The sequence below is a fragment of the Lepisma saccharinum genome, chromosome 16 (genome assembly GCF_977018435.1).
Source record: "Lepisma saccharinum chromosome 16, izLepSacc3.1, whole genome shotgun sequence".
NCBI lineage: Eukaryota > Metazoa > Arthropoda > Insecta > Zygentoma > Lepismatidae > Lepisma > Lepisma saccharinum.
This window is the reverse complement of record NC_139244.1, coordinates 3,312,991-3,457,169: the sequence shown is the minus strand read 5'-3', so window position 1 is coordinate 3,457,169 and position 144,179 is coordinate 3,312,991. Positions and strand designations below refer to the sequence as shown.

The window sequence follows — 144,179 nt, the reverse complement described above, 5'->3', positions numbered from 1 at the left end:
TTCTTTTTATTTTCCACCAGTTTTGTGTGAAGAACTGGATTTTATCACACGACATTCTTGTGGACCCCGTGAAAGACCAAAACCGACTAGTGTCGGTAAAGTGCATTCCAGCCAATATTTTGTGATACCAATACATTGACATTTGTATCGGCTCAAGCCTAGTGTTTATAGTAGGGATGGATCAATATGAATTTTTTTGCTGTTACCGATAAAGTACCGATATTTACTGATCCGATATAGAATTCCAAATGGTTCATTGACCTCCTTAGTAAATGTACGTTACCAGATGAACCAAGTTTTTGCAGTGCCAAATAAGCTGCAAATTTAGACAAGTATAGAATGGATATTGTTTGTATCCACAAAAGTTATAACAATATGACAAATAGCACAGTATTGCACTAAATTGTAAGATATTTATAGATCTATATTGAATCGGTAAAATTATTGGTAGTTTTACCGATAAAACGATACACCTATATCAGCCAATACCGATTAATGTCTCATCCCTAATTTATAGATACATCAGATTGGCAAGTTTATCAACAATTTTACCAATTCATCTATTTTAGGCAATACCAATAGTGCACTGGTTGGTCTCTGTGTATGCATTTTCTTGCAGACATGCATGTGGGGCATTCCACAAAAAGTGGCCCTACCCAATATAAATATCAAAATGAATCGATCTGGAAATTATGTGAATGCATATAATTTGCATGTTTCAGCAAGAAAAATTACTAGCATATGTAGCTTATATGTTTCACAAGATAAGAAGTCGAATTTTGCTACGATTGTCACCATGAAAGGTGTAGTCTTGAAATTTGAGAAAGTTATCCCAGAATACTGTGCATGCTTGTCAAACAAATTAAAAATTCTCTCTCTTCTGTGGTGGTGTTTATTAAATATATATCGCAGCCTGCCATGATGAACTCTTTATTTACACTCGATTAAATAATGATAGATTAACAATAATACGGTCCTCTAAGAAGATCTGAGCAGACATTAAACTAACATGTGTTCATTGAATGCATTTCAAATCCAAGTCTTCTATAAACAACGTTTTATTACTTTTGTATGCCACACACTGACAATGCTTTTCACCCTTCTGCCTATTCCAGAATGTTGATGTTCTAAAGGACCAGGATGCTGTTAAACAGTTGGGAAGTATACTTAAGACAAATGTTAGAGCTTGCAAGGCTCTCGGACACCCATACGTAATGCAGGTGAGGAACTGGCCATACATAGGCTGTATTCATATGTAGTTGGAATGCAAGATTTGCATAATTTTTGAGTGCGTACTTACATCTTTGTGTAACATATTGCAGGAGTGCAGCTTAATTTAATTTGAAGTGTTCGAAGTAAAAGTGTACTTTTTTGTGTGTGTAAGTTGTTATCCGATTTCCGATTAGATTCAGTTCCATAAGGAGCATTATTTTCCAGAACCAAGTTAACACTAAAAAGAATTATTGGATGAATTTTTCAGGCAAGGTATCACTATATATGCTGAATTGGCATAATATGCATTTTTTTTATTTTGCATATTACGACATTGTCATGAAAGGTTGTCTTAACTTTTTCTTAAAAAAAAAAAACTTGCATGAAACTTTTTGAAAAACTAATTTTGGCATGGAATCAATTACCATGTATAAATAATAACTTTTTGGCCATATGTAGCAAAGCTATCTTAACAATTACATTGTATAAAAAATGTGAGAAAGGGGTATTTTACATGAACTTGAGGTGGAAGACTTTTTTAACTTGCTATATGCATGTTGAACACCTTGTATATAATCTGGTTGCGTTTACTTTCAGCTGGGGCGAATATATCTCGACATGCTGAATGTGTACAAGGTTATGAGTGAGAACATTAGTGCTGCCATCACGGTGAATGGGGAGAGCGTGACGAAGCAGCCGCTTATAAAGAGCATGAGGGTTGTGAAGAAGGAAACACTGAAGCTGATCTCCGACTGGGTTAGCAGGTCGAATGATCCACAAATGGTGAGTACATGAATTATTATTATTAGAGCCACATATTTATGGTGAATAGATCAAAATTTCAGTACAAAAACTGTGCATATTTCGGTATATAAAATGGCATATTGGGGTTACAATGCTGAATATACCTAAATTTGATGTAAAAACTATACTTGTTACATAAAATTGATTTTTCACATCTAGTAGCACATTTATAAAGTTATCAGAGTATTACGTTTATTCCTGTATAAAGGAGTCCATTTTTGCCTCTGAAACATTTACAGCAGAATTAATCAATTCATCACGAATCACATAACTGGCAGGATAATTCAGACCTCAGAAGGTGTAGTGTCCGTAAAGTGTTTTAAAGAGTTTATTTCGCATAATTTTGTGACAAAACATTGCAGCAATATGCACCTCACACCTTCAAAAACATAAAAAATGAACATCACGGTGTATTATTTTACATTTAGTAGTTTTCGTAAAAAAACGAAATATGCATGCCTCTACCTGTAAGATTGAAAAATTCTAAATTTCTCTAAATTTTTATCAAGTGAAGTACCTGTATCAGAACTTGTCCGTAACATGTTATAGTAAGTGTAATTGAATGTGCTTCTGTTTGCAGGTGCTCGAGAACTTTATCCCACCGTTGTTGGATGCCGTTCTTCTGGACTACCAGAGGACGAGCGTCCCTTCGGCTCGTGAGCCAGAAGTTCTTAGTACAATGGCTACCATAGTGAATAAACTTGAAGCTCACATAACGAGTGAAGTACCAAAAATTTTCGATGCAGTATTTGAATGTACCTTGGAAATGATAAACAAGGATTTCGAGGAGTATCCTGAACACAGGACCAATTTCTTCCTCATGTTGCAGGTGAGTTCCAGTTTCCCATGTCTGTGTTCAGTACACTGACATAAATATTTAGTCTCTTGTTATTGTTTATTCTACAGTCATAGATGGGTGAAAAGTGGTCCATAACGTCAGTTTTATTCTATCTTGGTCCCCCAAACTTTGTGGCAGAGTGGTTAGCACAACGTGCCATGATGACAGGATTCTCAGGTTTCAATCGCAGCCGGTACATGGGTGTTCTTTGTCCCTTCATCATATCATCACTAATCCTCATTGTCACGATTAGCAAAAAGTGTCGCTAATTTTTTTTCTACATAGACGTGTAAGGTTATTTTTTTTAAAAAAAGGCCAGTTTGTGATGTGTTTTTCATTAAAATTTGTTTCTTTTCCTATTAATTTTTGCGTTTTTATGTATAACATGAAAACTTCCCAGTTATAGAAGCTAGTTTTCCCAGTTCGATTAAATGTCATTCTTTTTTTATAATTTCCCTTAGCTTATAATAATTGTTAATGTTTTTGACAAAGTAGCCCACTTAGGAAATCATTAGAGCATTCTCTTACCGTCATTTAAATATTATTGGGGGGATAAGGGGCATGTTTTCGTCCCTGCTTCCTTGTGTTATTCACAAGGTTACGGTACAGTGGGATGCACAAGTAGTGCTCATCCTGGAATAGAATTCGCTTGGGGGATCTTTCCAGAAGAAATTTCGTAGGAAGTGGAAAATTATCAGGGGAGAAGCATCTGTTGTGTTGGAGGGGGGGGGGGGGGAAGGTTTCACAGAATGGTATTTTGAGGTGTCTGGGATTTTTTTTTGGCATTGTTAGGGAAATATCATGTGTTCGATTGTGTTCAAAGATTGGGGTGTTATCATTCAATGAACATTATATATTTAGTGGCCCGATGAGATTAAATAGTTTTCCAAATGGAAGAAATTTGGTCATTCTCACAAAGGTAAGCCTTAATTCATTAAAATGAAAATTTCTTAATTTTCCAGAACTAAAACAAAGAGAACAATTTAAGCATAGAAGGAACAGTAAAAACTCGTGTATAAATAACAGATTTTAAGTTTGTAACACTGGCCTCCCCGATGGCACAGTGGTATCGTCGTCACCTTGTAATCGAGGGGTCCTGGGTTCGATACCCGGTGGAGGCACATGGCACAGTTGTTCGGATTCCACTTTAAACTGTAGGTCCAGTCCCGATTAGCCTTACTGTGCATAGAGTGGACTTAAAACATCAACTCAAACCAAAACAAAGTTTGTAACACCAAATTGCAGTAAAAAATAACTTCGAAATTTAGGGAAAAATAAAATGAAAACTTAATGTCCCTATATATAGCTATATTACACCTTGAGTGGTACACTTGACTATTGTGCCACTCAAGGGTCCAAGTTTGATTCGTCACCTGGGCATCAGTTTCATCTTATTATTCCCCAACCTCCTTATAGCAGTTACTAGGGATGTGCCGAAGCCGATTACAGAAATTGACATATCGATATCGGCTTCGGCAAAAATCCGATGTTTAAACCGGTACAGATTATACTAGAGTTTTACCTCCCAATAAGTTTTATATTTTAGTTTTGTAAGATTTATTGAAAATTAGGTTATGATTCTTCATGATTGTAGATTTTTTGTAATAAAATTATTGCAAACTTCATTCAGAGGATAAAATTATTGCAAACTTCATTCAGAGGATCAACCTACCTCAAAATCAGAAATAAAACACTACATTGCTGAACCAACTAGTCCACGTGACCAGGATCTGCTGTTGTATTCAAAATTCAAAAATGAGTATTCAAACCTGAAGCAAGTGGTGAGAAAATACTCGGGATACCTGCTGCATCAATATTCAGTGAATGAGTGTTCAGTGTTGCTGATCAGATTTGCGATAAGAGAAGATGTAGGTTACTTCCAGAAGTGCTTCCAAAACTCGTGTTTCTAAAGTTGAATCTGGCAGCAGTAACTTTCCAACATTAAGAACAGGAATTCATTTTGAATTTCAAAGATCTTCTTGTGTACTAATGTTAAATCTCTTGAGAATCTATGTTCTTTTTAAAGGTTCATATAACCAGCTTTTGTAGATGCAAATTTACATTCACATCTCTTGAAAATATAAATGTACATAGCAAATTTATTTTTGTTTTGCTGAAAATAGCATCCCATTTCTGTTTAATAATCTTATGTATTGGAATCGGTTAAATATCAGCATCGGTTCCAAAAATGATCGGTGAGTACATCGGCATCGGTAAATTTTTAGCTTCGTCACATATACCCTTAAAGAGGAGAAACGTTTAGTACAGTATGAAAATAGAAATGCACTAACCGTAACCACCTAGTTTTTCTTGTAAATTTTTTCTCTGTCTCAGCATTATCAATTGGTACTTTGGGAGGCAAACGTGGTAGGAGCTTTGGTGCTGATCACATTGCCTTCACTATGTGCAAGGTCAAGATTTTGTAACATTTATGGAATGAAAAATCTAACATCGTGTAGAAACCAGGGTTTGTTTTTTATTAATAGTAATTTCTACATCTGCTAATTGCATTTTGTCTTTTCCAGGCTGTTAACAACCATTGCTTCCCAGCCTTCCTAAGTATACCTCCCGGTCAGTTCAAGTTGGTTCTGGATTCAATTATTTGGGCATTCAAGCACACGATGAGGAACGTGGCAGACACTGGTTTACAAGTAAGTCTTTGCACAGCATGGATCCTGCCATATACATTACTGTATTTTAGGGATGGGGTCGATTAATTGGTACTCTGTCAGTATCGGCCGATCCGATATATCGATAAATATCTTATAATTTAGTGCAAAATTCTGCCATTTTGTTGTAATTTTTATGGATAATCTCCATGCCCTTCTTTCAAAGAAAGTAAATGTCTTAAATATTCAACTTCTTTTGCACTGCAGTCACCTCGAAACACACATTAATTAAGGAGATCAATGAACATTTCATGTTCTTCAACATTACTAATTTTATATCGGATCAGTAGAATATCGGTATCAGTAAATGATATATTATCGGTATCGGCCAAAATTTCATATCTGCCCATCCCCTACTGTATTTATGTTTCTTAGAAAACAACATTACAATATCCAATGGAACAGCATAACAATGGATACTTTCAAGTCAATGAATGGCATCTTCGCATATGAAGTTACACTCTGTGAATTGTGATGGTGAAATCTTCAGTTCGGCATTTACACTGTATCTGAGGAAATTGTGCATTACCTTTTTAATGTGTCCTGCTTGTCCTCTGCAAGACCCTTTGCAACCTTTCACTTATATCCATTCTCAAGTGGCTCTTATTAAGCATAAAAACAAAACATAATGAACAGTTTTTTTAGCCCACTGTTATAATTAGCATATACCCCTTTTTTTAACTCGTAAGGTGATTTTCCACATGTATTCTGAAGGTTACATAATGGACAAGTGCGCAGACACACTCAAACATTTTGATTCATTAGTTCATTCTTCACACTTGATGAAATTGTGGTTGTTTCCTCTAACTTCTGAGGAGACAATCAGTGTTTATCTGAAGATCCCCATATTTTAAAATTTGTTTTTGGTGGGAAATTCAAGATTATATCACTACATTGTAAAAAGAAAAAATCTTAGTATGCTTCAACATGCTCTCTGATAATTCCTAGACTCTTACACTATTTGTGTTGTTAGATAAATGACAGCTTCTACGTGCTGCCAATGAAACAGTTTGGACCATCGAGTATTTGGCGTACAGGAATGTATTTTCTAAGGTCTTTCCATAAATAATTACTAGACACATTTTTGGTAAATAAAAAAAGCAAAATTTCGGTACAAAAACAGTCAATTTCGGGGTCAAAACCGGTAAATAAAATGAAGTTTTGCTGTTACAGCGGTGAAAAAGCTGCATATAAAATTACATTTTGGTTTTAAAAATGTGAATATAATCTCAAATTTGATTTAAAAACTGCACTTATTACACAATATAAACATATCCCTTCTAATAGCACATTAAATCATTACCAGAATATTAAGTTTATTCCTGTATAAAGGGGTCTTATGTTTGTTTCTCAAATATTTACAGTAGAATTAATCAATTTTCCATGAATTGCATAACTCTCAGGATAATTTGCAGTTTATTTCGCATTATTTCATGACAAAACAGGGTAGGAAAATGCACCTCACACCTTTCAGAAACATGAAAAATTAACATTACAGTGTGTTATTTCACATTTCGTGTTTTTGTCAAAAACAAAATATGCATGCCTCTGATAATTACGTATTTATTACATTAAATTATACATTGTTGTAAATGGTTACCATTTGATCTTATTTCATTTGTGTCTCTTTGCAGATCTTGTACCAGCTTCTCCAGAACGTTGCGCAACACGAACAGGCAGCTCAAAGTTTTTATCAGACTTACTTCACAGATATCTTACAGCATATATTTTCAGTTGTGACCGACACATCACATACAGCAGGTGAGCTATTGAAACAGGTATTTCTGGTTTGTTCTGAACCTTTCATAATTATTTTTTTTGGGGGGGGGGATGGATGAGCTGATGCATATACATCAATGTGTGCAATTAGTATCAAAAAGTATTGTTTGGAATTGAATCAGCAGCATCAGTCAGTACTTTTGTGGGTGAGAATGCATCATGCAGTTGGCAAGAATACCATGCGACCGCTTTGTCAAGTCAACATATCCTGTAATTCATGATTGGGAAAAGAGAGTCGCGGTAGTATATAAATACGGAGAAACTAGTACTCACTTTTATCCGCGAAGCTGTTTTTTCTTCTTTTTCGATTAATTTCAGTGGCCACTGCCACCATCCTCGTTGGAACTTGCTGCGCTGTTGCTTGGCGTGCGTCTTTTGTTCGTAGTTCTCTGGCTGCCGTTAGGTGCGCTGTGCGTCTTGGTACGTCGTCTGCTATTTCCGGGCGATAACTGCTGCAGTAGTGGAATCCAAGTATGGTGCGTTTGCCCGCTATCGATGTTTAGTTCGTGCGGGAAGTGCATTATGGCGTGCGTTTCCTTGATTTTGGTGTCTATGAGCGTGTGGGCAGTGTGTTTGACTCGAACCTTTTGAATTTTATGGCTATTGTATTTGATATGTCTAGCAAGACCAGTAGTGGGTTGGGCTTTTTTCGCATCTGCTAGGTGCTGTTGGATTCTTTCATTGACAGATCTGATGGACCTGCCGATGTAATGAGCCTTGCACTCACACTCAGCATCATATACACCTGGGTTGTCAAGGGGGGAGAGGAAGTACCGTTTGTGCTTGTTCAGTTTGTCAGTTATTTTGGAGTTGGGTTTGTGCGCTACTTTGATGCCAAATGGGAGAAGGGCTTTGGCTATGCGGTTGGAAGTGGTGGGATGGTAGGGGAAGGCAAACCATTTATATTGCTCGCTGGGGGTTGGTTGTGGCTGGGTTGCTTGTGGATGGGTTGATTGTGGTAGGTTAGGGTGTCTGACCTGTATTTCCGCCTTACTGCACCAAGTGGAGAGTTGTGATTCAGTGTAGCCATGCTTCAGGGCTATTTCTGTGATGGTGGCTATCTCCTCTCGTAGATCCTCTTCTTTGCCACAGTAGGAGAAGGCTCTTCGATAAAAGTTTAGCCACACATTGGCTTTTTGCTTAGGGGGATGGCTAGAGAGAGCATGTATGTACTGGTTGCCTGCATCCGGTTTTCTGTAGACGGTGGTTGTGAATTTGTTAAGTGCACGGCTGATGGTGATGTCCAGGAAGTTGATTTTACCAAGTTTTTCATGCTCTACGGTGAAGTTGAGCCTGGGGTGGATGCTATTTAGTTTGTTCACTAGGAGGTTGAGTTCTTCTGCCTTTTTATATACAACTATTGTGTCGTCCGCGTACCTTCCATATCGGATGTGTTGTAGTTCTGGAGTGTGGAGTATCTCTTTTTCAGCCAGGTGCATGACGATGTTGGCTAAAGGAGCTGATAGCGGGTTGCCCATCGCAAGGCCCTCGGATTGGTTGTAGAATTTATCTTCAAACTGAAAGTAATTGTGTTTTAGACAAACTTCCAATAGTCTGGTTATCTCTTGTACCTCTAGGGCCGGGATTCTGTTAGTTGTCAGCCATCTTTCCACCGAACGCAGTGCTAGGTCTGACAAAACAAACCAGTTCGTAATCATGCACAAAGGTGATTACTCCACGAAAGTGATAGACAAACTAAACAGTGACTCGTACAGTGTCATCAAAAAAGACCCCACAGACAGGTACAATAGAATTGTGAAAAATGCAGTGAAATCTAGTGCCATACTTAGTGAACAAGACCACAAATTCCTCCTCAATCCCCACCCTTCACCTGCCATTGCCTATGGCATTCCTAAAACTCATAAACCTGGAATCCCCATGCGACTTATAATAGCTGGCTTCAATTACCCCACAGTTCACCTAACAAACTGGCTAAAAAACAAAATATCTCTTTTCAACCACAAACTTACATACGTGTTCCGCAACAGTGCCGATGCTAAAAATCTGGTAACTTCAATAGTGCAAGCTGACAGTGCAAAACTAGCCAGCATTGATATAGTAGATATGTACAGTTCAATCCCCATAGACCTAGCACTGCGTTCGGTGGAAAGATGGCTGACAACTAACAGAATCCCGGCCCTAGAGGTACAAGAGATAACCAGACTATTGGAAGTTTGTCTAAAACACAATTACTTTCAGTTTGAAGATAAATTCTACAACCAATCCGAGGGCCTTGCGATGGGCAACCCGCTATCAGCTCCTTTAGCCAACATCGTCATGCACCTGGCTGAAAAAGAGATACTCCACACTCCAGAACTACAACACATCCGATATGGAAGGTACGCGGATGACACAATAGTTGTATATAAAAAGGCAGAAGAACTCAACCTCCTAGTGAACAAACTAAATAGCATCCACCCCAGGCTCAACTTCACCGTAGAGCATGAAAAACTTGGTAAAATCAACTTCCTGGACATCACCATCAGCCGTGCACTTAACAAATTCACAACCACCGTCTACAGAAAACCGGATGCAGGCAACCAGTACATACATGCTCTCTCTAGCCATCCCCCTAAGCAAAAAGCCAATGTGTGGCTAAACTTTTATCGAAGAGCCTTCTCCTACTGTGGCAAAGAAGAGGATCTACGAGAGGAGATAGCCACCATCACAGAAATAGCCCTGAAGCATGGCTACACTGAATCACAACTCTCCACTTGGTGCAGTAAGGTGGAAATACAGGTCAGACACCCTAACCTACCACAATCAACCCATCCACAAGCAACCCAGCCACAACCAACCCCCAGCGAGCAATATAAATGGTTTGCCTTCCCCTACCATCCCACCACTTCCAACCGCATAGCCAAAGCCCTTCTCCCATTTGGCATCAAAGTAGCGCACAAACCCAACTCCAAAATAACTGACAAACTGAACAAGCACAAACGGTACTTCCTCTCCCCCCTTGACAACCCAGGTGTATATGATGCTGAGTGTGAGTGCAAGGCTCATTACATCGGCAGGTCCATCAGATCTGTCAATGAAAGAATCCAACAGCACCTAGCAGATGCGAAAAAAGCCCAACCCACTACTGGTCTTGCTAGACATATCAAATACAATAGCCATAAAATTCAAAAGGTTCGAGTCAAACACACTGCCCACACGCTCATAGACACCAAAATCAAGGAAACGCACGCCATAATGCACTTCCCACACGAACTAAACATCGATAGCGGGCAAACGCACCATACTTGGATTCCACTACTGCAGCAGTTATCGCCCGGAAATAGCAGACGACGTACCAAGACGCACAGCGCACCTAACGGCAGCCAGAGAACTACGAACAAAAGACGCACGCCAAGCAACAGCGCAGCAAGTTCCAACGAGGATGGTGGCAGTGGCCACTGAAATTAATCGAAAAAGAAGAAAAAACAGCTTCGCGGATAAAAGTGAGTACTAGTTTCTCCGTATTTATATCCTGTAAATTATGCAAAATCCATGATTCTCGTGTGAAAATATGATTTTTTTTCTTAAAACTCTGGCAAATACCTATGATAAAGTTCTAATGGAAAATTTATAAATATTCTGAACTCTTTGAAGTAGGAAGGGGAAAAATTAATCTGTACTCTTATCGGTATCAGCCGATATGTGCATATTGGTGTAACGGTAAAATTACTGATAAGTTAACGGATCATATATATATCAGTATCTATAAATATCTTAACAATGTAGTGCAATGTGCCATTTTGAGCAAATTTGTAAATAAGCTGCAGTAGCTCGGTTGTTATGGCGTTCAACTAGCATGCAAGAGAACCGGTTCCCAGCTTGCCAACCCAGCATAGTATGAAGTGAGGAAACTGGGAGGTAAAGGCAGCTAGGAATGTGGTGCTAATCACATCACCCCCACCTTTGGCCATGATCAAGAAAGTGTGGGGTCCTAACTCCACACCCCCTATAAGCCTTCATGGGGTGGTGCAAAGCACTTGGGAGCACTTTTTTTTTTTCTTTATTGTGCCATTTTGTTACAACTGTTTTGGATATAAACATATAATTTCCATCCTGTACTTTTTGAAAGAAGTAAATATCTACGTATGCAAGTTCTTTTGCATTGCAAAAACTTGGCTTATGTGGTATCATTTATTTATTAAGGTCAATGAACCATTTGGAATTTTATGTCTGGTAGAATATTGATATTGACCAAAATTTCATATCTGTTCGTCCCTAACTTTGAGTTGTTACAATTTTCAAGTACTGTATCAGCATGGTGTCAGTCCTAATTTATTATATTTTTATTTTAATTCATTTTTGAACAGTACATTTTTTAAATTTTGATTTCTGAACATTAAACATTGTGTGCCATTGAACATTTAGACTTAAAGGGAAGTTATTTGTGTCCCCCTCCGATTTCCATGAAACTTGGCAGGTGTATAAAGGGGCCCAAAGGAAGAAATACGTATTTTTTTGTTTCGGCTAAAAACTGTTTTAGGGGCAACCCCCCCCCCCCCCCCTTCAGATGTCAAGATGAGGAGAAATTGAAGTGGGGATCTGACCTCTTGTGTCTCCTCCGATTTTAATGAAACTTGGCGGGTGTATAGAGAGGCCCCAAAGGAAAAAATGTTTTTTTTTTTTCTAAAAAAAACTGTGGGTCAAAACCCCCCTCAAATGTCAAGATGAGGACAAATTCAAGTGGGAATCTGACCCCGAAACCACGTAAATATGGCATAGGAAGAACACACACATATAATTGGAACACACACAGCACAGAGCTGTGTTTGCCAGTGATATGCACTTCATATCTCAAGTGTCTCACTTGTGTATCTGCCAGTACTATTAGCACAGAACTTCAACCGCCATTGTCCTTCACAATATTACTTGCGTTTGGTACCAACAATCCTACAGTTGTGTGCTGCGTGTGTTCCAATTATATGTGCGTGTTATTCCTATGCAATATTTATGTGGTGTCGGGTTCAAATCCTCACTTAAATTTGTCCTCATCTTGACATTTGATGGGGGTTTTGCCCCCTAAAACAGTTTTTTAGCCGAAACAAAAAAAAACACGTATTTCTTCCTTTCGGCCCTATATACACACACCTGCCAAGTTTCATGGAAATCGGAGGGTGACACTTAGATAACGTCCCTTGTTAGTTAATATGTTGAAACATTACAAAACTGATGTGTACATTTATTTAGAAGTTACTTGATAAGGTCAGGAAATTTGGTTTGTCAAATTAGTGGAATCCCTGTTTCTCTCTAGCCTTCTTAAACCCGAAGGTTCATGGCTGCAGCAACACAGGCCTTCCATCTTTCCCTATCTTGAGCAAGTTCTACTGTTTCAGCATTTATAACTGTTTTAAACATTATTCATATTAGTATCAGTGAGACTCGATGTTGGTATCATTATCAGTTCAAACGACTTCACTTGTTATTGTTCTTTTGTATTACCCAAATTTCATGTTACTTTTTTCAGGTCTGACGATGCATGCAACTATTCTGGCGTATATGTTCAGCTTGGTTGAAGTTGGGAAGATCACGGTTCCTCTCGGACCCACGTCAGACAATGTGCTCTTTGTCCAGGAGTTCGTGGCCAGCCTTCTCCGTGCAGCATTCCCCCACCTCACGCCCAACCAAATCAAAATCACCGTGCAGGGACTTTTCAACTTCAATCAAGACATACCTGCCTTCAAGGAGCATCTGCGTGACTTTCTCGTTCAGATCAGGGTAAGTGTTCCAGTTTGAATTGAGCCCGTAACCCATATTCGTATTTGACAGAAGTGGTCGATAGTGTGGTATTTGTGAGTGTAAGTCAAGTGTAGTATTGACATTCTCACGTAGGTAATATTCACATTTGGGATGTAGCTGTATTTTGACCTGTACAGGTACGTGCCAAAAATTAACATTACTTGTGTGAAAATGTTGGCATGTGGTGAGAGTTATGTTTTGTTCACATTGTTTACATTCATGATTAGGGAGTGGCTTATTTTGTTAAAATCCTATTTTTTTTCTGTTGCTTCGGAAATCTGCCATACTTGGTAGGAGGGTGGTGCAGACTAAACGTTTTGGAAAACACTGCTGTAGACATGCCAACGTTCATGGTGGAGTGGTTAGCACACAGTGCTACAATGACAGGGGTCCAAGGTTTGAAACCCAGCCTGAGCATAGGTGTTCTTTGTATCCCTTCATCAATTTCATGACAACCTTGTCGAATGTGCCAATTGTAATTTCCCCAAATAGAGTTTTAATCTTCCCAACGAAAATGTTTTTAGCTTTTTGAGATCATACCTTACACATAGAGGCACATATTTTTGGTAAATAAAAAAGCAAAATTTCAGTACAAAAACAGTCAATTTTGGGTTCAAAAGCGGTAAATAAAATGAAATTTTGCTGTTATAGCAGTGAAAAAGCGGTTTATAAAATGACATTTTGGTTTTAAAAATGTGAGTATAATCCAAAATTTGATTTAAAAACTGCACTATTACACAAAATAAACATATCCCTTGTAATAGCACATTAAATCATAACCTGAATATTAAGTTTATTCCTGTACAAAGGGGTCCATTTTTGCTTCTCAAATGTTTGCAGCAGAAGTAATCAATTTTCCGTGAATTGCATAACTTGCAGGATAATTGTGACTTCAGAAAGTGTCACGTCGGTATATAAATGGTAAATTTCGTGTTTAAGAGTCTATTTCGCATTTTGCAGTTCGTTTTGCATCATTTCGGGACAAAACAGGCTAGGAAAATGCACCTCACACCTTTCAGAAACATGAAAAATTAGCATTACAATGAGTTATTTCACATTTCGTGTTTTTGTCAAAAACTAAATGTGTATGCCTCTACTTATACACTGTTTCCGAGGAAGTTTTCAGATCAACCTTACAATTTTAATGTGTTGCTTTTGTTCTGTTCAGGGCCCTTTACAACTTACACTTTTAACCTTTCTCAAGGGGGTCTTTACACCCTTTTTGAAACTTCAATGTAAGGTAATTTACTCTGAAATGAAAAGTAAGCTTATTACAGTAAATAACCTACTTCTGCGTAATCGCCCAACATATCTTCAGATACAATGTCAATGTAAGGGTTTTAGATAAGTGGAAATACTTGGAAGGGTACAGAATGGCTTAACCTGCAGAAGCACCCAAAAAATTTCAATCAATCAATCATTGTTGCGATTAGCTAAAATGGCAGAAGAGCGACACTAAATAACATTTTTTATAAAGAAGGAGAAAAATGTGATTGCTTAGCTACTACCAGTAAATTACCATTCAGCCAGGGCTCGACTATGTTCTACAATTAATTTAACTATGTTCTACAATTAAATTGTACTGAAGAAGTTCATCCTGTAATCGTAACTTTCTTCTTTCGTAGGAGTACACGGGGGAGGACGACTCAGACCTATTCTTGGAGGAGCGAGAGCAGGCTTTGCAGCAGGCGCAAGTCGAGAAGAGACGTATCCAGATGTCTGTGCCTGGCATTTTGAACCCACACGAAATGCCAGAGGAAATGCAAGACTAATCGCAGCTTTATTTGCACCGGTGATCACTGCTGCACCTATCGTGTATGGTTGATGAGTTGTGCGGTGTGAGGGGTGTCATGCTTAATTGTATTTATTGAGTGCAGTGGGTAAGGTGCAAACACCACAAAAAATGTGTTATAGTGCCCTCTGTGAGGTGCGGTATGTGTGTGTAGGATGCAAGTAAAAATGTTGACTGGAGAAAGAGTAATGTCCCCATTCCTCGATTCTAAGTGAAACTGATGTGCTTTTTTTTATTTGAAAAATACTAGCTTAAGTCATGTCTACTTGAGTAGGAGGTTATAATTAATTGATGTTTGTATTATGGTTGAAACATTTTTTTTCCCTGCAAGTTGTAACTGACGCAAATTTCTGTAATGACTCTCAACCTCATTGATGAATGACACCCTTTGTAGGGGATATAAGGGTTACTGTAAATTTGTAGCATCCCCACCTCTGTGTACAGAGATAGTTACAGTTACTCTTTGAAAATTTGAGTTACCATGGCATTTGCATCTTGGTTTTTTCTTTTGTATTTTTTTCTGCTTGTTGGCCTCCCAGTTTCATATTTTTTTGTATAAAAATGTATAGCTTACGTTATTTGCACTCTTTTTTTTTTGTTTTTTTGTGCAAGAATGAGAATAAACTCCCCCTCCCCCCCTTAAAAGAGAATGTGACTAGAGCTGTTGGTGTAGATGCTAGCGAGTGTCCCGTTTCCAAGATCTTGCTAGATAATGTTAATGGCGTAACGGTGGATTCCTGATTGTGTACAACTATATACTGTATGCTTGAGCTGTTAAAAATAACAAGATAGTCTTGTGTTAATGCTAGAATGGAAGAAAGAAAATCCATATATTCCTCCTTGTGCATTGAGGCATATATATTTTCCTTTTTTTTATGTAAGTGGAAAAAAAAATATTAAATTTGTAGAATGTGTGTTGATGTAAATTCCTTTGAGGAAAAGTGAATTTCAAGGAATCCTCCCTTTTTGCTCCGTAATGGGGTGCGTCTGTTTATAATATAAAAGAAAGTCATTGAATGTTCAAACAGTGTTTTTCTTTCTTTCTTAATAGCACAACACAGATAGTGTTCATTCGTTTTTTATACAACTTTGTACAGGTAATTAAGAAAAAATCAGTCTCCGTGTGTGATATGTATAATGTTGAGATACTACATCAAAGTTGGTGTGGGCATTCACCCTCGATGTAATAACTTTGTTCCAAATTCAACAATTGGCTTTGCAACACCCATTGTAAACACTTTAATTCGTATGGTCCTTTGTTCACTGTTTTTTTTCTGTCGTGGGTTGAATTAACATGCATATTGGAGGGTGAACAGTTTGTGTACCTTCCATGACAGTGTAATCCAGATCTTCACCCAGTTATTGTAGCAAGCAGTGTGTCTGTGAGCCCACCAGTTGGTGCCCTGACTTCTTTACTTCTGTTGTAAGAAGCAGAGAACAGGTGGCGTGGGCTGTGTGTTAAAGCTTTTACAATTAGAATGCTCTTTGTGAGGACTAAGTTAATAAAAATTATTTTACAAAGAAGATGAGTGTCTTTTATTTACCCAAACATAAAGCCAATGTATGGTTTAACTTCTACCGAAGAGCTTTCTCGCAGTGCACAAGTGAAGACCTGAAGGAAGAAGTTACCATGGTTACAGAAATAGGTGTTCAGAATGGATACACAGTGCACCAACTCTCTACATGGAGGAGCAAAGCTGAAATGCAGGCACGACAACCTAATCAAAACCACCCAAACAGCTGCAATGAAACAAAATGAATTGCCTTCCCTTACCAGCAGACAAGATCCAACCGCCTGGCCAAGACCCGGAAACAGTATGACATGAAACTTGCACACGAACCAGTGAACAAAATAGCCAGTGTCCTACACAAACACAAGAGATCTTTCCTTTCACCACTTGACAACCCAAGAGTATGACGTCCAGTGAGAGTGAAACTCGCATTACGTTGGCAGATCCATAAACGAACGCATACAACAGTACTTAACCGATGAAAAAAAATCCCAACCAACTACCGGGCTAGCAAACCACCTCAAGTTACACAGGATCCAAAAAGTTTGTCAGGCGTACAGCACACACACTGATTGACACTAAAATCAAGAGAGACATGCAATTATGCACTTTCCACATATCTGAATATCGGCAGTGGTCGGGCAAATCATGTTTGGCTCCCGCTCTTGCAACAACTTAAATGTATCACATGCAGCAGACAAAGTGGCTACACCAGCACTCCTAGCGGTAAGCAAGTAAACAACAAGAACCAGAAGTCAACACAACAGTGAAACAAGTTCCCAAGTGGATGTTGGCAGAGGCCACCGAAATTAATCAAACATTTCCAAGTAAGTTTCGCGGAAATAATTTAGTAACTCACTCACGTCGTCTTAACCACATTTTTATTCCCCCCAACATGAATAAAGAAGTTTGCCCTGTTGCCACATCGGAGCACAAACTGTGTTCAGAGGTTTAAGGGAACGAAAGATCACATAGAGTTGTTGTTTTTGTAAGCCATGTGATACAAAGAGTATTGTTGTTTTTGTAAGCCATGTGATACAAACAGTATTTGCTAGAAAGATCAGGGATTCCAATTGTATGCTCCAGATAGAGGTCGGTCTGACACTCAAACTAGGCACTGCAACCCAGTTGACGTTGCCATACAGTGTGTGGGAACCAGCAAATTTTGTCCCGCTCTGTTTTTTTTTTCCTCACATGTGGCACCAGAGCAAATCTGCCCAACTGCATATTTTAATGGCTGTGTGCTTAGTCGATACGTTTCAAGTATCAAATAGAAATTCTTCCAACATTGTAAAACTTGGTTAAGTGAGATTCTAAGTGGGAGCTTTAGTTAAAATATAGTAACCTTCTTCCAGACATATTCATGTACACTAATTGGGTGTCTTGACAAGCAGGCAGGGAAGAGATCATATAACAACTGTGTTCACAAAAATTGTTGCGATTTCTGCCATTGCAGGGAAAATATCAAGAATTTTTTTTTTGACACCAAAACATTTAGTCTTGCAATTTCTCTGCAATCTAATACATTTTCGGAGAATCTCAGTTGCAGTGTTTGTAAATATTGACTTACTACTTGTAACACATTGTGTTCGGCTAGCGATAAACCAAAATCTGCTTACGAAGCCAAAATATGCCCCCACTGTTAAAAATAATTTATTAATATTACATTAAATTTCGGTCAAGTTGTTACAGAGTTGGCCCTTACCAAGAATACAATTAAATTATAGATGAAAAGAAGTTGTATTTTTTTATTTTACGTTGCTTTTCTGTACTTTTGGCTACATGCAAGTATAAATGAGTATGTATGATGGTTACAGAGGAAATGCGCAGGTTTAAGTGTTGAACCTGGAACCATAAGCACCGATTTCTTCAGATATTTTTTTTTTTTGGGGGGGGCAAAACTAAAGAAAGCATAAAAAACATATTTTTGCAATGGGGCAATAGTAGAGACTAAAGAATAAATACACTTGGATTAATCTTTGAATAATTGTTAATCTAGCCAAAAAAAATATGCACATCAAAGTTTTCTGAGCTTGACAAAAAAACAATATTGTGATTATATAAATATGTAACATAGTACTTTTTGTGTAACTTATTATTGAGAATTTGATTATCATAATCTGTTTCTGTACTGTAATTTTTTCCAACAATCCTTTGAGTGTTTAATATCTGCACACATACCTACACTTTATATACACAAACTTAATTTTTTAACTTTAGATATGCATTGTATAAATGATGTAACATTAGCCACAGTAATGCAGTATGAAATAGAACAAACAAAGTTCACTAATCCTGATTAAATATAAGAGTGGCATATTGGAAAACATGTTTTCAACTTCTAGCTGACTATTACTAAGGGAAACAACACTCGATTAAATATTTCATGATCCCTTTAGCATCAATATTATCCAGTTTCCATACCGACACAGTGCCACAGAGTTAAAATAAAGCTAGCACACTAGTCTTTCTGCAGTTCTTAAATTGATGTCCTAACTATGCACCATGGGTACTGGTCAGAACATGGAATATCTATAGCATATTGTTTATAGATATTTTATGAACTTGCTAATGAAGAAAATATAATAAATTAAAAACTGATTAATGTTTCATTATTCATTTTACCGTCCTAGTTCGATAAATAGTTCAATTTACACAATTAATGTTCCACCAAATTGTTATCATAGTGGTATTTTCACAAAGTATTTCTAGTTCTCCGAGATTGGGAGAGGATTGGGCCACTTAAATGCCTTTGCAGACACGAAACCATGCTCCTTATCATCCGGGGCAAAGACAGCCTCTGTTTTATTGTAGTTATTCTTCTCATGCCAGGCACGTATAGAACTACATTTCTGGATTGGCCCGAGCCAAATGTTTTACATGTAATAATAATAATGTTTAATTAATAGGTTCATAAGATCAATATGTCTAATAAACCAATTAAGTTTTATATAAGTGTTCGTAAACCAAGTTAATGCTTACATTTTTGGCTTTCTTCTATCATTTTACCTGTCTCCGTTCTCCTTTCTCATTCCTGAGCTCAAGAACATCCACCCACCACAATTCACTGCTAAATGAACAAAGACGATCAATTTGTTTTCTCTTTCAAATGCAAGTGATAGCCAAAACATTCCAAATTTGGTGCCTCAGAAGCTGATAAGGTGAGGTAACTGATACATCAACAATGTATGGACAATGGAGTTTAAAGTAGCTTACATTTGTGCAGAAAACAAAGTCACCTGTCTCTTTTTCGATGGACTGGCGCACTGAAGAACATTAGGACTACAGTATTTCCATGCTGCTTCCTCTATTCTTGCTCGTAATAATAATGTACAGAAAGCGTAATATGCCTATTTCAGAGCAGAATCCTGCTTAATTTCCCTAAGTCTTATGAAATAATTTATGGAATTTCCATCACGCAAATAATATTTTGTGACGAAATGAAATTGTGTTGAAAGTTACATGTTGTGCCCTTTATAGGAAAGGGGGGGGGAACAACACCTCTGGTTTCAGCACCCCCTGCCTGGAACCTTCAGTGCTGGCAAGCTAGTCACCCAACATACCTGACCACCGATGCCTGTTTTCACAATAACGTTGTAATAACTCGGGAGTAAAATGATCCGTGGGTCAAGGTAATCCTCGAGTAACGATCATCTTCTGTTGCACCAACGTGTAAGCTGCGATGGACATAGCGAGTCACGAAACTCTGGATGTACCCTAGGAGAGAAGCTAGCCTCAAAGCAAGTGCCTAAACGTATACAGATGGAAGTGCGTGATTGGTCACTCCTTTCGAGAAGGCGTGGTCTGGAAGGAAACAAGTAAAGGATAGAAGTAACAGTACCTGGACATTGGTAACCTAAACAGTGACAAGCAAGGGGCATGAGGAAATTTCAAGCACGGAATAAAGATTAGGATAAACATATTTATGTGAATAAATGTTGATAAGTTAGTGCAGCTTGCAATCATAGTAAGTAGTGTTACAGCTATATTTGTTTATATGCTTCTATCTCCACGTAGCATTCACAGACGTTTTTCCATAGCTAATGTTTACATGGCTATGGGCTTGTGGATGTATGTTTATGCTTGTATTGCATGGGCAATTTTGTAAACTATGTACGCAGAGTATGTACAGGAAACATCTCCCAAAGTATATATGTAATAAGATGCTCTATATTTATCGCTTTTGAGATGTACAGTTTGAATCTATGACGTCCTATTTAACATTCATTTAGTTTTGAGGTGGTACTTTGCTGTTTGCGGATGGCAGCCATTACTCTGCTGCACGTGGGCTTACTCCACTTTTACTCGCCGATCTCTGAGGTTAAAGTTGACCCTCCTTTTACTGCCAAGTTACTCGGTGTTTCTGTTGGAGCAACAGATAATCAGCCGATTCGTGGGCAACTCTGAGTTTACTCTTACTCGCGAGTAAATTGATGATGGTGCAAACGGGCACGAGACGTTACAGTTGGGTTATGTATTATACAGGTTGATTCAAGAAGAAGCAGCAGGTTGCAAATCTTAATTGTGGAGACAGTACAAGATATACAAAGTTGTGCTGTGCATCACTGGAGAGAGAAATCAAAATTTTCTGAAGTCAATATGAGCACAGTGTGATGCAATAAATGTTGAAATGATAATCAATTTCATTCCCCAAATGCTTTAACTGGTCCAGTTATAGACTACACAACCAGAACAATTCGATCCTTCAGAGCATAGATTTGTAGGTAGAGGTGGGACGTAAATTTGCTTGTGGTGTAGTGATTGCTTGTTAAATTTAACTTGGCATTGCACTATGGAATTGCTTGGTGAACTACCAGCATGCACAATGAATTCGCCTGACTGCCATGTTGCTCCAGCACTCCCGTATGGAATCCAGCGAAAATTCTAGCAGGTTATTAAAAACTTTGATTCTTGCACTTGGCTTTTTTTTCATTTTTTTTTAATCCAAGTCAGGAGACACCTTTTCCAGCATCAATATTTCTTTTTAGCTGGAACCGGAACTAGTGTACATTAATGTTACAATGTAATAAGGGAATTAACTATCAGAGTAACAAAATCAACAGCAACTTTCGCATGGGGACAACAGAAAACTTCTCATTCCCCAATTTGCATTCTCATGAACAAAAATAATGCATTGAAGTCTCGGATGGCAGCTGACACATAGGTTCCATATTCTGGCATCTGGATTGGATGTGATGCAAAGGAGACTTAAGCTTTCTGTGAATATGTGAAGTGCCTTGAAGGAGGCGCAGAAGTTGTTAAACAGGCTTAAAATATCCAAATTTCATTGTATGGTATCTGATGGTGGATATTGACCAACTCAAAGTGGCGGCCATGCCAGTCGCTGATTGTTCGAATCCTGTGGGTCAATGGACTGTTGACAATATTTAGTCATATGGAGTCTGACTTTGTTTCACCACATTCTCCGATGACTGCTGTGGAGAAGATGAGGCGACTGTATGTACGTACACACACTGGTAATGCATAACACATGTTTGCATTTTTAATATGCTCACAATGAAGATTTGTAATCTGCTGCTACTTTTTTTTTAATAACCCAGTATATTGTTAGTAAAAAAAGTAAAGTAAAGTTCTCCCCTGTGCTTAGCACCACGCCATGAAGGCGTATAGGGGGTGTGGGGGTAACGCCCCACACTTTCTTGATCCGGTCATGACTGGAGGTGATGTGATCAGCATCACGCCCCTGACCCCCTTTACCCCCAGGTACCCATGTTATTCGACGCTGGGTGGGCGCCGGAGCCGCTTCCATCGTTAGAAAAGTTCCCGGATTTGAACGGGCTGGGGATCGAACCCGGGGCCTTGAGCATGGTAGTCAGACGCGTTACCGACTGAGCCACCGCGGCCTCAGTATATTGTTAGTGGGGAAGTCAATCCCAACAAACCCTTCTCCCCGTGTATTACCAGAATATTTATTCTCTAGTTGTAGGGTGGAGAAAGATTAACACATGTTTAAACTTTTTGAAGAATGTTGGTTTTAATGCTTTTTAAGAAATACCACTCCCTACTCAATGATGCCATTTTTTTATGAATAGTAGGCCAAAGGGAGTGTGTTACGACAACTACCACCCCCCCCCCTCCCTCGGCACGCCGATGAATATAGTCATTTTGACAAGAAGTGGATCGTTCCTTCGGGTCTTATCCACAACGTCGTCGAAAAAACAACGATTTTTCTTTGTTAGTGTGAAGTTTCAGAGCAGATCTGCACTTCTTTTTTTTAACCATGGCAGTTTTTGACATTTTCAGCGCCGCTCTTACAGCACAGTTGCTTTCACCTTCCCTTCCCCACGCTTTTAAATTATGAATAAACTACCGCAATAGTTCGTGCGACCTGCAAGTTAATTTTTTAAAAGGTTAAAAATATGTAAATAAATAAAACGCACGTGTTCACCGAAGCAACTAATCACGCAACTAATGTTGTCTTTCCGCATCCCGTAAGGTTATTCTAAAACTCGTGTTAACAATATTCTGCTTGGGAAGTTAAATGCTAGTTTGATATCGTTTTACATTTGTTACATCATGTAGATCCTTGAAAGCAAGTGAAATGACAATTATTATCAAGACATGCATAATTTCTGACATGATTGTTGCAATTCGTGTTATATATCTGTCAGGAAGGATGAATGACATTCCATCCGCATTCACTTTCTCTCTTGTGAAACTCATTAATTCTTGCTTGGAGAACTTCGTTACTTTCGTAGGAAGAGTATTGTGATGCATTAAGAAAAGAATATTAATAAAATAAGGAAACGAGAATGTTTAGCAAAATATGTGCCGTCCTCGACCCCTTCCAAAGATAAAACGCTTGTAGCGACATCTGCAAGGCTTTTTCCTGCAACTGTGTTTCACCACGTAATAGCCCAGGGGGTGCTCGTTGCTATGTGAAGTACGTATGCATTACGTCATCTGGGAGGATCGGGTTTGACGGTGCTCGTTGCTATGTGCAGTAAGTTTGGTGCGGGGTACATTTAGCTACTAACACGTCGCAAAAATCGGAACAAGCAGGTTATTGATTTTGTCGCATGAGATATATTTTTATTGTATTATTTCTCTTGAAATGAGATTGTTTTGTTCATTCCACCTATAATCATGCCTAATTGTGCAGTAACAAGCTGTGAGAATTATAACCAAAAAACTAAAGGAAGTGATATAAAATATCATAGATCTCCGGCTGATAATCGTGTAAGTAAACAGTGGATTCGTGCTTGTGATCGAGAACATAATATTAATATTAAAAATACGAGAGTATCCAGTGCCCATTTTTGTAAAGAAGACTATGTGCGAGATCTAAGAGCAGAACTTCTGTGTTTGCCAACAAAAAAAGTACTGAAGCCAACTGCAGTGCCATCACTAAAATTGAAATAAGGAAACGTTCCTTAAATAAGCTAAATACTATGTCACCGAAAAAAATAAAAATAGACGTAGGTACAGAAACTCCTAGCAATGTTTCGTTGTTGGAAAACACTATTCATCGCTTACAGAAGAACAACACACGTTTACATAAAGAAATTAATAAGTTAAAGATTACGAACAAGCTCTTGCAACTTGCTTTAACCAAAAAAACTAAACAAGTTCAAAATCTTCAACATAACCTAACCGACAATGTAACAAGAAAACTCACGAATATCTTGGGGAAAGTGTGTAATGAAGAGATTATCACCCTGCAATCTAAACTTGCGCCAAATTACGAATTCAAAGGACATAATTAATTCTTCAGAGAATAGTTTTTCTATTAACTCTGCTCTGTCCATTTAATTGATAATCATTAATTAGATTTAACTTGATGTTCACTGACATTAGGTTAATAATGTTGATAATTATATTTCTCCCTTGTACATGTGACATTTAGAACAGGTTAAGATAATATTATATATCTGAAGCATAAATGAAAATATAGCAAATAAGTTACAAGAAATCACAATGAAGGACTGTACAAGGGTATGAATCGTTAAATAGTAAAATTTCATTTTTGGACTTTGTCTTGGATTTTCCTATTACATTTCCAAATACATTTTAGTCGTCTATAACAAGGAAAAACTATTCTATATGCCGAGCTCGTGGCACAAGTATATAGTTCGTAAACTACACCACAAAGAGCTTACTGCTTTAAAGAAAATTTTCCACGAAAGGAGAGTATGACATCCATTGTTTACACTGAGTAGAAAGGTACAAAATCATCCACATTATATTTGTGAAATATTAAATTGAACGAAGTAGTAAAACTTCATTAATGGGCATTATATTTATTTCATACAATGCTCAATATCGTGTACATAATGTTATAAAACCGGAACATACATTTTATTCAAGATGTATAATTTCCTTTACTGTCGTTATAAGGCAATTACGTGACATTTTACTATCTTGTCTTCGCGATTAGCCCAAAGTGGCAGACAAGCGGAGTGAAACAAATAAACAAAATAAATCTATGAAACGATCATTTCCTTTTTAACTCTTTCATTCATGCAATTCTTCTTTAGCATGTTAAAATTATAGTATACTATGATTATAGAATGAAGACATGGTAAATGAGAACATGCGCAACTATCTTTGTAACACATCGATCAGAAAGTTTGAAAAGTATGGATTTTCACAATACGTTTGCGAGTTTTCAATTATGTTACTACTAGTGCCTCCCCGATGGTGCAATGGTAGCGTCGTTGCCTTGTAATCAAGGAATCCCGGGTTCAATGCCCGGTGGAGGGACATAGTAGTTCGGATACCACTTTAAACTGTAGATCCAGTCCCGATCAGCCTTTCTGTGCATAAAGTGGACTTGTTGAAACACCAACTAAATCAATCAGTCATGTTACTAATCATTAAAGGAATGCCTCAATACCATCCCGAAGTTTCGATAATTAATAATTCCCCCTCCTCAAAGTAATAAAACACTTTCCCTCTCTGAACCTTGCATAGAAATTATAGCGGCCGTTTGCTTCGGCCAAGCCCCGAACGAACATAACCGAAGGGGCACCGAGCATAACCGATCCTCCCATAAGACGTCACGCGCTCGTGCATGATCGGCAATTTTCGGATGGCGCTACCTTATAGTATATTAAGTTACCTTGGTAATAGCCCACAGATTAGAAATAGGTTTAGCCCGTGGTTCGAGTGCAGTGGTGGGGCAGTGAGTGTAAGTGTTGTGGTTTGTCGTCGACGTGTAGAATGCAGGAAAAATGAAGTTTGTGTGGTTCTCGGAATTCCTTTTCTTGATATTTATTTTCTTCAATCTGGTATATAACATCCATGGAAAAATATCGGATAAAAGACTGTGCGGAGATGAAGCATGTAAAGGTACGTGGAAGTTTCAGTCGTACAGTAGCATATGAATACATTTTTTTTGGCAAAGAGCCGGTGTAAATATAGGTTACCAATTTTTACACAATTGTCAATAAAATTTAGATCATTCTACCCGCCCTGACATTTACATCTCAAATGACCAGTGTGTTGAGGTGAAATTTTCACATCTTTCATGTTTACCAAGTGTGTGAAATGTAACCCTAATGATTGGTTTGAAAATGCGAGGAGAAAAGTCGTACTATAAGTTGATAAGAGCAGAATAAATATTTTAGTAACGCTTCTAAGTTGAAATAGAGAAATAAATTCATTATATACACACACGTCCATATACCATGCAAAGACATGAAGCCCACATTCTAATCCCAAGAAAGGTTTGTGATTGAATGTCGTGAATAAAAGTGAAATTTTTCATAACCAATGCGTAAGTACAGCCACTTAGTGTAACTGCAGTTATCAGTGTTTCTCATGTACAAGTATAAAATTCAACCAGCACTAATGCTTTGTTTGAGGTTGAGCATTGCACGAAGCATAGCACTGTAGTTAATGTATGTGTGTGTGTGTGTGCATAGATATGCATATGCCCGTGTAAAATCTCCCAGCCTTTATATTATTCTTTTATGGTTTATAATTCACATGAATTATGAATTTGTGATTTCAGTTGTGAATATACAGAACAAGCAAATGTATTGCAAGAATTACTAAAGATTCATATAGTGCAGAATGCCAAACTAATCAGTTTAAGAAATCTGCACTTGAAAAAAGAGAAACTTTTACAAACTTTACGTGTCAAAAGAGTGAGTAATAGCCTATTGCTCTTGTCATATTCATAAAGATATGAGAGATTGATGGGACTGTATCTTTGAATTATTAGTATTGCATCTACAGAATGTACATGTCAACTGTGAAATCTGGAGCAAAAGTGCGTTTGTTCTCTCTTTATTGTATACACACACACACGTCTGTTGACACTTTTCAGAAGCATTTTCAAATATTTTGCTGAACTGTTCATCTGAAATTTCCCTAAATACTTTTGACAACTGTACAGGAAAACCGAAAACCTTTTCAACAGCAGGTAGAAGTGCTTGGAATGGTTCACTCAGACAGCTCCACTTAACTGACAAGTTTGAAGAAATTTCGGTAACACTTTACTATACCTGAAACGGATTCCTTCAAATTTACAGGAGAAAGTACTTACGGAATTCATTTTCTGGAGTGTTGTTGATGTTCCGGAATGTAGTTTTGGTCCATTTTAATGTGAATCCATGTGGTTTTATACGAAAATCTCTCTCCAACGTGCTATTTCTGCTCACGCCATTTGCTTTTTACGAGAGCACAATACGCGATATTGCTGCTGCTACAAGCCGATGTTGTCCGTATATGCTAAATTGAACGAAAGGAGTGCTAATGGAACCTAACCTAACAGGCCTAACCTAACCTAGTAGGCATACCTCGTAAGTAAAAAAGTCAATTTAAAATTCCTAAACTGTTTTTAATGTTAAAAAAATTATTTCCGACGCGCTATTGTGATCAACGGTAAGCTACCGCCATGTTGTGTGTGGAAATAAACAAGAACAGTAAGTACTTGTAAATGTAAGAAATATACATTATTTTTTCGTTACGAATTCCATTATTTCACCTAAATAAGTGTTCCGGAATGCAGAATAGTACGTTAGCAATGTAAAAAAGTGCGAAAGGAATCATTTCCAGGTGTCTCAGGTATAGTAAAGTAGTACCGAAATTTCAAATAAACATGAAATGAATCATGTTATTCTAAAAGTTGAGTTTCACACAACGGCAATAGTTTTTTTTTTTTACCGTCTGGTACATAATGCGGTACCAGTTAGATAAGTCGGAGACACATTCAGCTTTTTTTTTCAAATAAAAATCATTTCTACTTACCTCATATGCATAGCAGAACATTTTTCAACCTGGGGATCACTTTTTTTTCCCATGAAAAACACGTTATTTTTAACATTATAATTCTTTATTTGTCGTTGCTAATTTGGCGTCCAAATCTTGACTCACGTTGTCTGTCGTCAGCTGATATGCAGTATTGTCAGCTATAAATGCTGCACAAGCTATTCACAAAACGTTTTGAGTCGAAAATTGTTCCACAAACCATTCACGGAATGTTAAGGTTAGGAAAATTTAGAAAAATAAATTTCAACAACAACAAGAAATTAACTTTCACTACACTTAAATGTATTGCATGCTATGAACCTATAAATGCCGCACAAGCTATTCACAAAACGTTTTTATTCAAAAATTGTTCCACAAACCATTCACGTAAGGTTAGGTTCAGTGAGGTTAAGAAAATTTAGAAAAATAAATTTCAACAAAAAAATTACATCTTGTCAAACTACCGCTTGGTTGCTACACTGACAGGGGGTTACATAACTGAACGCACAGAACATTCAATTCACGTAGTCGACGGCGATGGTGGCACGCGCTATCGTGCAACGGAGATGCATGAATGACGAAAAATACTTTACTTACAGACCGAATAAGTTGCACGATTCGAAAAACTATTTCCCCGGCTTTAGAAAGTCCACAAGATCGCAGTTCCATGAGTACTTTCTCGTCTTTTCTCCTGTAAATTTGAAGAAATCCATCTCTGGCTTATCTAATCGTTACCCATAATGCAATATATTTGTTTTTAGTATTCCACCTCTGCATGTATTATTTCTAAATTAAACACAAACTTCACTTTCTGTACCAGAACAGTTTCTCACTGAAGTCAGATTTTCAGCTGATAAATCACCAACCAGTCTGAAACTAAAAAAAACTTTTAGTGGATGTTATTTTCAGAATCCACAAACAGTGCACACAAGAAAGAATTTTGTATGACTGCCACATGAAGTGTCTCATTGGAATATATGCTGAATCTACCTAGATTTTCAAAAAGAAGGAAGGGAAAGGGGGGGGGGGGTCTGGACCCCCTGGGTACACCCTTGCAGACACACGTACATTAGCCGTCATGTTATGCTTCATGGAGTGCTTACATTGCAATGTTTTCACTAGCACATGAAAACCACTAACAACTGTAGTTTGACTAAGGACTTTCATTTACACTTTGGTCAATGAATTTTATTTGTATTACTGAAATTCAATCACGAAAAATTTTATTGGGATGTGTGCCTGATGTGGTCCTTGGATGACATATGGATGCTTACTGTCAGATTACAATGCAAAAATATTTTCTCTAGCACTTAACAAAATTAATAATATTGATCATTATGATGAATACAAATTTTCGTATTTAAACAGAAGGATATTCCCTCGGTTACTGAGTGTATTAAGTGGTCAACTTCTGATGTCACCACTGAAGTTCCCCCCAGGTCTGCCCCTTCATCAAATTTTGTCATGTCGCCACTCATTTGGCAATTAGCCAAAAGTTCCGAAAAGTGACACTAAGTAACACAAATAGATATAAGGTAAAGGACATAGTTTACAATGTGCATACTGCCATTGACACCTTTCTTAACACATTTTCTTATTACTTTGAGAAATGAGATTAAACATATAACACTAAAGCAAAACAATGGATACCAAAACAAATGAAAATATCTAGTTAGAATGTTGAGTCTTGAATAAGAAAGTGAAAGAAGAAATCGCAGCTGGGATGTCCCTAAAAACTGAAGCATATTTTGCTACATATAGAATAGGCTAACTTACAAACGAGTGATTTAGGAAGCTAAGTGGAAACATTATAAAAACCACTAATAATAAATGCAAGGCAATGTGACAACTAGTTAAGAAATTATTATGTGGCTGTAATAGCAATAAAGAAAATATACTTTAATAGAATAGCAAATGAGTGGGCCCAAGTTCCTCTGGTTTTATTGCGATTTCATCATGCTACGAATCCAATCTTAACACAATCTTAACATGGTTCGATTTCAATTTACTTCTGTTAACATATGCTGCAGAGTTTTAGCGATTACTTAAGACTTTGTTTGATATGTGGTTTCGTAGTTAAATTAGTTAATGTTAGCATTAAAACAAAGTCCCTAAATGCATTATGCTAATATTCCGATTTACTTCTACATTAATTCCCACTAGTCTATGATACTTAGTAATACATAAATAACTTGTATTTGAAATCCAAACAGTGCTCCTTACTTTAACCAAGTTTCAAATTTTGTGTGACAATCCTCTGTCCTCCAGCATTTTACAAGGATGGTATTCGCAAGTGCTTGCAACGGTGGGGAAAATGTGTAACATTGAGTGGTGGCTATGTAGAAAAGACATACTCTTTCTACTCATCCTTCTGTCATTCTTTGCACTTGCTCCTTAGTTTGGGAAGCCAATTTTAATTATTTTATAGATTTATCCCCATCCCCCCAGCAAATAATTGATTTTGTTTTGTTTCACTTCACTTTCCGTCACTTTTTTTTCCATTTGCAAAGAGGAGGATGAGTGATGACATGATGAAACTGATGAAGGGAAACTTACAAAGAATGCCCATGCCCAGGTTGTAATTTGAACCCAGAATCTCTTGCATGATAGTGTACTGTGCTAACCACTCTGCCATATAGGTTTGTTTACAGCAAACAAGGGAACGATTTTACAATACTGCACCCTTCTCCAATTTCGTTCATATTTTGCATACTCACTAATTTAGGGCTCCTAATCATGAATCTGAAGTTAAAATTGGTCGCTCACATGTTAAATTTGCCAAAAAAAGGGGTTCCGTGATCGCAACCGGCATTGCACGATTGCTCATTATTTATCGCAAGATTTTGCATTTTGAATACTTGAAGAACGAAATATATATTCGTGATATTACTACGACCCCAAATTTTAACTATGTTTGCCTAACCTTACCGTGCATGGTTCGTGGAGCTACCCGTGCATCGTTCTAGGGGTTGAAGGCTAATTCCGACCAGGCACCGTCAAAAAATGTCAGTTTTGTAGCACTTGAGCAACAAATTTTAACTACACAATCGTCATTAAGTGTCCTAAATTATTGAGTATATGAAATATGAACGAATACCCCCCCCCCCCCCCGTATTATTAATATGTACCCAAATGAAAGTGACTAAAAATAGCTTTTTTTCAAAGCAAAACTTACAAAATGACTTCATTTCCTACCCTCAAAGATGCCATCTTCCTCACACCAACAACTCACAAATTTCGAACATCACTTGTTCATATGAGCAAACATGGTTTCCAATGGTTGTTGATGTATTGAAAATCGTGGTAAATGACAACGTAATTTTACAACTTCTGCACGTTTATTTACAATTTCTACACGTGACCACCAAATCTTAACTGCAGATACATAATTAGTGAGTATTAGAATTATTAACGAAATTATGCCTTTTTTGGTATTGTAAAATCACAACCTTCTACACGTTATTTTGAAAGTTCCACAAGAGAGCGCCAAATTTTAACTGCAGATTTGTGATTAGGAGCCCTAAATTAGTGAGTATGCGAAATATGGACGAAATTGGAGAAGGGTCCGGTATTGTAAAATCATACCCAAACAAGTAGCAATAGTTAAATTAGTACATATTTTTCTGTGACATCTAGTAAAAATGACTCCAGTTGCCATAAAATATTTCTCCTTCCTGTTCTCTCTAGTTTTCCCAATTCATTTTTTCTGGCATTATTACTGCATATTTTAATGTCATAATGTTTGGTTTCTCTTTATTACAGAACCTGTTTCTGTTGGTAAAACACTGCTGCTTTACAACAGCAATGATCCTGACATTTTATCCTTCCCTCCAAATGTTGATGTGAAAATTTACAGCAAATCTGCTGGGAACAATAAGGACCTTTGGGGGGCAGAGGTAAGTAAAAAATATATATATATATATATTATCGTAAACCATATTGTTCAAATTTCTGGTAAATTTCTCGTATCGGACAAACTGCTGAAATTTGCTAGTTCATTTAATATGAATATTCGTACTTACGTATTCTGCATGGAGAAACATTGCTGAAGGTGGCATTTCGATTATTTCACGGAAATAAGCTCTATCTGCAACATATCGAGTAAGTTTTCTTCGTTTCTTTTTTGCCTTTGGTAACACGCAAAATGGCGGTCACAGTTTCACTACCATACTTGGCATGCAGTGTTTCCACCCCACTGCACCCAAAAATACCTACATAGCCCCCACAAACCATTGATGCATAACCATCAAACCATGAACCATTCATACATGGCCCCACGAACCATTTCCTGTAAGGTTAGGTTAGGTAGGGTCACATATAGGTTACAATAGTTAAAAATTTGTTTCGACAAAAATATGCATAGCCCCATGAACCATTGACACATAGCCCCACGAATCATTGACACATAGCCCCACAAACCATTTGCGGAAATGTACCTTTTTTAGTTACAAAAACCCGTGTTTGGAAACACTGACCAGGATTATGTCATCACACACAGGCTACATCCACCTGGAAGTAAATTGATGCAAGAGCTTTCGTGCTTCGGTCACACATTTATATCGAAAACTAGATGATTTACCGGCAAAATTCAATGAACGATGCGAGAAAACACTTCCCCGAACTTCCACAACTATAAAGAAACTACATTCGGTAAGTAATTTCTCATGTAAATTTGAAGAAATCAGTTTATCCGATACGAGAAATTTATCAAATTTATTTATTGCTAATCACACACTGTTACCTCAATTTATTATTTCATGTCTTCGTGCAGTTTACTATATTCAAATTCAAATTTTCTTTATTGAAGGGTGAGGTTCAACCTGTGGCTATTCTTCCACCTAACCCCGTTGAAGTGTAAAGTGACTAGCCATGTGAGGTTGTGTGTGGGTTTATATCTTGCTCTAAGCTTGAAAAAGTCATGGGAAACTAGGATGAAGTGTCACAAGAAAAAATAAAATCCACTAATAATGATTGCATTATATTATTTTGCATCTACAAAAAGTGGTTATGCGAACCTTTAAGAAGAACATTGATATATGTCCTTTAAATTAGGCGCACACAGGAAATGTAGTTCGTAGATATTTTTTTTGATGAAAAATGTACATATTGATATTTGTGTTTCTTTTAACACACCTAATGCTGAGAAGGACCGAAGAGCTCAGCTCATATTTTTATTAAGTAGTATATTTGTAAGATACCAGTTTTTTGATGTGACACTTTTGTACTCTGCTTAAATTAATTTTTGAAGTACGCAATGAATTTTAATATTGAAAGTTGCACCCCTCCTAGTCTTTGGTATTGCATAAACATTGTTCAAAGTTGGCAATAAATAGAGTATAATAAATACTAGGGATGGGACCGATTAATCGGTACTCTATCGGTATCGGCCGATATAGGCATATCGGTGTATCGGTAAAATTACCAATTATTTTACCGATCCGATATATCGATAAATATCTGATAGTTTAGTGCAAAATTCTGCCATTTTTGTTGTAATTTTTATGGATGATCTCCATGCCCTACTTTTTTAAAAAGTAAATGTCTAAATATGCAATTTCTCTTGCACTGCAGTCACTTTGAAACACATTTTTTTAAGGTCAATGAACCTTTCAGGTTCTTCCGGGGCCATTTCTAATTTTATATCGGATCGGTAGAATATTGGTTATCGGTATCGGTAAATTTTATATCGGTACTTTGTCGGTATCGGCCAAAATTTCATATCGTCCCATCCCTAATAAATACACATAAGTGAATTTGTAACTATTGCGAGACTTATTGAAATGAGAGCCATGGTAGCTCAGTCGTTAGGGCATCTGATTACCATGTGAGAGACCCAGTGGAGGAGAACAGGGATTTTTTTTTCACCTGTTGAAGCGACTCCGGCACCCAACTGCGTCGAATAAAGTGGGGGGACGACTTGAGATGACCGGACCCCTCTCCGATTTTCTTCATATTTGGCATACTAACTAATTCAGGCCTCCTAATCACGAATCTGGAGTTAAAATTTGTCGGAAACGTCTAGAAATTGCAAAATAAGCGAAAATAAGGCGTTAGTTTTTGGAATGGAAACCATCGATTTTCACGAAATTTTTTGTTTCAAAAGGAAAATATATATATATATTCCTGATACTAGCACGACACCAAATTTTAACTAACTTAACTTTGCCTAACTTAACCGAAACTAACCTAACCACGTGCCAATGGTTCGTGGGGCTAGCGCCAATGGTTCACAATTTCTAGACGTTTCCGACAAATTTTAACTTCAGATTCGTGATTAGGAGGCCTCAATTAGTGAGTATGTCAAATGTGAAGAAAATCTGAGAGGAGTTCAGTCATCTCAAGTCATACCAAAGTGGGTACCTGGAGGGAACTGGGGGCTAAAGGCAGCCAGGGCATGGTGCTTATCACATCACCTCCACTTTCGACTGTAATAGAGAAAGTGTGGGGCCCTAACTCCGCACCCCCCTATACACCTCCATTTCTATTTAATAGATATATCGGATTGGTAAAATAAATTGGTAATTTTACCGATACCTATATCAGCTGATTGTGATAGAGAACCGATTAATCTGCCCCATTCCTAGTTTGGATGTAACACATAGATAGCAGTAGCACTGTGAAAGGTGGCCTTAGGATTGCACGCTTACAGAGTAGTCAAATTCTGTTTTCGATACCCTGATGCATGTCAATGAGCTAAAAGTTGATAAGGAAAGTGCATGATGTGCTCTGTGTCATATGGCAACACACACGCAAGCTCGCTCAATCTCTCTCTCTTTTAAAATTCGTCAAGCATAATGTATTATATTTGATTTTCAGATTCGTGGCAAAAGAGGTTATGTACCTAAGAATTTTGTAAGGGAATTGAAGATTCTGAAGAAAGATCTGAATTTTACCCTTCCGACTGAAGGCAACTCTACATCTGACGAGGCACACACTGAAGTCCCATCGCAGAAGCAGGAAGGAAGTTCAGTGGATGGGAACGATGGTGGATTGGGAGATGACAGTGACAGGATCAAGTCGCTTGTCAGCGAGCCAGCCTACGTGGGAGCAGAGGACATGGAGATCGACAGGATAATGAAGCCAGTTGTGAACCCAGGTGAGTCAGTAGGTTGCAATACAGAGCTGCATGACTTTTCCAAAGTGCTTGCCGTAAATAAATAACAAGTTGCATCAGCATTTTATTAAAAAACTCAACAACTGTTGAAGTTTTGTAATGCTTCAAATAACCTATTTTGCTTGTTAGAACCTACTGTAGGTTCATGCACATAAATAAAACTTTTTTTTTAGTTCTTTATGTATTTTTATAAGGTTTTACAGGATATTTATATCCCACAGAGGCATTTGATCTGTTTGGTGATGAAATAAATCAACGACTAATGTGTTTGAAACATACACTGTGTCGATTTCCCTACCTCCAAGTCCTTCATGTTTTTTTGAAGCTCTAAGCAAAGCAAAGTATCTGGCGCCACTGTTACTTGCTTGATCCAAAGTGGTCTTGTTCGCTTTCGTGTCAGTTCAGTGCTTTGTGGCACTCACGCCTTGGAAAGTAACATTTCGGCATTCAAATGTGCACCACCGACTATGTTTCTGTCGGAATAACATTTTCAGCATATAAAATGATACTCGCAGATAAAACCTGGAGTTTGACTGTGGATAACAGTAGAAAGATTGTTACAGCAAATTGTACACACCTAATCCATTCTTCATATCAACAAGTAACTTTTGCTAACAGCACAAGTACGGTATTGGAATAATTTGTGGATAATTGGCAAATTGACGAATATAAATGAACATTTGGTTGTTACATATACCTATTCAAGTTTCTTACAGTTCTTTTGAAATTTTGTTTTTAGTGATTGTACCTAATTATTATTTTTCAGAAATTTTGAACCATTTTAAGTTCTTTTGAACCTACTTTAGGATATTTAGAGCCTATATTAGGAACTTAAAACCACACTTTTTAGAACCTAAAAATCCTAGATCTACTCATGACAGTCATCATTCCTTTCTGTTTGTTGCAGTGGATGCTGAACCGAGGGATGAGGATGCTGCACACCCTGCCCTGGCATCCACACCCTCTTTCGAAGTTGTTGACGGCACCACAATCTACAATGAAGATCCGTTGAGACCCGAGGACATGGCAGTGTCACCGAGTATTGATAACCAGCGATCCCAACCGGCTGCTGACCACTCCCCAGTTGAACCTAGTGCGAGTGAACCAGCTGCGCAAGAGACAGAAACTGCCAGATTGTCAGACGAAGCTCCTAAGAACAATCTCGAGAATGGCAAACCCTCTGGTTACGATTCCGGTATCTATCACGGCTCCTCTATTAGTGACGATTTGGCATCTATTTCTGATATTCTAGGGCTAGACGAGAATGACCATCCAGATAACAAAGCAGAGGATGCGAGGGACGATGATGAGGAAGATGATGATGAAGAGGAGGAGGATGAAAGTGATGAGGATGAAGAAGATTCTTTTGTTGAGGTTGACAGCGGTTTAGAGGAGATTACACATCCTCCTGAGACATCGTCAGAAGAACCGGAGCTCAAGAAGCCTATGGAGAATCAGGAAGATAGTCGTGAAAGTGTGGGTCTGAGTGATAGTTCCACTGAAGAGATCCGTGAAGATGAAACACCTCCTACAGTCCCAGGACCATCGCATGGTGAAACTAAGAATCATGAAAGTAGTGAAGAGGTAAATAATTCAAGCATGGAACCTGACAACGTTGGTCAGATGCTTCCGGATGCAGCTGGTAATGGTTCAGAGGAGGAACTTGAAGGATCTGCTGAGCTCCACATAACCAGAAAGCTGATGGAGGATGTGCCAGAGGAACAGAAGATGCAGATACCCAAAGGGGAGGCAATCAAGGAAGCAGAGAACGAGGAGAGTGATTCGTCAGGCTTCTTTGGCTTCACCATACCGTGGCCAAGTTCCGGCGGTACCACCGAATCTCCTGCAGTCACAGAGGATGTAACTGAGCAGAGTCTAGGTCCAACAGCAGCGGAGCAAGAAGACAAGTCTAGTCAAGTCTCTTCGGAAACTCTGCATGGCGGAGTAGAAGAGAGGCAAGAATCAAGCACGGAGGAACCTGTCAGCGGAGAGATTTCTCAAGCTCCACCGCCAGAGAAAGTGGTTCAAAATACAGCAACCGAGTCTCAGGATTCAGTGAAATCGACCGGCTCGAATAGTTGGAGTTTGTGGCCAAGTTCTGGGTATTCCGAGCAGAAAGATGACGAGCCTAGCAGTGCAGAAGGATTAGGTGGCCCCTCTGAGAGTACGTCATCAGAGCAGGCTGCACCCACTGGGACTGATCCTGAAGCTTCTACAGAGAGCACGGTGGAAGGAGGTGTTGAACAAGCTAAGGGTGTGGAGATTCAGGAAACTACTGCTGAATCACTTACCGAAAGTGCCAGTGTCGAGCTGCCAGTAACGGAACCACCACAAAGTAGTGTACCAGATGTAGAAGAAAGCTCCACGAGTACTGAACCAGGCTCGGGAACCAATATCGACCAGTCTAATCCCCCTGAAGGCATTTCTTCTCAAGGAACTCAGTCTTCAAGCGAAGACAATGATGGGAAAGGCTCAGAGAATGACGAAACCTCAGGTGAAGCTTTAGAAAATTCTCAACCATTGATTGAGGAGCTTGTTGAAGTATTGCGTGAAACTTCCTCCGAATTGCTTGCTGATGGTTCTCCAGCAACTCCATTGCAGGAAGAACCATTCACCGAATCAGCAGCTCTCGCTGAGACCGTTACGATTCAATATGCTGCTTCAACAGAGAGTGAAGGGAGGGCAGATTCATCTGAAGCAGAAACTTCTGATGCCACAAGTGCAGCTACACTGAACGATGAAGCAGGTGAGTCACTATTGTTTCTTAACAGCAGTACATTTCATAGAGAACTTTAAAATGCAGGTTATATATACATTATAGAAAATAAATAGTATATTTACCCATGTATAATGCGTACCCTGGTTTTTGATGGATAAAAGTGACAAACCATTATATCTCGTATATAATGCGCAATATAATTCAGGTGCAAGAAATCGTAGGTTGTAAAGCGGTTGCTATGCCGATCAAGAGTGAATGACATACCTATTCAACGAGTCACCTAAGTGGACCAAGAGGACAATATCATCTTGTGTAAACAAGCAAAGTGAAAAATCGTGGGAAATAGCCTTTAAACTTTTATACATGGTTTTGCTCATTCCTTTATTTTTTGTAAGAAAAACCCCTTCGAAACAAACTTTTCCATGACTACATGAAGCACATTCAGGACCCTCAAAGCAGCAGTTAGCAACACAAGATTGCTTCCATTAAGGCATTTACACACTCCATATTAGGGATGGCCAAACGGATCCGGATCCGAAAAATCCGGATCCGTTCGGATCCGGATCCAAAAGTTACGGATCTGGATCTGGATCCGGATCTGAAAGTTTCGGATCTGGATCCGGATCCAAAAGTTACGGATCTGGATCCGGATCCAAGAGATCCGGGTCTGAAAGTTTCGGATCTGGATCCGGATCCGAGAGTTCCGGATCCGGGTCTGAAAGTTTCGGATCTGGATCCGGATCCAAAAGTTCCGGATCCGGATCCGAGAGTTTCGTACCTGAATCCCATTATAATATTACCACAACTTAAAAGGTATTATGATCTTCTATTACAAAGAAATTTTTCGTTAGTCCTACAAGAATTTTTTTCAAGTGTTGTTCCTAAAATACTTTGCTACGCATCGGCTAACACACTCGTGCACACACGTCAGAGGTGATTTTGTAAATGCCATTGAAACGAATATGTATTCATTCGAATGTATTGGAAATGAAAACACACATAAATGTGAGACATTCCATTCCAGGATGAAACCTTTAACACATATAACAAGATAGAAATGTTATACAAAAATTGTACAATTGTTCTACAGTTACAGTTCTACAAATTAAAATAAATCATTATAATATATGCAGTGTTAAATAATTACAAGGGAGGTTATCTAAGTATCCCCCTCCGATTTCCATGAAACTTAGCAGGTGTATAGTGGGGCCCAAAGGCAGAATTACGTGTTTTTTTGTTTCAGCTAAAAAACTGTTTTAAGGGGCAAAACCCCCTCAAATGTCAAGATGAAGACAAATTGAAGTGAGGATCTGACCCCTGTGTCCCTCTCCGATTTCCATGATACTTGGCAGGTGTATAGTGGGGCCCAATGGAAGAAATACGTGTTTTTTTTTGTTTCAGCTAAAAAAACAGTTTTAAGGGGGAAAACCCCCTCAAATGTCAAGATGAGGACAAATTGAAGTAAGGATCTGACCCCTGTGTCCCCCTCCAATTTCCATGATACTTGGCAGGTGTGTGTATAAACGGGCCCAAATGAAGAAATACGTGCTTTTTGTTTCAGCTAAAAAACTGCTTTAGGGGGCAAAACCCCCTTAAATGTCAAGATGAGGACAAATTGAAGTAAGGATCTGACCCCTGTGTCCCCCTCCGATTTTCATGAAACTTGGCAGGTGTATAGAGGGGCCCAATGAAGAAATACGTGTTTTTTTTTTGTTTCGGCTAAAAAAACTGTTTTAGGGGGCAAAACCCGCCTCAAATGTCACGATGAGGACAAATTGACGTGAGGATGATCTGACCCCTGTGTCCCCCTCCGATTCTCATGAAATTTGACAGGTGTATAGAGAGTCCGTATGCCCCTTGTTTCTTCCTATGCCATATTTACGTGGTTTCGGGGTCAGATCCCCACTTCAATTTCTCCTCATCTTGACATTTGGGGGGGGGGGATGAAAACACACATAAATGTGAGAAATTCCATTCCAGGATGAAACCTTTAACACATATAACAAGATAGAAATGTTGTACAAAAATTATACAATTGTTCTACAGTTACAGTTCTACAAATCAAAATAAAGATCTGGATTTCGGATCCGCTAGGATCCGGATCTGACCATCCCTACTATACACCTGCCACGTTTCATGGAAATCGGAGGGAACACAGGGGTCAGATCCCCACTTCAATTTGTCCTCATCTTGACATTTGAGAGGTGGTTGCCCCCTAGAACAATTTTTTTGCCGAAACAAAAAAACACGTATTTCTTCATTTGGGCCCTGCAAGTTTCATGGAAATCGGAGGGGGAGACTTAGACCTCCCTTGTAAATGTATTAATTAATTACAAATTGCGCACGCGCGCACACACTATATATGTATGTGAGTATGTATATTATATATATCGGGTGGGCTGAAAAGTTCGTAGGCTGACTCATAGATGGCGTTACTAGAATTAAATCCATGTGATTTTTACTTAGTACTAACCTTCAAAATATACGTGTATAAATTTCACAGCTGCCGGATAATTAGTTCGTGAGATATAGCATTGTGAGTGAAGCAGCTTTTGTTATTGTGAAAAAATGGATAAAAAAGAATTTCGTGTGTTAATAAAGCATTGCTTTTTGGCGAAAAAAAATACTGTTGAAGCCAAGGCTTGCCTTGATAAACATTATTCGGACTCTGCACCAGGAAAATCAACCGTTGAGAAGTGGTTTGCTAAATTTAAACGAGGCGAAATGAGCATCGAAGACGATGCACACAGTGGACGCCCCAAAGAGGCTGTTACCGACGAAAACATCAAAAAAGTCCACAAAATAATTTTAAATGATCGTAAAGTGAAGTTGATCGAGATAGCTGAGACTTTAAAAATATCAAAGGAACGTGTTGACATATTGTGCATGAATATTTGAACATGCGAAAGCTGTGTGCAAAATGGGTGCTGCGCGTGCTCACAATCGATCAAAAGCAACAACGTTTTGATGATTCGGAGCAATGTTTAGCGATATTCAACCGTAATAAACACGAATTTTTCCGTCGATATATTACAATGGATGAAACATGGCTCCATAACTACACTCCAGAGTCCAATCGACAGTCAGCCGAGTGGACTGCACGTGATGAACCGAATCCAAAGCGTGGAAAGACGCAACAGTCGGCTGGCAAGGTTATGGCATCAGTATTCTGGGATGCGCATGGTATTATATTCATCGATTACCTCAAAAAGGGCCAGACCATCAACAGCGATTATTACATAGCGTTGTTGGAGCGTTTAAAGGATAAAATCAAGAAAAAACGGCCCCATTTGAAGAAGAAAAAAGTGCTGTTTCATCAAGACAATGCACCGTGTCACAAATCAATGAAAACGATGGCAAAATTATATGAATTAGACTACGAATTGCTTCCCCATCCACCATATTCTCCAGATCTGCAGTGACTTTTTCATGTTTGCAGACCTTAAAAGAATGCTCGCCGGAAAAAAATTTAGCACTGATGAAGAGGTAATCGCCGAAACTGAGGCCTATTTTGAGGCTAAAGAGAAATCGTACTATAAAAATGGCATCGAAAAATTGTATGACCGCTATAATCGTTGTATCGCCCTCGAAGGCAACTATATTGAATAATAAAATCGAATTTTGTCAAAAAATTATTTTTTACTATGTTAGCCTACGAACTTTTCAGCCCAACTGTTATATGTATATTAGCAGGTAACAATATGTTATAAGCACATTGTTACTTTCCAAAGAAGCGCATGTGGGATGGCAAAACGGATCCGGATCCGAAAATTCCGGATCTGGATCCAAAAGCACCGGATCCGGATCCGAAAGTTCTGGATCCGGATCCGTAAGTACTGGATCCGGATCCGAAAATTCTGGATCCGGATCCGAAAGTACCGGATCCGGATCTGGCCATCCCTACTCCATATATGTCATATTATTTGGCCAGTAATACATTTTAATTATTATTTTCTTTTTCCTTGTCTTTTATTTCATACAAAGTACCATAAAATCGGAACATTCCTTCATTTTGTGATGGACTTATTTCAACTGCATTACACATTACTGTTGCCAAATTCAGAAACTGCAGAGTTTAAGCTTTACAACTATATATAACATGATAGGGTTCCGTAAACAAGAAAAATCAATGCAAGTCTCACAAGATCATGGAATGACCTTGTACGGTTTCATGTTGGCTGTCTGAATTATTCCGTGCATAATACGCACCACAGTTTTTGGGGGCAATAATTTTGGAAAAAAGTGGGCATTATACATGAGTAAATACTGTAAATATATAAAAAAGAAAATCACTGTGTATCACACTGAGATAGTCCAATTATCACATTAAAATTATTTAAAAGTTAGATGTGTGAGAAATGCCGATCCAGCCAGAGGCGAAGGATAATGATGTACGAGAACAATTACCTCAAAAAATGAAAAAGCAAATGTTTTTGAAGTTTTGGTATTGAATTACAAGAAGGAACTCCAAAACTTTAAGCATTCCTCTTCTCAATTGATTTAATCATATATTTATGGATACAGTGCAACCCCAATTTACATTGCTGGGGTTTTCATTTTCAAGTATTTTAAGTTTTTCCAGCCTAGACTCCTGAAAAGTTGAGGGTCCACGTATTCATTTTCTTAAGATGTAAAACTAGACAGTGTCACCTGATTCCATACAGTAAAATGACGATAAAGACTTAGGAAGTTTTCTTTTACATAGAATGTGTGCTTTTTTTTCTCACACATGTAAATTTTGTCCAGATTTTTCCCATACTTATTAAACTGCAGTATAGGTAGAGGTTTCCTAAAACTGAGTTCATGCTTTAATGCGATAGGCTCATTCACTTAGCCATTAACGCAGCGATTCCCAAAGTGTGCACCATGGTGCCTTGGGTGGCTTACAAGGGCACCGCGAAAAGTTCCAATATTTTCACTGAAATGATGTGATTTGTCTAAATACAGTCTGTAACAAAATAACTGCACCATCGCTAAAAATGAGGGGAATATTGAAATATGTTTAAATTGCCATTGTAATAATGTGCAAAACGTAGGCAACTTGCACCTGGGATTGTTCCTCGATTCTTTTTTGTTATTTTTCACTGCTGTCTTTCATTCCACTCTCTGCCAACAGGTGTCTCTGACCTGTGTGTGCAAATGGCTGACGTGCAGCCATGTTTACTGGTGGAAATCATGTAAATAGTGGGTGGAAAATCTGTGTAACGGATTTCACTCTCTCGCTAGATTACTAAAGTGTGTTACAGGTAGTCTGAGAGGTAGTGTGCACTATTCTCAATTACTAAAATGCAGTAACTGTGACCAGTGTAAAAGCATGGGGAAAATCCTAAGTGACACTTCACCACGCAAAGAAGGCAAGATTATGGCCCTGAAATCAGCTGGTTTTTCATATATAGACATATAATACAAGGCCCGGGATTAATCTAAACTAAAATATGAGCGGATATGTCTACATATCACCTAAAACACGGGTTGCGTTCCATTGTGTTAAGTGGTACGGTTATTTTGTTACAGACTGTATGTCCATATTTAGTACTTCTTACATATAAAATGTTTCTGAATTTGAAATATGTGTTTATTTTTTAACTTAAGGCAAGCAACCTAACCACGCTAACTGAGCATTATAAGTGTTACGTAGGCCTACATTCTGACTTAGGTGGTAAACTTAAGAAACCCCTGTGTTAATAAAATGAAATAAGTGGTTAATGCAGGGGTTCCCAAACTTTTTTGTTTCACGTCACCCTTAGGCCCAAGGCCTAAGTAACACTTGCAACGCTCAGTTAGTGTGCTTGCCTTAAATTAAAAAATAAACCTATATTTCAAATTCAGGAACATTTTACATGTAAAAAGTACTAAATAAGCACATACTTGGAACAATCATATCATTTGAGTGTAAATATTGGAACATTTCGCGGTGGCCCTGTAAGTCAGCCACGGCACCTCAAGGTGCTGCAGTACAGTGGGAACCACTGAACCAGTAGATACTAGGCCTGGCTTTGTGTGTATTAAGCACTGGGGTTACCATAATTTTGTATGTAATTCCAGTTGTGCCTTTTAGACCAAGTCATGTCAGATGGTTAATTTATTTTTCATATTTTTTTACCTTTTTCAAGTGTGTATTTTTCATTTTTCAAAACATTTTTTTTTCACAATGGAGGTCTGGGCTGTAGCCTTCTTCCCCCCTTTAAATCTGTAGCCTGTAGGCATTTTGCTTTTCCAATAAATGCTAAAAAGAAACTTAAGAGAAATATGTACTTCAATTTTTTTAAATTTTACACATGTTGCTTTTGTATATTCTCTCTACATGTTTCTTATTTTATTTTCGTGTGCAATTATTTTCCATGTTTACATATAAATGAACACCTGTACATGCTGCTTGTTATTTACAGCTTTGTATTGTGATTCTAAATCGGAATTTGGCATCGATTCAGCATGTGAGAGAGTCGTTGGCAGCTCTTCAGATCTTGGCTCAGAATCCACACAGGACCACGCAAGCCATTCAGTGTTTGAGTCACAGAGAACAGAGGACGTAGGCATAATGGATGAGCAGGTGAGTTGTTACGAAACGTTAACCGACTGCAACTTCTTCAGCTATGACAGGTGTTTTGTGTCCATCAACAGAGCTGAGAGTTATATGTATTGGGTTTTGTTGTGAGCCGAGTGAATGTGATTGATGTTTACTGGGAGCTTATATGGCAAATGTTTGTCTAAAGTAGAAAAATTGAATGTGATAGACACATTGTCATCATTTTTTTTAAAAAAAATTAAATACTTAATTTTTATACAAGGCATAAGTTACACCACATGCCATCATTTCACTAAATAATAAAAATCAGTTTTGGCATGTACTTACTATGTTCTCTAGCTTTCAGCACATCATTTGGCATCCTCAGGAGATAGGACAAGTCAAGAGATAGTCAAGATTTAAGACATGGGAAGGTAAGTTAAGGTTAAAAAGACGATAGAAAGATAAAATGCAGTGCAGTGCCCTGTCACTTCTTCCTATTCCATGTCTGCCTGGCAACTGACTTTTTAACCTTAACTTACCTTCCCATTCATAATTGGGAAAAGAGAGACACGGTAGTATATAATTGTGGAGAAACTAGTTCTCACTTTATCCGTGAAATTGTTTTTTCTTCTTCGTTCTATTAATTTCAGTGGCCACTGCCACCATCCTCTTTGGAACTTGCTGTAGTGTTGCATCGCATGCCAAGCAACAGTACAGCAAGTTCCAACGAGGATGGTGGCCACTGAAATTAATAGAACGAAGAAGGAGAAACAGTTTCGTGGATACAGTGAGTAGTTTCTCCATATTTAACTTCCCATGTTTTAAATCTCGACTATTCTCGTCCTCTCCCCTGAGGAAGCCACATGATGTGGGGAAAGGTAGCGAACATAGTAAGTACATACCAAAACTGGTTTTTATTACTTAGTAACTTTATTTTTATTAACATAGTAAAAAATATATACTGCATGGTCCAAAAGTCCCGGGATGGTCACATATCGTGAGAAATACACATCAAATCGGAAAATGAAAAAATGTGTGTTTAATAAGTGAAAGAAAGCTATTCAATGATGGCAACTGTGAAATTTTAAATGTAAACTCCCATTTTGTATTGTAGAATCGGCAAGATGAACGGAGATATGGCGATTTTAAATTTTCGGGAAGAAAAAAATTTTTTTTTTTTTTTGTGAAAATTTAATGTCGCCATATCTCCGTTCCTAATTGAGCTAGGAGGATGGTTGATAGTTCGTTTGACTCGGAATAAAGTCTTCTTTCCGATTCAACAATACAAAATGGGGGTTTCCATTTAAAATGTCACAGTTGCCCCCCACCCCACCCCCAGGGGGCAAGGGTGGGGAATCAAGTGTGATATCATTGAATAGTTTTCTTTCACTTATTAAACACGTATTTTTTCGTTTTCCGATTCGATGTGTATTTCTCACGATATGTGACCATTCTGGGAGTTTTGGACCACCCGGTATGAAAATCTAGGGTGGCTACTCACCGGGAATTCCTTGAATTCTGGGAATTATGCATGAATTCTATGTGAATTTTTTTCCGTAGACATGAAAAATTGCAATTTTTATATATCCAAATGAATTCATACATTTACGAATGCTCCGAAGAAAGTTTTTCACAGTTTAGCTTTTTTTGGATACATTGAAGTCACGCAGACCCTTTATATTGTTAATGTTTCCGTGCGTGGGGGGTGGGGGTGGTGAGAGGCGGTAATACGTAAGGTTGAATTAAGAGAAAACATCTGCTTGTATCCTTGAGTTTTTGTAAAGTTCTCCTTGTAAACCGGGAATTATACTTGAATTTTATCATGGTCCTAGAGTGGCCACCCTGAAATTGCACCTTGGTACTTGAATCACAGCTATTCACTTAGCGAGAACAATATGTTTGGGGAAAATATGTCATTGTTACATTTTCATGCTTTTACTGGCAAATTGTGTTGTCGAACACACGTTTTTTTCGTCACCAATGAGATCACTTCACTAATTTCATGGAATTTCTTCCAAGGAAACTTCCACCTGAGGAAATCATGGTGAGTTCTGTTTAAATAATAATTTTTGCAGGGTACAGTACAATCTGGCATAGGTTCTATTGCAAATATGACAGATTTGATTTAAATTTTACATGTATGTATATATATTGTTGTAATCTCGTCTTACCTGGGATATGAGGTCACAGGGATGCTTCAATAACACATTTAGGTAGAGCTTAAATATACTTGTGAGTTGAACCTTCTCCGACTAAGAGGAATGAGATAATGGAAGGTTGAATTTAAAGGTTATTTACGCTTGTTCATACCTGGTAGGCGAATGATGTTCTTGTCCAGATGCTTCTTGCAGACCGAATTGTGACTGATGTCAAGGTTCGATACTGTGACCCTTGACTCACTGTTCCGAGCAATCCCGCGCGACTGGCTGCATTCTTATGCAGCCGTAACTTCGTGTACCGTCATCGTAGTTCAGTAAGTTGTAATGTGTGGTAGAGTAATCCAAGAGTAATGAGAGACTAATGAGAGTTCAATGAGAGCGAGCTCTGGGGCGAGCTTCCTTTTATAATCTTTGGCTTCGAAAGGTTATTACACCTTTCGAACATGCTGGATCATGTTAGATCCACACGTTTGCCTTTCAGTCATTGCTTCACGGAAGTTACGAAGTTTGCGCATTCTTGAGATTGTTCGTTGGTCGGACAATTCCAGTGAATAAACAAGCGTAAAATATTCTCTTGACGAGGTTTTCTCGTATTTGTAATCACCATATCTCTACAATATATACATACAGGGTGTGCCAAAAGTCCCATTACATCCCCTTTGAATTGTAGACAAACCTGCAAAATGTTATTTTAACAGCATTCGTATGAGGAGACGATAGTATACCATTAAATCAGACCAATGACCTCCATTTACACCAGAGGATCTGTGTGCACACTGCCATTTTCATGGCACAGTATTATTCGCCTCCAGGTGCCATGTGAAATCCTCCATAACATGGTGAGGGGAGCAAACGCACTGCGAACAACTTCTTGAAGTTCTCCAGTTGTCTGATAACGATTATGGGCAACTTTCTGTTTGATGTGTCCCCATAGCGCATTATCACAAGATGTCAGATTTGGACTTTGTGGTGGCCATTTTAGAGGTTGTGGTAAATTTGGCGATCCTCGTCCAATCCATTTGTCTCTGAACACATCATTGAGGTATTCTCTTAAAATGGCCACCTGAAATCCAGATCTGACATCTTAAGTTACGGAGAATTTCACATCGCACCTGGAGGCGAATAATACTGTGCCATGAAAATGGCGGTGTGCACACAGATCCATTGGAGTAAATGGTGGACATTGGTCTGATTTAATGGTATACCATCCTCTCACCATACCCATGCTGCTAAAATAACATTTTGCAAGTTTGTCTACAATTCAAAGGGGGGGGGGGGGGTAATGGGACTTTTGGTACACCCTGTATATATTTTTAATCATGTTGATTCAGACTTGAAGGTCAAGATTAATTAATGACCAACTTTCAATCTTGCCACCGAAATTTACTGGTTTGAGTTTTGACTTGGGTGTTCTTTGTGAGCATTCTTCATGAATCACAATTCATTCTCATCAGCATGTGTAGCCAAAATTGGCAGAAAAGGCTGAAATAGTAAACAATACAAATTTCATTCATGTTGATCTAATATAGATACATGCTGGTTCTCCCCTGCTGAGGATCGTACCCAGGTCTCTTGCATGGTAGTCAGATGAAGTGACTCCGGCACCAACCCAGCATCATATAAATTGGGTTACTGGGTGGTAAAGGTGGCAAGGGGTGTGATGCTGATCACATCACCCCCACCTTTGGCCGTGATCAAGAAAAGTGTGGGGCCCTACCTCCACACCCCTATACGCCTTCATGGCTTGGTTCAAAGCACAGGGGAGCACTTTACTTTACTTGCTCTTTCAAATAAATTTGCTGCTTAATGCCACTGTAGCATACACTTTGTGGTTTATAATTTAGCATGTCCTGTTTTTTTATGTCAGTGTCTTAATACACTGAATCTTAGTTATTGGGAAAATTAATCAGTATCAGCTGATATCAGCATAACACTACATTGGTTTCTCAATAAAACTGCTGAAAATTTTACTGAAGTTAAAGGCGACAAGATACAATTACCCACCAATTGTGCATTTATTTCAGTATCGCCCGAATGGGCACTGCTACTAAAAAAAACCCTGGGTGTATCCAAGAGTATGAATTTCTCTCCATGTTGCAAGTGCAAACATTTTGTTATGTTGATTATTAAGCTGGACACGATGTTTGAAAAATATGATGAATAATAATTTTCGGAATCCCATGTATTCCTTATGGGGAATCAAGTTACGGCTAATCAAATGGAAGTTTCGACTTTTCCGCTGGTGAAATTCATCTTCAAACTGCCCTCTTCCCGTTGACATCTCTTTCTATTCCATCGGTAGTTTTATATTCACAAGAGAATGAATCAAATCATACTCCCATATGATCAATGCTTTTTCCCTTGCCTCCTGGCAGTGTTGCCAAACCTGATGGGCATAAAAGAACTAGATTTCACCTTAAATGGAGTTAAAACTGACTCTCATGGAGCTAGATTTACGATGGCTGGATAAAGTGCCTTCTAGGGTAATGTTAGTTGTCAAAGGGGTGGGGCACTGCTATTATCGTTAACTCTAAATTGATGACAGTTTATTCTTAGTTTTCAACACCTAGATCCGGCAGCATCGCCCATCTCAATAATCCACCGATGTGGTATTAAATCGAAAGTAAAGAATTCCCTGACAACAATATTATGTCAATTTCACGTCTAGCATTGCACTATAAAGAAGTAGCTGGAGAGATAAGAGGGAGTGGGGCGACGCAGCCAATATAACAATATCACATCACATGCAAAATGTATAATTATGACGAAAGGTGGTCCATGTGGGTCGGAACCAGAGATGGAGTCATAGTGGGGCACGAGGGGTAGGCATCACAGTTCACAGCTGAACGAGTGTACGAAAGATTGATTGATTTAGTTTATTTTACTTCGCGTTTTGTGCCTCTTGGCTAATTTGTGAAGATGGGGATGAGTGATGAAATTGATGAATTGACATTCGCAAACAACCAAGCCTGAGCAAGATTCGAACCCGGGACCCTTGGCGTCGCAGCACGATGTGCTAACCACTCGGCCACAGGGTCCGGCTAGAGTGCACGAAAGAGCCAGATCTGGCTGCAAGAGATCTAAGTTGGCACACTGCCATGGACGGAAGGGCTTGGGAAGACTCCCGTGGAAATTGTATTGCATGCCCTTAAGACTAGATTTTTTCCCATTAATATTAATCATTATTTTGAACAACTTTTAATTACTATGATTTTCAAGCATCGTTCTTTGTAAGTGTGTCGACGCAGCCCTACTTGTTAATGTTTGTGTAGCTGTGCAAAGTTATTTGTGCTTTTTATGTACTTTATTTAAGCATTCAATTTTTATTGCTTGTTTTACTTGCTCTAATATAGTATTAATTGTGTCCTTTTTTCCCACAGGCAGTGAAAATTGAGGAAGAAATGGATACACTAATGTCTTTGGGAACAGTGGCATATCTCATAATAACAGCCATAACAGTTCTTATTTTTTCATTAGGACATTACTATATTGATGTAAGTACTTATCTAAATACATTCCATTACTTGAGGGAACTGTTTTTTACAACTCTATTAACTTTGATGTAATTTTCTACTAAATATTTATTTTGCAATTGCTGCATGCATTATAATCTCGAACCTGGTAAGAACACACAGCTCAAAGATTGAATACAAATAAAAGCAATATTTTATTGATGCATTGGAACTGCAATATAATGTTTACAGATCTTACATTTCATTCATTGTACAGTGTGGTCATGAAGTGAGTGTACTCCCTTCCCCACCTTTCTTTTCGTTACAGTTGAATGCTTCATTTGGACACACACCTTATGGTTTAAGAGTCCTGAACATCGGAATGGAGACAGTAATTTTCGTAGCACAGCCGAATTCTGCACCATGTTCTGGCAGATGTTTTGCAGAGGGTAATGCAGGATCACATGCATGAAGGCATCTTTCACAGCAGTCCATAACCCTTGGCTTTGTGCGATAATGGTTATTTCTGACTGTCATTGATGATGATCCTCCAATGTTGAGGTTGATACTTCTTGGAGGCCAGGCTAAGGGACCTGGATAATCTTAGAGCCTCTTCCAATCTACTGCCAGGATAGATTATTCAGGTAATGGCACAATGCAAACTGTACCAGAACATTGTGCTAAATTCGGCTGTGCTATGAAATGACTGTCTCCACACCGATGTTCTGGATTCTTATATCATCAGGCATGTGTCCATATTGTCTAAATCTAAAGTAGCTGAGGGGGGGGGGGGGGGGGATCTAACCTCAGGCTATGTGAGAGCATGGTGTTATAAGTATAGCTGAAAGAGGTGCATTTGTAAGGGGGGGTACAGCTCTGGAGAGCAACGTCAACACTCAAACAAGCAAAGGGGGCTTGCCCCTGTAAAATAAGAACAACACTAAACCATTTGATTTAAATACTTCGATTGACTGGACAGGCAGCATGAGGAGATGACATAGGAATGTTTGTGCCTGTAGCGCTGTTGAAATTTTCGTCTCCGCTGGTCCTCGCTTCGACGTGATCCTAACCTGGAATTAAACTTACGGTATTCCGATATTCTAAACTATAACTTTCCAATTCTTAATTCTCTCCTTTTCCCTCTCTTTTTCCCTTTTCCTTTTATAACTACAAATATGGAGCTTACTCGCAATAACTGTATCTGATGTGAAACTGAAGGCAACTCAGGTTCTGTCCGAAAGGTACAAAGTACATACTTGAAGTATGGTATTGATGGAAGTGACGTCACTTAGTACAGTTCGAAAACGTCAAGTTCATGAGGTATTGAGACCACAGGGCAGAGCACACGAAGTTGGAAGCTTGGTCACGTGACAAATGCTATGTGATTTCTGTGGTGAAAAACAAGTGTTTAAAATGTGGAAAAGTAACGTTATGACAATAAAAATAATACATTGTCATAACTACATTTGAAAATGGTTAGGCTAAGTCCAAAGTTCCACATTTGTGCAATATCTATAATAATTTAGTCATATGATTGCTCAAAATTTTATTCATATAATGCAATTAAGTGTCTGAAATTACTATTTAAACTAATTTCATTAAATATGATGTTTAAAAAAGCCAATTTGTATATCATGACAAAATTATCAAATTGTGCAATATTCTGAATTCATATTCATAACAGTTATTTTTGACTGACAATATGAAAAAACAAATATCATCAATCATATGTGTTCTTTCAGGCAAGCAAGATAAGTTACATTCAAATTTATAATTAAATTTATTGAAATTATGTACATTTGCATTGACATCAAGGTTTATATACAAAGGTCAACTCTTTAAAATTGTTCAATGTTTAATATGATGTCATACTTGGTATTTTGTACCAACATTCAAAAAATAGTAATTGTAATCATTAGATAAGTATATTGTGATATACATAGTAAAATAGCTGTAACAGAGCAAATATGTACATTTACAACACAAACATTCAAGCTGTTAAGCACTTATGGACAAACTAAAAAATCTGGCTTGAACTAGTTGCTCTAATACTAGTTGTCTGTGACTTTTAAATAGATCTCAAGATGGATGGTGTATAAGTAAAAATGTGACTATTGATGAAGGTTTGATATCATTAAAAATCTGGATATTTTGAGAGATTATACTTGATAAGTTAATCTTTAATAGTTTGTTTAAACTATATAGAGACATTTTGTTGATAACAGAAGCTTGAAAATGCTTTTATAATGGAATAATCTGTATAACGAAAAAGGAAAGATTTGGAACTGGTGTAAAGTGCCTAGTTTAATAATTGGGAGCTGGAAATTATTATCTGCTGGCATCAGCATTAACTAGCTAGTAAATGAATATTGCATTATCTAAAATGAGAATCTTATGAGAAATAAGACTAAGTGAGTGTAATATTTTCTGCACTTTGGATGTGAACAAGCCAAATGTGAAGTTTTGAAAATTGAAGGAAGCCATCTTGTGGACCTGATTGAGGAATCTGACATGTTGAGTGTGCTCAGATGTACAGGGAGGTTATTTCAGTCGTTCACCGCCAGCGTGGCGGCCGTTCAGCGGACTCTTCATGCAACAGGTCCCGGCAAATTGCATTACAGGAAGTCCGTAACAGAAACCGCTTGTTTTGTAATGTTTCCACTTTTCACAATTACAGTTACAATTACAATTGAAATAAGCACGTACCTTGTCGCAAGGATGCTGGAAAAGGTGTCCTCGCAATTACAAATATTTCTGGCACATTATTTCTGACATCTAATCTTAGATTAGTCATCGCTACTTTATCCTCAGTTGTCGCGACAGCGCCGGCAGCTTATCGGAGGTTGGGTGAGTTGTCAGCCGCGAGAGGGCGCTTCATACTGCACGTGTCGGCAGTGATGCCAACCGTAGGGACATGTCCCTACGCATAGGGACTTTTCACTAAATTTCGCCCGCGTAGGAACGTAGGGACAGATTTTGCCAAATGAGGGAAAACGTAGGTACTTTTTTCAATCTTGGTAAATTACATTTTATGAATTTGTTTATCTGGATACTTTAGCGAGAAGGAGAAAAAAGAACTAACTAACAGATCTCCATCATAATTTTGGAACATGTTATCGGTTACCAAAAACTTTCAAGGCAAGTTCCTTTTTGAAAACATTTCCACTCTCGCGAAAATAGTGCTAACATTGCCGCATTCTAACGCGGAAACGGAAAGAATATTTTCAATGTTAAGTGATACAAAAACAAAAAAGGGAAATAAAATGGGACCAAAATTGTTAAAGAATGCAGGAAATACAGCATCACCAACCAACATCTATCTCTTCACAGCAGCAGCATGTATGACTTCAAATAACATAATCAACAGTAAACGACTCAACATTATTCATTAGGGGTGTGCTGGATTCTTTACTTTAAAAAGTCGTTAATTCTCGACGTTTTCTGCCTTGTAAGTTTCTGGAACTTATCGAAAGTTGTAAGTTTTTATTCTAGAAATGCAAAAACAATCACTTAAAGTGAAAATGACTTGTAAAATTCGAGATTTCCAGTGCTTTGGGAAATTTCGAACATTTCCCGTCCCGAAAATTTTCCGACTTGGTCGGGAAATTGCAAATTTTTCAGTCCCGAATGTCGGGATTTAAAAAAATTACCGTCCCGATCCCGTCCCGACCCAAAAAATTCTGTCCTGCACAACCCTATTATTCATTAAGGCAAGAATTTACAATACCGGACCCTTCTGTAATTTCTATGATACGTCTTATACTCACGAAATAATTATTCGTGATGATTTATCTCAAATTAACATGTTGGGGTGAGGGGGAAAAATGTTCATTAACGTGTAGAAGTTGTAAAATAAGCTTTTCAATTCTTGCAATGATTCTCCGTATACAAGTATGGTAGCCATATTTGTTGATATGAACAAATTACAATTAGTTACGCTGTCTACAGCGTTGCCACACTGTTGATTTCATACTTGGAGAGCATGGATCGTGTAAGAATGGCGGAAGAGAACAGTAAAAAAGTTGTTAATGTTGTACAGATTGTTAGGTGGAGTGTGCAGGAGGATGGCTGTGGGCTAATTAATAAACTTATGGATTTCAGTATATTGCCCAAAGAACGTGCTTACATGTGACAGCGACAATCACGATGTAGAAGAACTGATTTGATTACAGGTAAATTTGGCAACAGTACATCAATCATAAAATTGCAGGATACGAAAATAGCGTCTTCGATGATGAACGTTTCCCGTTAAAGTGCTACGAAAATAATATTTTTTATCAGTTCGTAATCACAATTACCGCAAAACCATTCAGGAATAGCCCCACTGACCATTCTCGGTAAGATTAGGTTAAGTTAGGTTAGGCAAGGCAACCATAGTTAAAATTTGGGCTCGAAAAAAACATGCACGGGTAGCCCAACAAACCATTGACGGATAGCCCCACGAACCATTCAGGTACGGTTAGGTTAGGTTAGGATAGGCAAACATAGTTAAAATTTGGGGTCGTAGTAATATCAGGAATGTATATTTCGTTTTTTAAGTATTGGAAACACAAAATCTTCCGGTAAATAATAAGCAATCGTGCCGATCGCGGACCACTCAATGTCACTTATTTTGCAATTTCTACACGTGACCCCCCAAATCTTAACTTGAAATTCGTGATTAGGAGGCCTCAATTAGTGAGTATGCAAAATATTACAAAAATCGGGGAGGGGTCATTTATTGTAAATTCGCTCCTTCATTAATTGTGGAAGCACCGAGCAGAAAGATTTGGTAAGTAAATGTGTATATTTTATCTTCTGTTTTGCATGCTAATGAGGTGTTGTTTTTTTAGTTACTTTACTTGGCGTAGGGACATTTGGTCAGTTGTAGGGACATTTTGACTACGTCTGTAGGGACATTGCTGAAAAATGGTTAGCAACACTGTCGGCTACCAGACGTCAGTGTTCGTTCATGTTCAATTCTGTTTGCGTTCAACAGTACGCGTGTTGCTTATACTGTGTTATTGTAATGTGCTACTCATGGCCAGTGCTTTATTGTGTGTTAATTGTTATTCATTCATTACTTATGTCGTTAAACAAATATAGTCTTGAACAGAGAGTTTTTATGTACGATAATTACGTGAAAACGAATTCTTGCAGAAAAGTGGTCAGGCAATTACGAGACACAGGATCTCTTGAACCTAAGAAACGTGTTGTATTGCTGTTGAAGTAGGTTATTTTCAACATCTCTTATAACACAGGAGGTTAGTGATCATCATTATTATTACTTTTAAATATCATTTTACGCTTTCGGTTTGCTTTATGCGCCGGGATGCTGTCTTCCTTTCTGTCAACTGAGGTTAAGTAGCGATGTCTAATCTAAGATTAGATGTCAGAAATAAGGTGCCAGAAATATTTGTATGTGGGAGGACACCTTTTCCAGCATCCTTGCGACAAGGTACGTGCTTATTTCAATTGTAATTGTAACTGTAATTGTGAAAAGTGGAAACATTACAAAACAAGCGGTTTCTGTTACGGACTTCCTGAACGCAATTTGCCGGGACCTGTTGCATGAAGAGTCCGCCGACCGGCCGCCACGCTGGCGGTGAACGACTGAAATAACCTCCCTGTAGAACTGACGCATGCCCAAATATTTAGAGAAGGACTTGCTCTGCCTCGCAAGGAGACAGTAAAGAAGTGTTTTCTACATATAAATGTTCTTGTAAATAATTGCATAATTTGATGATATTGTAATTTTTGTTGTTTCTAGTTTTTTTTTATTTTTATCAATATAATAATTATAAAGTTATCTGTATATGTAAATTTAAATTTCCTTTTCAATATAGCACCCTAGCTACCTATTGTGCTGATACTGAGTTTGAATTGTACTGTCAAAGTCGTTTTATATTTAAGATTATGAGACGTCAGGTGATTAGTTGAAAAGGTTCAAGCTTATAATAATCTTTGTATTGTTTTGCATCTTGTTCTTGTTTCTGAGGTTAGGTGTTTATTTCTTTAAATATGTCAGATCCAAAGGGGGATTTCTGCTTGGCAGATGTTATGGCTGCTCTTAATGCTATCAAGGATGGCCAAACAGATCTCAAAGCTAATCAGGAAAAGACTGGTGCTCAATTGACAGAGCTGAATGATATTATTAAAACTAGTATCTCAGAAGTCAGAGTGTTCAGAGATGAAATCAAAGCTACTTGTACAGAGCTTAGAGAAGAGATCAAAGATGAACTTGAGGTGGGTGAAAAGACAAAAATGGCGGCAGTTATATGTGTGCAAAGAGCCCATTCAATGTCAACCTCGAATAAGTTGGAGGAAATAGTTGATCTATACAGGCTTCTGCAAGAACAGGGAGATGAAAGTGAAGAAGATGCAATTTGTGTCAAAGAACAAAGTATCTTGAAACTAGGAGAGACTTACAAGAAAGATGGCAAAGCAAAAGAACTGGCTGAACTTATTAAGCAGACGAGACCCTTCCTCTGCACCATTAGTAAGGCGAAGGCAGCAGAATTGGTTCGTGCTCTGGTTGACATGTTCTTGGATCTGGAAGCCAGCACTGGCAGTAAGATTCAGGTGTGCAAGGAGTGCATTGAGTGGGCAAAACAAGAGAAAAAGACTATCCTCTGGCAGTATTTGGAAGCCTGCCTAATAGCTTTGTATTTTGATACTGGAATGTTTACTGAAGCTCTTCACTTAGGATCGACCTTATTAAGAGAACTGAAGAAGTTAGATGACAAAAATTTATTGCTAGAGGTTCAACTTCTAGAAAGTAAAACTTACCATGCCTTGAGTAATCTTCCAAAAGCATGTGCAGCACTTACCTCAGCTCGGACTACAGCTAATTTAATTTATTGCCCTCCAAAACTACAAGCATCGCTTGATATGCAGTCAGGCATTCTTCATGCTGCTAACGAGAGAGACTTCAAAACAGCATACTCTTACTTCTATGAAGCATTTGAAGGCTATGATAGTGTGGAAAGCTCAAAGGCTTTGACTGCATTGAAGTACATGCTGTTGTCCAAAATAATGTTGAACACACCAGAAGATGTGCAGCAGATCATAAGCGGGAAACTGGCTCTGAAGTATGCCGGAAGTGCAATTGAAGCTATGAAGTGTGTTGCTCAAGCAAGTCTTAAGAGATCTCTGGTAGACTTTCAGGAGGCTGTGGATAAGTTTAAAGAAGAACTGGAAAATGATCCAATTGTTCGAGCACATTTAGACAGCCTTTATGACACAGTGTTGGAACAAAACCTTTGTCAAATCATCGAACCTTATTCTCGTGTTCAGGTGGATTATGTTTCAAAATGCATTAACATACCTGTAAACCAAGTAGAGAAGAAACTTTCCCAAATGATTTTGGACAAGAAGTTTCACGGTATTCTAGACCAAGGTGAAGGGGTATTTCCCCAAAGTGTTTCAAATGTCCAGTTGAAGGATACAATTAGGAAAGGCACCAAACTTAAATTGAAACAAATTAATAAGACTGTTTTCACCAATTGCCCAGGTGCAAGGAGAAAAGTAACAACTCATCCTAAACATGTTCGTAAAAGAACATTCAGGCAGAGATGTTTGAAATTATGGAGGAGAAAATTTCGTCTAGAAGCATTCCATGCTTACTCCTCACATATTTGTACTTTGACTGTGATAGCATACTTGATCATGCATCGTACACATGTACGCAGAAGATGTCACGATGATGTCATGAAGTTAAAGTTAACTTCAAATTTATAATATCAAAGGCATTGTTGCAGCATGCAGACATGTCTTACTATATTTTATCAGATATGTGACTGAAAATTACTTGATGGGTAAAGATTGTTACATACTTATAGTGCTTATCATTCGTGATTAAGTTCAGTAGTACAGTAATATGAACTATGTGTTGTAACATTCTTATGTGGTTGCATATGTTTGGAAAAAGTATGTTATGAAACATACATAGTTTTATTAGTATGTGAATTTGAAACATACAGTTTAGCAAAATAACTTTATTGTGTACATGTAACATCTGATACGAAGAGTTATCTTGAATATTTTCACTATGATAGTATCAGTATATGTTTAGTTTGGGTATTGTCGATGGAGTAAGGTCAGTGGTTACATAGCTTGACATGTTGAATCATGAATATAGTTCTGTTTCAATGCTGAAATAAATAAATCACATATGCAAACCCTAAAGTTGAAAAATATTATCAAAGATTCTTTGTTTAAAGAAAAGAATTACACTTTACTTTGTTCTGTGTGAACATCAAGTATAACATTGTGGCCTAAGGATAGGTTCACATGCTTCCGATATCATGTGAAGTAAAGACATGTCGACTTCGAAGTGTTATAAGGAGATGTTGAAGAAACCGAAGACAGGTTTCATCCAAACACAGAAAAGTCTCGGAGCATCAAGCCTTATATGGTTCAATATAATGATTTGGAATTTAATATCGTTTATCTCAGATTGCACGGTGATGGTAGGGAGAGTAGTTAGAATACTCACACCCGATGGTAACCTGTTGTCTAGGTAAAGTAACGGAATATTAATAAAGGGGTTCATGCATATTTATTCACTTTGTTCAGCAGTCTGATTCTTCTGTTGGAATACACTGTTAGCAATAAAGGTGCGGTAATTTGGGCACACGTGTTAACATTTGACCACATGTAAGCTGACAACTTATTATGATTGTATACCCATCTGACTTTCAAAGCTTTTTAATTTTAACAAAGATTGATTTGCCATACATCCTGAAATATTGTTGCAGGATAATTTAATCTATACTTACCATCCACAGAGTGAAGTAACTCTAAGGGTTGGTTGGTTGGGAGTTTCTTATTGACTGAGTGTCAAGGGTGGTATATAAGACCTCAGTTCTTTACTTTTTCGTTCTTTGTATATTAATTTTAGCATTATGAAATTGCTTATGCGAACATGTTGTTTATTTTGTTGTTTTGAAGGACAAAAGATACTGCTTCATTCCACAACCATACCCATGAGGGTTGGTTGGTTGAGTTCTTCTTCTTAGGATGTGGGTTAAAGGTGGTACTGTGAGTCACAGTACTTTGTGCAGAATTTTTCTTTTGTCAGCCGTTAATGTCAAAATTTTCTCACTTTTCATGCTTCTTTCTTTGAGTCTGAAACATTAGTTCAGGTATGAAGTATTCCTCTGTAGAGTTTGCCTTAAGTTGATCTTCATGATCCGACATTGGTCTTCCATCATATTTCTTGATCCTTAGTTGTGTTGAACGGTGAAAAAATTTAATGTAACAAATATTCTTTGTTATGTGTATTTTGGAATGCAAAAAAAAAAAAATGTATAATATAATGTGATGGCATGTGCATAATAATTTTGAATGCTAAGATTTAGCTTTAGCTTGAAAAATATTTACTAGAGCACAAAGATTCCAAGAATTGAATCGTAGGCTCAAATAGAAATGAACTTGACAAAGAGCAAAGTGATTCACGTGTTGATCCAAGCTTCAGTCAAGTAGTTGTTTCCTTTAAGAATGCTAGAATGCATTATGGCTCCAAAATGTGTTCACAAAGGGCTGAATAGTAAGTTCGAGCCGTGACGCTGCGAGTTCAGGAACAACAATTATTTATGATTTATAATTTCTGTGCACACATCATAATTTATACATTTCTTGCATGAATTCATTTGCAATGTAAGAAATCTTATATTCAGCACTCCGTAAATCTGAGGATGTTTGCTTTTCGATGCAGGGACTTACATTTTTGTCTTGTTAGCCGATGTTGCTAGATGAATGGATCAATTCCTAATGGGAAATTTAGATCAGAGGTAACTTACTCTACATGTAAAAAATTATTATTAATATATTTTTTGGCTAAATAAAAATTAATATAGAAATTATACTCCCAGGTTGAGAATGAAGTTCTGAATGGTGCTTCATTGTTTGATAATAAATAATAATGTTATGTAGGTACATTGTTTATGTAAAAATGGTTACTTTACTGGATAATAATTGTTGGTATGTCGAACTTGATGTTTTTTGTTTTTCAATATTATTATGTACAAAAAATTCATTATGTGTAGTTGCACTGTATTGGTTCATGATGAACAAGTCCTTGTTGTATTGTTGGAAAACAAAAATTCAGTTACACTCAATTGATTATAATGCTGAACATGAAAACAGTTTGTAAATATAGAAGCATTATATTAATTATTATATGTTGAAAGTCTTAGTAGTGCTCAGATCTCTTGTTGTGGGTTCGTCCCTTGTTGAGCGCCAGTATGACAATAAAAATAATACATTGTCATAACTACATTTGAAAATGGTTAGGCTAAGTCCAAAGTTCCACATTTGTGCAATATCTATAATAATTTAGTCATATGATTGCTCAAAATTTTATTCATATAATGCAATTAAGTGTCTGAAATTACTATTTAAACTAATTTCATTAAATATGATGTTTAAAAAAGCCAATTTGTATATCATGACAAAATTATCAAATTGTGCAATATTCTGAATTCATATTCATAACAGTTATTTTTGACTGACAATATGAAAAAACAAATATCTTCAATCATATGTGTTCTTTCAGGCAAGCAAGATAAGTTACATTCAAATTTATAATTAAATTTATTGAAATTATGTACATTTGCATTGACATCAAGGTTTATATACAAAGGTCAACTCTTTAAAATTGTTCAATGTTTAATATGATGTCATACTTGGTATTTTGTACCAACATTCAAAAAATAGTAATTGTAATCATTAGATAAGTATATTGTGATATACATAGTAAAATAGCTGTAACAGAGCAAATATGTACATTTACAACACAAACATTCAAGCTGTTAAGCACTTATGGACAAACTAAAAAATCTGGCTTGAACTAGTTGCACTAATACTAGTTGTCTGTGACTTTTAAATAGATCTCAAGATGGATGGTGTATAAGTAAAAATGTGACTATTGATGAAGGTTTGATATCATTAAAAATCTGGATATTTTGAGAGATTATACTTGATAAGTTAATCTTTAATAGTTTGTTTAAACTATATAGAGACATTTTGTTGATAACAGAAGCTTGAAAATGCTTTTATAATGGAATAATCTGTATAACGAAAAAGGAAAGATTTGGAACTGGTGTAAAGTGCCTAGTTTAATAATTGGGAGCTGGAAATTATTATCTGCTGGCATCAGCATTAACTAGCTAGTAAATGAATATTGCATTATCTAAAATGAGAATCTTATGAGAAATAAGACTAAGTGAGTGTAATATTTTCTGCACTTTGGATGTGAACAAGCCAAATGTGAAGTTTTGAAAATTGAAGGAAGCCATCTTGTGGACCTGATTGAGGAATCTGACATGTTGAGTGTGCTCAGATGTAGAACTGACGCATGCCCAAATATTTAGAGAAGGACTTGCTCTGCCTCGCAAGGAGACAGTAAAGAAGTGTTTTCTACATATAAATGTTCTTGTAAATAATTGCATAATTTGATGATATTGTAATTTTTGTTGTTTCTAGTTTTTTTTTATTTTTATCAATATAATAATTATAAAGTTATCTGTATATGTAAATTTAAATTTCCTTTTCAATATAGCACCTTAGCTACCTATTGTGCTGATACTGAGTTTGAATTGTACTGTCAAAGTCGTTTTAACGTGTCCTCAGTTATATCTACTGATCGTATTTGGTGCTGCAGTTGAAGTGCAGTTCGAAAGATCTTCACTTCCAGTCCACGACTTCAAGACTGCATTGCGAGACTATTCTCGAAGTATGCTCGCTTCAAGTACGGTCTTGCACCTTTCAGAGACGGCCTGAGAGTGAGATATTCTCACACGAACTATTTAACTGGAATTTGAACTTTTTCCATTAAAACCGTTGACTAGATCGCGTGCCCTGCCAGCGGCGATTTCTGTGAATAACTCTGATTTACTTTATTTCATATTCTTCCAGCCTAATGCAGTGTCAACGGAGTTTTACAACTTCACTGAAAGTTGCTGGCGTGATTTGCTTTTAAGAAGCTCTTTTTTCAATGCTTCAGCAGGACCCCGTTCATGACAAGATTAGCTTAGCAATTTATGATGTCCTGTGTTCGAGTCACACCTTTGGCATGATACGATCTCAAGCATTCAACCATAACAATCGTAGAGTCAATAAGAAATGGGGCTACATCAACTTTGTGACCTCTTCATGGTCCCAATAAAGCAATTGTCAGCTTGGTGGCTGAGGATATTAAGTGGTCAATTTTTTGTCTCGCCACTGAAGTTTCCATGTTTGAATCACCCATCTTGGTCATAATGTTTAGTCACAAGGGGCAGAAAAGAGTGGTGCTAACATAAAACTGCTCTTAGATGCCATCTATTGACAGTAGATATAAACAGTTTGAACCAGTTGGCAGTCAGATAGGTGAACTTTAGTGCCATCTGCAGGGAAAGAAAAGAAACTATTTGTTCCTCGATGTTTTCATACGTCAAACCTGAACAATGGATGACTTGTTACGACTGGTAAACGACATGGAATGGACCAAAATCTTGTTTGGAGACAGTAATGTCAGAATTTCGATTTTACTGCACAAGGAGAACTTAGTTAATTAAGATGAGGAAGGGTTTTCCTGAACAATAAGTCATATTCATGGACATAGCTTACTTGTGGGGAGAACAGTAAATAATTGTTGCATCTGAGACACCATGAAAATTACTCTTTATTTCTTTGTTCTGGGGGCCAAGTGCCTCCCTTGCCCTCGCTAGGTTACGCTTATGGCCATAGTGATCCTACATGACTGTGGTGTGAGTTGCAAGATTTTTTTAGAGGTCAAGAGATTCATTATACAGGACTGTCAGATGTTCAATATTTTTTTAATACTGTGTTAGTGTCTTTCTTATTGTTCTTTACCCAAGAAGTGATCCATATTATTGTGGAGGAGAGATAAAGATGCAAAATAGCGATCAATTTAAATACCATGTGGAGTATGTCAGGTGGGACAATTAACCCTTTATGGATCGTGTGAGAAATATTTCATATAAAATTATAAAAAGGCACTCTTTGTTAATCAGGCATGAAACAGCATCTCAGATTTTCGATAGAAACTAGATACGCCTACACCCATGCATGGACTCAGACAGCAAGGGGCAACCCTTCCTAGCGGCTCAAATATGTTGCTAACAGTGAAATCAAAATGTTAGTGTAAAAGAGGAAGGTTGAAAACTCAGAAAACTCAGCTACAATGAAGGATGGTGTTAACAAATCAATCATTGATTAATAACGATATTAAAATCACGCACCCGGAACGAGAGACCATGCGCGACCAACGTAGGGTTAAATCATCCACTGGGGATTTTTCCTGGAAGTCTCTGATTGAGCATTAACAACTACACTCCACAAGATTGAATTTATTTTTAAGTTATTTTTTAACTTAGTTGTAGTGTTAATTCTCTCTCTCTCTTTCTTTTTTGTAAATGCAGAAGAAGAGAAGGGACGACACGCTTTTGGCAAAAGTGAACAAATTGGAAAGTGATCTCTTTGTGTCGACAAAGGAATGCCTGTTGCTGAAAGAGGACCTACAGAATGGCAAGAGCAAGGTAGGTGTCACTGTGTTCCTAGTTCTTCCATGCAAGTGAATAATACATCCTTAAATTTTCTTGCAGTTGTTGGGTTGCCTGTATGTGGTTGAATCCTGGTTTTACATTTTCCCACATTATACATTCAAACTTTATGGTCCCAACACAAAAATACACAACAAAATAAAATTTTCCTCGATTTTACATTTTACTGCATTGTACATTTTTTCAGCTTTGTCCCCTAGAAAATGTAAGATCAAGGTCCCACTGTAACCAATAAGCTTAAGTCCAGATTTTTTCTATTGTGATTTTTGTCCAACACTGGAATGTTTGTTAATTGTCACATTTGAATTAATTTTCACGTAAATTCCCAATTTTGTAATGGTTCCAATTGGGGCTGTACCAATATCGATGCCAATAGTATTGATGTTGGTAGTGAAAAGTATTAATAACCTGTGACTGCCATTGCCTACCTACTGACTGATGATCTCAGAGGTGGGACATTATCTGACCAGTTACTGGGTGACGTGTAGTCAGCACGTTTTATAAATTCAGTACATAAGTACATACAAAATACCGAATCATTATTGAAAAATTAAGGTTACAATTGTGTGCTATACCTGCTTCAAAGGTAGCTTTCTGTTAACAACAATGCTATTATTCCAGTTTCAAAGAAGAATGCTAATGTTGGATAACATTATGGTATCTGCAATGTGGCCAGTTTCTACAATGCTATTGTTGCATTATCCTTATTTTCAAAATGAGAAATCAGCACATTTTTAACAGCATATGATTTAATGAAATGTCGTAATTTTTTTAAGGTCGTTAATATAAGATGCATCCTAATTTTTCACAATTGTAATTTGGATAAAATGTGCGGCTTATATTTGGGCCAATACGGTACGTATGTTATGCATGACACCATAAGAAATGAAAATGAGCGATAGTCAATATGCACTATCAGCGGTTCTCAAACTCTTTTCTCATAGTACTCTTTAGTCATAACTAAATGTCTAATGTAGTCCCACCATAGGTTTTCTACGAATAGTCGGTTTGGGGATTTTTTTTTCACTGCCTGATATTGGTGGGGAGTTTTTGATATGTTACAGGTGTGTATCTGCAATGGAGCATAATGGCATTTAGGCTATATGTGGAAAGATGGAAAACAAATAAACATTACAATCCTACGTTTATTATTTTTATTGAGTGTTCTTACGTTTGCAATCTTTATGAGTACTTACAGAAATAAAAATGTGGACATGCATGCTGAGAAGTAAAGAAAACACTTTTTTATTTTTTTTCCAGAGTTATTGAAAAGAAGTAAAGAACAAAATTAAGTTTGTAAACAAAACTGTCAAGCACAATTTTTTTTAGTTTTTATTGCGAGGTCTGCATAGCCTGACCCAGTTTCTTGACGTCTGGTTGGGCACTTGAAACTTTCAAGCAGAGGTTCAGCTCTAAATTTAGTGTATTATAGATTTCAAAAGAGAATTGAAAATATGTGAAAGAAAGATAAGTGTGTCACTGGCAAAATCAGCCTTTTTTCTTTTGAGTGATAAAGCTATGAAATCTGAAACAATGAAGTCTGCTCTACACACCAGCAGCAACATTGTTGTCGTGTGGGCATTCTCGGCATTTCTCTTCCGAGCTGATCGCGTGCCCCCTTCAAGTCGTTCATACCCCTGGGGTATGCTTACCACAGTTTGAGAACCACTGCACTAAAGCAATGAGGTACTTGCCCAGAAAGTAGTGTGGCCGACCTAAACAAAATTACAGCGAAAGTGTAGATAACTTTTGAGTGACCCTATATAGTTTAATGAAAAGTGCACATATCCTGATTATTGGATTTCAAACTGACGTAATTCATTCTAATAAGTTTATACGTTTAATTTTTTCGTGCAGTTTTTGTTCGCAGTCATATCTAAATATATTAGTAATGTAATTTTATCTTTCAGCTTCTTCTGATGCAAGACACTTCTTCAGGTTCCCAAGACACTGTGGCGATGTTAGAAGCAGAACTTGCTGCTGCTGTGGTAAGTCAGAGTATAATAAAATTTTTCTTTAACGTCACTCCACTTAATTTAATCATCTCACTTGCCAGACATTTATTAATCTCACTCTCATCACAATTGTTAAATATCTTTGTACAGAATAGCAAGTATGTTAATATTCTATGAAATTATTATGTAGTTTCATTGCCTTTTTTTCTTTCTTCAGAGTGTGGCTTTGCAATTTGTACCATTTATATCCCCTTCGGTGCGTAAGAACTTATTGAAGGTCAATATTCATTGTATTCTTGAGCACCGTTTTGGGTGTTGTATTTTCATTGCTGTTACACTCTGTGTGAAATATGGTGTTAAATTGATAATTTCTTGTAACCTTACGAAATTCCTAGTGCTAGAACTGTAACATGAAATCATGACATTCTGTGTACAGATCAATTTTACGTTTTTTGAATAAACTTAACCCTTTTAGCATGGGAAGGGAGGGGAACAGACTAATTGACTGACCAACTGTTTGTCGAAAATAGCTTTGGTACCATTTTGTGATGAACCACTAGGTGTGCTGCTGTATTTTGTCGATGTTTCTACACAAGACACCTGTGTAGTTTTACCTTTCTTAAAACATAAGTTCCATGTTACTTGTGAAAAAGTATACATACAGGGTGACCACAAACGAATGATGATAAAAAAAATAGTACAAATTTTCACCACCAGGTGAAAATGTGGTGCTGAATTCTGATGAATAGTGAACAACATTCTGGGAAATGGTTTGTATGACCATTGATCACACTGTCTTAGGCTTCCAAAGGGTCATTCACATGAAAAGCTGCATATTGAACACTGCTGTACCGACATAAACTCAAATTACTGGCTATTGTTACTTCAGCGCCACATTTTCATCTGGTGGTGAAAATTTGAAGTACTATTTTTCCATCAGCATTTGCTTCCGCATGGTCTCCATATCCTCTATACCGAGTTTCAGCGCAATCCGTCGCTTCAAATGAGCTCCACAGGGCTCGGAGTAGGACAACATTAATTGTGGCTGACTGGTACAAAAGTAACAATTGCTGATTGACAGATTTAAACTTAAACCTCAAGGTTTTGTATAAACTTACAGGGTATATTGCACAAAATATCATAGTTTTCCAGTAATTGTTTCACATTGTATCTAAAGATATCTATTTGGCAGTTATGTGGAGATAGGTAACTTACTCTTATAAGCTTACTTTTCATATTTTCAGCGCAAATTTTCTTCGCGATTCATTTCGCCACCCGTCTGGTGGCTTCGTCAGGCGTGTACTCTGTTGTCTGAGGTGATGTGGTTCCTCCTCCTTCCGCTTGTGCTCTAGCAGAGCTAGTTGATGCGGTCCTTTCACTTTCCGCCATTCTGACATGGGTCTACTTTGACCACGTATTGGGGTTTTGGCACTGTAGGCATCAGTTCTCAGTCTCGTCGTCTGCTTCAGTGGAACGGCGTTTGTTCGCGAGCACAGGTGGGCTATTTTGTGAACGCTTAAGGCCAGTGCTTGGCTTCTTGTCATGTGGGGGGAGCAGGTTGGGTGGGTGTGCATATTCCTGATAGCGGGAAGCCAGGTTTTATTGAGGGCTCCAGGGTTAGTGTTGGGGTCAGCGGGAGTGGTCAATATTGCATAGGTTCCTTTTGAGAACCTTTCCAAGGTGGATTTCACTTGCATGATTATTTTGGCAGAGTCTGTGTTATGGTTTTTGTCTATAAGGTGACAGGAAAGGCCTGTACTTATCCTCCCGAGTTGGTGGTCAGCATCATGCTCCTTGAGCCTATCATGAAGTTGGCACTTTGTCATACCTACATACTTGCTTCCACAAGTGCAGGTGATCATGTAGACGACACTTTTTGTATTGTGGTTGGTGTAATATTGTTTGAAATGGGTTAGGTGGGAGGCAATGGAAAGAAGGGCTTGGTCTACTGTCTTGAAAAACTGCCCTGTTAGAACTTTTTGAATTTTCTTGGTCAGGTGAGGATCTCTGGGGAGGTCGATCCATTTTTCTTTTATCCTTTTTTTTCTGGGGGTGTGGCTGGTTCATTTTTCTTTTGGTAGTATCCAGGAGGTGGAGGAGTTCCTGTCGGCTGAGGACCGACCCATTGTCGATGCCAAGGGAGATGATATGATCGAATTCAGTATGCAGGTCTTTAGGTTATGAGGTAAGGCTGATGGCACTCTGGAAGAAGTTGATCCAAATGTTGTTTTTTTGCCATGCAGCGTGACCAGAAAGTTTGTGGATGTATTGTGTTTCGTAGTTGAGTTTCCTGTATACATTGGTCTTGAATTTATCATTCTTCCTGTTTATGGCATTTATTTCATTAATATATTTGCATTTACCACAGTGGGTGTAGAGCACTTATTTTCTATCACAATGTGTTGAAATGCACAAGTTTATGTATGCACTCACACATGATTTTGAATGCGACAGGTGAATGGAATGTGGAAGTAAACAAAGTGCAAACATTGTTAATTTGACAAGTAAGTTAGCATCATAAAATAAAGGCTTATTACTGCTGTTATCCATATTTAGTTAAGAAAAGGGGAATCCAGGGTTAAGAAATCTCATTTCATAGTTTTTTTTTTTTTTTAATCAAGGATGAATCAATACAGTGTGAGCAAATACGAAAACAAATGTGAACTTGAGCTAATCCTAACTGCAATTCCTGTTAATATTAGTATCCAAATGTTATATTAAAGAAATGCACCGAAGGATATAAATGTTAGAATGTCACAATTATATTGCAGTTGTAATATACAGGGTGATTCAGAAGTAATGGTGTAAAATGAAATCTTTTTATTCAGAAATGAAGTGAGAGACTGCAACCATATAGACATGAAATGAAAATACAATTATCCAAGTTTCATATCTCATCATTACAAGTGCTCGATGTGGGTGACATGGCACACATCAAGACGGTACTCAAGTTCTGCCCAGACACGTCCCAGCGTATCCTCAGAAATCGACTCCACTACTTCAGAGATGCACTGCTTTAGTTCAAGGTTTTGTGGCATGTGGTTTCCATGCGGTGCACACATACTGAATCTGATTTGAAAGTATTGATAGACCCTGTGCGAGCAAATTCCAATACGAAAGATACTTTCTCATGCTTCGATGTCGCCATCGAGACTGTGCCACTAGCGCTCGTAACGGCATTTAGCTATAGTACCTCACACAAATAAAAACTTATGACCTTGCACCTCAATTCCCTTCCGTGATTGGGCACTTACCATTCTTAGTACTCTTGCTACAGGTCTTTCTTTTTGCACCATTACTTCTGAATCACAGTGCAAATATATCATATTTTATGTTCATAGTCATCAGTATCATATTTTACCATTTTATGTATGTAACACTTTTTTTTTTAGGAAATCTTATCCACAGGGAAGAGGGGTCATGCCTTCACCCCCCCTCCCCCACTAGACAAGTCACCTAGTTTTATGCTTTTTGTTTATAGATCTGAGAGTATAAGCAACCAGTGTTCTGATGTACAACAGAGGAGCATGATTTCTCACCCATGCTTAACTCTGCCTTGAAACTTGAAAGCGAACGTAAATACAAAACTGAGCCCAGTCTCAGTGTAAGATCTGTGCCACATATGTTCCCAGAGTTGCCCCCTTGTAGTTATATAGAGGGATTTTCCATAGAAGCAGTCTCTGGCACCATAGGAACTTAATGCAGATCACCCACATGAAAGTCAAATACATGGACTACCACACCTTTTGGCTAAAGTTATATACATTGTTGTCATTAGGGATATTGACTTGCCACAATATGCAGTATGTTTTTTGATCGTTTTACATCTTTTCACATTTCTAATTAAATAATAATTAATTTTCAATACCCCCGAATTTTTTTTTTTGCAAAACTCATAGTAAGCAAAAGTTATCCGTATTCAGCAGTGAAGTGTGCTATAACATAGATGAAGGTTTTGACACATTAAGAATATCTTTGTTAAAATATAATATTGAAAATTTGCAGTTCCCGATGGAATTTTATTGAAAGGAACTACCATTTGGAATGCTATTTCCATTTGTGATTTTTTACCCGATATCTTGCCACATTCTGTGAATTGTGATCTCGGTGCAGGATTCATATGGGAATTGCGCACATCTTTATGTGGAAGTATGGTCAAAACTCTGTGGCCATGAAAACTTAATTATGGCAACACCCCACTGATCTTAATCCCGCCATTAATTCTGTTTTGTGCTCTTTGAAGAAACTAAAATCATTTTTACTAACTGAAAGTCGGCTGTGTGTGACATTTATTCATGCAGTGGCTGTAACAGCATCTTATTGTACTAATTGTAGAAGTTACTGTCGTGTTGTGATAATCTTTCACTTTGCAGGGATTAGTGAGGTTGGTGGTGAACTAATATTATCTTCTGTGCTCTGTGAGCTGTCTTCAGCATACTTTTCTTCAGTTCCAGTATAGATATGTGGCTCCATGATGCACCCTTTGAGGGAATTCTGCATGCTTTTATATCTTAATTTTTCCCCGTAGGAATTTTGTCCACCTAGCATGCAAGTTCTGTACATTTCAAACTGTTACATGTTTCCATTTTTTTTATACCTGCAAGTATTATTCAATATGAAACTTAGCATTGTGCATAAACATTTGATGAGACTGTGAAGTATATTTACTGACCGGTGATTCTTAAAGTTTGGGATAGAATGCAGTATTTTTATGCCATTATTTTATGTGCATTATTTTTCTTTACAAATTGAAGAAATTGCTAATGTTAGATTATTCAAAACAACATTCTTTGTAACTATATGCTTGTTTAGAAGTGAAAATAGAAATATCTGTAATTGAGTCAAGGACTATCTTCATGATTCATCTGATACTATAGAAATTGCAATATCTATAAAGCTATTTCCATGTTTGTAATTTTGTATGAATATGTTTAGAGCATTTAGATGTGAAATATTGCCAAATACATGTTTTTGATTTTAAACTCCTTCAAAGGAATTATTAAAGTAGCATGGCAATACAGAACTTTGTTCAGAAGCTTTACTAAAACGCTGTTTAATTGTGAGCGTTCTCATCACATCTTCACTTTGCCTGACGAAGTTGGCAAGAGGCTGAGAAAAGCCTGAAGGTTTATTTGTCACCAGTCTGTTTCTTATCGTTAATTTTAAAGATTTCAAAATTAGGAACTGAAAAGTTGAACTACATCTTCCATCTTTCCTGATGATGGATAATGTTGCAAATGCACCGGATGATTTCTGTGCAGTATTCCAGGACTTTGCAAGCTGTTGGTCCTCTTGAACAGTTAATGATATTTTTATCGCCTTCTATAAATATATTGTTTCTGGTAATTGTTCAAGAAACCTGTTAGTCCAAAACCACACTTTGTGATACTTTGCTTGAAATTTCAAATCTTACTGTACTGAAAACAAGATTAACTTTATTGCGAAAATCATTGTGCGCGGGCTAAGCTTACAGCCATAAGGTCACCTTTGTAGGAATTGTGTTGGTCCGGGATGTATAGCATCTGACTATCATGTGAGTAAGCTGCATTTAGTACCCAGTGGTGCCAGTGAATAACTACCCCCCCCCCCTGCACCCTCTCCTTTCGTGTATTAGATGGGTGTGGTTAGTGACAGGTTCATATCACCTATTTTTATCTTGGTTCTATTTTTCGACTTCGTGATGGGAGTAGATCCTGAACATGGTGATTTTTTTCCAAATGAAAGCACTAACCCCTGAGCCACCGAGTCAGTCAGGTTTTCCCGCAAGGAAGGGAAGTTAAGAATTCGTAGAGTGAGGATAGCCTGACGGTAGAATCCTCGAACCAAGAGAGGGCGAATCATAATCACAACGATAGGGGTGCGAGCGTTGGGAGGGGGTTGAACTCTTCCATCCCAGTGGGAGTCACGAGGACAGTTGGAGATGTAGCAGACTCTAGACTCAATGCTCTGACCACATGTACCAAATAATAAACCCACTTGGCAGCCCTTGCCTGCCCCTCAGAGCTCTTGAACCCTGTATTTTATTTTTGTACAATAAGAATCATTGAAGGGCAAATTTGCTGCAGACAGTGCTTCTCTTTTTCTTCTTTATTTTTCCTCTTTTTTTTTCTTTTCTTTTAGGGTGGGTGTTAATTGTGTTTTTTCAGGCAATGCTCAAAGTGTACATTTCTAGTGTTCTTGTTTGGTTCAACATGGTGACAGTACAACAGGTGGGGGCAGTAACGACTGCTGCCTATTTGCACACTCACACGTGCACACCCAAATAAATGTGCAATGTAAATTAATTTTTATGATATTCATTCACTGAACGCCATTTCTTCAAGACATCAAATGTTCCCGGCCCACATCACCTTCCATTTACTTCCTTACAACATGGTTTCTATCCAAGAAGCGCATCAAATGAGGATCACATGACATGTACGAAATTGCAAAGTGCACACCTCCGTAATGCTGATAGAGAAATCAGAAACGCTCTTATGGCTTGGATCAGTGGGCTTTGAGACTCGCTTTGCACAAAGAATTGCTGCGCTGACTATCTTCTTCGTCATGTAGTCTTGCAATCTTTCCATTCCTAACCATGTGACGGAGTTGAGATCAAGCCACACATCATTGCAAATTGAGGGATTGTTCATCTCTCTCTCACCTCACGCTGTTCTGTGCATAGCATAGAAATCCGAACGAAGAAAGGTCAGGAAAGAAAGGGGGAGTGGTATACAGCTGCTAGCAAAACCGGAGTTGTATACAAAATGTTGCATTGCAGCAATGAGCTGCCTGTGCTTAGTGTAACAGAAAGAAAGAATGTATTTCCCGAAAAGTTCCGGGTGGATCTCCGGGGGAGGAAGAATGTTGTAAAACTACGAGGAGCGTATCATAAAGAATTACACTTTATTGTTTTAATGGCGTAATTCCACGCACTGCGCAGGATGGGCGCATAGGTACCTTGTCTACCGCCAGGTGGCAGCACCATGTGACAATGCGTAGTCTTTGGCCTGTGCAGCCGTCGAAGCACGTCACGAGTGCTGTTGCGGACAACATGGAACAAGATGAACGTGGTCAACGATGGACGAGTTAGTTTTTGTGGAAGGAAGGGGAAACAATGGCACGTATCCATAGATGGTTAGTGGCTGTGTGTGGCGAGTATGCAGTGTCACGGAAAACGGTGTATAATTGGGTAACTGGCTGGAAAAATGGTCAAACGCCGAAGGAGAAGGGAAAGAGTCCAGGGCGACATGTGAGTGTGAAAACAGACGCAAACATCGCGCGTGTGGAAAATGTCATACTGGAGAACAGACGTGTGACGTTTACGGAACTGGAGAGGATTACGGGATTAAGCAAACGAACCCTGCAACGCATTGTGCACAGTGACTTGAAAATGGGTAAAGTGTCAGCTCGGTGGGTACGGAAATGTCTTAACGCATGCCACAAACAACAACGCGTAGACATTTCCAGGGAGCTTTTGGAACTTTACGACCAGAATCCAGCTGATTTCATGGGGAAGCTTGTGACAGGTGATGAAGTGTGGCTGGATTACCACGAACCGGAAACCAAATCCCAATCCATGCAGTGGAAACATAAGGGTAGCCCCCACCCAAGAAATTCAAAACAGCACCCACGGCTGGGAAACAAATGGCCACTGTGTTTTGGGATAGTGATGGCATCATCCTCATTGATTGGCTACCGAGGGGAACCACCGTTAACAGTGCAGTCTACGTGGCAACACTGACGTGGTTGCGTCGTGCAATTCAAAAGAAGAGGCAAGGCAAATGGGGCAAAGATGTGCTTCTCCAACATGACAATGGCCGGCCGCACACCAGTCGTGAAACAACTGCTATTGACCGACTGGTTTTCAAGGTGTTACCACATCCAGCATACTCTCCCGATTTGGCACCGTCCGATTTTCACTTGTTTGGCGCCATGAAGAAGCCTCTTCGTGGTCACCATTTCAACAATTGTGAGGAACTCCATGAGTCTGTCCAGCGATGGGTGCACACAACTCCAAAGAACTGGTTTCAAAATGGTCTCGGAACAACTTCCACACCGCTGGCGTAAGTGTCTACAGATCCAGGGGGACTATGTTGAGAAAGTGCATATAGCCGATTAAATGTATCTATGTCTGTATGTATCGAATACAATAAAGTATAATTCTTTATGATACGCCCCTCGTAGAACAAAGAAATTCTGCTCAAGAAACAGAAGTTTGATGTTTTGCAGTCAACTGTAGAAAAAGGGCGGAGAGAGACTATTGTTTCAGTCTGTTTTTTGAGAGTGGGATCAACAGGTTGAAAATAGCATAGTGATTTGATATGTGCTTATTTGTGACGTGTGGTGACTAGCATATTCAACAATGACGCCAGACGCGATGAGTGGAATACATTGTTACAGGTGCTGGAAAAATACTAACAAAATGTCAGCGGTTTGAATTAAACCCATTCATAATGTTGTGGGAATTGATGTCATTTAGACGCTATAATTTGTATTTTGAAGTTCAACGAAAATTTTAAATACTCAGAGTTTAATCTTGTATTTTTTCATAGAACAGCCAATTCAGTCATATCTCACTAATTTGAGATATTTTTTGCAAAGGTACTGGCAAGAACTAGTTGCATTTGATAGAGTTTGGAGGATCCTCATGACAGACTAAATTGAATAAGTACATTAAATATAGTAAGTAACTGAAGTGTACCCTGAAACATTTATGGTATTAGACTTGGGTTTCTGATGGGACATAATCATATTGAAGAATGATAATGTACATTATTAAAACACTGTAATTACACATAATACAAGGGCTGCTGGAAAAGTTTCTGCAAACCACCACCAACAGTGGCGCTAGTGTATTATGTACTATTATAAAAATCGGAAGAATATACCTTTTTTATGATTAAATTATCTTTGATTGTTTGTTCAAGCCTATTCGTTTATTTTTCACAGCAGTTTGAAGAAGTAGTTTCGTGTGAGAAATGGAAATTTCTCGTGAACACTTTCGGGCAATAATTTTTTATGATTTAAAATGTAGTTTTAACACCGAAGGAATGCATCGAGCAACTTCATTTGGCTTTTGGGGATGAACAATTGATTTTCCGAATTCCAGCATGGTCGCACATTTCTCAGTGATGAATTTCTTGAAGGTCATCCATCCACGTCTGTTGATGCCAGTAATGTTGATGTTGTTCATGAAATGATTGAGAGAGATCGGCATGTGACATACCGTGAGATTCAGGAATCCTTGAACATTGACATGAAAGCAATCCACTGTGTGTGTTTCTAAGTGAGCCGAAACCAACAAAAGTTGTTCGTTCGAGGAGTGCTGCCAAGCAAATGATTGCTTGTTTCTTCGGTTATACCGGCCATGTGGCAACAATAGCTTGTTGAAGATCGAAGGACTGTAAATTCTGAGTGGTATATAACAATTTGTTTGGCCAGAGGTCATCAATGAATTGCATAAAACAAACCCAAATCGTCGCATTATTCTTCACCACGACAACGCCAGTTCCCACTCAGCACACCAAACTGTTATTTTTTGTCCAGTAAAAATGTCTAACTAATGACTCATTGTCCGTACTCACCTAATGACTTCTTTTTGTTCCCACACATGAAAAATAAGATGCTTGGTGAGTGATTTGTGTTGCCTGAAGTAGCTGTTGACGCATTCCGAACTGCGGTTTCTGAGGTATCAGCTTCAGAGTGAAAAAAATGCTTTGAAAATTGGTTTGAGCGTATGCAAAAGTGTATCGATCTTAAGGGTGAATACTTCGAAGAACAATAAAGCCATTCCCAGAATTTCACATGTCTTTTTTCATATTGATTGCAGAAACTTTTCCAGCAACCCTCTTACTGGCAATATTATTATTTCTTACAAACCATAGCAGTTCATCACGAAAGAGACCAAACAACACATCTTCTCTTGTGATCGATTATATAAATCACTGGGGTATTTCTAATTTGTAATAAACCTTATTTTTATAAATTTTCATGAAATATGACTGCTGTGGTTTCATATTAGTGAAAGGTGTGTCATAACTTTGATTGCCAATACAATTAACAGAATTGTGTGGGAATAATTGGGTGGACGTAACACTTCTTCTGGACAGGAGGCTGAGCGCTGAGGTGCGCACCCATAGACCCAGTCCACCAGCTGCCACTGGGTGGGGGACACCTGAGCTGGGTAAAGATGGATGAAAAGCCTTGTTTATCAGTATATCCACAAAAGGCCTAGATTGTGAATGTGTGGAACCCTACCTTCACATTCTTCTCCCCTCCCATATGCCTTTGGGGGGGGGGGAGGAAAAATATATATATATCACAGAATAAATTAAATCTTTTGATAGAGTAGACTTTATCACATTGAAACCCAAAGTAATGCCAATCTTTATATTCTTGAAAAATTTTGCTACTTTGACTAATTTGTAACAAGTAATTTGCTTCCTTATGAAATATTTCATAGTGTGTGAATGCGTATGTTCACTTACGTTGAACTTTTTTCTATATTACACATAAACTTCGACATACTATGAAACTACTATAACTTGACAAGTTTAAAAACAAGACGCTGCAAATAACTGTTGCGCATCTTGCCCCCACATTTTCCCACTCCATTCTCTGCAGCGACGTTGGTTCGCAGTGTTGCAACATGGAGGGAGCAGAATGGTCTAAGGATTTTCAACGAAATTTGTATTCGCTTTTTCCTGGGCTGTGTTCTACCTGTCGGAGTACAGAAATTCAGCTCACCTTTCGCCAACGACTCTTTTTACTTTTTTTAAAACTTGGCCTCCCCGATGGCGCAGTGGTAGCGTCGTCGGCTTGTAATCAAGGGGTCCTGGGTTCAATTCCCAGTGGAGGCACATAGTGGTTTGGATTCCACTATAACTGTAGGTCCAGTCCCGATTAGCCTTACTGTGCATAAAGTGGACTTAAAACAACAAATCAATCCAATCCAATTCTTTTAAAACTTGAGAAACCATACATTTAGATACTCCCGTGGCGGTGCTTGTGGACTCGACAACATTATACTTAAGTTTATGTAACTCCTTCTGATTTCGCAAATATGTTGCAACATTGTAAACAATTTCACTGGCCTGTCCTCTAAGAGACTTTCCAGAGCAGATTGTGGATTTTGTTGGACCCGGCATAATTTGATTTTTGCATTTCAAAAATATGCAGGAAAGAGTGAAGAGCAAGAACATTTCAGTGCTTTAAAAAAGAACACAGGCAAGCGTGTTATCAGGTTGCCTTCTCAGAGTGATTGTTGTACGATAAACAAAATAACCCCCACCCCACTCAGCTTTAGAAAAAAAAACAGGCGACTGCTCGATGTCGCATTCAGAAAATGAAGTCTTTCGCCTAGTAGTTTATCTTCGTTATAAACGTTAACGTGCGTGCGTAATACTACACTTTACGATCTGCGCACCGCTCGCATTTTCAAAGACTGGATTAAATCAAATGAACCACCGATAAACTGATATGAGCCGGCACCGTCAATCCACACAGTAAAAATCGTTCGTCGTATTTCTTTTAGCTTAATTTTGCACCACTTGTACTCTCGAGGCCAGACCAGTACGTAGAAGAGTGGTGGGGGGATGACGTAATTGGAAGTGCTCCGCAGCGATCTGCACATATCGGGATTTAACTTATCAGGTTATAACTGTCTAATGTTTTTATTATACATGCATATTTAAATACTGGTTTAGTATTTCAATCTATTGATTTGATCATGACTAGAGACTGGATTTTAAAGGGAAAATTATTGCCAAAAGAAAGAGGGAGAAACTGACTATACTTTTTTGCATTCCACTAAAAATTCTATTTTAAATGAAAGCGCAATACATACCATTCATATATAAAAAGGGGTGCATTAAATTTCGTATTAATGTATCCCTTTTTATATATGAATGGTATATATTGTGATTTCATTTAAAACAATATTTTTAGTGCAAAAATAAACTATAGTCCTTTTTCATTTCCTTTTTTTTAAAGGTAAAGTACAGTGAATAATCTTACCATTCATTTTGATGAAATCTTACTTGAAGCAGATTACTGCATTCCATAGTTTGCTGCCACTTGTACCCATGGGCGTCCGGAAGGGGGGACAAGGGGGCCACGGCCCCCCTGGAAAATGAATGTATACCTAAAAATTATATATTTCACACATAATTTCATTTCAGTCACAGTAATTTATGTTAATTATTATAAATTCGTTAAAGAAACATGATAGTTTCAGGCTGAAATAGTGTTTTTTGAGAGGGCATCACTATTTTGGAGGAAAATGTGTGTCCTTTGCTCCCCCCCCCCAGCCCTGGAAAAAATCCTGCGGACGTCCATGCTTGTACCTAGTTTCACCATTTCACTGACACTCAATACAATCGTCAATGTTACACAGTTAAGTTAAAGCTATTCTGAAATACTTCGCAATAAAAGTCTAAATATAGTAGATACATACACTTTGAACCCAACAGGCATGCTGCTTACTATGTGTTTGTTGCTCGCAAGCCCAGATTGCATTGTTTCAACGATCGCTGCAACGTACTCCCAACACTCATGGAGGGAAGGTAAGGTAGATGGCGCTTGTTCCTTCTTTCCTCTAAACTGCACCAAATAAACAATTGTGGAATGGAATGTTTTGTTCAGGGAAAACGGTCGTACAAAATATTTTATATATCGTCAATAAAGGAACCAAGGAAGGTGTTTTTTTAAAAAGGGGGGAAAAAGGAATGTAGGCAGAAAAACTAGTGAATAAAGGGACCAGAAAGAAAAATGTTTTAAAGAAGGGGAAAAAAAGGGATGTCAAAACCATGTAATCTTGTTTGTGGAAGATAATTATCAACACTGTTATTTATTCCATGATCCATGTTCAAACATAAAAAAGGACTTCCCTTTAGAATCCAGTCTCTAATCATGACATATCACATTCTCAAAGCACACAAATTTCGTCTAATTTTATCCTTGTAGCCACAAAGCACGTTAGGACATGTGCTGGGTGATATATACAAGGTTCGTCCATAAAAGAACCGAACTTTTTTTTTTTTTAGGAAATAAAAGTAATTACCTTCAAATGACTATATCACCTTCAAAATGATCACCAAAGGAGGCAATACACTTTGACCAGCGTTTGTACAGATCTTGGAAACACTGTTGATAGTCATTGACAGTAAGTGTTCGCAAAATACACGTAACATTTACTTTAATGTCCGGGACGTCGTCAAATCTTCGTCCGTTCATAGCCATCTTAAGCTTGGGAAAAAGGAAAGAATCAGTAGGCGATAAGTCCGGAGAATATGGAGGGTGATTGATCACTGTCACTGAATGCTTAGCAAGGTATTGTTGTACAGACAGTGCGGTATGAGGCAGAGCCTTATTGTGTAACAGAAACCATTGTCCAGAATCACAGAGGTCCTTCGTAACCCGCTTCATCCTGTTTCTGAGTCGACCAAGCACTTTCACTGATTGATTGTTTGCTTTTCAGGGACAAATTCATGGTGGATCAGTCCTTGGGAATCAAAAAATTCGATCAGCAGCACCTTTGTCTTCGATTTCGACATCTGTGCTTTTTTCTGTACAGGCGAGAACTGTCCTTTCCACTGCGCACTCTGTCTTTTTGATAATGCTGCATCACCATACACTTCCCATATCATCTGTAACGTTTCGGTAAACAATTTACCCAATTTGTAACAAAACTTTATGCTGTAACGTTGTTCGATTTTGTATGCCGCGTGCACACGACCTGCGTCTGACGCACACTTGCCCCTATACCGACTGCCTGTAACAGGTTGAAACATGCACTGACGGGAAGTTTAGATATAGCTCTTTGCAGTGTTGCCAGAATATGGTACATTTTTATTTGGTTTGGTTTTTTTTTTACAGTTCGGTTTCTTTATGGGCGGACCTTGTATGTAATGTCTTGTTGTGGCTCTATTATCCGAATAGGGCTGAAGAAGAATCAATGAACCTGCGAACGAATTTTGGATTGCTCGAAACCAAACTAAACGAGTTCTTACTAGTGTCGTTCATGGAACCACTCGCTCAGTCGTACTGGTTCGAGTCTCATATGCTCGAGTGTGTAGAATCAAGTATCATTTCAGTGTGACAATAATATAGAAATATGTAAAAATCTATCCTGTTAGTTTCAGCCCATAATCATCTATTTCATTTTGATATGTAGCTATGTATTGGTAAGATGTATTAAACTATATTTTAACATGGAGATGATGATTATGTTCAACTTCACTGCATCTTTCACTTCACGGTCCATATTTGGGCTTAGAGCGTTATTTGCTCGAGCAAAGAAGCTGTCAGTTCCGTATGCTATCTAGCATTGTCCGTACAAACTATTTGCTGCTCGAGTGAAAACACTCATTGTAGCACCCTATTTCTTACAATTAGTGCCAAGCAGTAGTGAATGTACCTTGCATAGCCATGGATCTCTGTGTGTTATAGTGCATAACCTCCCTTTGCTTTTCATTTTGAATGCATAAGAGTTGAATTGATGTATGTAATTATGTGTAATGAAATGTGGATGTATGTGCATTTTCTGTAAATGAATGCATCAAATTATAATACATAACAAAAGTTCTGGAAAGAATAGTAGTAGTAGTTGTTGTAAATGCTGCCATGTTCTGCTACGCTGTTTTATTTTCAGGCTTAAATTTTAATAAGTTTCGCTTTTTTACTTTATTTTGTATGTGGCGTTGTTTTTGTGGTGAATGTTCCCATATTTTTACGTTTAAATTCTTTCATTGTTTGTTATGAGCCGTGCTTAAAGGATGCTCGTTGTGTTCTTCTGTGTAGAGGGAGAAGGAGGAGTTGCGGGAGCAGATAGGCAACCTGGAGAAGGAACTGGAGACAGCTACAGAGGCAGGGCTTGCTCTCAACAACATGCTAACTGATTTGTTGTCGTCGCAGCACGGAAGCGAGGGACTGGAGACCAGCATCCGGGAGTTGCAAGATCAGCTCAACCATCAGCAAGGGACGATCAGGAACATGAGCGAGAACCTGGAAGCTAAAAGTGTTGAGGTAAGGAAAATTGAGTCCTTGGGTCTATAGAGGAAACAGGCAAAAGAACTTGCACAGGCCTGCGACTCCTGTGCGTCATACTCCGGCATGGAGGAGAGGGGTAGAATGAAGCAAACTTCTTTATGGCCAGAGTTGAACCGATGGCGGGGAAGGTGCACGGAGACTTTTGGCCGCAGGATCTTTTACTTGTGGTTGCTCTATTCCAAATGTCCTCGTCCCCCCCCCCCCCCCCCAGACTGGTCATATACTGTATTTTACCACATATTCGTTGCCAGCACATAATCATTGCACCTTGCCCAGGTTCGAATCCCGGCCTTGACATTCTTTGTGCGTGTCCCTTCATCAATTTCATCATGCTATCACTCATTCTCATCTTTGCGATTAGCCTAAAATGTCAGAAAAGCAAAGTAAAATGAACCAAATCAAATCCTTGCACCCTGTTTTATCAGTCCAAAAATGTGTCCTATTCGTTGCAGAATCTTCAGACTTTGCAACATTGTAGAAAATTTTCTTAAGTGTAATATCGACTATAAAGTCAATAACAACTAATGCGTTAACTTTTTCGGACCAGAAAATTCTTCACTAAACTATTACGAAGTGTGAGCATATTTGGTCTATTAAATTTTATCGTATATTCACAAGTATTCCGTGCATCTAATCTTGCACCAAAGACAGTTTAGTAATAAATAATTTTTAAGTACCAGTAATACCATCACAATTAAAAAAAAACAGCACATAATGGTCACACCCCACTTTTTTTTAGGAAGGGGAAAAAAATTGCTGCGTAAAATATGCTAAGATTGTGCAGTGAAAAATTGTGTTTTAGTCTGGCGTCTGCAGAGTTAATGTCCTACACTTGTGTCATCTCATAATTTTCATGAAGGAAATGCATTTCCTATTTGGAGAAAGGAAATCCAGCAAAAATTGGCTCCTTAAATTTTTTTTTTATTATTATTATTTTTTTTTATATATAGCAAATGATGTATAGGATTCGAAGTTTGGAAAGCAGCTTCTTGATTTTAAAGTGCTTGATGCCCAAAGTTTTCTGCACTATAAGTGTCTGATATTTATTGGAAATGGCATGTTTCATTTCAGAAATGCTTGAACAGTTTCGATCTTGCAAACCCCTGTTTCAACTACATATTCATTAGTGCCAATCATAAGTTTGTGCATTTTGGGCCCAAGAATTCATTTTGAAAATGTATTATTTTTGATCTCAAGAAGTTTATTTCAAATTATTCATTCATGCATTCTAGTAATTTTTACTTTATTTCATGCTGTGTTCCCATCACATTTGTGAAATTTCTGGTGGAATACATTTAGAAAAAGTTTGGATGTCCTGTTTTTCTGTGAGATTTTTATTTTCTGTTGGAGCGCACTTAGTGATTACTTCTTTTGCAGAACGAAGGATTGATGGCTAACCTTAAAATTGCGAATGATAGGGTCGAGTATCTGCAAATGGAATTAGAGAAGGTGAGTCATTACATCTTTGTAGTCAGTAATACCAGTTTCGACTTTACACGAAAATAGGTGGCTGGGCAGAATTGCGCTGGTGCCACGTATGAGAAAAGCAAAGTGAGAGTGGGACAAAAGTTGCTGGTTCCCGCGCACTGTGTGGCAACTTCAACCGAGTTGCATTGCCTAGTTCGAGTGCCAGACCGACCTCTCTCCGGGGCACTTTTGTGTCATCCCTGACCTTCCGAGCAAGTACTGTCAGTTTGTATCACACGGATTACAAAGACCAACTCTACAGTCTCTTAAGCCTCCGAACACACGGGGTTGTGCTCCGACATGGCAACAGCGAGAACTTCTGCCACCCACCTAATTTCGTGGCCGTGCATTTAGTTTCTTTGTCGTACATTCTAAGAAAATTGGGATGCACTGATAAATTTTATCTGATACTGCGAGAGTGCTGATTCGACATTGGTGGTAATGTCGTTGCCTTGTAATCGAGGGATTCCATGTTCTGTGCCCGGTGGAGGAGCATAGTGGTTGGGACTATGCTTTAAACTTTAACTTTAACCTAACTTGAAACTGTAGGTCCAGTCCTGATTAGCCTTTCTGTGCATGAAGTGAACTTAAGAAGAAACTCAACATTGATTGAAAGATGCAATATCTTAAATTAAGATTATTCTGATGGAATTGTATGTATTTTAATATACTTAATAGGGATGATACATACATATTGGATGTATCAGTTTATTTATAAGATTACCAAAACTTTTGCCAATCTGATATTTCTATAAAAATCATTTAATTTAATGCAAATACAACCACATGATTTTTTTAAAATGAATATAAAACTGTAATGATGGTCTTGGTTTTATGAAGTAAATGTTTAAATACAGTAAATACAGTGGACCCCAATTTTGAATTCCCAGATTTCCTGAATCACTGCACCTTCAGGTTTGTAGAACATGTGTAATTTTATGTCCAATTGATAGAATATCAGTATTTTTAATTTCTATATTGTCACGATGAAACATTTCGTTATGGCTCCGGCTCATATTAACGGGTTTCTCAATACTGAGGCAGCAGACATGGAACGTGTGTTCGAAATTTGATGTAAAAATGCTTGTTCATTTAATTTATTGATATGTTTTTGCAACAAGTTCATGAAACAAGATTGTGTTAATAATTTTGGCTGTTCTCAGTTTGTGTACAGGGTGTTTATCAGTCTGGAAATGTCAGGGAAATTTACTGTTTTTTTGGAAGAATCAACATTTTTGTAGTAGTGCACGAAAAGTAGGTTTTTGGACAAAGAAAAAAAGGCAAGAAAGAAATTTAAAATTTGTGTGGGCAAACTACACTTCAGTATGATATACTTGGTTTTTACCGGTAGTTACAGTAAAAATTGCATGTTAAATACTCACGTTTTGCACTATATTCGAGTAGAAATGTATCACAGTAAGTGCCTATTGGTATTTACCACTTTCTAGTTGCAATTTTTGGGTTATGTTTGGTTAATATTAAGATTATTACATATATTACTAATTTTTACTATAATTATGTATTAGTGATGCTAGAATAATACGATTTTCAATTTAACAAAATAATTGTTTGTTTACCATTAGTCAGTGCATGGCAAGTATTATGTAAAAGCTGACCCTTGATGCCCCTATCTGCAACAGTAAATTTCTGTTCGGTTTTCCTTCTCTTTATTGTAATTTGGATTCTGAGTGTGGTGTTGAGCTAAACTGTAGTGACCTTCTTACACATCTGTGTAAGTATATGAATTGCTATAGGGTCTCCTCGACGGTGTAGTGGTAATGTCGTCGCCTTGTAATCAAGGGGTCCCGGGTTCGGTACCCAGTGGCAGCACATAGTGGTTCTGATCCCACTTTAAACTGTAGGCCCAGTACCAATTAGCCTTTCTGTGCATAAAGTGGACTTAAAACAACCATTCATTCATGAATTTCTATATTGACTTGGTCTCGAAAACTTGGAAAACTCGGGGAATTTTGTTTTTACGAAATTGTCATCTTTGAGCATTTCATACTTATATGCTTTTTCCTTGAAGCATTGATGTATTGTTCATTTGCAGGCGACAGGAAGACTGAAGGAGGCAGAAGTTGAGAAGCAAGAGGCCTTGGAGGAGTGGGAAGAGAAGAACACCACCCTCCAGAATCAGTTTGAGGAGGTTTGTTACGTACTTTTAGTTATGACTCGTGAATAGAACCGCACCGATGCCGTTGTATCGGTATCGAAAAGTATTAGTTGGAATTTATTTACCGATACCAGCTGATACTTTTCCGACATTTTGGTCTTTCACACACACTGCAAAAATGCCTCACTACACTTTTGTGTAGTCTAATTATACTGGAAAGTATGCAATGTTCAGTCTCTCTTAATTTGTCACCAGTTTTACATTAAAACCAACCTGAATTTTGTAATAACATGTAATTCAACAATCTGGTGTAATACTTGAATATTTTTTTTAAAAAAAATCCAGTTATTTGATGCATGTAATTAGAGTGAAATACTTACACACAAATGTTAATCAATATTTTGAACAACTCTTAACCTTTACTCGTATTTTGGTCGATATATCGACCATCGAATATAAGGTGCTATTCGTATTTTGGTCGATATATCAACCATGCAGCTGATTACAAAATTCCTGTTTTTTTTATTATATTGATACTTTTCTTTTAGGTCAGAAACACTTACTGTGCATTAAAGGAAGCTTTGGCACGTAATGTGGATGCACCTCCCCCCTCCCCCGTTACATATGGAAGCTGACGCAAATTTTAAATTTGTACACTTATTTGACACAAAATGTTATAACTTGTAGACTATTTGACCAAACTACTTCGGGTAACTTTTGTTTTGCGGCTAAAACATCAGGGCATGCAACTGTACAGCAATCAAAATGCCAAAGCCAGTAAGAGGGGTTGGATGGGCCGCGGCCCCCAACCTTCAATAAAAAAATCATAAAAATGGGGAGTTTGCCCCCTCTTCCCCCACTATTTTGGGAAGGGGAGGCAAACTTTAGCCTTATTTTCAAAGAATGGTCCTTTCTCAACCGAATAAAAGTCATTTCATGTTCCTGGGTGCATTACGTTATCGAATATGTGAAAAGTTGGGGGTCGCGGCCCACCCAACCCCTCTTATTGGCTTTGGCATTTTGATTTCTGCACGGTGTCATGCCCTGATGTTTTAGCTGAAAACAAAAGTTACTCGAAGTAGATTGGTCAAATAGTCTAAGAGTTATAACATTTTACGTCAAATAAGTGTACGAATTTAAAATTCATGCCAAAGGCCTTGGCAAAAACGGGGTTACTTTCTGACGACCCCCTCGGCAGAGTAAAGGTTAATTATTACAATTTTTATGTATTGGTATCGACATAGGTATCTGCTCAGTCCTACTTATAAATCTTCAGAGAAACAATCGTGGGTTGTGTTGTATGTAGAGATATCCATTTGGCAGTTATGCATAAACTTAACGGTTCATTTTTCTGTGCAGATTTTGTCCACAATCGATTTCTCCACCTGTCTGGTAGTTTTGCCATCCATGTACGGAAAGTAAGTACCGAAAGGGTGTAGAAAAGAAAGTAAAATATTTTCGTATCTTTTTTTATTTGCATTGCATTCTACAGACCTTAAACTACTTTTCTACATAGTTTCCACCATTCATTGCTGCTTCGACGTCATCATCCTCGTCAACTTCTTCAGATGAAGAAAGAAATGAAATTGTCACAATTTCGTAGAGGACTGTTCTTGTAATTTGTGGAAATCGTGAAGCGTCTCTTTTCCACGTCGACCGCATGCACCAAATCCTCGGTCACAACAGATGGGTGACCGCTCCTTGGTTCATCGTGAACTGTACCAGGACTTTCTTTAAACATCCGGACCCATTTCCTCACCATCCCTTCACTCATTCCGCCCTCTCCATAGACCTCTCAGAGTTTACGGTGGATGTGTACCGGTTTCACTTTTCTTGCATTTAATAAACGAATCACAGACCGGACTTCACAGTCGGCGGGCCGATTGATTTTCTTGAACATTTCAAACCTTCAGAAAACTATGAGGAAAAGCATGAACTGCTACTACGAGTGCCTTTGGCTTACTAAAGGATGAAGGATGTCAGCGAGAACTCATACGGTCACGACTGCAGCGTTACAGCGGCAATATTTGCAAACGGTACCTACTTTACGAATATGCCTCGTACATGAAATCGATCGTGAATGAAAACTGCATGGAAAAATGAACCATTAGTTTATTAGAGTGAATTGGTTGTGTTGTTTATAAGGCTCTGTGATTATACATGTCAATATAAAAATAAAAAAAATAAAAACATCTCTGTGGTGCAGCAGTCCTTTGAGGTCCAAGCCATACAAAATGACTTCTCATTGTGTGATGCATGTTCCAAGTGCTTTTTTTTTTTGGTTGTGACAGTGCTTTTACATTTTGACATGGGTATCAATGAAAGGGATGGATTTCGTTCCATTGCAGATGCAGAAGGAAAAAGAGTCAACTGAGGACGAGTTGAAGATTAAGCTGGAGAGCCTCCAGAAGAACCTGGAAAGCACGGCGGAGTCGTTGAACGTGAAGGTTCAAGAAGTGCAGCATTTGCAGGATAACATGAAGCAGATTGAAATTCTGCAAGATGACCAATCTGAAGAAGGTAACATTGAAGTTCATAGGAGAAACCTGCTTCCACCTGCATAAAGTGGCTCTGGGAATCACCTAGCCACAAATCAATTGGTACCTAGGGAGTAAAGATGGCTGGAGCATGGTGTTATCACATCATCTCCAAAATGTCCCAAGATCGAGAATGTTTGGGGCCAACCCCACATCTTCTAAATGTGCCTTAATGACACGGCGCTACTTGCATGGGGAACTTTACTTTTTTACAACCTGTATAATTTCAGGGTATATGCTCTGGTGCCTTTAAATGTAAACCACAGAGTCGGTTGCATGAATTTATCGCTTCTTTTTTTTAACTCTATTTATTTATTAATTAATACATCAAAAGTATTGAGTTGTTTTGGTGACCAGGTTTACAATTTGTGTAAAGGTGTTAATGTACAGGGTGTCTATAAAGTCACTTAACATTTCTTCATGAACAGGATTTATGGTACAAAATACAATATGTACTGAAACATATATCACAGTAGGACACAAAATCAGTATAACTCAATGTGACCACCCCTCAAGTCTAGACACATATGCCAACAATCCACCACAGCCCGAAACACCTTCGTAATCTTAGCAACTGCGGCCGTAATGCGTTGTTTCAACTGGACTATGCTGTGAATCCCCGGCCCGTACACCTTAGACTTGATAAACCCTCAAATGTAAAAGTTTAATGGAGTCAGATCAAGGGGGGGGGGGGGGGGAGACACGACCGATCCATCTACCAGTGAAAACTTTGTTTAGGTAATCACGAACGATGATGGCAAGATGGGGTGGTGCCCCATCCTGTTGGTGCATAGTAAGAAGCTTGGTGTGCCCCAATCCACCATACTATGAGTCACAGTTGGTAGATGCTGGGATTATGAATACTGAGTCACGTGGTCAATACGGTGGGTCTACGTGTGATCGCGTTCTGTACATTTTCCACAATTTGTGGTGTTATGGCTGGCCTACCAGGACGTTCTTCATCCTCAACACTACCTGTTCACTTGAATTTGTTGACCAGGTTCTTAATAACCAGCCTGGTGGGGCCTGGTTTTCTGAAGTCCGTCTGCACCTGTTCATACATCATTCCACGCAGACGAGCACAAACAGCGGCTATTCTCTCTTCTATAGAGTACATTTTATCAGATCACTTGGAAAAAAGAAAAGATTTGTCATTAGTTCATTGAAATGTTAAGTGACAGACACATTGTAGTTTGATATTTGGATTATAGTGCGGGAGGCCTTAGAGCGTTTTGCAGGCTAACAGCAGACGTCGCTCGCACACTATTGCCGATACACTCGTGTCGTCTGCTCCTCAGCCGAACAAACAGGCTGAGGTAGCAAGATGCAGAGGTCACTCACCCTTCCAGAAGGGTGCAGCGAGCTAGCTGTGGCAACCAGGCTTGCTCATTCGTGGACCTGATTGGTTCTCACAGACACACCCCCATATTGTCATCTGCTGTAAGCCCGCGAAGCGATCTTTCTAAGGCCTCCTGCACTATAGTATCAGGGAGAAATGTTAGAAGATTGCAGGAGTTATTTACAGTGGAGAAAGAACCATTCAAATTACAGGACCCAATTTTCACATAAATAATGGGAAGGAAGAAAACATTTAGCCTAGAAATTTTGGGAATCCTGAAAAATATGGAATTTTAATTGAATTTTGTTTTGTTGCAACACTTGCTATCCTGGTTTTGGCTTCTCAGAACATGAACTGTAATGATTCAGTGAATGTTGTGGAACATGGTATAACATAGTCTTGCTGCTCTCATCTGTGATGAGTTGACATGCATTAATTGCAACTATTTTTCTATTGTCTTGCAGGCAAATCCAAACTAGAGGCTTTGTTTGATGTTGGCAGAATGCAGGCAGAACTAGAAGTAATATCAAATGATAGGGATTCATTGAAGAAGAAGCTGGAAGAACAGGAGAGCACAAATTCATCCCTAAATGGTAAGGTTCACTCTTTCTCTTCACAAATTATTTGTAAAATATTGTACAGTAAAAACTGCATATCCCGGAACTTCTAAAGAAGAAAACCTGTAAATACAGAAAAAAAAAGTCCCCAGAACAGACCGATTTTATACTTGAAAATTACCTGCTTAAGCTGGAAACCTCCTTAACGAGGAAACGGAACACCATTTAAAGACCAATGAGATGTTTTTTTTTTCCTCAGTAAGACTGAAATTTCTTCCTTTATTTTTTTCGCTCTCAAGAAAACATTGCAATACTGTAAGTGGAACATGCCTCTGTTGCCACTCACTTATCGGTAACATTGTCGATATGAAAGAATGCACTACAATACTCATAGCTGTTACAATTCAGTTTCTTTCTTTCATCTCTTACCCTCTTTCTTCACCTTTCTTTGTCTATTTCTCCTCTGTTCTCTATTTTCTTGTTATGTCTCTTTGTTTCTTTCTTTTTTCTTCACTTATCTCAATCTTTCTTCACCTATCTTATTCCATCTTTCTCTTTCCCTCTGTGCACATCGCACTACAATGCCAGGGGTCCCGGGTTCGAAAAGATACATAAGTTCATACTGTATGTTCTTACAATACTATAAAAAGTGTACCAACATGTTGTAGTTACATAAATGGAATCTCTGTTATACTTATTGTGACTGTATCGCATTTTTATTCATGTACGTACATGTATTAGTACTCTACATTATAAGTAATGCGAAATGTAAATCTGTCTTTGCATTATTTCCTGCATTGCTCTAACCAAGCTACAGTGATGTCACAGAAGTGACAGCTTTAAGTTTCTACAGGTTGGCCATGGAGAACAGAAAGAGGAAAAGTTACATACTTGACCAGAAAATAAAATTTATACGAGAAGTGAAAGCTAATCCACATACAACTAAATCTGAAATGACTGTAGATGTAGGCATTGCTTATACCGCAAAATTATAAAACTATAGTGTCTACTGTAGGATTTCAATACCAAAGTGTTCACTAACAAAGTGGCAAATGTAATGTATTTAAGAATCAATTTTTTTGATTAGTTACCACTTTATGACAGAAGTAATCTGTATTACATATATCTTGTGCCTCAACATAGATACAATTACAGTATTTTAATAATGATAAGACATGATATCCAAATCTGATTTGTAAGTAATTCTCAGTTATACATATTATTTTCTCTTCACCTTGACATACAAGGTGCATTTAGTAAATAACCAGAAAAGTAGTATAAAAAAATCTAAAATACGACTCTGATGGTTATATGTTTGTTATTTTGTGAAGGCATCTGTAAGCTATTCATAGCTGGGGTTGGCACTTCTGCCTCATGCACAGGATGCTGTGAAACGGTTCCTCAAGATGGCAACAGCCTTACAAGAGTGCTCCAAGCTAGAGCAACGATGTGTCGTGAGATTTTTGTTCGAGTCAAGTCGTGAAACCGATAGAAATTCATCGCCGCATAACAGTTCAATTCGGGGACAACTGTATGAGTTGATCACAAGTGTACGAGTGGGCTGAGTAGTTCAAACAGGGCATAACCAGTGTTGAACATTCTCCGCATCCAGGTCACTCTGTCACTGCAGTCACGGAAAGCAACATTGCTCAAGTGGAGGACTTGATACAGGAGAACTGACGTATTACTGTCAGTAAAATTGCTTCCCAGATCGAAATAAGTGTAGGATCAGCCCACCATATCAGTCATGACATACTGAGTACCATGTTGAAACATAGTAATGTAGTTCTTTTGGTGCTTGTAATAAATATTTGTTACAACATATGTCCGGTTATATATTGAATGAGCCTTGTATGTTTAACTCAGGTTCAACCGTATTTGACCTAAAATGCCTTCACTTGGTTGCATCCATCAGTTAACATTATTGCCTCGTAACTAAGAGTACTTGTACCTGGTGAAGGCTCATCCTTGTTTATTACATGCGGATCTTTGTTGAAATGGTAACAGTTTACATGTATTTTTTCTTGTGCAGCTCAAGTAAAGAACATGGAATTAAAGATACAGAGACTTAAAGACGACTGTGATACCGCCATAAAGGAGAAGATAGAAGCAGAGACAGAGTTCAAAGTCCTTACGAACTACTTCAAGGAGAAGGAGACGCAGCTTCAGAAGGAGCTGGGTGTGCAGGAGGCAATGTGGAATCAGAAGCAAGGGGACGCCTCCTCCCTCCAAGGCAGGCTGGTCGACATGGAGAAGGAGGTCGAGAATTACAAGTAAGTAGAGGCACATGATTTTGGTAAATAAAAAAGGAAAATTTTGGTACAAAAAAGGAGTATTTTCGGGTTCGAAAGCAGTAAATAAAATGAAATTTTGGTTTTATAGATCGGATGAAAAGTTGTATATGAAAAGACATTTTGGTTTTAAAATTGTGAATATAATCCTAAATTTGATTTAGAAACCACTTATTAACATATCACTTCTAATAGCACATTTATGTAGTTATCAGAGTATTAAGTTTATTTCTGTGTAGAGTCCACTTTTGCTTCCCCAATATTAACAGCAGAATTAATCACTTTTCCATGAATTGCATAATTCACAAGATAATTCAGTCCTCAGAAGGAGTTGCATCATAATTAAACTCTAAATTTCGTGTTTAAGAGTTTATTTCACATTTTGCAGTTTACTTTGCATCATTTCGTTACAAAACGTGGTAGCAAAATGCACCTCACACCTTTCAAAATCACGAGAAATTAACACTACAATGTGTTATTTCACATTTTGTGTTTTCGTCAAAAACTAAATATGCCTGCCCCTACAAGTAAGTATCGAGGGTAGGCATTGGATGGAAGAAAGTAGAGTTCCCCGTACACTTTGCACTGTGCTGTGAGGCATTTACAGTGTGTTTCCGTTACCTTGATTCGAACTTGCATACCAATATGAGGTATAGATCCCTGGTCCGGAAACATCACTAAAAAGTTTAAAACCAAGACTAGTTGATGCTGCCTATGAGAGTGGAATAAGGCAACTAAAGGATGTGGCTTGTAGATTTAAAATGGACATTACTACAGTGTATCGTAGCACTCCACAAGATCTATCGTAGAGTGCCCTTTTTTTTCACACAGACCGTCTCAGAAGTTGTCATGTGGCCATTGGACTAATATATTAGTAGTGCCATATTTGTTATAAAATCTGTTTTTTTATTGGCAGAATGTAGAATCAGATGTTATTTTTCTGTAAAGATTTTTTGTGTCCCCTGATCCCAGTGCTTCATGAAAAATTGTGACTTTTCTTTGCATTTCTTGTTTGTTCTATTCTACACATTCAAAATCTTAACAGGATCATTTACATCATATGTTAGGTTTGACGAGATGTTAGAGATAATTATCTAACTAGTGTGGAAAATGTAGGTATTTCAAGAACGGCAGGAGGAAGAAAAAGGGTTTGGGTCCTGAACACCAACGTTCCAGCATTCCACATATGATGGATCTAGGTTTTAAAATAAATATATATGCGAAAACTTCACGAAAAGGTATGAAGGAAGCAGGCTGATAAATGTGCTGTTCTTGGAGGCTGGCTGTGATTTACATTTTTGATTGTTTTGGAAATCTATACTGATCGCATTTCCAACTGGCGGCTGGGAAACAATGAATCAGGGATAAGTTGAATTCTCTTCGATTGACATGTGACATTTTCGAGTCCAAAGGCATCGAAAGTTCAGGTGGGATGCAACAAATGAGCGCCCGATACACAGCATGTTGCCAAACGTACTGTAAAATGTGCGTGAGTGAGTGAGGGAGGGAGGGAGCGAGCGAGTGAGTTTTTTTTGTGTTGTTCAGTATCGTTACCGGATAAAAGTTGTACAATAGTACATAAAGCATGGAAAATTAGTACACAAAGCACCCAAATGCTTTACAAACAAGCTAATAAAATAAACTCGCAAAAACAGACATTCGTTTTGGCAACATTGTAACATGAGAGTGATGTTACCCCTACAGCTTTTACTTTGCAGCTGAGGTTGTTGGAATTCATCAAGCCCACCCGATGATTTTTGGTGGACAGACAGAGCTATGTAGCAAAATGTAGGTGAGCTGCCAGTTGGGCCTGCGACCAGTATAGATAAAATAAGATTTGCTTTCATAATTCATCATGGTGAAGATTTTATCTTTCTTGTCCCTTCATAGGTCACAAAATGAAACCTTGAAGAAGGAGATTTTGGACCAGGAACGGATGTTCAAGGGTCAGATTTCAGGACTAGAGAAAAAGGCCCATGAGAATTGGGTAAGTATATATTTTGACACACTAAAGATCCAAGTTGTTGAATCTGCAATCACACCAATACTAGAGGAATGTAACAATTTAGAAGTTGTGTTCAGAAATTTTATCAATGTTAATGTGTAAGTACGTTGCAAATCTACATCAGTTCACTAAGGTTTGCTTCAAAATATTTGAAGAATTGCAGCTGGTGGAAAATAAATGAAAAAGGAGAAAATATCTCTTGCGTCATGAAGATGCACAGGAGCTCTGGATGTAGGGCCCAACACATTCTCGATCTCAGCCAAAGTTGAGATGAATGATCAGAACCGTGTTCTGGCTGACTTTCACAGTTGTCCTCATGTAGCCATTGCTAGAGGCTGTTTGAGTCTCTGAGAACTGTTTGATGTAGAGATACTGTTGGAGATCACTCATGCCAGGAATCAAATCTGGGTCTTCCACATGTCAGTCAGTCTGACTGACTGACTGAATCAAGGATATTTCCACCCCTCTGCTCCTTTTCTTACTTTGTAAACCTTGAATGAATATTACAAGTTTGTTGAATGTGGAATCATACAAGGGTCACTATTTATATTTTGAGCCTAACAATGAAAAAACAGGAATTTGGCATTGAAAACTGCTTTATTGTTTTTCGAAGTATTCTCCTTTATGGTCAATACACTTTTGCATTCGTTCGAACCATTTGTCAAAGCAGTTTTTCCAATCTTCTTGAGACACCTCCATAATATGGTTTTTGAACGCATCAACGGCATCTTCCGCCGACGAAAATCGTTGTCCACTCAATTTATTCTTGACATTCGGGAACAAGAAGAAGTCATTGGGTGCCAAATCAGGACTGTACGGCAGATGACCCATCAATTCGATCTTTTGACTGTTCATAAAGTCGGTTGTTAGACGAGATGTGTGACAGCTGGCATTGTCTTGATGAAGAATGATCCGACGGCGTTTGTTTTCCGTATTTGACCAAAGACCTCTGGCAAACAAATTGTTGTGTACCATTCAGAGTTGACCGTTCTACGTTCCTCTAAAGGCACAGTTGCCACATGACCAGTTTTCCAGAAAAAACAGGCGACCATTTGTTTCGATGTGCTTCGAGCGCAAACAACTTTTGTTGGATTGGGTTCATCTTGAAACGCCCATACAGTCGACTGCTGTTTACGTTCCGGCTCATATGCATATATCCATGATTCGTCACCTGTTACAATCTTATATACGTCTTTTGAAGCACCACGATTGTATTTATTGAGCATTTGTTTGCACCAATTGACGCGAGCGTCTTTTTGAGTTTTTGTCAAATTGTGTGAGATCCAACGAGAACATACCTTTCTCACAGCTAAATGATCATGTAATATTTTATATATGCTGGTGGAACTAATGCCTATGGTTGCCTCAATCTCTCAGTATGTCACATGACGATCTTGCAGTATTAGGTTTTGCACAGCATCAATGTTTTCTTGAACAACAACTGATTTTGGACGACCTTCGCGAATCTCGTCGGTGAGCGAATGGCGGCCACGATTAAATTTGTTATACCAGCGTTTCACAGTGGCAAAGGATGGGGCTTCATCGCCAAATGTGGAAGTAAGTTGATCGATGCACTCTTGTCTTGATAATCCACGTCGAAAATAGTAAAAAATCATTGCACGAAAATGTTCACGAGTTAATTCCATTTTATTGTTGTCACTCAATCTCCAAGGCAACATAAACAACACAAATGAAGCTATTGACAAAACATTTGAAGTATGTTATGGTCAATAATGCCAGACGATTCCGTGCAAACGTCAAATCGCGCCTAACTTCAATCAGTGTTGCCAAGCCTCAAAATATAAATAGTGACCCTCGTATGGAACCCAGGGTCGGATTCTCTTCAGGTGAAATTAAAAGAATTTCCCTTTTTTTTTACTTGCATGCCCTCTCTCTCTTTCTATATTTCTGGATAATGCAATGGTTTTTTCTCTTTTCAAATGCAAGCTTGCTGCAAGACAAGCGGAAAGGAAGCTGGAAGAGACTAAACGAGAAGGGACGCAGCTTAGAAACAGGTAACTGCTTCTGTGCACTTTTGTTTGTTTATATTTGGTTAATATTAATTCTGTGTGTTCAGTATTTAAGTTAATTACGATGATTATCAATACACTAAAAGCTTATAATCTTCAACTGCCATCCTGTTTGTGAAATGTATGGATTATTATAAATACATTTTTTTGGTTTGTAAGAAAGATTACCTTGCATTCTATATTTTGCATTAGAATTATGTCAAAGTTTCAAGAAAATATTTTCTTTGCCACAAATAAACTGTAAATATCATATTCAAGTGTTTATTTTGCATGTATTGTCATACAATTTTGTGACAGAATGTGATAGAAAAATGCACTTTCCAACTTTTGAAGTATCTGTCAAAAGCAAAATCTTTATGCTGCGATGTATTGGCAAATATTTCTAATTAATTGTACGTATAATTAATGTTGCTACATAAAATGGTCATGCTATTGTTAATGTTGTTTTCCGGAAATGTTACAAGGGTGACTGTTATTTGTAAGAGTGACTTAAGAGTCTTACTATTTTTGATTATTTAGTACTGAAATTATTCTTATGCTTTGTTGTTTAACGAATCTTTCAGACCAAAGTGACAAGTGAAATGGGCATCTGCTATATGTTAAAAAAGCATTCATTCCCTGTGCATGTATGAGCAACAGACTAAAAAAGTAAAAATGCATGAAAAGCATCTAAGATGCGCAATTTTGCTTCAGAAGTGTAAACATAAAGTTGCATCACAATTAAATTGGATGTCATCAGCTTGGTTTTAGTTCAAAAATAATATTGAATGTTATTTCCATTCCATAGTCTTAATGATATTCATGTGGTTTGTGATTAAAGGCTGTCTTAAATATTCTTGCGATATCACGAAACCTGCAAGTTGTTTGTGTAATTGAAGAAATGTTTTGGGGGTAAAGCTGTAAGAGAATACATTAATTCTTTTGGTAGAGACTTATCATACTACATAGGTAGCTAGAATATGGGTTTTGACTTCTTTGGGAAAAACACAATCATACCCATAAGTAAGAATAACAAGGTTTATTACAGAGATAGGGCCTTGATATATTGGAGATTACCCATCTTAAAGTGTTAGAGGAGCTGCGTGGAATAAAGGGGGAGTTAGTGGATACTTAGTGTGATGAGGAAAATCAAGCAAAGTCCATCTTCTGTCAGCCTGGTAGTCAGCAGCAGCCTGTTCTCTGGATGTTATGGTTAGCGCCTCCAGCGACAGCCTTCTCCAAGCGCACTGACTCCACCCAGACAGGTGGTCGAATTAGGTTTTATACCTAGGTATACTTGCGATGTATCCTGGTTCGTCAACAGTCAGATTACCTTGCAACATCTTTCATACGACTTGCAATCATTTCACCTGAGGTCAACCCAGGATGTCCTTGAAGGTTGGGGTTGATCTGTCACACATGTTGCACACTCATCGAGTATCCGTATGATGCAACACTGCAGCAGAGCTCACGTAGACACATATTTCTGGACATGATGCAATTCTTGGCAATGTGGAATACTTCCAACTCACGTTTAGTCATTTCCAAATATTATTAATCAAAATAAGAAAATCGTCCGTTTTACTGCATCTAAAGTCCCGTAAAATGAATGATGCATACTATTGAGGAAATGGCCCAGTTGAAGCGACACCTAAGTGGCATGTACATATCTTGTCGTGTTACTTTGGTTCATATATCTGAAGGTTCATTTCCAACTGACAAATGTTGCTTGTTGCGTATTGATTGTGACTTAAGTCTGAAAACTCTCTAAGATGGCATAGAATTATCCTTTTATTGCATATAAACAATTTTTATTAACTGCAGTTTTATTTTAATTTTTTCAGGCTAACACTTGTTGAAAGGAATGCTGGAAACACTGGTCAAAATGCAGATGATGCAAGACAGAGTAAGTGGTTCATCTGCATGCTTGTGAGAATTTGAATTTTTTGTCATTTTTTAAGTTTTGAGGCTATACATTTTGTAAGAACCTTTTGAGGCCATAATTTTTGTAACTGAAAGATTTGAGGCTATAAATTTTGTAAGTGAAAGTTTCAAAGCTATAAATTTTGTAGGTGAAAGATTTGAGGCTATAAATTTTGTAGGTGAAAGTTTCGAGGCTATAAATTTTGTAAGTGAAAGTTTCGAGGCTATATATGTTGTAATGAAAGTTTTGAGGCTATAAATTTTGCAAGTGAAAGTGTGGAGTTTATTAGCTGTTGACCTTTGCAATATTGATGCATCAATCATTAGCCGTATGACAATAAAATAGCTTGAAGTAAGTCATATGTCGCAATATTTACCTTACAGCTGTGTCTTGGTAGTCCAGCATGTTTTAAATGGTTGACTCATGGATGTTGAGGGAAAGCTCGTTTCAGTATACTTAGGTAGGGGTCACGGTATTGATTGCTGGAAATTACATAGCACGGTGTTTCTGATTCCATCTTAAACAGTAGGTCCAGATCCAAGTAGCCTATTTCACAACATGCTACGATGCCAGGGAGGTCTGGTCCGAATCCCGGCCTGGGCATAGATGTTCCCTGCGAGTGTCTGTTTCATATCATCACTCATCCGCATATTCACAGTTAGCCAAAAGCGGCAGAAAAGCGAAGTAAAATAAACCAAATCAATCGGTCTACTTGAGCATAAAATTGGTTAAAAACAAACTCTACTTATGTACTCCCTGCCTGTGGAAAGGAAACTTAGTCTATTTGCAGCACGTTACAACATGTTTTAGAGGACCTTTTTCTTTTAGCAGAAACTTTGTGTGATCATAAATTAGGCCCCCGTACACCTTCTCCTACTTGCATGTAAACACTTTATTGCAACAGGTGCTGCCTGTGTGGCCAAGTGTATTGAGCCACGAACACCTAATCTTGCTGCCAAAGGTTCCTAGGTTTGAGTCCTCACGTGGTTGTTCCTTTGTGAAATGTACCCTTACTAATTTGCTAATTGTGATGTCGATGAAATGGGACAAAATTGATGAAGGGACACTCACAAAGGAGAATTCGATGCCCATGCTGCAACTTGAAGGTTCAACCTCCTGTGAGTCAACCACTCCGTGTGCACCAATGCGGCTGTTATTAATTTCACATCGTCATTCATCTTCTTTGTTACAATTATCCCAAATGAAATAAGTAATAATAACCTTTGGTGCAACGGGCAGGGCCTACCTTCCGACCATGTGAGCTTCCCTCCCAAATGCCACAGCAGAGGTGAGAGATCATCTTACCAGATTTGTGGTCAGCACGATGAACCCCCAGTACTTGTACTTTTCCATTACCAGGTTATGCTAGTCATTGGTAGCCCCTCAATTTCCTCATGATGATGGGTCATACAGTCCCAGTCCCATACACAGGCTAAAATAAAATCTCAGAAGAAAAGTTTTTATGCCCCCCCCCCCCCCCCTAAGAAAGTAACATAAGTACAGATTATTGCAATATTTCACCCATCTTCAAATACAGACTAATGTCAGTTGTGTTGATAATGTGGTGTGAAAGAAATTTATAGCATGCTATTGAAATGTACAGTGAGGAAAGATAGTTCCATGATAAATTATTTGTAAGGATTGTTCTTTTGATTTGCAGGACTAGGAAATGCCAACGGTGAGCTTCCAGTGTTGCCCGGAGGAAATACAGGGTCCGTGGACTTCCAGGGATCGGAAACCTCATCCTTCAGGGATTCCAACACTTCTCCCCCAACAGGGCATCCCATACCGGCACCTTTTCCCATGATGCCGCCCCCTCCCCTGGCACCCTTCATGCCCCTCCCCGGAGGATCCTCTTTCATGCAACCACCTCCTCCCCCACCGCCACCCCTGTATCCGGACAGGCGCCCACCGCCGCTCGGACGGATGTCGTCACCGCCTCCGTCACGGCGGTTCTCTCCGCCACCGGAGCCACGGGGCTTTTCCTCACCTTACGAGAGAAATCACAGGACTTCCACGCCAGGCTCGGATCACTCGTCGCCGACGTCGCGGAATTACCACCCGTCGCCTGCCTTCAGGTCGGAGAGATACTCATCCCCGCCGCCGTACGAGGATCGAGAGTGTGACTCGCCGGACAGGGAGGAGGAGTGGTACAGGCACAGGAGTCCGCCTCCACCACACTATGGACACCCAGACTATGTTCCTCTTCCTAGGCATCGGTTCGATGATGGGAATCTTCCGCACTCTGGATTTAGGCCAATGCCGCCTCCACCACTACATAGGGAGGGTGCTAGGGAACCAAAAGGTAAAGTCTGTTGCATAGAATATACTCATTATGCAGTATCTGGAAATTCAGGGTCCACACTGACCTGTATAATGCAAGCCAATATGATAACGGTTATTCTTTCTGCAATTTTCATCCTGGTTTGCCAGATCTTTCTCAAGCTTACAATTTTTCATGTTTTTGAAATGTGTGAGGTGCATTTTGCTACCATGTCTTGTCACGAAATGATGTGAAATGAACTCTTAATTACGAAATTTTGGGTTACTGCATTATCCTGTGAGTTATGCAAATCACGGAAGATTGAATAATTCTGCTGTAAATATTTGAGAAGCAAACTCCTTTACACAGAAATAAACTTAATACTCTGATAACTATATAAATGTGCTATTAAAAGTGAAATGTTCATTTTGTGTAATAAGTGCAGTTTTTAAATCAATTGTTTTTTTTCCACCATTTTAACACCGAAACCTAACCCAACCTAACCAATTTCCCCTTCATTCTTGGTCATTTTCTCTCCCCTGTTTATGCAGATGTGCTTGGTTTCTGTCACTTTTCTCTTTCGTTTGCACTTTGTTAATCCTCAAACATAGCTATGACCTCAGCCATGGAACATCCATATAAGCCTTGTAAACCTTCTTACACTAGTTCCAGTAATATGTAATTATATGGCAAATTTCTTAAACATTCTGTAGGTACAAGAGGTGACATATGGGGAATTCAGCCCCTACTTGTGTAAGCCTTGAGATTCTGACTTGCAGAACTGCTTGCTGCACACAGATGCACGGTAGCTAGTAGTCTGAGCCTGAGGGAAAAGTATCTAGCTGAAGAGGTATAGCCAAATGATGTCAGTGTCGGAGGCTAACAGTCAAGTGTTTAAGAAGATCTACTTCCTACAGTAAAAATCGCCTTTCCTCCCTCAAAAAGGGAATTTAGATTATGCAACAAGGGGGTCATGCACTGTTGGCATTGTAACAATGCATATAACAACAATGTACTGTTATTTGTAATAAAATGAAGGCTATATATCGTAGACGTTACTGTGAAATTTGTCCCTTGTTGGATTTGATACACCACTGGTTATAAAAGGTTGCTTTATGCTTTGAGGAAGTTACACACATACGTACATGCATACTACACAGATTCAGGAATGACTTACTGAATTATCAATGATTCTTATAAGATGGCATGACTAACATTTTTGCAGAAATAAATTTGTGTGTGTGTGTGTGTTTTTAGTTAGAAATTTAAAATCAGTGTGGCCATATTTTAACTCCTAGGTTAATCGGTAGAAATGTACTGACCATACAAGACTCATACATTGCATAGAAGGGTCCAGGTCCTCTTAAAAATAACAAAAAAATTCAATTCGTAGCTGTAATATCAGGCAGGACCATGTCTGCAAATTTAAATCAAATTCAAATTGTGGGGGCACATATTTTCCAACTATATAGTTCTAGTAGTAATTTCCTAATTTGATTAAGTTGAACCCAGGTAATGATAAACTATGATGGAATCCGTGTTTCATTCCATCTTCCTTGTTTTCTTCTAGAGAGAGAGAAACCTTTCTCTCCTCTCTGAAAAAAGGAGAGAGATATACAAAGAGGAAGAGAGAGGCTTCCCAATGGCGCAGTGGTAGCGTCGTCACCTTGTGATCAAGGGACCTTGGGTTCAATACCTGGTGGAGGCACATAGTGGTTCGAATCCCACTTTAAACTATAGGTGCAGTCCCAATTAGCCTTACTGTGCATAAAGCAGACTTAGAACACCAACTCAATCAATCAAAAGGAGAAAGACCTCTCTCTCTCTCCTGTTCTTCTTTTCCTTTCTTCATTTTACTAAATTCCTGTGTTTTGTGAGAGGATCGTAGTATTCAAAAATTTTAAAAATATTGTACAAATGACATTTTCTTTCATCTCAAGGATAGAGGAATGCACGTGTTGTCACCTTTTAATGAAATCAAAAATGGTCCATCTTTGGCTTTTTGCTAACCCTACTATTGATTTTTTTTAATATAATAAATATGTAACAGGCAACTTGGCATCTTGTATCAGATTGAGAAACCAACGCAGGTTGTTAATATGTTTGTAGATGCCGAATGGTTTTAAAATATATTTTTCCTTTTATTTTTCCAGGGCCAGGCTTGACGTCAGGTCGTTCATTAGATGCCTTGGTGAAAAGTGACAAGAAATAGTCCAAGAATGTAATATTTGTAATATAGAAAATGAGGCTTTTGTTTCCTCAACATGTGTAAATTTTTTATATATGAATGTGAATGGTGGTGACAGACGTGGATATTTTTTACAATGTGATCTTTTGGTTGATTTTCACTCGTGGAAGTGACGACGTATATCATGCAAGGGAGCAGAAGAGGGGGGGGAAGAAAGTGATTTTTGTACGTGTGTGTTTGCAGTGCGTGATAGACATGTTTGTGTGAGTGCATGTGCCAGTTTACTATTGACTTTGAGATGAGTGCATGGGGCAAAGGGTTTAGACGGTCTAGATGAATTGATTTCTAAAGCATTCATTGTTAAAAAGTGCAATGGAATAAAATTGGTTTTTTTTTCAAATGAATAGAGATTTTAGTTTTTTAATGGTACCATAATGTGGGAATGTCGGGTACCATGTACAGAAATAGCTTTAGAAATACCTTTTTTTTTTGTGATGGTACCGAGAAAACCTTGTAAAAATCTAGGCAAGACTGAGACTAGTGTTCAGGGATATATTGCGATATTCAAAAAATATTGTCCAGCGATATCAATTAGATGATATATCGTCACAATATTTTGGCAATATACATCATGTCGGCAATATCATCACCATATTTTGGTGATATATATATCGTGCCAGAAATATATTCTCACGATATTTTGGTGATATAAATCAGTAGTTTTTCTTGTATGTACGCATTGCCTGCATTGTAGAATTATTTTCTTGTAGTTTACAGTTATTACAAGCTTAAGAAAACAGTTTTTCGTTGTGACGTTTCAGGAGAACACACGCTCCCTTCATCAGACATTTATTTATATTTTGACTAAAGATACAGTTATAACAATGGTTAGCATAAATAAATGTGTGATGAAGGGAGCGTGTGTTCTCCTGAAACGTCACAACGAAAAACTGTTTTCTTATGCTTGTAATAACCGTAAACTACAAGAAAATAATGATATAAATCAGGTTGGTGATATATTGTCACGATATTTGGCAATGTATCGTCACAGTATTTTAGCGATATATCATCCTGATATTTGGCAATTATATCGTGGAGATGATATATTGCCGATATCACGATATGGAAAAAACATCGTATCATCTGTGATGATATTTTCTTGACGATATATTGTGATATCAAATTTCCGATATCGTCCATCCCTGATTGAGACTAACCCATTCGAGCCTTGTTCAGACAAGACCAAAAATCTCACCAACCACAAGCATTGTTACCTTCGAATGATGTGGGGGGAATGTCATGTACAATAATGCACCAATTTGTTCCATATACACAATCCATTTTCTGAATTATTTTTCCCTGCTAACGATATTTGTGACATTGACCTCTGTAAAAATTGAGAAGATACAGACTTAGTACCTGAGTCTCTCGTTCTTATTTGAGACTTTGATATCAAAAATAGAAATTTTGACTTTTCGGTAAGGGGATAAAACATTACCACTTCTGTAAACAACTAAATGGGGCATGAAACTGCCATATAATGTTTTCTCTAAATTTATTATTTGTTCTTGTTTTCGGGCTTCAAAATGGCAGTTCGTGAAAATGGAATTTTCAGACTATATTTAGTACTTATCTTTAAGACTTTTTGTAGCAATTATTTTTTTGCAGGACAATATAATTGTGCTAGGTACATCTCAACTTTTCAGTAATGCACAGAAAAAGAACACATATTTGAATTACAATAAAATGTAATGTTTTTATTTTTGACTTGAAAATAGCTTTCGCTGTTATTTCCCGCAACGATTTCTAAAGCAAAGGATTCTTTAAAGTATTGTGAAAAGGCAAGGGAGAAAAGTTTTGCTATTTTTGACAAATTTAGCTTATTTGTGAACGTGTGCTCCGTTGTTAATGGGTCAGCTGGTAACCCTGAATCAAACATGGTCAAGTGTGCGCACGCTATTGGAATAGGTCGTCTCAGATTTCGCTATCAGCTGATGCTTAATACATATAGAAGTAGAGCAGTGTAAAATAAATTTGTTCAAACGTCCCCAACAACCCCTAACATCTTCCAAAACCTTCACCAACACCCTCCCTAAAATTTTCCCCAAAGACTTGGCTGTGTAAATATTACCCAGAAGCAAAATTACTTTGTAAGTCCGAGTTATAATTACATTAAAGCATATGATTAACAATACCTTTATTGGTTAAACTAATTGTATTAATTTTGAACATCTTTATTGTATTTCACAACTGATAAAAATGAGAGAAAAGGTTGTTTAAATACCAAGCTGAAACGCAGGATCGCACGCGTGGGTGAAATTTACACAGGCAATGTTTCTACGGCCCTGTTAGGGCAACTAATGAAGCTTCATAGCTGATTCAAGGTCATGAGAAGGGTCGCCTCAGGGACACTAATTGATAAAGATGAAAGAAATATTTCAAAATATTTTGGGTCATTTTTACCCATTCATGTGTCCTTGTGGGTTAATGGTGATGGTGTGTCATGGAAATCCATGAAACATTATTCCTGAAAATCTGATGAAGATATAAATTATCAGATTAATCATTTGTTTCATTCGTGTTAGATTCTATACATTTTAAAAATATCGCTAAAAATTGTGTTAAGACCTTTAGTGTTGATGTGTTGCAGTGCTGCAGCGAAGTACAGTGTGTCCATTTCGATCTTCAGCCGAGAGATCGGGAGAAGCATGGCGGGCGGCGCTGGTGGAGTTGCCGACATTTGCGGCCTGTAATGCCCGCTTATGTTTATGGACATATGCAGACATTTATATAAATATTGCAAAACGAGCACTAACCTGGGTTATAATTTATCATCTGTAATTCATCCAAGTTCTACCCTTTTTTACACAAAAAAATATGCTTTAGAAACGATGTTACGAGCCACAGATAATAAAACATTTTAATCATAGTTTTGACCAGTAACGTCCTGCTTAAGTTCATATCCTTGAAAGAGTTTTGTGCCGATGGGGATCGTTTGGAGGTTTTGAATGTGCAACACTGTATCAAGATTACGCTGTAGACGAAACCGTTAAAAGTCAATGGTTTTCGTGAGCTTCCTTGCAATCCGTGCTCGAGTTTTTTGTTCCTTCGCGACAGAGCTGTGAATATAGTGGCGAGCAGAGGTAAACCAAGAGCGTGTTAATTTCGTACTGTACGCAAGAGTGTTATTATTGGTTACTTGCCGTTACTTGTTTGTGTTATTGCAGTGTATGTGTGTTGTGTCGGTGAGAGGATTGGAATGCCAGCGGCAAGGTTCATGTTACGAGGGGGGCTGATAAGTTCTCGGCCCGACCCAGAAGGACTTTAGCTACAGGCACGAAAGTTTCAGGCTATTCAACGTATTCTCCCCGAAAGTCTACACACTTGGCACTTGGTGGATATCAGTTTGAACAACTCTTATAACACAGGTTAGTGCTCATTTTGCAATATTTATATAAATGTCTGCATATGTCCATAAAAATAAGCGGGCATTACAGGCCGCAAATGTCGGCGTCAGCGTCGCCCGCCACGCTTCTCCCGATCTCTCGGCTGAAGATCGAAATGGACGCACGGTATTTTAAGGATATGAAAACTGTTGCCGAAAAGAAGAAAATTTTCTTAAAAATAATTTCAGTTGGCTTCTAAAAAAATGTGGTGTTTGTAGTTGCTTTTTCTTCACTCTATGCAATCTCAAAAGCAGATTATCAGTTTTGAAGAAAGTAGCGACAGAAATAATAGGTGATAAACTGAAGAGCTTCATCAGGAAATTACGTCTAAGGAACTCGCATTCACCACCAAAGTACATTTAAAGGAAGAAGGAAAGATATTGGAACTAGTAAATAAATATTATTTAATGCCTTAGAAGATATTAATTTATCTTGAAAGTGATTTGATAGGAAGTCTGTTTTCCTCGCTCTAAACATTTATTGCGCATAAATTCATTTTAAAGATACTTCTCACATTTATTATTATTATTATTATTAATATTATTATTTTATTACTATCATTATAATCCTTATTTTCATTATTCTTGTTATTATCTATTTCTTGAAACGGATTTCAGTTTCCAAGTGTATTGTTTTGTTTTACTGTGGTTTCAAGTGTGTATTGAAATAGATCAAAATTATACTTTTTGTATAAAAATCAAAATAATCAATCTCGTGTGAATTCTGTGGACCCAAAGTGTGAATTATTCCTTAAAATTGCTAATCTTACTCATTTGTATTGATTTAGGGGTCAACTAGTGAACTCCTGATTTTTGCAGATTTGTTCGCATTCCGGATCACTGTGCATTAGTGCCAATTGTGAAACTATGGCTGCATGATTGCACATATTCAGGATAAAATTAGATTTTTTCCCCAGGCTTTCGGCATTGAAAAGATGTGTTAAACAGAAAAACGTAAGTTGTGGAACTTCTATATGCTAACACTGTTTAGCCTTGCTTCCATGTTAATAAAACATTAAAATATTAACCAAAGCATTCTATTGTGAATATTCGTCTGAAGACCCTATTAAGAGGGTGGAAATGTTACCTTTTTAGTGTATATATTTTTTATACTATAAATTCTGCCTTGCTCAGTATTTTAATGTTTTATTCTATATGCTGTGATGTCTGTACGGCATTTACAAGTCAGGACCGATTTTCCCAAATCTACCTCATCTCATTCTGATACCATCCTTATCCAGATTGTCCAAAGTGGAATAAAAAGTACTTCCAAAAGACACAGCTATAAGAGTGTGACAGGTAAGACTTGTCCAGAGTCCACGCCACTTCTCCAAAAACCACTGTTTTTTCAGAATTTCCATTATTATCTATGCAACAAAGGAAACAATTCTTTTTGTTACCTGAGAAACTTATTCCTTATGTTTAAAACATGTCCTAGCTAAAACACTTTGCACTACCATGCCACCGTTGAGCATATGGAAGCCTTTGAAATGCCAGCATGTGTTTGTTTCTTGGAGAAACTCCATTGAAGGAGAATACCATCTTTGTTCATTGCCCAATTTTACCATGTGACCATATGCTGACTGGATGGAGGGCCTGAGAGAACGGTTTGATCTCGGCAGAGTGTTGCAACTAACTCTTGCCATCAAGTTGGCGAGGGAATCCACAGATGGCACAGAAACGGAAGAAAAGGTGAGTCACTGTTATGTACATGGTGTCTACTTTGCAAGGGTAGCAATGGAATGGTCAGAAAGATGTTCCTGGCCCCTGAAATCTGTTAATTAGTCATTCAGCCTGGTTCTCTCAGCATTCAATCTATCAGTAAGATCAGTGCCATCTGTTGATCTAAAGTTTCTTTACAAGATGGGACTGGCATGTTCTGTTCACACCATCATTCTTGCACCAGGAATCCATCCTTGAGTATTCCTATTGGATGGGTGCAGTAGCTTAATAAGCCAGCAGCTATTGAGTTTGATGTTTGGTTGTCTGATTCCAGGAAAAGAAAAAGTCGCCCAATAAGAAGTGGACACTCATATCGTTGCCATTCAAGATAACCATGTGCGCTATAGTGTACTTGTTCCTCTGCAGTCCGGGAGATGGAGAGCTTGTACACAAAACGTTTCAGGAGAACTTGGAAGAACTGAAACAGGCATTTCCCTCTCAGCCTGAATCCACGTGGAACACGATCTCGAAAGAGGTTCAACCGGCTCTAAGAGGCACAGCTTCGCGCCCAACGATACTCGTGTTGGTTCTCCCTCCCAAGACCACAGAAACTGGACGGTGTCTAGCCAGACATCTCGCTCGCAAGATAGCATCTTCTATGAAAGTTGATGCTGGAAACGTCCATGGTTCCCACCACACAAAACTGAGCAGCATCGGCGAATTTTATGAAAAAGCTCGTATTTTTACCAACAACGGTGTACTTTTAGTGGAAGAAATGGATAAGCTCAACAGATATGCTGCTGTTCTGCTGTTATCCTTGACCAACCAGAATGACATTTCTTTGAGGAATGCTGTTGTTGTCCTGACGATCTACACCCGTAGTCCCCACACTGTCCCATATGATGAACTTCAGTCGAAAGAGACTTCGTACGAGAGGCAGCTGGCTTGGTACTCCTTGAAGGAACATTGGGGAGAAAATGTGGGACACCTAATTTTGAAACATGTGCTGAGCATGGAACGAGCTCTAGCCTTCTTTGTGGCACCAGAAGACAATGTATCCTGGGTAGTAGACGAAATGCAGATCAGCAGTAAAGTTCAATAAACGTCTCGCTTCCCTTCAAAAGCTCTCTCATTGTTTTGCATGACTGTGGCTATTAGAGGTGCCATCTTTGGTGGCCTGTATCTCAGGCCAGGATTTTTTTTTGGACAAAACAAAAAAATATGGGTTTCTTACTTTGTCCTGAATTTTAACATGTTTAATTCAATAACATCTGAGACTATGAAGGTAACCCTCCTGCCTGAATTGATATGGACTATGCCCTACACTATATTGCCAATAATGACCGGACACCTGTAGGAATGTGATAGCCTAGAGCTGCTCTGGTGTCAGCACAGGGCAGATACGTTATTCGCCGCTATCACAGCCTGTACCGTTTGAGGAAGACTTTCCACCAGATTGCGCTGAATGTCTGCTTGTAGTCTCTTCCATTCTTCCTGCAAAATGGCTAAGAGCTCGGTGGTGGTGGTTGAGCAGTTTGACCTGGATCGCAAGCGGCCCTCTAAAATCATCCCACAGATTTTCAGTGGAGTTGAGATCTGGGCTCTGAGGTTGCCAATAGGGTTCATGCACTCCCATGTCGTCAAACCATTCAGATATGGCCCTTGCTCTATCAATGGGCACGTCATGAAATGGGATACTTTCCAACTGCTGGCACAAGGGAAAGCACAAAGTTGTCTAATTTTGAAAGATAGGCATAGGCATTCAAAGTTCCAAGGCATAGGCATTCAAAGTTCCAGGGGACCAATCCCATACAATAATTTCACCGTGTGAGCAGTACACTCCGATAAGAACTGCTCCCCAGACATTTGCACATCCATCAGATTGCCACAACATGTAGCATGATTTGTCATTCCACAGGATGTTTTCTCATTGTTCCAGGGACCACTGGCAACATTCTTTGCACCGCTGTAATCGACATTCCTGGTAATAATCATTGCCTTATGTGCTGCAGCTCTCCCATGAAATCCCAGTGCTACCACCTCTTTCCGCATGGTGTCACTGGCCAGTGTCCAGTGAAGTCTGACAGTGTGATGTCACCATATGTAGGAGCACTCACCAATGTCTATTGGTCAATATCTTTGGCTTCCATGTCATGGTTTTGATTTCATTATACCCTCATGTTTCCATTTCACTGACTGTTGCGGGAGGTATCTGGAATCTCGTGGATGGAATGGCCGAATCATTGGGTGCCAATATCATACCCCTTTCAGCCTCAACCAGTTAAGGTGTCCACTCATTTTGACTGCTGACAGTGGTATACACATCTACAGTACATTCACTGTCCTTCATGAGTCATTCGAGTGACACATGATGTGTATTGATGACAAAGGGTGGATCCTCCTTCCGGTTCAAAAGGTGTCTGGTCATTATTGGCAATGCAGTGTGTCATTATGTACTGTGCCCAAGACCAGTGTTTTTTTTACCAGTCCATGTGTTTTTATTTAAAAAAACTATTTGAATGAGATCAAAATCAATCCACCTGTAACAAATTGATTCATCTTGAAGTAAACATTATGTACACACACAAACACCTGTTTATATTTAAGTAGGGATAATTCTTATTTCAAGAAATTCTTTTCTAAAAATTGAGTTATATTTACAAATCTTATTCTTTTCCAGACTAAATATTAGAGGATCATTGCGGTTTCGAGCACTCACCTTAGTGTGTCATGGCGAGAGTCGCATTGATAATTTATCAAATGAAATGCTGCTAAAGATATTTGAATACTTCTCAGTACAGGAGCTAGGTTTGGTTATAAGACACGTGTGTGTGAGATGGAATGAACTTGTGAGGAGTTCACCTCTTTGGAAGAAGAGAGTGTTTCTGTGTGATGCAAATAAGGTAAATGATGCTGAATGTATTCTGTGGATGTCTCCTTTGTTACATAAATTCCACATGAGAGAGAAATTATATGGATGCAGTCAATATTTTAAAGTTCTATCATTGTGGAACTCTTCATACACTAGTGTTGGAGGAGCTTGATGTGGATTTGTATACTGTAGTGGAAGAATATTCTTCGAATAGAAATTCCGGTAATAATCTTCAAGAGATACATCTGACTGGTTTCAAATTGTCTAGATCAGGTGAGGAGTCAGCAGGTACACTGTGTGATGTGATGAAGGCTGGATCAAATTTACGGAAATTAATTATTCCATCTCCTACTTACCTAAATGGTTCTGACCTTACAGCTATAGCTGATAATTGCCATTTCCTGGAAAAACTTGATGTAGGGGGATGACATGTGGATGACGCTGATGTAATACATTTCTTAGAAAAACTAAGGAAACCCTAATTGTCATCAAGTTAAGTGGATGGCAGTTGAAAGGTGCATTTTTCTGTAAACTAAATATTTGTCAGAAATTGGAAACCCTGAAAATAAATTATTGCAAAAAACTAACAGGCGAGAATGTCTCTAATTTGTAAGCTATTTGATGAAGATCATTTGGCAAAACTGGTAGATTTGGAATTTGTTTGGTGTTGCACAATAACTGACGAGGTTGCAAGGGTCATTTCTATCAAGTGTGTTCTGCTGCAGAAATTCACTGAGACGTTGCTTAGGTGTTATTGGCATTAATGCAATTCTGAATGGTTGCAAAGGTTTAAAATGTCTCGATCTTGCAAGATTCCATTACTCGATGAATGACTTCCTTTGCAGCACGGATATTGTAGAATTGAAGCTATCTGATTGCTGTTCAATAAATGATAATGTTCCTGAAAGCATTTCCATTCATTGTAGTTCTCTTGAGCAACTTTCCATCGAATCGTGTCATAATGTAACAACACATAATGGTGTGAAAACGATTCTGAAGGGTTGCCAATATTTAAAAAGATTGTGCCTTACTAATATGAGATCCTTAAGTGGCAAGTTCTTGATGTTTATCCCTGAATATGCAAAATCTCTGGAATATTTGAAAGCATACAGGAGACTGAAGAATGTGGTATAAGCTGTGAAAGCATGGCCGAAAAAACTGGAGATAGAATCGACTTGAAATTGTATTGAAATTCTTCATGAAGAGGCTCAAGATGTCACTTTTGTATATAATTGTATACAAAGAATTTGGAAAACCTCATTTGTATACCAAAATGTTTCAACTTGAATTGTTAACATTTGTTTAACCTTTTAACATAAAAGCCCGAGTATATTCGGGTTTTTAATTCCCATGAAAATATAATATCCCGAGTATATTCGGGGTAACTTCTTTTTATCCGTACACATTTTAAAAGGACGATTATACTCGTTCTTCTATGTTTCTGCATGTTTCCGCTAGATAGTGCTGTTGAAGTTGTTGTTTACTTGTTTTTCCGGTAGATGTCACTAATAGTGCTGTTGAAGTTTTATTTTCTTTGCCTTTCCAATAGATGTCAATAATCTCCTTCTTTTGACGTTTATTTTCGTCTAGGGTGTAGGTGTGAAAAAGTCAGTTAGGGTGCCTTTGTTTTCTTCAATGTTTCTTGACGGTATTCTTCTTCTTTTGTGAAAATGGAGATTGGAGAAGAGATTGATATTGAGTTTAGTGGTTCAGATAGCTCCGAAGAAAGTCCTGAAGAAAGTTCAGAAGAAAGTGATATGTCAGATTCATCGGAAACTGACTTTGCAAGTGCCAGACAGTGGTTAGTGGTTAGTGTTTCAGTGCTATTTTGTGTTTATTTTGATTATTAAAATAACTTATCATGATTTTTTAACAAGTTCTATTTGTAATATTTTACTCATTGAGCACGAGTATACTCGGGATTTTATTTTAGGGGCTTTTCAGACGCATGTATCTCATTGTTGAGTTGTCAACAATCAACATTATTATAACCATTTATCATGTTCTTAACTGATTATTTCAAACTAGTAATAAAAAAATTACATTAAAATCGAAACAATTTTTCTTTAAAAATCTGTATGTTAAGAGGTTAATAACCATTCATATGTTGTGTATGTAGTAAATAGCTTCTCCAAACAATTGTAGTATTGTGTAATTCTGTGTCATCAATTATGAATAAGCTTTTGATGGCATGGATTTGACTAACTCTTTGTTTTTCTCTGCATATACAGAATTGTTAAATTATTTTTTCTGGTGCTGAGTTTTTATTTCTTGAATTTTCAAAAATTGACCAGTTGGCCCCCAAAACTTGAAATGCTTCTTTAAAACTTACGAAAATGGATTTTATTTTATTCATAACATGATTTTTTTTTTAATGATGATTTGCTTGTGAGATTTTCAAAATATAATTTTACAAAATTTCCAAGTGGTGAGTATTTGGTATAAGAAGTGAATTTCTTTAGAGGTCATGCAATGATTTAACTTAACACATTTTACATGCATGGACACATTAGGCATACAGAAGCACACATACCTATATTACATGTATGTATCACACATATTATATAGTATGTATTCTATCAATATTTCCATGAAATCAAAATTTGTAGCAAGAATCCAGTTTATATTTGACTTACCTACATAAGTTACATTGGCTGTCCTTGCCAAGCATAATTTGCTTTTGTGTTTGGTACTGAAGAAACCTTTTTCTTATGATATGCTTCTTGGCCTGTGTTTCCCCTTTTTGTCATTGAAACATAACTGTGGATCCTTGCTGTGTGCTGTATGCATTCAGTGTATAGACCATTCTTCAGCTGAACACTGATTTGTTGCTTATCAGGTGCACGTTGAGAAGGTGTCAGGTATGAAACTGAAGCAGAGGATGTATCTATTATTTTTATTTTTGTACACGCATACTTTTTTTTTCAAGGCAAATATATACCGGTTGGTCCAAAAATCCCGGAACAGTCACATATCGTGAGAAATACACATCAAATCGGAAAACGAAAAAATACGTGTTTAATAAGTGAAAGAAAGGTATTTAATGATATCACACTTGATTCCCCCCCCCCTCTGGGGGTGGGGTGGAAGGCAACTGAAATTTTAAATGGAAACCCCCATTTTGTATTGTACACTGTACATTTCTGTGTACACTAATTATGGAGTTGCCTATGGAACCGGAATTTTGAATCACCCTATTTCTAATAACTACGAATGTAAAGTTAAATGTTAGAAGTTAATGTACATTAAATTCAGACAATATTGTACTTCATTTCTGTTAGATTTTTACTTTTGAATTGTAGGAATTTGTCTATCAAAATATGTTATCATGCATTACCTAACCTACTCTAGATTTACTTAACCTAAATCTAACATAACTCCGTATCCCATTGGCATCCAATTTTTAAACTTTGTACAGTTATGGGTAATAGTGTATGTACGACATAATTTTTTGAAAAAATTAAAAAACCCATTTTTGAGAAAATTGCTACCAAAGTTTTCTTTACATCACCTTCAATTGTTTTTTTTTACCCTGACAAAAGCAGTAATATTTCGTGTGAAACAGCCCTTCAAGTTAACAAGATGCTGAAAAAAATGGTCAAAAATCTCTGTTTGCACCACTGTAATTTCGGAAATTCAAAGATAAGGATCTGTAACTTTGCATATTTTCCTACCTGAGGTGGCCCTTCTAGTGTGCCAAACTTCAATTTAATCAAAAAATATAAGATTGAGGGCCTTGTTGATTGGACCTGGAATGACCCATAATTTTCAGTGATGTAATTATTATCATGCATACAAGCTTGCTGCATAAAAGCACCATGTTATCAGGTGAATAACATCCACATTAGGAGTGAGAGGTTGTAGGGGATGTTGTGGTGGTCATAACCCTCCCTCTCTTTTGGCCCAGTATTCCTAAATAAAAAAAAGTCAAAGTCTGGACTTAATATTTTACAATATAAACTTTTACATTTTAATTTCAAAATATTCTCACAAAGCCAAGTCCAACATTTCAACTAGGGTTTTCAGATATTTCAGAAGAAAAATACAGGATAAATTTCCATGTATTGAAATGTAAATAAGACAAATTGTTATTTATAGTGTTAGGTATTAGGAGAAAAGTTTTCTTTCCTCCATTTTAAGTTGAATTATCAAAATTTATGCAGACTAGTTCTTTAGAATGAGACTTGATTGACTCCATTTCAAAGATTGAAATGTGGTTGAATAATCTAATGAAAAATGCCTATATTTTATGGAATGTCTAGGAACCTGAATTCCAATAAAGCTATCAATTTGGATGTTAAAATTGCAAATAAACCACAAAGAAAATTAATCAACATTACTGAGGTTAATGTAATCTCCTGCCTTGAACAGTATGTTTAACTCCTTGCAGTGTGCAGGGTGTAAGGGGTGACCTTCCACATAGTACACCCAATTGTCGACCTCACTTCCATGTAGTACACCCTGGACTGCATTTTACAGACAAACGAGGCTCTGGCGACTGGCTCTATGGCCAGTATAATTCTGTGTTGTTGTCCTGTTTTTTTGTCCTTACGTGTGCTGAGTGCCTGTTTACAGCCTCAGCTTTTAACGGAAGTCAGAATATTTTAAGATTTTAGTTATGCAATGTTACAGTTGTTATTTGTAACGATAAGGGGCTGGACCCCGTATAATGTGACGGGTGCTGACACACCCAAAATTTTAAAATCAAATTCAAATCCTTGCAGTGTGCCACTAATTTAGATGCTTGCTATGGGTTAGTGGCATTATTCAGCAATCAAGAAAGGTATGTTTCTTTTTTATTTATTTATTTGAGTTTGGGTGACTAACAGGCATTTAATTGCCCAATTATGGGTCTCCTCTAATTACATTACATTTAAAAACAAATAGCAACAAATAAATGTAAAACACATAGAAAAGTTGGTGGTTGATAGTTTATTACATTACAGGAATTTGACATACTAAATAGAATATTTTAGACATTCTATGTACATTACGTACATAGAAATAAAAATAATGAAAGGAATCTCTCTCTCTTCCCATGTATGAATAAAAGAAAGGAGGACCAAAAGGACTAAATAACAAGCATAGAAGAAAACACTGACCAGACAGTAGAAAATGTCAAAATTTCACAGATGTGGGCTGCATCATCAGTTGAAGAAAAGGCAGAAACGGAAGTTTTGATATTGAGTGTTTCCTTCTTTGCTTTCTCTCTCTCTCACACACACACACACACACACACACAGACACACAGACAGACAGACAGAGAGAGAGAGAGAGAGAGAGAGAGAGAGAGAGAGAGATGTACAATGTCAAGAAATTATACACATATGGTCATTAATAAAAACTGTGAAGGTTCAGATAACAACATTTTATGAAGAATATTTATTTATTGAGAAAATGTCAAGATACAGCACTGACCATTTTACGCAAAAAATCAACAATGAAAGAAAACATGTACGTATATAAATAACAAAGGATTAACGAAAATAATTTAAGACTGCACAATTTAATATTATTTAGCAACCTATGTTCTGATGTTATACTGAAACGCGTACTCTGTGGAAAATGCAACACTTGATGGGATGTCATTTTACTGATGGAGCATGTTGTAGCAGAATTTGCCATTGACACTTTTGTAAAGATAATTGAAAACATTCAGCAAACAGCACAGATTGGGAGCCTGTAAGTGTATATAGGACAGGCAGGAGATGCGGTGTTGAAAAATTGCATAACGAGGGAACCCTGTAACGAACTATAACTAGGAAAAAGTGAAGAACAGAATCCATTCTAGAGAGCTGAGTGGGACATGCCATGGACAGGACTGGATTCTATCATTGGGGAAATGAATTACTTGAAATCTAATGTAAGGGCTGAGATATCACAAATTTCATTGAATGATACAATTTTTCATAGTTCCCTTGTATGCAACACGAAATCTCCATTTTTTCTTTCCAGTGTGATTTCTAAGGATATGAAAGGATTTTGTACCTTCTTTACAGAGCTTATCCATTCTCCGATGACACTAGGACTAGTAATAAGTTGCACATTTTGTAAAGATTTGCATCCATTTAAGATGACCGTTACACCATTGTAAGAAATTGCACACGTTTCAAGAGAGAGAGTTTTTAACGAAATACATTTCCTGGAGATAGCCATGGAAACCTCATCATTTAACGACTTACAAAATGAAATACTTAAGTGGACTAAATCGAACATAGTACCTTCATCAAAGAACTTTAACAACTCTTGTGAACTTATATTCTGTAACCAATGAAGAGATAATGTGCTCAAAGATAATTTACCAATCATGAAAAGGCCTCTGTAAGTCATTCCTTTACAGTGTCCAATTTCAAGTGTTTTGAGCTTTTTACAATAACCCAACTTACTGAAGGTGTCATCCGTTAACCAAAAACCGTGAAGCTTCAGGACAGTCAATGTGTCCCTCTTCCGTTCCACCAAATATTGTATATCACTTTCACTTTTATGGGATTTACTAATATCAATTTCTTGAAGAAACTTGCAACCATCAACTACACAAACTAGGTCACAGCTTGAAATGTGTGCAGAACCAGAAAGTATTAACTTCTTTAAGCAGTTCGGTTGTGGTATATCACCAAAGATAGGTTGGAAATTTTTCACATGCAGGACCTCCAGTTCTTTAAGATTTTTCAGCATCAGCAGTGTGATTTTCTGCTCATCCAATGCAAAGTCATCCATTTCGATTGTTAAGGAATGAACAGATTTACAATGACGACAAATGGCTTTAATAATTTCCTTACTAGGCATACCTTTCAGGTGGAAAGCCCCCAAAGCTTTAGCATGGGACAAAAGATTCGCTGTGTCTTGTATAGATAAAGTTCCGTCGCTAACGAACACCAACTTTCTGCAAAAACTTGGGGTGTGTGTCAAGGTTCTCCAACGATCGCAAACGTGGCTTATGTTTTTATATAGATCATATATGGATAAACAAGCGAAAATTTTGAACAACACTTCATCAGGTAGACAGTCAAATGAAGATGCCATTGCATGAGCCAACTTCACCAGCACAAATCCACACAAGTGTCAAACCTGAAATTGTAAGATTAGACTAGTTTTAGAGATAGGCACACAAATTATATTAAATGTGATTAATGATTATTAAGACTAGGATTTCTTTTTTGTTTTGGAAAGCCCGATACACTGCTCAGTTAGATTTTGTTCATGGGTTTCATAACTAAAGCATCTTTGATGTAGAAAAAAAAGATAAAGTGCACCCCTGTGCTATGCACCATGCCATGAAGGTGTATAGGGGGTGTGAGGTTAGGGCCGCACACTTTCTTGATCACGGCCAAAGGTGGGGGTGATGTGATCATCACCATGCCCCTGGCTGCTTTTACCCCCCAGAGTTTCCTCCAGGTACCCACTTTATACTATGCTGGGTGGGCACCGGAGCCACTTGAACAGGTGGAAAAAATCACAGTTCTCCCCTGCCGGGGATCGAACCCAGGTCTCTTGCATGGTAGTCAGATGCCATAACAACTGAGCTACTGCAGCTTTGATGGGAATTTTTTTTGTCGATTTGTAGGATATTGCATTTTAAGGGGCGTTCGTGGCATTTTAGTACATTTTAAACAATTTTTAAAGCATTTTCTATCTTATTTATTTTTATGGTTTTACAAGAGAAGGGACATTTCTTATTTTCTTAGAAAGCAACAACTACTTTGGTTCCAGGAAATCTGCAAAATCTTTCCTTCTGAAAGAGACATCTAGTGAAAGGAATTGATAAGTGACTTAAAAAGTTCACGGGAAAGGGAAGCAGCCAAGAAACTGATTCTGGTTTTGAACAAAAATTAAGGGTTCAATTGCTGATATTTTGTTGGGTGAAAAATTTTGTAATGGAGAACTACCAGGGTTATGGGCAAGCTGGTGACATAATTTACAGCAAATATGCAAGTATTGGTAGAGGTGGAAAGGTGACTTTCAATGTATAAGTTCTTGTTATGGTTACGAGACAATCTGCAGTCACTTTGCTTTGACAATCTGCGTATGGTGTTAGGATTGCAGGACTGGTGAAATGAACACAGAAGTTCGTTGTAAAAGAGCATTTTTGAGTTTACAGTGCATTATTGCATTTTTAAAGAGCATTTTCGGGTATTTTATTGTCCATTAAATCCTGGTCCTAATGATAACATAGTATATTGCAGAATAACCAAAATTGTTACGTACCCAATAGGACCAAGTAATGTGAATAGTTTGCCAAAGAAGAATAGAGATGGCAGCACCAGGCGTGCAAGGTTAAGAATTGACATAATATATGTGAATAACTTTATAAATAAGAACAAAGCAAATTGGAAAGATGAAAAACAATAGAATATATTATAAGAAGACAAAGAATAAATATGAAAGAAGTAAATTAATATATATGTTTTATAAATCAAATCAGTAATCACATGTAAGTTAATATGAAAATTAAGGAAGTCAAAGCACTGATATGAGTTTGTGTCTTTGAACAGATCTTGCATCTGTCTGATTGATTTACCATTCCCATAGGGGAAATTTTGTTTACATCAGTGGCGAGCGCGTTCTGATCGACGCCCCACAGCACTTTTTGGTTGCGCGGTTTAACCGTAGCACCTACTTGGATGCGCGTGAAAATCGTTTGCACCAAGTATACACTCTGTTGTACCTAGTTAGTGGTGGCGCGTTCCAATTGCAGCCCCAAGGGAGGATATTAGTATTATTCCCAAAGCTTAAAGGAAAGGGCTGGAAAAGGATAAAGGAATTCGTTAGTCAAAACATAAATAAGTGGAAATCCAGAGGGAAGTTTACAAAGAAGACAAGAAGGAAGTCCAGATCCAGACCATCCATTGAGAAGGAAGTCCAGATCCAAACCGTCCATTGAGAGGGAAGTCCAGATCCAGACCGTCCATTGAGAAGGAAGTTCCGATCCAGACCGTCCATTGAGAAGGAAGTCCCGATCCAGATCTGCCCATTACGAAGGAAGTACAAATAGAAGAATATACAAATAGAGAAAATAAATAACAAAAAGAATATTGAGATGAAAATTGACTGTAAACGATAAAAATTATAGAAGAATGTAGCTTACCATGTAATATTCTTACTCCATGTATCCTGTGTTTAAATAATATATTCGTTTAAACGTCTCCATTGGAAGGCATCCTGTCTGGTTTCGTTGTCTACAAAGAACCCTACCCTGTAGATAAGCTAGCTGAGTTTTAAGATTAAGGTTTATGTACCTTTGCACCAAATGAAGGTAGCAAAATGTATAGAATAGTTACATTAACAGTGTTAACACTAGAAGGGGAAAGGATCCAAATACCCCTAGAACAGCAGAATGGGGTCATTTTGACTCCTCATAAGAAGTGCATTTAAAAATTCCAAATTATTTTGGAATGGGAACATAATTTTATTTTATATTATTTTCTGTGCATTATGTAATTCTATTTTATATTATTATCAGTGTATCATATATTATAATCAACAACAACTGAATACTCCAGATATGCAATATTTCATCACGAGAAACTGCTACTTGATGCGACATGTTCAGAGACGTCTTCTAGGTCGAATAACACTACCTAAATGACGACATGCATGTAAACTATAACAAGTGGGAATATGCTCAAGACCGGATGATACATGAACTACATGCAACCAGTGGCGTCTCCTGACCCTGAACTTCAGGCGTTGGCAAAGAAGGAATGTTGACCCCTCCCCCTCTCATTTCTGTGAACCAATATTAAAAATTTTCTCCGTACCTTTTTGGTGTAAATTTATAAATATTTAGAAAAACATTAAATTACTTAAATTATTTTAAATGAAGTAAATACTTCATTTAAAGTATTAATATATTTGAAGGGTAAGGAGAAAATTAATATGTTCAATACTTCGCCATACAATTAATTTTTAAAGCACGAGTTTGCAACCAGAGGGGTTGGTGGAACTCCTACCTATCACCCATAAAAAAGCACCGTGGACATAAGAATGACCCGTTCATTGAAAAATCGCTTAAATGCACATTCCCGGTTTTTCCCCTTACCCTTCATTTATCCTTCCAAAAAGTAAAATTTGAAAAATCAACTGCTCATTACTTAGTTACTTGAATTCCAGTCTATTCTTCTTTCTTTAGAGAGAAATGCGCTGATCACCGCCTCATAAAATTTGGATTTATCCCCTTCTCGCAGCTTAGAAAGTAATTCTTTCTGGATGGATATAAGACTTAAATTCGTCATCCGTTTCTGAGGTTGAGTAGATCGGCAGAATGTGTGGATCCTCTTCAGTGATGAGAACGATCTCTCGACAGATGACGTCGTGGAAGGAATTGTTGCGATCAACACTGCTAATTTATATATTTATGTAAACTCACCCACTAGATTCGTGATAATTTACAATCTGAATTGGTGTTTTATCTGATCCTTCAGTGGAAGCATACCAAACATAAAGTTCATTCTTCTGCAGTTTGGTTAAATTAAACACACTGCCATAAATTTCCTACAATTTATGTACGAGATGGTGAGGAAAGTTTTCTCTTTTATTCAAGTTTTATTCAAGTTTTGTAAGATTTAGTAAATCAAAATATTGCAATTTTTCAAATGATAAGAATCTAATTGTTATCTGGTTGCTGATATTATCAATGATTTCAAAGTAAAGCCTCCGGCAGTGGTCTTTCTGTGATTCGTTGTTCAGTCGCCTCCTTTTCATTTCAACAATCTCTTCCTCTTCTACTGCACCAGTTATAGAATTCCATAGTGTTTCGAAATTCTCACTTTCCTTTTTCAGCTGTTGTTGAAATTCAGTTATTTTATTACTGCAATACAAAATATCAACATTTTTATACTGCAATATACTGAATAATACGTCTGAAAAGGCAAGCAAGTTGGATAAAGCCTTTTTTAAAAATATATTTTCGAAGTCCTTCAAGAAGCTAGAAAATCCTCTGGAGTCATTGCAGTCAAATGATCGAAGTATCCACTTTCACTAACATGTTCAAAAAACATAAGCAGTGCTTCTCTGTTGTCATTGACTGTCCACACTAGCCTAGAGGTAAAATTTCATCTGGTAGGAGCTAATGACGGGAGCATTCTGGACATAAAAGCAGAAAGTTCGTGTAACCTCTTTGGAGAATGAGATTTAAGTGATTTAAGACCACAAAATAACACCTTAAGCTCTTTGTTACATTCTAACGATTGTTGCAGCACCAAGTTCATTACATGAACATAACAATGCGTATAAAAAGCTTTCGGATAATTTTCCAAAACTTTACTTTGAAGGCCATTCAAATGACCACTCATTACAGAATACCAATCGTATGTCTGGGCAATTAATTTATCCCCACACTTATATTTATCCATTATTTCAGTCACGTGACTAAAAAGAGCTCCTGCAGTTTTATCGGCGCTCATGTCATGAAATGCAAGAAATCTTTCAATGACTTTTTTCTGTGAGGCCGAGAAAAAACGTAACACTGTTAACACCTGAGATTTTTTGCAAATGTCTGATGTTTCATCGACCATGATAGCCACAAAGTCTGTGTTTTGAATTTCATTGTAGATTTCATCTCTCAGAACATCCGAAACTGAATTTATTAAATCATTTTGAATGCCTGCCGAAGTACCGCGAAAAACTGTAGAATTTAATAAATGTTATTTTAATGAGGGATCAAACTCGGCACTTGCAATAAGGAATTCCATGTAATTGCCCTTATTTAGAGATGCTGCATTTTCCTCATGGCCTCGGAATGGCAGTTCTGCTTTGCTAAATAGCAGACGGCGTTAATCAACCTCTTTAATATTTCCCTGTTCTCTTTTACTTTTTCATTGTGTAGCTCTATTTCAGCTTTTCGTTGAGTATCCAAAAGAACGTCAATTCTAGTAGGGGTGGCAACAAAACTACTAAATTTAAAGAAACTTTATTATAAAGATGCAATTCAGACTCGCTGTGTTTTCTCACTGCAGTATTGAGATGATTCAAATCCGCATACCCTTGATAATTCCTAACACCTTTTTTAGTCTAGAATAATAAACATGTCCAACAGTAAAATTTATTCACCACATCACACCCGCAAAGCCAGTCTGAAATTTCATAGAGTTCTTTTCGAAAATGTCTCTCAAAACCTTTTCCAGCACAACTTTTTCCTTTAACACATGTTAGATTCGAACATGGTTGACTATTGTCAATAACTTGTTTCTTCTCTGAATACGAAAGCGAAGAAAATAAATATTTAAATACTTTTGCACAACACTTTCACTATTCTCCATCTTAAAATAATCACATCACTTCACACCACACGTTTAAAAAATAATGCCCAACAATCACGAGCAAAACAACGCGGAACGCGGGGCGAATGAAAGCCAAAGCGTTGGAAACAAATACAACTCCTTGAGAAGCTAACCATGGTGGTGGGTGGCAGGGTGCGCATGCGCGGTCATCCTATGTTTTGGCAGTGGTAAGACGTTGTATTTCCTCTCCAACGCCCTGGCAGTGCGGGACCGATCTACCTGCCTGACAACCACTGCGCGCTGCGCCGCGTTCGAAAACTACCGGGCGCTCGTGACTGACAATTGAAGAAAAACGCTCAAAATCGTAATTTATAAAAGTACAGATACTTTCTTCTTTATTTCATTTTCCTTTGGCCGTTGACACACGACTTACACACCCAGAGAAATCGCCACTGCATGCAACCTGATGCTGATATTGCAGTAAGTATAAATGAAAATTTACAGGGGTCAAATTGACCCCTCCAGCTGTTCGATGCGTAAAAGATAAAATTTCACGAAGTAATTACATTTTGTGCATTTCAATTGCAAAGAATTATGAAAAGTCACAAAAGTTTGAGGAAAATATAAAAACGGAGTAGTTATTAAAGAAACAGTGACAGTAGGGGTCATGACCCTCCCGCCATTCTAGAGTAGTTATCAGACATTGTCTTTTACCCGGACATGTCCTCTTTTTGGGCCCTAAAAATGGTCCGGGCAGGTTTTTAGGAAAATGGGGAAAGTCCTCTTTTTAGGGTGTAGAAAAATGCTTCAACTTCAAGATTTGCAACAAAATTTTATGTTTGTAAATAATTGTTAATATTGTTTACTTGTTCAACACTCTTAGTCTATGGGCCAAGTGGCCAAAATCAAGAATTTGGTATAATTTGGGGGTACTAATTTTCCTTTATACCACAGTTACATGGTAACATGGATGCCAAAAAACCATGATTGCCATCTCAAAGTGGTAGCTAATAGAAATGGTGGCCAATCCAAGATGGCGGATGTTGACATTTGAAAAAAAATGACTATATCTCTGAAACAAACAGGCCCATCTCAATCAACTTTTTTTAAATGGACGCTTAATATATGTTCTATATTTAATGTTATCCTAGTGTTTCGATAGGAGCAACTGTTAAGTAGTTAATCACGGATTAGTAAAAAATAAGATTATTTTGTACTATTAATTTTATATTTATCATTAATTTATTAATAATCTAGGCATCTGAGAAGAAAATGTTCCACACAAACATTGTAACGTAAACGCTTATCTTTAATTTGACATATTACACTTGTTGATTTTCACCTTAGAATTCATAAAACAAATTAATTATGTAGTGTGCATCGAATTCTTCTAGCAGCACGTGTCCTTAGTCCTATTTAATTACACGTATTGTAACTGGTATTGACTATTGAATAGTATATTATTGTTATATGCATACAATCACATTTAATAATAATCATAATAATTGATATTATTATTATTAATAATAATAATAGTTGTTTTTGCTGTTGTAGTATTAACTAGCCATTAATATTGTTTAATTGTTACCGATGTTCATGGAAGAATGTTATTGATTGATTGAAATTAAAATTTTGTATGTGTCAGCACTTAGGTTATTTTCACCCATCATATTATATGAGGCCAGGCCCCTTACAATGTATAAGAAATCACCATGCATGTCTCAAAAATCTTGTTACCCAGGGTATCGAACCCGGGTCCCCTTGATCACAAGGCGACGATGTTACACTAAGCCATCCGGGAAGCTACCGTTCTATGGTTGTATGTATGGTCTCCTGTGTATTGCTCATAGGAATACAAGATGTGCTGAGTGCTCCAGCACCGCCTTGGATTTTTGAGACACGCAAGGTGATTTTCTATACATTGTAGAGGGTTTGGCCTCATATACGTCTGACTACCATGCTAAAGGTCCCGGATTCGATCCCCGGCGCCCACCCAGCGTCGAATAGCATGGGTACCTGGGGGGTAAAGGCGGTCAGGGGCATGATGCTGATCACATCACCCCACTCACGACCGGATCAAGAAAGTGTGGGGCTTTACCCCCACACCCCCTATACGCCTTCATGGCGTGGTGCTATGCACAGGGGAGCACTTTACTCTTTTTTTACTTTTTGGCCTCATATAATATGACGGGTGAAAATAGCCTAAGTGCTGACGCATACAATATTTTAATTTCAATCAATCAATAACATTCTTCCATGAACATCGGTAACAATTAAACAATATTAATGGCTAGTTAATACTACAACAGCAAAAACAACTATTATTATTATTATTAATAATAATACTAATATCAATTATTATGATTATTATTAAATGTGATTGTATGCATATAACAATAAATGTTTTATATGAATTCTAAGGTGAAAACCAACGAGTGTAATATTTCAAATTAAAGATAAGCATTTACGCTACAATGTGTTTGGAACATTTTCTTCTCAGATGCCTAGATTATTAATCAATTAATGATAAAATATAAAATTAATAGTAAAAAATATGATTCTTTTTTACTAATTTGTGATTAACTGCTTAACAGTTACTCCTATTGAAACACTAAAGATGACATTAAATATAGAACATATATTAAGCATTCATTAAAAAAAAAAGTTCATTGAGATCGGGCCGTTGGTTTCTGAGATATAGTCATTTTTTTCAAATGTCAACATCCGCCATCTTGGATTGGCCGCCATATCTATTAGCTACCACTTCGAGATGGCAATCATGATTTTTTGGTATCCATTCATAACCATGTACCTGTGGTATAAAGGAAAATTAGTACCCCCGAATTTTACCAACATCTTGGGTGGCCCATAGACTATCTAAGTTGCAAGTGCAAAGAGACAGAAACTTTTCTTCGAACAAAGAAAAAATTGTTGGAAGTTTGTCTCTCTTGTTGTCACCGCAGTGTCACGTAGGGTTTTGATTTCAAAGCAATTTCAACATGTACTGCGGCTTCCGTTGATTTGAGTTTCATGACATCAAAATTCAGGAATAAACAGTAATTTTTAACTCTTACTTGCGACTTACTCTTATGTTGTTACATGATAGTGGTGAAGTGGTGTACAATATTACAAAATTATACACTGCATTAATATTTTCATAATCGGTAATGGAAGAATTTCGTTGTATAAATTATATTTTCTAGCTATGCGATAAAGAGAGTTTTAGAGTAGTATTACATTTGTGTAAAATCTGTTGTGAAATCTAAAAATGTCCTCTTGTTTAAAGTTCGCCATCTGGTAACCCTACTCTAGTGTTAGGCAAACACCTGATAATGATAAATTAAGAGAGATGTATAATATTGTTTAAGTACCTCTTAATTTAATTGTGTAATTACCTCTGAGGGCAGAATATGTTTTTCAAGCTTTCATAGATTTTTTTTCGTAAACTCTATTTAGGAATGCAGGAATAATTATTATTAATAATGGCAACTACAAGAACACAATATGTAAGTCCATATGTTTAGATGCTAATAACTGTTGAAAAAAGAGAAAGCAGTGCTTTCTCCAACAAAGAATAACATTGGTACAGTTGAAAATGCAGCATGTGTAAACTGTAACTTGTAGTAGTGAATGCATGTAACAAATTTTAATTCACTCTGATATACTGCTTTATGGACACACTACTGGACCGTTGCATTATATGTATTAAATGAAAATTGTATCTTGTAATGAATCCCTTTTCCCTACAGTTTTGAAATTTACTCTGCAATCCAAACTAGTCAGATAAATAATTCTTGAAACTATCCTGCCGGCGAACGATGATGAAGTTTTCTCCGATATCAACCAGGTGCTTTCCGGATAGGGTTCCGAGCTTTCGAGAGCTAACGTCTCTTTCATCTTCAGGGACTGAACTGCAGAGATGTGTCAGGGTAAGGTTATATGTAAGTGATGTGGGAGGGGGCCTGGTGTAGGTGGTGGGCCAATCAGTTGCCGACCCTCCTACGTCCGCACTTCCAGTCGACTATCGCTAACCAGGCTGGGTCCAGTTCTAGACCTGTCTCCCTGTTGAAGTTTACCTTTTCCACATGGATGGCTATTGCTTTTTTGATGATTCGGTCCCAGTAATTGGATGACTTGTTGATGATCTTGGTGGTTGTGGGGTCAATTCTATAGCCCTCCTGTATGGAATGTTCTGCTAACCCTGATTTTTTGGGATGAAAATTCTTGATGTAGCTCAAGTGTTCTTTGCAACGTTGTTCGATGGGCTCGTGGGTTTCAATCTCAGCCTGGGCATGGGCATTTTTTGTGTTTGTTCATCATATCACTCATCCTCATCTTTGCGATTAACCATAAGTGGCAGAAAAGCATAAAATAAACCTAATTAATCATTCTTCTTTTTAAACTTCATTGTATCATTTAGAAGTTTACTTGTAAACTTTTCCGCAATTGGCAAGAAACATGTTTATGGTAAAACATTTTTAAAATTGACACTATTACATAGTGACATTGTATGTAGCAATTAGTTATTTGAGTAATGAGTCTTACGGTAGGAGAAACCAGGATCATAGTTTTCCTCGTTAACTTAGTAATTTTGCTCAATGCTGCCACAATGAGATAAACTATCATTCAGGGGTGCCCATCCCCCCCAAAATCATGCCATGTGTCCCCCCCCCCCAAATAATATCATTTGTGCCTTCAAACCATATTGTAATCCCCACAAAGTATTTAATTACAACAGCATGTCTACTGAAAGTAATATTTTTCTTAGCATTACTGAACACTATACTTGATCTGCTCCTCCTGCCTAAACAGGGGGCCCATCACCCATGACGACCCCTAAAATCGTTCATCATAATCGAGAATATCGCTTGTCTTGTAATGCAGCTATAGTATAAAAACTTCACATTCACCTCATTAAAGCGCCAAACACGCATCCTAGGGACAAAGTATTGGGAGCGAAGCGAGCAAGAAAATTTTCACATCTATTTCTTTGCAGGCTTTCAAGAATATTCATTTAATGGGGTGTCAATACTTTCTTAGGATCCCAAGATATTTACTCTTTTCCACGCAGCCTCTTTTTTAGCACGTTCGGGGTCGAAAACGTGTGGATACCTACCATATCACTAAATGCAGACTCCAAAATGTAATGTTCGAACTCTCTCTCCACTACAGAAATCACTTGACAATCTAAGATTTAACACTCTATTAAGAACTTTCTATCCCCCCCCCCCTTTAAATTTCACTCAATCCTACCACGAAAATTTCCATGCCAATTTTAAACTTATTGTTGATATTGAAGAGTGAATATTGCCTCCTCCAAACAAATAATTCTCATTCTCCACACCAGAACTTCCACAAAAGTCTAAGACAATAATAATCCACAAGAATTGGATACCCCCTCAATTTATTGCTAAATCCCCCTCTAACTAAATCTAAAACCTAGAGTTGGATACTGTCCCCCCCAAAGTTTAATTAAGAATCCCCCTCAGAACCCGTGTGTCAATTAAGGCCTATTATGTAAGAGTTGGATATTTTTCCACCCCCACCCCCTTTCGATAATACCCTTTAACACTTTATTTTCTTCGTCTAATGGATTAAATTTGGTACATTTAAGGTGTATAATTTTTACATATATGTTTGGAAAAGATATTAAATGTTATCATTTATGGACATTTATAGGCTTTTGCTGTATGCATATTTACAAGCATACTAACAAGTTTTCATTAACCTTTCGTGGATGGAGCCTTGCGTGCATAAATAGCTTCTCACGATGGGAAGTTTTGAAGTGTGTGCTTTTCAAACTTGCAGAAAAAAACAAAAAAACACTTACTTCAAGAACTAATCGTCATAGGGTGATAAAATCAGTTTTGTTTTCTTTCGAAATTAAATGGCTTTTAGCAGGGAGAGAGTTGAAATTTACACAATGTACCTCCCAATAATGGAAGTTAAAGGAAGAGTGACGAAGAAATTGGTATTCGGCATAGCCCTATGACCACCCCAATGGACTAAAGTGAATCACAAAAAAGGTACACTCCTACAACCATGCAAAGTTTAATTGAAAATAGAGTGATACATCTTCGGTGGGAAAATAACAATTTATAAGGAAAGCAGTGTTGCCAGCTTGAAGAAAATTTTCTGGAAATTACACTTTTGGTGTTGGCAGTCTGGACCAAATTTGCAGGGAAGCACAACAAAAGACCGCTCTTTGAGGACATGTAATCCCCCTCCCAATTTTTAAAAAATATATATATGCAAATTTTTAGAAAACCCTAACTTTGGGAAGGTTTTGAAAATTGGACATTTCCTGCTAGACCCTAACAGGAAAAAGTGGTAGTCTAAGATAGCCAATTTATAAAATCTATCCCATAGTATTCAGAGGGAAACAGACATTTTCAATTTGGGCTTGTTAATAATAGTGACAAATTGATATATTGTTTTGTAATTTGAGTGTCATACCCTCATATGTATGCAAATGAACAAGTGAACTGAAGTGTTGATGAAATGGCAAGTGGTGCTGGTAAGACAGTATTACCAGCTGTCCACTAAATGTTAAGGCTATTTTAAAGATCCTGAGCTTTAATAGCCACTGCATAAATTTGACGCTCTTCAGTTTAGTGCAAGGATTTTTTCGAATGGATACCAATATTTTTCAAAGTGTTGCAAAATTTTATTTCATGTAAAACTTTCAAGCAAATAATATTTTAATATTGATAACAACTGTGCACAAATCTTCGCATTACATATTATTACCATGCATGTTAATAGAATATTATCCATTGTCTAGTGCTTGTACCTATACTTCTAACACTATGTTTCGAGAGAGCACCTCCTCTCTTTCATTCACAAGAACAAATTTCCTTTTGCCTGAAGATGAGAGAATGTGTTAGAATATGTATAGGTAAAAGTACTAAATAGTCAGTAATCTCCAAGTTATTAATAATCCACATTAATAAGGAACCATTCTCAATACATTCTGAGAATTAACATATGTTTGCATATTTTGTATGATATACACACACCTTGTAAAAATAATCATGTGTATTCATTTATACATTGAAAGAAACACAATTGCTCATACAAGAATAAAGCTATAACTGTTTGAAAACACTAACAAATTATAGAAACATCCTTTCTCATTAATTTACATACAAAAGATATTAGGGCCGAGCCGATACCGGTATTGGAAAGTATCAGTTGGAATTTATTTACCGATACTTAACTGGAATTTTGATCTTTCACAGACTCTGCGAAAGTGATCCGCAGTGTATAATTATCCTGAAAATTATGAAAAATTTGAAGTTTTTTCTATTTTGCCTCAGATTTGTTTGAAAAATTATTGTTTTTACAATGTAACATGTAATTTAAAATTCTAATGTAACACTTGAATATTTTAAAGCAAAACGTCTCGCAAATTGATTCATATAATTTGACTGAAATACTTACACACATGTTAATCAATATTTTGAACAAGTTTTAATTATTACAATTTTAAAGTATCGGCTCAGATCTTAAAGATATCACTTTGTTATTGATTAGCGAACCATTTATAACTTACTGTTTGGATGCGAACCATGTGTAAACACCACACACGTGAGCAAAATTTATTTTTTGGCATTTCTGGTTCCATGGAGCCATTTGTAACAATGATTCACACTGGCAATCTTAACACAATTCTAGTTTCACTTTATGAAAAGAATATTTGTCTATGGGTACCATATTCCTCTGGCCGATGTCAACACATAAATGCTTAAGAGATCCATCTAAAGGCACAAAATCAAAAAAATCTCCATTAAGACACATTTTACAGAGCCTTAATTTCCTTAAAGATTGACAGTGATTCAGAATTAATTTTACACCATTGTCGGTAACACTTGGACATTCAGAAAGGCTTAGGCTCTTCAGTAAGACACAATTAAGAGCTATTGCCTCGATTACAGAATCATCTACAGTGGTAGAATCAGACAACTGTAACTCTAATAAGCTTGCTCCGTTCTCTTCACTAAAATACTTTGACACATGAGATGATGGAATCTTTGTGCTGTGCAGAGATAATGACTTCAACTGCAACTGTCCAATGCTACACATGCTTTCCATAAGATAGCAATCAAGAATACCAAGCGTTTTCAGACCCTTACAGACGCTTAACTTGCTGGAGAAGTTATCTGTCAAGTTAGACCCTGCGACTTTCAGCACAACTAATGTGTCTTTCCGTTTCTCTATGAAACTTATCATATCACTATCACTGATGCATCTGGCACCTGTGATGTCTAGTTCTTCAAGGAAGCTGCAGTTTTCAGCTATCGACATAAGGTGAGTGCCAGTTAGTCGAGTGGCACTAGGAATTATTAATTTCCTTAGCTGTGTAGGCTTGTCAAAGGCCTCACTCAGATTTCTAGTGCAATTCCGTAAACTAAAAACTCCTAATCGTCGGCGTTTAAATGAATATTCGGGGTCAAGAATCAGTACTTGTAGCTGTTTAAATTTCTTGATGGAATTCTTAATGATAATATATATATCCACCAGCACGTCGTCAAGAACTAAGGTGTCCAGAATGGAACAGTGCTGGAACAATGCACTCAAAATGTCCTTTCCCTTTTCATCACAGTCTGTGTTTCTCATGTGGAATTTACGCAGGAAAGGGAGTTGGGAAAGAATCCTGACAGTGTCATCTGCATTGTCAACTCCGTCGCAAACAAATATACGTTCCTTCCATGCAACTTCATCCTTAGCTAGGTTGTTCCATTGTACACACACATCGCTAACATTCCATATTAAGTCTTGTGTTGAAACATAGGAAAATATTTTCAGCAATAACTCATTTGGCAAAATACTATTAATATGCAAGGCCATGATTCACATCTGATGATGAATTCTTGGGTACTCCAGTCGGCAAGGCAAAATATCTTGATTGTTTCTACAAAACAAATGAAAGAAATTGTGTAAATAACATTTAAAAAAATGAGGCAAATGGATTTATTTTCTGAAGGAGTACTTAAATAATACCAACAATTATTTCCATACATGTTATGACAATAAATAAATGTGGTTCATACTCTTTTCATATTGCCAACTTATGTATCACTGGAGCTAATGCCATTAAATATACTCTCTGCTGGAAGTTTCAAATGTATGATATGTATTAACTTGATAAATGTAGGGGCTCGGGAGTAAAACTTGATAACCAACACTCTGTTCAAAATGGAGTTAACATTGGATGCAGTTGCTGTACGATAGTAAATGAAGTTCCTTCAGTAGTCGGTGACCATCAGAAACGCACAGGAACATCTGGGTAAATCATAGGTCTAGGACATTTTGGTTCATAACGTTTGGTGACTCTTTTACACACCCTTTCACCTCTGACCTCTGGCATTCACTTTCAAAATGTATATATCACCGAGTGGGTTGCAAGATAAGATATGCAAATGATGCAACATTCTCAGTTCAATGCCGCATGATACCAGAAGTACTGGCATCAAGGATTCCAGTCGCATGTTTCCACTGTCCATCCCATGATTTGGTGGTTCCTAGAAGTCCTGTGTCGAGAAGTAGCAGTCAACGAAACTCGTTATGGTCAATTTATTGACGGAAACACCGAGTGGCTAAGAAGTAAGGTACAAAGACTGTTGTGTTCGACTTGAAACACTTATGTCTGCATATGAAAGGACAAGCATCGTTCGCTACTCACAAGGTATTGTCCAATAAGTTTTCCATGTAACATTGCTTGTATGTAAGGAATGCAATAGAGAGCATTGAATTCAAAAGAACATTAATTTGTTTCTGTACAGAAGGTTAGCTGTTGCTTGCATCAAAATGTCCTGGCACCAAAATGTCAGACTCCCCTTTAAAATTTGTGATGAAGAAGCATTGAGAGATGGGTTGCCAGTTTAGTTCATCAATGGTTTACATTGCTTTTCTGCCACTTTCATCTCGTCGCAAAGATGAGGATGAATGGTGATGCGACAGATGACGGGACAACACAAGTCCCCACAGAGGATTATACTGGTTGCAAGTCCAGATGCCATAGCCTCATTAGTCTGCAAAATGTAGCACACTGTGCTACGAGGAAGGGAGATTAACATTTGTATGTCTACACCCCATCAATGGTTAAGAGTAATGGTGTTAGTTTTAGATGGTATTTCTGGGTGATTGCATTATTTATGTAGGGGATTGGGGGTCTAATATGTACCCTTTTGTTAATTAATCATTCATTGCTAGTTTTACATGGAGCAAATGTGAATTTAATTTAGACATCAGGTGACGAGCAAAATACCATTTACTTGCAACTGAAGATTCCAGCTTAGGAATATGTGTTTCATTTAATCTTCATCTATCCTTATCACGATTACCCAAAAGAGGCAAAAAAGCAATGTCAAATAAGAAAAATACAATGCAAAATTGTTTAAGGCGAAGAGTGACAGTTTCACACCAGGTGAGCATTTACTTCAATATCGTCGAAATGGGGAATGCTACTAAAAATAACCCCAACAACACAACAGAGTATGAATTTCTCCCCATGTTGCAAGTGGACGCGAAACAGTTTCTCAACTGGATTATTAAGCTAGACACGATGTTTGAAAAATATGAACTTATTTTCAAAATCCCTTATGGAGAAAAAAAACTGCAACAAGTTTAAGCACAACTAAGACTTTTCCAGCGACAAACAAAATCTTCAATGTGTCCTCTTTCCATTCATGTGTTTTGTCTTTAAGGATCAGCTGAGTACAGACTAACTAAACATTACATTCCTTCTGATACAGCTTTTGTAGTAGTAACTGATTTCTCATTTTTCTGCAAGCCTTAAACACCACATACATAATTTCGAAACATATTCACTCCCATCAATGAAAGCTTCCTAAAATTGAGATGAGATGAATGAACAAGTAATCATGAAGCAAATCTTGAAGCTTTCTTGGAAACGAATGATGAATATATTCTCTCAGGCTATCAACCAGGTCAGTTCAGGAATGGTTTCCAAGCTTTCAAGAGCTAGCATTACTATCAGCAGGACTTCTACCTTGGAGATGAGAGTGCTGTTAGCCCTCAAAAAATTAGAAACCCTTCCAGTACTGGCCTTGTCAATAGCTCAAGGGCATTTATTCTACAAGTAATCAATCCTATTTAAACCAAATACCAATAGATTGAGAGTTGTTAATTCAGGACAAAAATTACCTCCACCTGCCTGGGAACTGCTCTTACGGAGATTATATGACAGTATGGAGTTTAGCAACTAAATGAATTTATAAAATATACAATTATTATTAGAAGAAACACTAGAAGAAAATTGATATGTTCCTAAAGCTGAAGGGCTGGTTGTTATTTGAATAATGATTCTTATGTTGCAAGAAACGAGATTTCTATTGTTTCTCATCTTGACTCGACCAATTTTGCTCAACTTTCCCTTGATGGAAATATCATTTACAGTGAAAGAAATGCATTTGCTCTGTGTGGGTTTCCAATATTTACAAGCAAATTAACAAGTTTCCTTTAAGGCTACTTTAAAAGGAGCCTGAGGTTTAATAACTATTGACACTCTTGTGCCTGGTACAAGGAATCCATGAAGAACATCACAAGAAATCTTTATAAAAATATTGTAAAATTTTATTGCATATAAAACTTGAAACAAAACTGTGCTTTCACAACAGCAGCCCACAAAAACTACGATAACATAGTATGTTTACATATTTTTGTATGATACACACACCCACACATTGATAAAATACATGTGTTCAAATTAAAACAAAACATAATTGTTGATATAGGATTAAAACACCAAGAAAAAAATACTACAATATTCTATCAACAATTTATATACTAGGAATTTTTTTATTAACTAATAAGTTATAACCTAGTATGCTTGCAATCCGCATACACAAAATGGAAAACATCAACATTTGAGCAAAAGTTATTTTTTGACCACATAGCTGGTATAAAAAGAGTCACTTATGATAGCACTTCCTCCACATTCTCATTCTAAAAACTTTTCTCCAGCAGCAGGCATGCAGATGCATCACACTGTATTAATACTCTCCAGAAAAACACTTTTTACAATGATCATGGTTAAAACATAATACAGTACTTAATTTGAAATGACATGTTTCTAGCAATTAATGTAATTAAGGCTGTGCAAACTGCAACCATCTCCTACCAGAATTATAATGCAGTTGAAGGAATACCGTATGTAAGGGGCATTCCACAAAAAGCTATTCTACCCCCATGTAAATAACAAAATGAATCAATCTGGAAATTATTATTTTTTAATTGCATTAAGGTTCAAATGTTTGCGAATGCATATAATTTGCATATTTCACCAACAAAAATTATCAGCCTATGCTTCACAGACAAATGAAGTCAAACTTTGCTACATTCTTCAAACGTCGTACACATAACACATTTTCATTAATGCTTTTCATGCAGCCAGGCTATGTCATCATACTCAAGTTTATTTCATTTTTTAACAGACACCGTGAAGTACTTCATAATTCTACAAAATCGGTTCAGTTTGAAATCACGTGTCTAGAACCTTACACTTTATGTGTGAATGTCACCAACGTAACACTGGAATGCTAGAATATTTAAGCTAAGAAAAGTACAAATCATGTCTGAATGTGGTGTAAAATAATTTCCTTCCTTTCATTCATAATAGCGATCTTAACACCATTCTATTTTCACTTTCCGGAAAAAATCTTGGTCTTGAGGCAACTTACTCTTCAAGTGTTTGTCAACAGACAAGAACCTAAGGGAGAGTCCCAATACAGGCACAAAATGAAGAAAATCTCCCGTAAGGAATAACATATTGGAGAGCCTTAAATTCCTTAAAGATTTACAGCCATTCAGAATCATTTTTACACCAGTGTCGCTAACTCTTCTACACCCACTAAGGCTTAGACTCTGTAGTATGATGCAATTAACAGATATTGCCTCAGTTACGTGGTCATCCACTGCGGGGGAAAGAGACAGATCCAACTCTAGCAAGCCTGCCACGTTCCCTTCGGTAAAGAACTTTGTCATGTGCGACGATGAAAACTGCATCCAGTATAGAGAGAGCGACTTCAAGTGCAACTCTCCGATGCTCCAGATGCTGGTGGTACTCATACTGCGGCAATCACAAATTGCAAGCGTTCTCAATTTTGTACAGATGCGTAACTTGCTGAAGAAGTTGTCTGTCAAGTTATACCCTGAGATTTTCAGCACGACTAATGTATCTTTTCGTTTCTCTATGAAATATATCATGTCACTGTCACTTACACGTCTAGCACCTGTGATGGCTAGTTCCTCTAGGAAGTTGCAGTTTTCGGCTATCAACCTAAGGTGAGTGCCATTTAGATGAATGGCAGGAGGCACTATTAACTTCCGTAGCTTCGTAGGTTTCTCAAAAGCCTCACACAGGCTTCTACACGATTTCTCGGAATCTACAAGCGCAATATTGGAATTAAGGATCAGTACTTGCAGGTCTTGAAGATTCTTAATGGAATCCTTAATGGTGGTGTATGTATCCACGGTTACTTTTTCAAAAACTAATGTGTGCAGAACACGGCAGAGATGGAACAATGCACTTAAAATTTTCGTCACCTCATCCTGCGAGCGTCTGTTTCTCATGTGGAATTCACATAGAAGAGGGGACTGGGGAAGTATTCTCAGGATGTCATCCACACGGTCAACTCTATCACAAACAAATATCCGTTGCTTCCATGTAGCTGGGTCCTTTGTTAAGTTTTTCCAGTGCACACACACGTTGCTAACATTCAATATCAGGTCTTGCGTTGAAATATGGGAAAATATTTTGAACAGTAATTCATTTGGTAATATACTAATATGCAATGCCATGATTCACACGTGATGATGAAATCTTCGTTACTCCAAACAGTGAGTGAAATATCTTGATTGTTGCTACAAAACAAAGAAATGAAGTCAAGAAAGGAACCTTCAGTAAAGTTATTTATGAAAGAAATTGTGTAAATACCTTATCAAATGGGCTGAGTTCCTAAATGAGTAAGTACATAATAATAATTTCTCAGATAAGTAAATTAGAGATGACATTTAAAATTAAATTTCCCCCAAAACGTTTTTTTATATTGTTTTCAAAACAATTGACAAGGAATATTTTTTAAAAGAGGCTTTTTATGGTAGTTGCCCTAAAGTACCTAGCCAGCCACGTAGCCAGGGGAAGGGCTCAGGGGCTGAAAGCCACACTTCCTTAGCAGGATGAAACATCTTGTTGTAATATACTGAGAAATTCATCTTCAGGGCTTCTACCCCCAAATTTTTTCTCCTTTAGGCTCCTTTCTGGCTATGGGCCTGCACCTAGCTCAAAAGCATATTGGTTACGTGCGTATTACTCACTATTTATAAACAAAAATATGTTAGAAGTATTTAATTTCGTCTACTTATGTAAGTGAGTATATATTCGTTGTAAACTACGTTTCGGAAGCTTTACGGCTTCCTTCTTTAGGTGGTCAGGTCAAGAGGGCCACTCAAGCATACCGCGTTGGTGATTTTAATATGTTTTTTGTGAGTGTTAAGGGTTTTTAACAACGGTAGTTTCAAATTTGTATGTGTCAAGCGCGATGAAGTGTTTTTAACCCCAACCTTTTACCTTGTATCCTCGTATGACACTTCTCCGACGTGGCTTGATGTTCCGAGCCTAAACTACGACCACCTGAAGAAGGAAGCAGTAAAGCTTCCGAAACTTAGTTTACAACGAATATATACTTACTTACGTAAGTAGACGAAATTTAATACTTTTAACCTAGCTCAAAGAACCCCGTTACTAGAACTGATGCATCTCCCCTTCCCCCAAACTAAATTTGTCTTACGATTTTCTGATGATATATATATCCTCATTTAAAAAGTCCATGCTCTAACACTTAAATGTATTTTTAAAAATGCAACTTTATAGCAAATATACAGTAGCCATGTTTCTTGTTGGCAAGTGTTGTCATACCTTTATATGTATACAAATGTAAAAAAATAATCAAAAGTTGGTTGGTTAGATTTTATTTCTTTATTTACTTAAAGTTTCAGATAAAGTACCAAAAGATCATTTTATACTGAAACTATAGCACGAAAACAACAAAACAAGACAATTCAAGACATCAAAGGAAAAAAAAAAACTATACGTACATTCTTAATGATTGTCGGGAACTCCGTTGACAAGAAATTATCAATATTTGCAGGGTAGAAGGAAGAGCCTAGGACTGGAACTATGAAAGAGCTTTACGCTGTGGGTTGGCAGTGTGGGTAGTCGTAGATGAAACTGATTGATTAGAAATTTGGTTTTAAGTTTACCATTGATGATTTTGTGCAAAAATTGTATGTCTGTTAGTTCGCGACGAGTGTTTGGTGGTTAGATATTCAAAATAGACATCTGTTTTATGGAGGGGAACGACTTGAGATGACCGGACCCCTCTACGATTTTCCTCATATTTGGCATACTCACTAATTGAGGCCTCCTAATCACGAATCTGAAGTTAAAATTTGTCGGAAACGTCTAGAAATTGCAAAATAAGCAAAAATAAGACGTTAGTTTTCGGAATGGAAACCGTTGATTTTTGTGAAATTTTTTGTTTCACAAGCAAATATATATATTCCTGATACTACCACGACACCAAATTTTAACTATGTTTGCCTAACCTAACCATGCACCAAGGTTCGTGGGGCTAGCGTCAATGGTTCGCAATTATTTGCAATTTCTAGATCCTGATACTACCATGACACAAAATTTTAACTATGTTTGCCTAACCTAACTGAAACTAACCTAACCACGTGCCAATGGTTCGTGGGGCTAGCGCCAATGGTTCGTGAGGCTAGCGTCATAGGTTCGCAATTTCTAGAAGTTTCCGACAAATTTTAACTTCAGATTCGTGATTAGGAGGCCTCAATTAGTGACTATGTCAAATATGAAGAAATTCGGAGAGAGTTCCGGTCATCTCAAGTCTTACCAAAAAAATAGCGTAGACCACAAAATCTGAACGACAGATATCCGGATTTCGAATTATCTGATATCCATTTCGGATGCATCAGATAATACAAATATCTGGATAGTACGAAGATGCTTGCAAATCATAATTTCTCTAGTATAGGAAGCTCTCAACCATGATAATTGTGTCTCCAATCTTCTAACTTACTTCCTCAGACGCTTCTAGTATTGCAAGTACTCCTTTAAATCTTGCGAAAAATCATTTAACAATCGGAAGCGATATTAGGGTTAGCTTTATGATTTAACAGTCTTAATTGTTCATTGAATCACAGATGAAAAACCTGTAGGCATAATGTTTATCAAGTATGTTTACAATGCACTTAGGGTCATTCCATGCCAAACCATCCAATGGTGGTTGCATGACCATTTTAGAAAAAAATCATTTTTAGTACATGTTACTAGATATCAAAACCAATGTAAAAAAAATATTCTCTTTAGTTATCCTGGGGCAGCCATTTTTCCAACATGGCGCATGGCTTTTTATGCTCATGTAGCACTTTTCAGAAACCTTAATATCTCAAAAAACATTAGAGCTAGAGACCTGAAATAATATTCATTTTGTAGCTGATAAAGTATACTTTCTATGATATTCAAGTATGTTTTGCTTAAAATTGCATCGTAAGTACGAAAATTATGGTGGAAATTGGGGTAACGATAGTTAAAAAATTGGATTTTTAAGCCCGTTTTTTTCAATGAAGGGGTTTAGTCTAAGGCTTGATTTTTTTTTTCATGTGTAAACCTGCCTGCAGGGTGTCTGTAAATAAAATATCAGTGCTTAGAAATGCAACTCTTTTTTACAGCATGGGCTCAAACATGGCCATTCATTGAATTTTGACAGTTTTCGGGATTAAACATCTCAGATGGGTCCTCTTCAAAAATTGGCACAAAGGAAGTCCTGCATGAACCTAACTCGCAGTAAAATCTCAACTTTTAGATTTAACTTGTTTTGGTCAATATGAGGTAATGTATGTCACCTAATTTCTGACGTTGCAAAGTAAGGTTAAACTACATCCCATACTTAGAATAACGAAGTATTTTCTTTTTCTTTTTTAAATTTGGGTTAAATAAAGCCTCAGAAAATATAGTAACATAAGGTTTTAATACTTGACTTACCAGAAATTGAAATTACAAGGTATGACATTTGAAAATCTGCGAAATTTCATTGCAAATGGTTTGATTCATTAGGTACCAATGACCAGTTGGTCTTGTCAGCTCCAGTTTCCTATTCATTCTCTTCCTTAAATCAGGCAGAATTCTAAGTTCTTTCACTGAGTTTCTAAGTAAATTAACAGAAACATTCATTTCATCACATAATTTTTCTTGACCAAGTGGTAGCAATCAAACTGATGATTCTGACCTTTTCAACATTAGTTTCCGCTAATTTCAGAAATTAGGTGACATATGCTACCTCATATTGACCAAAACGAGTTAAATCTAAAAGTTGAGATTGTTACTGTGAGTTAGGTTCATGCAGGGCTTCCTTTGTGCCAATTTTTGAAGAGGATCCATCTGAAATATTTAATCCCGAAAACTGTCAAAATTCAATGAACAGCCTTGTTTGAGCCCATGCTGTAAAAAAGGTTGCATTTCTAAGCACTGATATTTATTTACAGACACCCTGCAGGAAGGTTTACACATGAAAAAAAAAATTCGAGCCTTAGACTAAACCCCTTCATTAAAAAATCGGGCTTAAAAATCAAATACATACATTTAATGAATTTTGTTTAAGGTGTCTAGCTATAATGGTTTTTGAGATATTAAGGTTTCTGAAAAGTGCTACATGAGCAAAAAAAAAGCCATGCGCCATGTTGGAAAAATGGCTGCCCCAGGAGAACTAAAGACAACATTCTTTTTTTACATTGGTTTTGATATCTAGAAACATGTACAAATGTATGTACTAAAAATGAAATTTTTCTAAAATGGTCATGCAACCAATTTTTGTAAAAATTGGTTCATTTGACATGGAATGACCCCTTAAAGTTTTGCTGCAAACATGACGAAGATGTAACTAATCTTGGAAACGGTTCAGATTCTTTTAAGATTTCTTTTTTCAAATTCTCCTAGCAGAAAGACTACTTATCGTAGAATTTTGGAAATCGTCACATGAAATTTTAACCTTCCTTAAAGTAATGAGCATTGTTTGGAGTCGAAAAAAAAAGTTATTTATGTTGAAAAAAAAAAAAGAAGTTATTTATGTTGAAAAAAAAAAGTACCTTACGCAAGCTTGCACGCTTCCCATGAACAAGGTATTCTCCATTGACAAGCGACAGTAAGTATCATAGACTAGTGGGAATTAATGTAGAAGTAACCTTAGCAGAATGCATTTAGGGACTTTAATGCTAAGAGAACCAAACCTGACCTACCTAACCTAACCACGAAAGCATATATTGAAGAAAATCTTAAGTAATCGCTAAAACTCTGCAGTATGTGTTAACAGATGTAAACCGAAATCAAACCATGTTAAAATTGCGGTACTACTTTCATATAGGAGACACCCATAAATCATTTATTTCACACTTTTTTACATTACTAACGTACTATTCTGCATTGCGGAACATTTCTTTAGGTGAAATAATGAATTTCTAACAAAAATAATGTATATTTCTCACAGTAACGAGTACTTACTGTTCTTCCTTATTTCCACACACAATATGGCTATAGCGTACCCATTCAGCGTGCGTTGGGCGAGTGTTTTGTCGATTTGGAGTGTGCATGCAGTGTTGCAACCTTGTTCACCGAAAAATACCTACTTTCGTGCCCAGATTTGAAATTACGCTAATACCTCGCAAACCAATTCCCGTAAGGTTAGGCAAGCAGTTTAAAAAAAAATAAGAATCAAGCACACTTCAGGAAATTTAAATTGAATTCTTTACTTACTCATATCACTTGTTCAGCTTCATCACAATATAAATGGTGCTTCAAAATTCTATAGTTAGATATACTGCATGGTACCGGCTTGTTTAAAAAATTCATGCATTCTTCTGTCCAGTGGAAAATTACTCTTGAAGATGTACTCAGATAAGTAGCCCGTGAAGTGATGTTTCTTGCGTCCAAAAACTGGAATTGAATGTCTAACATTACGCCACACTCTCTGTATATTCTGAGTGTGAACTGGAATTTCATCGTTCATCATTCGCTGCAGGTTCTCTTGATGAATATGTCCACTTGCGGGTGTATCGATGAACTCCACACTATGGTTAACTCTCAGGTGTCTGTAGCCTGCTCCATGTAAGTTGATATATGCTTTCCAGCAGTCCGAGATTATAGTTGTTCCAGGAAGGATGAATTTGCGGATGACTTCGAGCAGAGTTTCTTCGCTTCGGTTTTCTACAGGTACCATGAAAAAACGTTTAGGGTTTCCCCTTTCGATTCCTCCAAATACCCACAGTCTGTTAAGAGGACATGCCCCTCTATTGATACATTTCTTTGATTTTCCAAACTTTGCTTCATCGATTTCTACAATGACTCCCTGACCTCCTATTGGGGCAGAATTTTCAATTACCCATTGCTCACATACTTGCCTACAGTGGTTCGACCAGTCCACAACTGTGTTTGGGCTCATGTCCAGTTCAAATTTTATGAGAGCATTTCTTGGGTACGGCAAAAACAGCCACATATTACAAAATATTATAATCTTCGGTACAGTAAGTTTACTTTCTCCTATAAATGTACCCTTTCTGGCAAATTGTTTAAATCCACACGGAAATCTTTTGAATTTTATCTTTCCACGTCCCTGGACTCTCTTCGTGCAGATGTACCTCCACATCCCATCTTTTCCAATGTGCAGTTTGCATGTACTTCCACATTTTCTGCATTCCACTTCTTTCTTCACGATTCCGTGTTGAATTATAAAATCTACGGGATCTTCCACACCCGAAAACAACTTCACGACGCATCCTTCACAAGTCATCTTATAGCGAAAACACGGCGTGGTTTGAATGTGAAACACTGACTACGGGGTTTCGCCATCTAACACACGGAACATTGTGCGCATTGTACTCTCGTGCAAATGGCGGCAGCAGGAATAGAGAGATTTTGGCAGAAAAACACCTCAATTCGCATTATAATGGATCAAAACTACATTCCTGAACTTCAACAACGCCAAAGAAAATTATTTGCATAAGTACTTTCTTCTGTAAAAAATAAGAAATCAGTCTCCGCTATACGAAAGTGTTAACATGGTAACATCCACTTAACTGATGGAGTGAAATCAACAACTTCCGGTTTGATCCCGGTGGATGCAAATAAAATACAGTTGTCGTAGTCGAATTCCACTTTTAAACTGTAGGTCCAGCATAACAAACACATAACCCTACATTCTTAAATATCAGTAAAAACCATGGAGGTATGAAAACCATACGATTTACGGACTTCGGTCAGCGTGTTCTAACTTACGTCAAATACAAAGGATTTATAATAATTAAACAAAAATCATACCTATAATCATTCAATGAACTGTAGAAATACTAGTGCAATGAACGTAGGATGTACGCATCACAGTTATACAAGAGGTAAAAAGTATCGAAAAATATTTTTTTTATCTTGTTATGGCGTCTCCATTATCACACAACGCGAGACCAACCGTGAGTTCAGACGTCACCGTAGTCACATTTCATTGTTAGGCTAAATGCCTAAGTTTTTAAGTTGGGCTTGTCAGGTTTGGTTTTCTTAGAATAAATGTCATTTTCAGTGTATTTATGCTAAGAGAATCAAACCTAACAACGTAGGTATTTCGAGTCTGACGCCAGAACACGAAGTTAGTCCCACGTTGTGCAATAAGGGACCCTACTTGACCATCAGATGATTTTTTTTAGCACTGTTGCCAAAATATGGGACTAAAAAAACAAGAATATGGAACCTAATCCACTAAAATGTTTGTTCTATCATGGTTTTATTTTGTCAAACTTTTCTCACATTTTGTAATTTTCTTTTCAACACACATGAATCCAATTCAGATTCATTAATAAGTTTGTCTCCACATAGAGGACTGCTCCGTGATGGATTTACATTCATGTCCTTGTTCAGGTGAAACTGTTAATTTTCATTGTTGCGTATATGAGAAATAACTAGATAAAAATGTTCAATATTGTTAAATTACACGTAAATCCAGTTTTTCTTTTTAATGTATTTTTTTTTTTGGTAAATTGGAAGAAATAATGGGCGCCTCCAGGACCACTCAGCAACCCAACATTGTTGAGTAGCAAGAACCCTGGAGGCGCTTGCTACCTGGTTGTTGAGAAGGAGCGACCGCGGCTTCACTCAACATAAAATTCTCTCGCTACCTGCGGTCAACTGTCGTCTGCAAGTCTGTTGTCTTCTGTTAGTTGCAACATGGCGCGGCGGAACTAAAAGATGCGTGGAGTAAAATGTATTTGCAAGTTCGATTATGTAGCCCAAGCGCACCTTTAGGTCGCGCATCCAATAGCCTTAAATAGTAATAACTTTTTCGCCACTATATTCTCGGAGAATGAGTGATCTGTCAACGGATAATTATGCACTGGCTTCAACTGAAGTATATTTAAAAATATCGGATGAGCATGCTCTTGCAAACATGTGTTCAGCTTGAGGTGGAGACCACATTTTATCTCGCTACGTAAGTTTCGGGTTCGAGGTCCGGTATAGGCATGGATGTTATTTGATTGATTTGATTTATTTTAGTGTGCATTTTTGCCACTGTTGGCTAATCGCGAAGATGAGGATGAGTGATGATATGGTGAAGGAACAGTCACAAGGATCAGCATGCCCAGCCCGGGATTCGAACCCGGCACCCGGCGTCGTAGCGCGATGTTTAACCACTCCGGGATATTAATTGTGAATGTCCCTTCTTCATGACCCTTCTTTTTGCAAGAAAAATTGGCATCAAGTATCGAGGCCATTTCCTGGGTGAAATACATACTTTTCAAGGGAGCGTGATATCAAGAAATGCACCGTGTGATATTTGAAAATCCATTGGAAGGAGGATGGTATTACAATAACTTAAACGATGATCATGCAGAGTTAATCATAAAGACAACTAAAAAATGTGGCATATTCATGTATAAACGTCAATTCGTACGTGTTTATTTATATTGCTTTAATTTACATTCTTTTCGCAGCTACGAAAGCACAATCAGCAATTGATAATTTAAACTATATCAAACATTATTGCGTGAAAACAACGTGAGAACACCGTTATACAATCTTGCACACATTTTGCAACTTATACTCACTGTTCAACATTTCTGTTCGTAAGCCAACCTCCGTGGCTACAACGCCAGGGTCACGGGTTTGAAATCCCAGCCTGGGCGTTCTTTGTGACTGTCCTTTCATCAATTTTATCATATAATCAATCATCCTCATCTTCACGATTAGCCAAAAGTAGCAGAAAAGCGACGATAAAAAACAAAATTCAAATGAAACTATTGTTCTTAAATCGTATTTATTATTGTCCTATTAACAATGGTTGATTTATTGATTTCTTTTATTTTACTTCATTTTCGTGCCACTTTTGACAAATTTGCGAAAATGGGAATGAATGATGATATGATGAAATTGATGAAAGGACACTCACAAGCATTCATTCCCAGGCCGGGAACCACACCACCACGGGTGCCGACCTATTAACAATGGCATGAAACTATTGAGGAATAATGATCCCATTTCAAAGCACATTCTCGAAACTAATCTTTCACTTATAGTGTAGCGTATGCGTATGTTTTAACAAAGGTTTACAACCAATAAGGTCACACACACACAAAAAGCGTTTCGGGTTCGATACCCGGTGTAGGCACATGGTGGTTCGGATTCCACTTTAAACTGTAGGCCCAGTCCAAATTAGCCTACTGTGCATAAAGTGGACTTAAAACACCAAACAAACAAACACACAAGAAGTAGAGAGTTGTCAAACTTGCACTCCTATACGAAAATAATCTTTAATTTAAACACATATATCCTTAAATAAAACTGGCCACAACCTTTCTACACTCAATGTCACTCCTCCATGGTTATTACGTATTATTTTGGAGAAATAAAATTGTAACCACAGAGAATTGTTGTAACCAAAGCTCTCAAATTAGGAACATAACATTTCCCCTCAATTGTATCTCTATAGACAGTAGACACAGATCTAGATCTACTCATGTTTTACTTCGAGATTAACCACATACTTTAATTTGAAATAGCATCCATACATGTCATCACATCGATTCATAATCCATTAATGGTGACACCGTATTCAACAGCCCAACACGCCCTGCCATTTTCGCTGCAGACGCCACAAGGCAACGCAATGC

The 144,179-nt window shown here is 37.6% G+C and overlaps 4 protein-coding genes and 1 pseudogene across 8 annotated transcripts in view; 4 read left to right on the top strand and 1 right to left on the bottom strand.

Moving 5' to 3' along the window:
• The window catches only part of emb (exportin-1 emb), a 43,489-nt gene extending 27,144 nt beyond the window's left edge, over positions 1 to 16,345 (top strand). For both annotated transcript variants that reach the window (XM_083137591.1, XM_083137592.1), the window contains exons 14-20: positions 1,116 to 1,220; positions 1,810 to 1,995; positions 2,597 to 2,845; positions 5,380 to 5,505; positions 7,158 to 7,284; positions 12,764 to 13,014; positions 14,661 to 16,345. In XM_083137591.1, coding sequence (XP_082993717.1) covers positions 1,116 to 1,220; positions 1,810 to 1,995; positions 2,597 to 2,845; positions 5,380 to 5,505; positions 7,158 to 7,284; positions 12,764 to 13,014; positions 14,661 to 14,807 — 1,191 coding nt within the window. In that variant the 3' untranslated portion in view covers positions 14,808 to 16,345. The remainder of the gene's footprint in view (positions 1 to 1,115; positions 1,221 to 1,809; positions 1,996 to 2,596; positions 2,846 to 5,379; positions 5,506 to 7,157; positions 7,285 to 12,763; positions 13,015 to 14,660) is intronic.
• A 9,113-nt stretch (positions 16,346 to 25,458) lies between these two features.
• On the top strand, positions 25,459 to 101,158 carry Tango1 (transport and golgi organization 1). The gene is made up of 19 exons (XM_083137590.1): positions 25,459 to 25,650; positions 31,318 to 31,451; positions 34,372 to 34,651; positions 35,577 to 37,415; positions 43,778 to 43,938; positions 49,436 to 49,549; positions 62,914 to 63,030; positions 64,965 to 65,042; positions 79,791 to 80,015; positions 81,417 to 81,488; positions 83,560 to 83,655; positions 85,971 to 86,142; positions 87,963 to 88,091; positions 90,088 to 90,328; positions 92,237 to 92,333; positions 94,299 to 94,366; positions 96,205 to 96,266; positions 97,945 to 98,589; positions 100,701 to 101,158. Exons 1-19 carry the CDS (start codon positions 25,533 to 25,535, stop codon positions 100,757 to 100,759), a joined length of 4,707 nt encoding a protein of 1,568 aa, XP_082993716.1. The 5' UTR covers positions 25,459 to 25,532; the 3' UTR covers positions 100,760 to 101,158.
• On the top strand, positions 55,751 to 57,226 carry LOC145999828 (26S proteasome non-ATPase regulatory subunit 11 pseudogene; annotated as a pseudogene).
• Positions 101,159 to 105,601: 4,443 nt separating the features above from the next.
• Positions 105,602 to 106,944, top strand: LOC146000141 (uncharacterized). The gene is made up of 2 exons (XM_083137481.1): positions 105,602 to 105,872; positions 106,177 to 106,944. Exons 1-2 carry the CDS (start codon positions 105,768 to 105,770, stop codon positions 106,942 to 106,944), a joined length of 873 nt encoding a protein of 290 aa, XP_082993607.1. The 5' UTR covers positions 105,602 to 105,767.
• Positions 106,945 to 127,592: 20,648 nt separating this feature from the next.
• Positions 127,593 to 141,660, bottom strand: LOC146000201 (uncharacterized). Of its 4 annotated transcripts, none has more exons than XR_014443484.1 (2): positions 139,786 to 141,284; positions 127,593 to 129,846 (listed from the first exon to the last, which is right to left on the bottom strand). XR_014443484.1 is itself a non-coding variant. In XM_083137588.1 (2 exons), the coding sequence occupies exon 2, from the start codon at positions 134,754 to 134,756 to the stop codon at positions 133,581 to 133,583; it is 1,176 nt and encodes a 391-aa protein (XP_082993714.1). In that variant the 5' UTR covers positions 134,757 to 134,819; positions 141,346 to 141,660; the 3' UTR covers positions 132,375 to 133,580. The 4 variants fall into 4 exon arrangements, 3 of the variants coding, with proteins under 3 accessions (XP_082993714.1, XP_082993712.1, XP_082993715.1); XM_083137588.1 differs by lacking the exons at positions 127,593 to 129,846; positions 139,786 to 141,284 and adding exons at positions 132,375 to 134,819; positions 141,346 to 141,660; XM_083137586.1 differs by lacking the exon at positions 127,593 to 129,846 and adding an exon at positions 132,375 to 134,819.
• Between the last annotated feature and the right edge of the window lie 2,519 nt (positions 141,661 to 144,179).

Bases quoted from the DNA above. Each gene is read 5' to 3' on its own strand.
- Tango1 (XM_083137590.1), top strand. From the start codon at position 25,533: ATGAAGTTTGTGTGGTTCTCGGAATTCCTTTTCTTGATATTTATTTTC. The intron at 37,416-43,777 runs GTGAGTCACTAT...TGTTATTTACAG, and splicing joins TACACTGAACGATGAAGCAG to CTTTGTATTGTGATTCTAAA. The intron at 98,590-100,700 runs GTAAAGTCTGTT...TTATTTTTCCAG, and splicing joins GGGTGCTAGGGAACCAAAAG to GGCCAGGCTTGACGTCAGGT.
- LOC146000141 (XM_083137481.1), top strand. From the start codon at position 105,768: ATGGAGGGCCTGAGAGAACGGTTTGATCTCGGCAGAGTGTTGCAACTA. The intron at 105,873-106,176 runs GTGAGTCACTGT...GTCTGATTCCAG, and splicing joins GCACAGAAACGGAAGAAAAG to GAAAAGAAAAAGTCGCCCAA.
- LOC146000201 (XM_083137588.1), bottom strand. From the start codon at position 134,756: ATGGCATTGCATATTAGTATATTACCAAATGAATTACTGTTCAAAATA.